This window comes from Carlito syrichta, unplaced genomic scaffold, assembly GCF_000164805.1.
Source record: "Carlito syrichta isolate Samal-C Ts95f unplaced genomic scaffold, Tarsius_syrichta-2.0.1 Scaffold314375, whole genome shotgun sequence".
Taxonomy (NCBI): Eukaryota; Metazoa; Chordata; class Mammalia; order Primates; family Tarsiidae; genus Carlito; species Carlito syrichta.
In genome coordinates this window covers 40510-146984 of record NW_007258471.1, presented here as the reverse complement: position 1 = coordinate 146984, position 106475 = coordinate 40510, and the positions used below count along the sequence as shown (strand labels likewise).

Here is a 106475-nt window from a genome sequence, read left to right as displayed (position 1 = left end):
TGCGGTGGCCGGGGACACGCGGCGGAGGGGCCGGGGGGGTCGCCCTCGCCTGGGGCACTGCCCCCCGGGGGTCGAGGGCGCCGAGACGGCCCTGGCGAGCTGCCCACGAGGGCCGGACCTAGGAGCGCCTCCTCCCGCGCGGGCATCCACCTCCTGGCCCGCTTTTCGGGTTGGAGGGGCTTCCCGTTGCAGGGGCTTCCAGTGGTTCCAGGATGCACTTGCCGCTCCTGTAAGTTCCGCGGGGCCCTTCGGCCCGGCGGCCGGCCTCGGGGTGGGACTTCTGTAGCCTGAGCAAGTGGCATCTACGAGGTGTGGTCCTCAGCCGGGCGCGCGGTGGCTCGAGCCTGTCATCCCAGCGCTTTGGGAGGCCGAGGCGAGAGGATGGCCTGCGCCCGGGGCTTCGCGACCAGCCCGGGCAGCGTGGTGAGCCCTCGTCTCTACCATACATCGAAAAAAGTTAGCCGGGTGTGGGGGCGCGCGCCTGTAGTTCCAGCTACTTGGAAGGCCGAGGCGGAAGGATCACCGGAGCCCAACAGGTCGAGACTGGTGGCCGTGAGCGTGCCACTGCCCTCCGGCCTGGGCGACGGGGTGAGACGCCGACTCACAAAATAAATAAAAGAAATACAACCTGGGGTCGTCAAACGGAATCACTTCATTCTCAGAACCTACCTGCACGCCTAGCCCAGACGTTTGGGTTTCAGATGCTAAAGGTCACCGAAGATCAACTTGCCGGGCAAGAGTCAGCCTCCTTTGCCAACTTAAGTGACTCATTTGACAGCAGTTGCCTTTGTCAATATTCTAAAGGCATTTCCTCCACAAATCCTTTATGAGTGTCTGCCGCCAGCCAGCCAACCATTTCACAACGCCTTCAGTCGAGATAGTGTAATGAGTGCCTGGGATGTGCTGAACACGGGACGCAATGGTGGACAAAGCAAAGTCACCGCCCTCAGGAAGCTTCAGTTCCAGGGTTGGCGGCTGGGGCAGGCAGACGGTTAGGTTGCTTCACGTGGCGATGGTTATTCTGCAGAAAGTACAGGGTGCTCGTGGGTCTAACCACCAGTCCACAAGTTGCTTCAAGTTTGCCTAAGACAATGGCTCAACAGGAAGATGGGGGAGGGGGTGGTAGGGGTTGACTTATTGATGAAAATGTTGGAAGGTTCAGTTGGTTTCGTCAGCCAGCCAGAAAAACAGTCCAACCGACAGTCAGATCCTTCGCTAGCAGACAAGTTCTCAGCTTGCAAATATGCAGTACTCCGAAGTTCTTTTAAACTTGTTTTAGCTTTAGATGCACTTTCCTGAGGGAGAAAAAAACGTTCATGCTAAATGGCAGAGGAGTTATTTGATACAGAGAAAACAGTGGCAACCATGAAAGCTGATCTTTCCTGATAACAGTTTCTTTGGGAAAATTCTGTATTCTCTTAAAATCATGAATTCCAGGAACATACTCCCTCTCCCAGCTGTTCCCCCTCCCCACCTCTCTTTCCCCACCCTTCACTTCCTGTGTTGTCACTGTTAGTTCAGTGGGCCAGAGTGACACGTCAGATGCAAAGAATTGCACAGAAATTGGATTAGGAAAAATAGTTTATTTAGAAAGTGGATAGGGGAGGAATCTACTTCTCAAGGGAGAGCAGGGGGTCAGGCGTCTGAAGGAAACGTGTTGGCCAGTGCTTGAGACTGAATGTTTTTAAGACGTCTTTTGCGAGTGGGCAGGGCAGGCAAGGGTTCACTGGAGCTGACTTCACAGTGATGGGGTCTGTTTCCGGGTTATCTCTGACAACCGGATATATGGGCGGGTCAGTCACAGAGATGAGAAGAGCAGGCCGGTGGCAGAAAGACAAGTTCTTAGATGTTCATCTCAAAGCCAGTGACTCACCCAGGGTTCTGGGAAAGGATTATTGTCCTGTATGAGCTCAAGGAGGCCAGAGAAACTCCATTTTGGGCTCTGAGTCATCCTACCTGCCTAGCTAGGTGTCCATCAACTTGGAATAAGTCTGTCTTGAGTGGAGTGTGGTCCGCAGAAGGCTAGTCTTCTGGATTCAGGACCTGCTGTGTATTCCTCGCTTTTGCTTACGGTTAACCTAGTTGGCTAGAGTTTGCCACCAAAGAGTACAACACTATGGACATGACTTTTCACTCAACCTTGGCTGGCATGGTCAGTATTTGCCCTCCAAGGACCACATCTTAGAGTGTTGGGAGCGAGTGACTGACTGTTTATCTTGTAAATGTGTCCTGTAGCTGTGCTTATTCCAGTGGAGGAGACCCCTCCACCCAGGCAGAAGTGTCCTTCACAGCCGTACATGCTTATGAAGACTCAGCCGCCCCATTGAGATACATGAGTGGCTTAGAGCCACTCAAAGCTGTCCTGGGTAGGAGAGTGGAGTTCCCCAAAGACCCCTCTACCAAGCTGGTTTCTGAAGGTGTTTTGGGCAAAGGGAATAGGTCTCTAGAGTGGGAAGATGGTGGAACCCTAAGACATGGCTGTATCACAGATGATTCCGTCTTTCTCGGGGGCAAGGTTGCTTCCCCCAGCAGTAAGAAGCTCTTTTCACACAGTTGGCTTACATGGAGGAAGTAGATATATGTCTGCTTTTAAAATCAAAATACTGCCGGGCTCGGTGGCGCATGCCTGTATTTCCCGCGCTTTGGGAGGCAGAGGCAAGAGGATTACCTGAGCCCACAGGTTCGAGACCAGCCTGGGCAACTTGGCAAGACCTCGTCTCTACAATACATCAAAAAAATTAGCCAGGCAGCACCGTGGCGCACGCCTGTAGTTCCAGCTACTTGGAAGGCTGAGATGGAAGGATTGCCTGAGTCCAGCAGGTCGAGGGTGCAGTGGCTGTGAGCATGCCACTGCACTCCAGCCTGGGCGACAAAGTTAGTCTCTGACTCAAAATAAAATAATAAAAATAAAAATACCTTTTTTCTTTCTTATTTAAAGAATTTTTGTCCAGCTTATTTTTAAAAAAAATTTTTCCATAGAGACTGGATCTTGCTATGTTGCCCAGACTGGTCTTGAACTTCTGGGCTCAAGTGATTCTACCACCTAGGCCGTCCTAAGTGCTGGGATTACAGATGGGAGCCACCGTGCCCGGCCAAAAGGACTGTGCTTGCCATCGCCCAAGGAAGATGCCGACCCACAGCAGAGCAACACGGCCAGAGAGGAGCCTCTGCCTCTGCAGGGCCTCTTCCCCTCAGCAATGTGATAATGACTAGCCCCAACGGAGAGGCACAAAACCAGAGGGACAGAGGTGGAAACTTTACTTTCCTCTTTACTTTACTTATTTTCCTCTTTCTGACCATTACCTCCTCTTACCATTACTATTATTTTTAAAATGATTTTAACATCCTTTACTTCAGAAGCATCCAAGTTCAGACCAAGAAGACACAACCACATACCAAAACCAACTCTAAAAGTCTTTAGGCTGTTACCTTGAATGATGGGTACCATCATGGAGATCATTGAACACGACCTCACCATCCAGTGTTCTTTGGCTTGAAGACTTACCTTCACCCTCCTTGAAATGTAATAATCTTTGGAATCTCTCTAGTGGTCAGCTTTGAGATAAGTAAAGAACAGAAGCAGATTTGGTAGGTTTCTTTTCAGAAGATGCAAATGCCCTGGCAATAGTGATGTGTGGTTTTAACAGACATAAGCAAAAGGTGAAAGAGAAAAGATTGCCTTATTTGAAAATGATCGACTTATGAATAAGCAGTAAGATTTGCAGTTTTACAGTTAGAAAAATTCTTACCATCAAAATGTACTTGTTCTCTCTAGAGTCAAATTTGTGGTATTTCAATATGAATAATTCTATTTAGTTTATTACTGTTTCTGTCTTCTGATGGTGATTCTGAGTTGATGTCATCATTACTTTGTGTTTGCATATATGTGTGTTTGTTTTCTGGGATGTCTGGAGGAGGAAGTTTGGAATATAATTTGTCATCTCTTGATTCCTTTAGACATAAAACAAAAACGAACCCTGCTTCTTTGTTCTAGGCCGTAGGCTCCCACTCTTTCATTTTCCTCAAAAATGTGAATTACAGTATAATTTTAGCTTGTAGTGTAATTTGCACAGAATTCTACTAACTCCCAGGAACATGTAAACTGTTTCAAGCATGAGTTTCACCAGCAAAATTTTGATGCCGTGCTGTGAACTTCATCTTGAGGGACGGTATTCTGGTGTTCAGGAATACATTTTATTTGTATGTAAACTCTTAATAATCTCAGGCTTATTTTTCAGATCCTGGAATGACCAGTGCATTAATATTATCCATGCAATAAATATCTTTTCACGGCATTTTAGAAAGTGAAGTGATTGAATAGGTGTTTTGCAGAAGAGGTAACTCATAGTCAACATATGAAAAGATAACTTCAGTGGTCATCTGGGAGAGGCATACTAAAATAACTATGAAATATCATTTCACACTTCTTATATTGGCAAACATTAAACAGTCTAGCAGTACAAGTGTGATGAAAATGAGGAGAAACAGAAACTACCCCATTTAGCAGCCTCTAGTAAAATTAAAACCCAGCATTGAACTCCTGGGTATACACCTTACATTATCTTTGAAATACGTGTATAAGGAGATGTGTATAGGATGTTTATTGCAGCACTGTTTGTAATAACAAAAATTAGACACCATCTAAATGACTTTCAAAAAGGGACAGGATAAAACGTGGTATAAATTGGATAGAATACAACAGCTAACATGAATGAACTAGACCTATATACAGTGATATGGATGAATTTCTAACAGTGCTAAATTTAAAAAAAGCACAGTGACTCACATTCGTAATACAGATTTAATAAACACACAAACCAATACTATGTTTGGTTTATGAATGTATATAAACAAGGTAGATGCATAAGCACATGTCGGAGGATCCAATTCATGAGATCGCTTGCCTCTTGGGAAGGAAGGAAGGAAGGAAGGAAGGAAGGAAAGGGTGGGCTTGGGGAAGGGCTGGCAAAGGAGATTTCATCTGCCTTTAATGTTGTATTTTTGAAATCTGAAGCAAATATGAAAATGTTATCATTTGTTAATTGTGGTGAAGCTTCATGAATCCTAATTTTGTTTGGCTTTTCCATGCTAAACATTTTTTTAACTAAAATGGTAAAGAAAATAAGATAATGCAATATCTAGGAGGGAATACTACAGTTTGCTCCATGAGAATGATGGTTTGTTATTTTTTTTTTACATTTCCAGGTTTATTATAAAGGATATTACAAAGGTACCAATAAGAGATGCATAGGTTGAGATACAGGGGAAGGCATGTCGGTTTGTTCTTTGCAAATCAATGTTCCTTTCATCAGCCATGGCTGTGAATGGTGGTCGTTTCACACAGGAGGGTGGGGCGGAGTGAGTTTTGCTGGGGGTGCTTTATTTTTTATTATTCATTGTGTAGAATGTGACCACAACGAGCCCCCTGCTTGCACCTGTCACTACGCCCCCACCCTCCGCGGGAAATTAGTAGGAAGATGATTAGTAGGAAGATGACCTTTTGATGAGATGTGGCAGAGGGGAGACTGGGTCTTCCAACCTCCCTACCATAAGCAAGGGTGAAGTTCACACTGCAAACATCAGTGCACACTTAACTGAGTTGCAGTTATGAAGACGGGGCCCCGGGGGCCCTCACCGCCCGGGGCTGGGCCATGATGAGAAGCCATGATGGCCTTAGTAAGAGCTTTTCTATCCCGACTCCCCAACATGCCACCATCTCCCAGGGTTCCCTGCTAGTTTGAGCAAGTTTTATGCTGCTCCTACACTCCAGTTGTAGTTCCATTGGCTCCCGTACAGTGGTCTGAAGCTTGGGTTTCCTGTGGGTATAGGGCGATCGGGTGTTTCCACCACGGTAGGTGGGTGGAGCACCTCAGGTCAAAGGGAACAAAGCCACGCCTGCTCCCACACCCTTGGGGAAAAGGTTGTGGTCTGTAGACAGATGCTGCCCCCTGGTGTCAAGCACATGAAGTTGTAGGTCTAGCAGATGCCGAGATCTCCGTCTTACTGGAGCTCTCCAGAAAGTTTAGGGCGCGCCTTTGGCCTGGACGGTCTCAAGAATTCGATTGTTCTGTGGGAAGCAACTTGCCGGATGCTTCTGCAACACCCAGACCCCCAGCAGCATGCCTGGCAAGGCTGCCCACGACTGTTTGACTTGTGCCCAGTTGAAGGTATTACCTTCCAAGACAGTGTTCAAAAAGCCACTGAAGTCATGAGGACAGGCAATGTGAATGTGGCAGAAACAACATTGGATGCTGTGTTTCCCTGCTGTGAAGCGACTGAGTGCACTTAGGCAAAAGGTCCCCCCAGCTTTTCCTGTGTGCTTGGAAATGGCCGGATGACGAATGTTTAACTTGTTTTGCAAAGTTTAGGATTGCTTAAAGTTGCCTGATGCCCAGAAATTAATTGGCTTTGTGTCAGTGCTGACCTTGAGGTTTTTAAAATACCACCTTGGTTCATCACTGCAGTTAGAGGCTGCCTTAGAGGCAAGAGGCCATCAAATCCAAAGATGCACATAGCTCGGGCCTCTCCTCTCTGACTTCTTTGACCCAAATGCATAAACAGACTAAGGTCTGCATTCATGGGAATCATATAGTACTCACCGAATGTTGTGTGATGATTTTAGAAAAAAACAGAAAATGTAGGGAAAAAAAACACCAATGCTTCCACCAAACAGAAGTAAACCATGCTCACATTTGGGTGGGCAGCCTTCCAGACTCTTCCCCCCCCCCCTTTGGAGTCTCAGTCTGTCACCCAGGCTGGAGTGTAGTGGCAGCATCACAGCTCACCTCAACTCAGCCTCTTAGGCTCAGGCAATCCTTCCCCCTCAGCCTCCTGAGTAGCTGGTACTATAGGTGTGTGCCACCACGCCTGCCTATTTTTTTGATTTTTTTTTAGTAGAGATAAAGTTTTGGTATGTTGCCCGGGCTGGTCTCAAGCAATCCTCCTGCCTTGGCCTCCCAAAGCACTGGGTTTACCGGTGTGAGCCACCCCGACTGGCCAAATGTTTCTGCTTTAACAAAGGGAATGAACTAGAATTAAAGAATTAAAGGAGGTTCAGACTTTGTCAGAAAATATTACCTAGTTAGAATGTAATAACACTATTCTGTTTTATTGTATTTATTACCCATTTTATTCTAAAACTTCTTAAATTGTGAAATATTTCAAACAGAAAAATACAGAGAATAATTTTGCAGACACATATGTGCCTACTTCCAGATTTAATAAATGCCGATACATCGTCATTTGTTTAAGGTGTGTCAGTTGTAGTTTACCCTGAGAAGCAGGGAGCAGAACACCTAGGATGATGGAGGTGTGTGTGTGGGTTCGTGTGTGATTATATAATTTGTGGATGACTCACTGTGGGGTCTGACCATGGACTGTTGTGGGAGCTGGTTCAGCAGTCCCTTAAGGCTGCTGACTTTGTGTGTAGTGTTGGAGTCTGAAGTCTGCCGGGCAGGCAGTCAAGAAGGGAAGATGCGATCTGGAGCCCAGCAGAAGTGTCCTCGTCACAGCCTCCAACCTTGATGAAGACGAAGATGCCCTTCATCGTAGAATGAAACATATGCAGCCAGGCACGGTGGCTCACGCCTGTAATCCCAGCACTTTGAGAGGGGTCCAGGGGTTCGAGACCAGCCTGGGCAACAAGGCCCGGCCTCATCTCTATAATAAATCAAACAATTAGCTGGGTGTGGTGGCGCACACCTGTGGTTCCAGCCTTAGAAAGCTGAGGTGAACGGATCGCCTGATCCCAGCAGGTCGAGGCTGTGGTGGCCATGAGCATGCCATGCACTCTATCCTGGGTGACAGACTGAGCCTCCAACTCAAAAAAAAAGAATTCAGCTGTACCGTCACTCCCCTTTCCCTCCCCAAATCTTGCCTGCAAATATCTCTAGTGGCCCACTTTAAATTAAAAACATACTGTCCAGCATCGAGCATTTTAACACTGTTTTTATTTTTATGGATTCATCTGGCACGTGCTATTTATGTTGCTATGAAATTTTATTTTTATATTAATGTGCTTGAGTTCAAACATTTCAGTTGATTTAAAAGAAGACTGTTGAGAAAATAATCGCAGACAGGAAACGGGCGTGTCAAACTCTTGCAAGAGGCACTCGGATGACTGGGTTTTGGGAGGAGCTTAGCAAGCCTAATACTAGTAAGAACCTTAAAAGCATGACCTTTACTTTCCTGACTGTGATCAGGCCGTTGGCTTTTGCCAAAGAATTTCTTCCCCAGAGTCTTGTTTTAATTAGTTCGCTAGCTGTCTTTTGCCACCTTGCGCATGTCACATCCACAACCTTTTCCAGATCCTGAGTGGAATTCACATCTACTTTCTTTGTGTTCTTGTGAACTTTTTTCTACTGGGGCTAACGTAGACCCACTGCTATCTGCCTTGTGTGTGTGGCTTTGGATACACAATCCCATGCTGCTTACCAACATTTCCTATTTCTCTCTAAACTCAAACTTCAAAGTTCAGCTCAAGCTCAGCTGCCTTTCTGTTTTTTTTTTTTTTTTGAGTTGGAGTCTCACTCTGTCGCCCAGACTGGAGTGCAGTGGCCGCTCCCGGCCACCACAGCCTTGACCCGCTGGGCTCTGGCGATCCTTCCGCCTCAGCCTTCCGAGGAGCCGGAATTACAGGCGCGCGCTACCACGCCCGGCTGATTTTTTGATTTAGTGTAGAGATGAGGTCTTGCCAAGTTGCCCAGGTGGGTTTCAAACCCATGGGCTCAGGCAGTTCACTCACCTCGGCCTCCCAAAGCGTGGGATTACAGGCTGAGCCACCGAGCCTGGGTAAATTCTAATTTTCTAATGATTTGCCATCTACTGGAGGAAAGATATCCTAACTTATATTTCTATATTCCTCTAAGGAACCCAACGCACCATTGTGTACATAATAGTCTATCACACATATAGTATTATATATATGCATATATGTACTTACAGATATTAAACTAATTCTTTACAAAATGGTGTAAAAAAAAGATAATGAATTAAAGGACAGTAGTTCTGGAACCCAACTGTGGTTACAACTACTAATTAAGACTCCAGACAAATTGTTTAATCTGTTTCTCTTTCAAGTAAAATTGGAATACCACCATCTAACCACCCCCTCCTTCTGGTATTTTAGTTTAAAAAAAAAATGCCTTAGCAAACATCAGTACAATGTAGCACCTTGTATTCTGTGCCCCATGTGATAAGATAAAGCAGTTCTTTCCTTCAAGGAACATATATTCAAGTGAGGACAACAAATATGGACATCATTTAAGGACAGGCCTACTTTCTGAGAGATTGTTAAGTGAGTTTTATCACTGTGCAAACATCCAGAGTGTACTTACACAAGCCTGGGTGGTCTAGTCTACCACACCCCAAGGCTATATGGCATGGCCTTATTGCTTCTAGGCCACAAACCTGGGTAGTATGTGACTGTACTGAATACTAGACTATTAGAACACAAGGGTAAGTAATGGGTATCTAAACATACTTCACATCGAAAAGCTACAATAGAAGATAAACAGTGGTCCACTCCATAGGGCACGTACCACGAATGGAGCTTGTGGGAATGGAAATTACTGTGCGTCAGCGAGTGGTGAGTGAATGTGAAGGTCTAGGACATTAGTGTGCACTACTGTAGGCTTTATAAACACTCTACTCTTAGGCTACGCTATTAATCTTAACTTACTGTGGCTTTCTTACTTTATAAGCTTTTTAATTTTTCTAACTTTTTGAGTCTTTCACAGTAATAGCTTAAAACACACATTATACAGTTGTACAGAAAATTTTCTTTCTTTATATCCTTATTCTATATGTTTTTTCCAGTTTAAAAACTTTTTTCTTCCCTTTTTAAACTTTTTTGTTAAAAACTGAGACACAAACACACACAGCCTAGGCCTACACAGGGTCAGGGTCATCACTCTCACATCTTACACCTCCACCTCTTACCCCGCTGGAAGGTCTTCAAGGGTAATAACACGCATGAAGCTGTCTTCTCCTGTGACAACAATGCTTTCTTCTGGAATACCCCGAAGGACCTGCCTGAGGGTATTACAGTTAGTATACAAATTTGGAGCATACTCTAAAATAACAATAAAAAGTGTAGCCCAGGCTGGGCGCAGTGGCTCACACCTGTAATCCCAGCACTTTGAGAGGCCGAGGCGAGAGGATTGCCTGAGCCCATGGGTTTGAGACCAGCCTGGGCAACCTGGCAAGGCCTCATCTCTACAATAAATCAGAAAATTAGCCGGGGTGGTGACACACACCTGTGATTCCAGCTACTTGGAAGACTGAGGTGGAAAGAGCACCTGAGCCCAGCAGGTTGAGGCTGCGGTAGCCATGAGTGTGCTTTGCCACTGCACTCTAGCCTGGGTGACAGAGCGAGATGCCAATTCAAAAAAAAAAAAAAGAAAAAGTGTAGCACTTTTATGTATAGAAAAACATAAAATTGGAAAAAGTATAGATGAGGAAATAACGTATACCCTGCCTATTCCACCCACAACCTAGAGAGTCAGGCTCTGCACATTGAGTTTGGGAAGCAACAATTTTCACCATTTGTATAGTGCTGTACCATTCACTGTTGAACATGGAAGCATCCCATTTGACACTCATGGCAGTTAATCAGGTAAGAATGAGTTAGATAAAGATGTACCATTAGCATCTAGTCTTGCTGGAAGAAAACATGAAGTTTAGAGATGTTTGGATTTGCTCAAGGTTTGTCAGAGCTGAGGTTCAGACTGAGGTGTTGCAGACACTCCATATGCTTTTCACACTTCTTCACACCACGTAATGAATAAGTCATGTCTGGGGAATTGAGTAAGCTAGTACAGAAAACTTGAATGTGGACTGGTTAGCAACTGGGCCATGTGTTGGGGGGGGTCTGGATGACTTCAGATACCTACCATTTATCCATTTATATGGTTTTTTTGGTTGTTTTGTTTGGTTTTTTTGAGTTAGAGTCTCACTCTGTCACCCAGACTGGAGTGCAGTGGCCACTCCCGGCCACCGCAGCCTCGACCTGCTGGGCTCTGGCGATCCTTCCGCCTCAGCCTTCCAAGTAGCCGGAATTACAGGCATGTGCTACCGCGCCCAGCTGATTTTTTGATTTATTGTAGAGATGAGGTCTCGCTGCCCAGGCGGGTCTCGAACCCGCGGGCTCAGGCGATCCACTCACCTCAGCCTCCCAAAGGCGTGGGATTACAGGCTGAGCCACCGAGCCCAGCTCATTTATATGTTTTGACCAGAAGAGTTTCTTGAGGAGTTTCAGGGAGACTGATCAGGTGGCATAATGTGGATGGATTAGAATGGGGAAAAAACACTATTTAGAGGTACTAGTTATTTAGGGTGTGTTAGTGTTTTCCAACTTTTAAACACAAAAAATAGATATTATCTGTAAGTCAGCCAACATTTTTTTTCCTTGAGTCGGAGTCTCACTCTGTGGCCCAGACTGGAGTGCAGTGGCACAATCATGGCTCACCGCAGCCCCAACCTCCTGGGTTCAGGTGATCCTTCTGCCTCTGCCTTCCAAGTAGCTGGGAATACGGGCACGCACCACTGCACCTGGCTAACTTTTTTATTTTTGTAGAGACAAGTTCTCACTGTGTTGCCCAGGCTGGTCTCAAACTTCTGGGCTCAAACAATCCTCCCACCTTGACCTCCCAAAGTGTTGGGATTACAGGCATGAGCTATCATGCCCTGACAGATATTACTTGAATACATACCCACTTTGTGATGGGCATTTTCATGATTATGGTCTTGCTTATGTAATGCTTTCAGTTGATCAACCAGATTACTGAGCACTAAATGTGTAAAAGACTAACAGTAGTGACAACAATAATATCATCTTTGTTTTTGGGGTTTTTTTTTGCCACCTTTATTTTCCCTGAAAAAAACTCTGGCCCTCGAGTTAAGTGGCTTCCCTTCTCATTCTGGTTTTTCTATTCGTGCTACATGTAACCTTGAACAATTCATTAAATTGCCCTGTGCCTTATTTCCCCTACTTACAAAATAAACATCATACTTAACCATGACAGCACACGATATTGTGATGAGATAATTTGTAGGAGACTTTTGGTTTCCCGAGATGTATTATAAAAGCTCATAATGGAGCCAGGCTCAGTGGCTCAGCCTGTAATCCCGTGCCTTGGGAGGCTGAGATGAGTGGATTGCCTGAGCCCACGGGTTCGAGACCTGCCTGGGCAACTTGGTGACACCTCATCTCTACAATAAATCAAAATGAGCCGGGCGTGGTAGAGCGCGCCTGTAGTTCTGCTTATTGGAAGGCCAAGGCGGAAGGATTGCCGGAGCCTGGCAGGTCCAGGCTGCGGTGGCCAGGAGCGGCCAATGCCCTCCAGGCTGGGCGGCAGAGTGAGACTCCAACTCAAAAAAAAGCAAAAAACAAAAAAACCTCATAATGGTGTTAAGATGAAATTACGTTGAAAGCCTTCACTTTTTAAAACTTTAAAAATTTCAGTCTGCTAGTGCGTTTTAGTCCTTTTTCTAATTATAATTACATTGAAAAGAGGGGGCAAATATCCAGACATCGGTGGCACTGTTCTCCTTCCCTGGAGGTAGAGGGGAGAAGAAAACGATTTATTTGAGATGTTATTAGTCCCGCTCTGAAGGAGAATAGATGGTGGTTTCTCACTGTGACTTTAAGGCTCATCTGCTGATAGGTGCAATTTCTTTAGACGAAAATATGTGGGTGAATGTGTGCGTGGCAGTTGTAGATAATAGGGGAGAGAAGAAAGTGAATGTTTTTGTTTTCGGGGGTAAAGGGACAGGATGTAAGCTCTATGAAATTGTCACAGCCAAGGATAGCAAACCAAGGAAAACCACCCCCATAGTCTGTGGGTAGGTGGTGCATGCTCCTGGCTAAAGTCCCAAACCATCTTTGACTTCCTGTGACCATATGATCTGTGTACCTGGCTCTGGTATAGAGGACCTAAGATTCATCTGAATGTAGAGTTTAAGCATTGCCTCTCTGACTGGTCTTTCATGATGCCTCTCGCCTAGTGTTTATCAAAAGCATCATCACTGCCTGCCTCCTCTGTCTCCCTTACGGTTAGCAAAACTGAGCGGGTGTCATAGGAGGCAAAAGGGCTGACACTGTTTTATTGAGGATGGCACTGTGTAAAAGAGTTGCAGGGTTCTGACCCTTCTGGCGATACAAAGCTGTGATCCTGTGTGTTCTGCTGAGCGCTGTGTGTGTGTGTGTCTGTGTGTGTGTGTGTGTGTGTGTGTGTGTGTGTGTGTGTGTGTACACATGCATGGAGTGGGTGAGGGAGATTCTGCAAAGGGTAGGATGAGGTGAGAGAAGGTGAGAAAAGTGGAAAGTACATATTCTTCCTGTGGATGGCTAGGAATGAAACAGGTTAAGACTGTGATGAGGTCACCCCAAATCTGAGAGGGCGTGCACGTAATGTGTACCTATTCCAAAGAAGTCCCCTGGAGATCCAGCAGGGGATGTATCTGGTTTATTCAAATGTGTGGAAGGCACCAGAGCCACTGATGGCAGCCGGTCGGTGAAGAATCTGCACCTTGACGCGAGCAGTTTTATAATCAAGGCAATGATGTTAATCATTCAAGTTACCATATGGTGTTTACAATTACACTGATCAAGCGTGAAGACTACTGTCGTTTTCAGCTTTCCTTGGTCACCTGCATCCCACACTCATTTCTGGGAATATGCATCCCTTCAGAAACCAGCCTTGGCTGGAGGCCACTCCCTGAAGGAGGTGGCAGGAAGAAGCCAGGTATGGGAGCCACAGTCTGTGTCTGGACAATCCCCCACACACTAGTTAATAAAGAGAATGCTGATTAACTAGCTTTCACTTTCCCTTGCATCAGGTATAGGGGATAGAGCAGGACCACTTTGTTTTTGAGCTCTTTCCTCCGAATTGTATTTTCTCCTGAGAACAGTGACCTTCTAATGGAAGACATCTCAGGTCAGAGGACCCTTGGGAACATTTCTTCTTTTACCTAGAAAGTTGTTTATCTTAGAATAATCCAGATAAAATGTGATGTGTCACCCTAGGTTCAACAGGAATGTGGGATAGAGAAGCATGTGCTGTTTTATTAGTATTCCATCCTGGACATTTACTCATTCACTTGTTGAGAGTGTGCAGGCCCTGGGTTATTTGCTTTGGAAGCCTAAAGGCAAATCAGGCATAGATCCTGCCCTCACGGAGGGTATAGTTCAGTAGGAAAAATAAGACAAGCAAATGCACAGATATAATGCCATGAAGAAAATGATACCTCTTCTAGAAACATCTGAATGGAGCTTTGGGAGTGAGCAGAAAGAAGCAGAAGAGACTTCGTGAGGGTTTGGAGAGGAAGGCAAGGCGGTAAGGAAGGCTTCATGGAGCAGGTGATATCTGAGTTGCATCTTCCGGGATGGGAAAATCTCAAACATTCACAGCAGGAGAAAGTGCCTTCCTGGTGCAATGAACGATGAGAACAAAGGTGAAAGAAGCATATCTAGAGAGAAATCTCTGTGGTGAATGTGTGAGTTCTCTCCTGCTGAGCTCCCTTACCCCGTGGTTTTCACTTCTTTATATCCATCAATTAAATTTCAGCAGATTGTAATCAGGAGGGGCAGTTTCCAGATAAGTGAGAGTGGCCTTGCAATTTTAGCTGCTGCCAAATGTGTAATCTCTCTTTTCTTGTAATTATTAAGGGTTTAATTTGTATAAACTGACTGTCTCCTATTCTAAAAATTTCCATAACCGTATGCAAATGAGGGCCGGGAAGCATATAAGTCTAGGAATGTGTTTTCCTTTGCATTTTAGAATAAATCACCCACACATACTGACCCATGGCAGCTGTGTGCCTCTTCGGAGAGGCCCACTGTCAATTGACTGAAAATAGATATGGGGCCGCCTTCTCTCTGCTCAGCCTTCCCCAGAGTGGGAAAAATCACCTCTTGGCTTTCTCGTTGGCTTTCTGTTAAGACACACACTGTGTCATGACTTCTTTTTCCTCTCTTTGGTCGTGATTCCATCATCTACTGGTGATAAATTACTCTGCATTTCCCTCTTTCGCTTATCCACCTAACAGCTGAATATACACCTGCAGAATGACATGGAAGGAGCTTCGGGCTGGGAGCTGTCTGCTGTCTGCAGATAAAACTGTAGGCAAGTCTCTCTATCTTTCTGAACCTCAATAAACTCATCCATCCAGTGGGTGTGTTGCTATAGCTGTAGAGAAATCACATACTTTGTATTTCTTAAACAATCAATTCTGTGTAAAGACACTTCAAGACATCCAGTTCAAAGTCCATAGGGATAGTTTCTTAAAGTAAGATTGTCTTACTCTGAGCCAGACTGATTATGTGTTTTCCTACTACATGTTAAACTTGAAATAATCGTCTAACAATGAGAAATCTGTGGAATAAAAAGGCTGCATAGGGCTCAACAGCTTATAAACCTGGTTGTGATTAGCCTGTAAAGCCAAGAACGGTCAGGTGACAAGTGGCATATGTGCTCAAATGAATATTTCTTGAATGAATGGATGAAATATTTTTTATTGGGGGGGACAGCGATGGCTAGATTAAACCAAGATTTAAATACGACTAAAGGTTATGAAATGAATATTTATACCTGGGATTTTGGATGTCTTTACATCTTATTATGGTTGTATATTCTATTTTAAAATAGTACTTACTCAGGCACATATTATACTTACCTGCTGTATTAGAGCAATATGATACATATTCTTTTCAGAGACACTTAATTTGCTACAGAAAGACTTTTGTTTAGATCACGAAGCCAGGGCAAGGATGCTCTACCCCTTGCTGAATGCTTATCTGAATTGAAGATATGAGGCTAAAGACATTGTAGCTGGAAGGTTAGTCTTTTACATCAGAGCCAGTAATGTACAACTCCCACTTTTGAACCATAAAGTGCAGAATTCTTAGCATCAGACATGTCTCTTTTTTTGGTGGAGGTTGGGGGAATCGGAGTCTCACTCTGTCACCCAGGCTGGATTGCAGTGGCACGCTCACAACTACCATAGCCTCGACCTGCTGGGCTCCGGCGATCCTTCCACCTCAGCCTTCCAAGTAGCTAGAACTACAGGCACGTGCCACCATGCCCAGCTAATTTTTTGCTTTATTGTAGAGATGAAGTCTTGCCGGGTTGCCCAGGCTGGTCTCAAACCCCTAGGCTCAGGTAGTCCTCTCACCTCCGTCTCCCAAAGTGCTAGGATTAACAGACATGAGCCACCGTGCCCGGCTCAGACATATCTCAAAGAAGGAAAACCCTCTGAAAACGTATAAAGTGTCTTACAAGTGGGATTGCTGATGGTTCTGTGCATAAGTAGATCGTGCTGGTTCTTTTCCACATTTTTCTCTTTTGTTTCTGATGTGACTCATTTCATTGATTGATTGGTTGGTTGATTGTGGAGACCAGGACTCACTTTGTTGCCCAGGCTGGTCTTGAATTCCTGGTCTCAAGCGATCCTCCTTCCTCAGCCTCCCAAAGTGCTGGGATTATAGACATGAGCCACCACACCTAGCCCCTCATTTCTGTAGCTCACAAAAACACAAAAGCGAAGGACTGATCTTCCAAGGTTTGCTAGCCTACTCAGTGAGTTTCCTTTTTTTTTTAATTGTCAGATGGGTAATGTGCCCACGTCGTAACAGGGTTTAAGGGTGGCATATCTCACACATGTACATGTGAACACCCAAATCATCACACCAAATGGACTACAAAAGGATGCCTCAGTGAGTTTTCAACAAAGATGGCACCAACTGAAGCGTTTGGTTTTGTGTTTGCTCTTTCAGCTCTATGTGGCCACGGAGGCCATCCTCATTGCACTGGTTGGGGCCACGCCATCGTACCACTGGGACCTGGCAGAGCTCCTGCCGAATCAGAGCCACGGCAACCAGTCGGCGGGCGAGGACCAGGCCTTCGGGGACTGGCTCCTGACAGCCAACGGCAGTGAGATCCACAGGCACGTCCATTTCAGCAGCAGCTTCACCTCCATCGCCTCGGAGGTAACGTCTGGCCGTTCCCATGCCCAAATGAGCATTTCTCTTGGTCCAGATGGGGGCCACTCTTTTTTTTTTTTTTTTTTTTTTGAGTTGGAGTCTCACTCTATCACCCAGACTGGAGTGCAGTGACTGCTCCCAGCCGCCGCAGCTTCGACCTGCTGGGCTTGGCGATCCTTCCGCCTCAGCCTTCCAAGTAGCCGGAATTACAGGCAGGCGCTACCACGCCCGGCTGATTTTTTGAGTTATTGTAGAGATGAGGTCTCACTGCCCAGGCGGGTCTCGAACCCACGGGCTCAGGCAATCCGCTCACCTCAGCCTCCCAAAGGCGCGGGATTACAGGCTGAGCCACTGAGCCACTCTTTTTGTCTTGTTGATTTAAATATCAGCCACGTGTTCAAATGCCTTTCTAGTAAGTTGAAGAGTTAAAGGTTTTGACTGGATGCGGTGGCTGATGCCTGTCGTTCCAGCACTTTGGGAGGCAAAGGCAAGAGGATTGCCTGAGTCCAGGGGTTCAAGGCCAGCCTGAGCAACTTGGTGAGACCTCGTCTCTACAATACATCAAAAAATTAGCTGGGTGTGGTGGCACATGCCTGTGGTTTCAGCTACCTGAGAGACTGAGGCAAAAGGATGGCCTGAGCCTACCCAGTCGAGGCTGTGCAAGCCGTTATTGTGCCACTGCACTCCAGCCTGGGCAGCAAAGTGAGACGGCTACTCAAAAAAAAAAAGTTAAAGGTTTTAATATATCAAAGGAGAATATACTATGAAAACATACTCTTTTCCCTTCTTACTGTGTATGGGAGAAGCACGAATCTTACCGAACTAGCCAGACGAAATAAGATATAAACTCAAAAGAATCATATTTTGATTATAGTGTCCCTTTAAAAAAAAAAGAATTAAAACTTTCATCTCTCTTTATTACATACACAAAAATAAACAAAGTAAAGAGAGAGAAATATAATGACCCATGTGTAGCATCCATGGTTCACTTTTAAGTCAAAGCCTCTCTGTAGACATGGGCACCTTGACTATACCATATAAAATACAGACAGTACCACCTAGTGTGGGCAGGAAGCCTTACTTTCAAAGGGGTTTGCTGTCTGAGGCGAAGGATCTGGTCCTTCTGAACCAGCTGGAGCTAAAGAAGCCAAGGGAAGATGGTCTGGTGAAGAGAAACCCTGGATGGGAGAGGCAGGGCTTCTGCTCAGCTGGAAAGCACAGGGGCTGGTTGCTAAAATGTTGACATACTCCCCGTCTTCTCTGCCAGCTCCCCATAAGCTCCCTGGCCCTGCCTCTGGACTCGATGATCCAATATAGAGTCCATGCCTAATACAGCAGGGGCCTCTGACCCTTACCAGCTCTCGATCTGATTGCCACGCTAGTCAGCCTCGTCCGCCAAATCCCGTTGACCACTCCCTGGTGGGGACATGAGTGCCTGCTAGCCACATACCCTGCTCTCATCTTCAGCCCAGGCTGAGAAACCCGTTACCTGGTGGGTTGGGTGTGTGCGCGTGCACGTATATGTGTGTGTTTGCACTGCGGCCCCAGCCAGCCTTACCTGTCGTTGACTATTTTGATTATCACCCTTTGGATGGGGCATGTCTCCAAAGAGTGGGCATGCTGAAGGTGAAGTTTGCTTGGCCTTTCCTTAGGAGTCCTCATGGGAAAGGATAATTACTAAATTGACGTTTCAAGCAATCACAAAAGCAGGATTTTTGACAACAATCCAGCGCTGTCACTCCTCACTCAGAAGCCTCCAGTGTGTCTCCACCCAGGAGACACCCTATGAGCTATGCTCAAGACGCTTCACACTTCACAGCTTGGTTCAGTTGTCCTTTTCCAGTCCTGCTCTGCACCTGCCCTCCCCACTCCTGGGAATATTTTCCGTTTCCCACACATGCCCTGGACTCTCAGCCTAAACATGTGACCTCGTCAGGAATACCCTCGCCACTTATCCCAGCCTCTACTGGTAACATCCCAACCTACTGTCTTAGGCCCGCTTTCCTTGTCACTTTCTCTGTGAATCCTCAGTACACTTCCTGGGAGTGAACACACCTTGGCTTCTGCTCTGGTAACATTGTGTTTGCACTTACTTACAAGACGGTTGTTTGTAGTTCAGCTCTATTTTTGAGAAGTCCTTTGAGGTCAGAAACCATGTTTTGGCTATCTTTGTGACTCTGTGGCTTATGGCAACAACAATCACCGCCATCACCACTACTAAGCTATTAAAATAACTAGGAGCTTTGTTCAGTGCTTTCTATACACCAGGCATTGTGGTATATAAAATAGCCCTTAGCTCATTTGATCCTCAAAATAATTCTATGAGGTAGGAATTATTTCCCCATTTTACAGATGAAAAATGGAGACTCCTTGAGGTCTGTATTAGCTAATAAGGACAGAGCTGGGATTTGAACCCTAATCTGTCTTAACAAAGAAGTTCATGCTCTTAATGATCGTGCTCTTTAGAAACTTCTCCAATCCAAATTGGTAGGCATGTCTTTTTTTTTTTTGAGTTGGAGTCTCACTCTATCACCTAGGCTGGAGTGCAGTGGCACGCTCATGGCCACCGCAGCCTCAACCTGCTGGGCTCAGGAGATCCTTCCGGCTCAGTCTTCCAAATACCTGGAACCACAGATGTGTGTCACCATACCCAGCTAATTTTTTGATTTATTGTAGAGATGAAGTCCTACAAAGTTGCCCAGGCTGATCTTGAATCCCTGGGCCCGGGCAATCCTCTTGCCTCCACCTCCCAAAGTGCTGGTATTACAGGCGTGAGCCACCATGCCTGGCTGGTAGGCACATCTTTTAGGTGTTTTTTGGATAGGTCACAGTAGCTAGTTTCCAATGGAAAGAAACGTTAGTGGACTTGGTGGATTGGCCAGAACGTAGGTTAGCACTGTGACCCTGGGAAGATGATACATAGTACACAAAATGTCAATTTAATGGAAAAAAACCAAGGCACAAAATAAAATTGTAAAGAGATTACGTGAGCCAGAGTGAGGACAAGCTACCCAGAAAGTCCTTCCCAGTTAACGGTGGGAAGTGCCCTGTTGCAAGTAGGGTTTTAAAGGCAAAAGGGAACAAGGAGGGGGTGGATGCAAAGTTGTTTGGGAGGAATTCTCAGTGACTTACAGAAATAAAATGGGCTCATGGTTTCTCCACTATTGACCTGTAGGAGTTACGGCATACAGCATGCAGCAGCCTTAGGTTAACGTATAGCCGCTAATGGCGCCAGTCAGTCCACATAGCAGGAAGTCCACATAGCAGGAAGCTTCAAGAGATGATCATTTCGCTCCAGGGGCTGGGGCTGGGACATGACTGCTGTCTCCTTCCAGTGCCTCTCCAGACCTGATAATTTAGGAGGTACTCAAATTCCTCAGATTAAAAGTTTCTTTTCTTTCTGAGCACCTTGGGCTGAGCTAAATAAAATGCTGCCAGTCACCTGCCCAAGAGTGCCTTTGGCAAAGTGAATTCTAGGCGGGAAGGGAACACAGTAATACTGGCTTGAAAATTAAAAAGGTGAGAACACACGGGCTCAGAATAGCTGGGTGACTTCCTCAGTGCCCCATAGTAAACAGAGGTGCCTGGCCACTGATCCCTGGGCCCTTCCCACTGTGGCACAGGACAGCAGCTGGAAGGGAGGCAGGGTGACAAGCCAGCTGGGAGCGGTTGTTGGTGCCTGCCTTCTCTGAGGTGATGTGACTCGGGGTATTTGTATCAGACTCACGAGAAACCTGGGAAGAGTCCCCCACACCACAAAACACCCTCAAGTACAATGCAAGTGTTAATGATTCAGTTAAGCTTTATTGACAGTCCAACCCAGAGAAACATACATGCTTCCTGATGTAATGAAAGAGAACACAGGAGAATTAAATAAAATTAACAAGTCCTGTGCTCCTCGGCAGCTCACTGTATGCTCAGAGCCCAGCAGCCACTTGCCCCAGGGACAACGCTGTCACCACGTCTCTCTGAGTAGATTCGGGAAGACCCAACAAGGGTCTCCTTTGTTTTACTTTTTTTTTTTTTTGAGTTGAGGGTCTCACCCTGTCACCCAGGCTGGAATGCTGTGGCACGATCATGGCTCACTGCAGCCTCAACTTTCTGAGCTCAGGAGATCCTTCTACCTCAGCCTCCCACATAGCTGGAACTACAGCTCAGTGCAGATACCAGTAGCCCCAAAGGAACACCGGCTAAAGAGTGGCCGATGGTGCCATCCTGCCTGGTGTTGCTAGCTTTGTCTGTGCCGTGATCACCTTTCTCACTGTCCTCAGCTCTGCTGCTCTCTTTCCCTTGACTCTTGTCATTTTAGTAGCAGCGGCTGGAAACTTGCAAGCCACCCACACCACCCCGAAACTGGGATCACCACCCGGATAGGCAGAAGTAGAGTGTGAGAAACCACATGGAACTCATACGCTCTGAGAGGTGGAGATGAGGGCGCAAGGGGCGATGCTTCACTGGTGCCTTATAATAAAGTAAAAGAACTTTGGGAAAAACAAGAGACTGCATTAAAAATGTGAAGTAGGCTGGTGTGGTGGCTCACCTGTAATCCCAGCACTTTGGGAGGCCTGAGGCAGGAGGATTGCTTGAGCCCAGAGGTTTGAGCAACATAGCACAACTTCTTCTCTACAAAGAATAAAACCACAATGGTGGCACATGCCTATAGTATAGTCCCAGCTACTCAGGAGGCTGAGGCAGAAGGATCCTCTCAGCCCAGGGAGTCAAGGCTTCAGTGAGCTGTGATCGTGCCATTGCACTCACTCTAGCCTGGGCGACAGAGTGAGACTCTGACTCAAAAAAAAAAAAAGAAAGATTAAGTAGTTGTGATTAACTTGGTATTTAATGCAAAAATCCTCTCTGACCTAGGAGCCTCGACTATTCTAAAATGAGCTAATAGCCATCGGGGTGAATTTATGTAGCAAATTGCTGTCTGCTGTATTCAGATTATTCCCTGAGCTCTGACTCATTCAGAAAGCACCAAATATCACAGAGACACACAATTATCATGCTTAATTAATGTTTGCAACCAAAAAATGTAAGGTTGGAATCCTTAATATCACTGTGGATATTGAAGAGCTAAAATTGACTGACTATTATCTTGAGATTAATATATTTTCCGTAAGCCATACCCTAGGGTCAAAAGACAGAGTATTAAAATTGTTTGAAAAATTCCCTGCAATTAATTGCTTTAGGGGCTAATTTTTTAAAATGTCTTGCTTCCTTACGCCTGTACCACTGATTGTTATAGCCTGCACGCTTCACCCATTAAGTGGTAATTCAGAGTGACAACTACATTGAAATGAAGCAAGTTAGTTAATCACCATGAAACTGTTCCTGAAATACCCTGTCCAAGTCCTCTCTAATCACAGGAGGCCCCTGATGACCAGATTTTCTCCTGAAGCAAGATTTTCCTGTACAAAGCTGTAAATATTTTTATTTTACATACAGGCCGGGTAAGGCAAAAGTTTGGCCAGAATTGTTATCAGAAGCATTCAGAATTGTTCACAGCAGTCCATAGCTGGCTCTCTGGCTGTGTAGAACCCTGAAGGACGTGCTGTAGGGGTGTTGGGAAGATGCTGTGCTGTTGGTTTCAGCCCTGCAGCCTTGAAATGCTGACAAGCTGGGCGTCTGGGGCGGGCTGCGGCAGTTGTAATATGATTTGGTTTTCATCAAAGCACGACCCTGGGCGACAAGGAGCTCTATCGGCAGGCGTGTGCCCAGTCTTGTTTGCCCACTTTGGTTGGCCCACCTGGATGTTCGTCTTCCTTTTCTTTGTAGTCAGGTGAGCTGTGTCCTGAGCAGCCATGTGGTCATGCCCCCTTTTCAAGGAAGGCTGAGTTCATACGAGTGAACAATCCTAGGCCCCTGAAGAAGTTCACCTTTTAGAAGGGAAACGGCAACCAGGTGAGGGGCTAGATGCCACTCTCCAACCTGTAGGACCCTTCCTTCTATACCATGTGTCATCATCACAGCACGTTTCTTACCCCTGCATGAGCGTATATTCTTCTCCTAGTGGGGATGTTTGTGGACCAGTTGAAGTGTTCTCAGGAGCTAAAGATAAAACCAAAGTATTTTAACACTTTTTTTTTTTGAGTTGGAGTCTCACTCTGTCGCCCAGACTGGAGTGCAGTGCAGCCTCGACCTGCTGGGCTCCGGCAATCCTTCCGCCTCAGCCTTCCAAGTAGCTGGAACTACAGGCACGCGCTAACCAAAGTATTTTAGATGTTAGCTTCGGTATAGGAAGAAGGAAAACCCCTCAGATTCCAAATATCTCTCACATTTCCTTTCATGAGAATGTCATTTGGTGGCTCCAAGGAATGATGACCAGTTAGGTGGTTCCCTGCGTGCCCATAAACTCATAACTTGATGTTTGAAGTAGTGATGTGGAGGTATTATATGGAAAGATGCCTGGAACACTACGGCATGTGCTTTTCTTACATAAATAAGTCAGCAAATATTTATTTAGTGCTGGCAAACACTCTAAGGTTAGCACTTGGGATACAAATATGCCCTTAACCACTACCAGGGGAAGGAGGACCAGTTGGAAGCCCAAACTTCCCCCGCATGCAGCCTACCTATGTGGTTAATTGTCACACTTATACCCCCACATCTCTGTAATTTTTTTTAAAATGCCCTCAAGAAGCTCACAGTATTGTAGAGGAGAGACGCATGAACACATGGTAATTTGCCTTGTGTTAGAAGCAAAAATAGAGAGACATGGCAGAAAGGAGAGAGTGGTAAGCTCTACTGGGGTGAATTAGGCAAGATTAATGGTGTGTTGTGGTAGAGGATGAATAGGAGTTCACCGGGGAGCAGATGGGGTAGAGGGTGGAGTTTGAGAAGACAAGGTCACAGCATGTACAAAGAGGACTCATTTCTGGAAGGCGTCAGGCTTTGTGGCAAACGTGGAATGAAAAATATGCTTGTTTTTCTTTGAATAGCCATGCCATTGCCAAGACTTCTGCAAGCCAGGGTTTCTACATTATTCGTATGTGGCTAGCACAGTCACCTGCCCCATGCCAAAACAAAGAGGGCAAGAAAGGGCATAGACTTCCAGGGTAGAGAAATGACCCAGTGTGTGTAAAAGCTTAATATAAGTTATTATTTATTTACTGTGTACTGCCCCCTCATAGAGTGTTCTGTGGTTATGGCATGCTTCTCAACTATTATTCCATGAAATGTCACCATAAATTAGAAAAAGAAGGGGAAAAAGTAGGCCATTTAGGTCACGGGAAAATGGAAGTAGAGACAAATTTGATAGACATGAACTGAACCAGTGAGGAGTTGCTCAGAATAGAGCCTGGGCATGTATCTGAATTCTTGGAATCAGTATGGCAGAGGGCCTCCTTGCTCCCTGGTCTTGCTAATATTCATGACCAATTTAAGAAACATCTCTTAATATCTGTTCTTGTAGAATAGGAAGTATGAGGCAGCACAGTGCTACTAGATGGAGGAAGGAAAAAATAGAAACCTGGAGATGGTTCGTTTCTAAGTGTTATGTGGTTACACCAGGATGTCAAGTAGACAGTAGGTAAATGATACACAGTCCATTGAAAAATAGAAATGATTAGGTATTTGTGTTTAAAACATACTGTAGAATGAGATAAACCTGGGAACAAAAATCAGCCACAAAAAAAAAAAAATCAGCCACATTTGAAAAGAAACAACCACTTTGGAAGTTGATTTTAAAATACATTACAGATGGTTCCCAACTTACAATGTTGACTTTACAATGGTGCAAAAGTGCAAATATTCAAACCATACTTCAGTTTTTAAATTTTGATCTTTTTCTGGGCTAGCCTGACGCCATAGGATCCTCTCTTGTGATGCTGGGCAGTGACGGTGACTGCAACTCCCAGTCAGCAACACAGTCTCTAGGGTCAACCACCACCACTGCTCTCGACCATTACCCTCGTCTGTAAGTTACATGAGGTAGTTAACACTTCATGATGAAACAGGCTTTGTGTTAGATGGTTTGGCCGAACTGTAGACATTGTAAGTGTTCTGAGCACATTTAAGGTAGACTAAGCTAAGCTATGATGTTCAGAAGGTTAGGTGTATTCAGTGCATATTCACCTTGAGGTATTTTCAGTTTATGACGGGTTTATCGGGAGGTAGTCCTGTCGATGGTAAGTCAAGGATCATCTGTATTCTCTTTCCCTTAGCCCAGCTTTCTCTCTGTTGTTTCCCAAACACATAGGCCAGTAACCCTCACTTCATGCTTGACATGCCACCTTTTTTTTTTTCTCATTTCCATACTCCTTTCTAGCAATACCTGATTCTGTGACACTCTCTAAGTCATGAGCACCCACTTATTGCTAGTATTCCTTCTAATACTCAGTTGATTGTTCTGTAGTTTCCTGAATGGAACACATGCTGAGGGTAAAAAATTAAAAAGCTTTTAACCAGTATATTATAATTTATGTGCCAAAACCTGACTGTTAGAGATGAGAGGAGAGTACTGTGTGAAAGTTTGTTATTAATTGTCTCTGACAAAGTACAACAGCCTTCCTATTTGACATAGCTTTGATATATATTAATATGTATATGCATATTATTATATATATTATAAGTATATATGTGCATTATTAATCATATGTTAATTGTGGGTTTCGTATTATATAAGCATTTTAAGGCAATAACTTATTTTTTCAGAGCGTGCTTCTGCTGTCAGATAAATGATTTAATTGATTTGTGACTTTCCATAAAACTTAAGACTTGATGATTTCAAGAGAGAGGCTGAAGACATATTTTGTTCCTTCCTTTAAAACTCATCTTCAGTTGCTGGGTGTGGTGACTCATGCCTATAATCCCAGCACTTTCAGAGGTGGAGGACTGCCTGAGCCCGCAGGTTCGAGACCAGCCTGGGCTGTGCCCCTCAAATCTCTCCAATAAATAAAAAAATTAGCCAGGTGTGGTGGCATGCCCTGTGGTTCCACCTATTTGGAAGGCTGAGGCGGAAGGATTGCCTGGGCCCAGCATGTCGAGGCTGTGGTAGCCTTGAGCGTGCCACTACATTCCAGCCTGAGCGACAGAGTGGGACTCCGACTCAAAAAAACACTCATCTTCAAGCCTCACTCAATCTGTTTTTTTTCTAATCCATCCTAGTATCTTCATACAATACCTGCTCAAGGATGAGTCAGCCCAGACCTCACCTCCGAAGGGCAGGTCTCCGCATGTAGCTTGAGCCCATTCTCCTCTTGAAGCCTTCACCCTGTTCTTTGTGGGCCTGAATTGCTGCGATAGCTCTTTCCACTCCCCTGCTTGCCGCCTCCATTCCATCCTCTGTGTTGCGGCTAGAGCAGCTTTTCTTGACACATCAGTACTTTATCTCTCATGGGGACATGCCATTTATTCTCAGCCTCTGCGCAGTGAAAACATAAATGTTAAACAAAAACACCTCCCAAATGTTTTGTTAGTACCCAGCCAGGGGTATCTCTGCTTCAGCGCCCTTCTCTTCTGCTCACCTGGTTTTCTCTTAAAGACCAGGAAGGCCCTTTTAGCCTGCCTCTGCCATTCCTGTATTTGCCGTATTAACATTCCTTTCATTTTTGTTGTTGTTGGAATCACCTGCTATTGGTTCTGACCCAGTTCTGTCTGATTTCCTCACAGGTCGGCTTTCTTTAGACCAGTGAGTGATTGTACAAGTGCTTTCAATGCTGTGCCCCTCACCTCCTTTTTGAAAACAGTGTGTGATGACTGCTCGATGTATAAACTCAACTTAGTTCATAAGAACAAAAATACATATGTTGGTTATAAAATAAAAATAGATTTAAGTCCTCAACTTTGAGAGACTGAAAATATTTTGCCTTTACGGTCTTCCTTTCTGTTAATATATGGGAAAGGGAAAGTAGATTTCCCGCTTTTTCAATTTGTGTGTTTTTTCAATTTGAAGAAAAGTAACGTGAAAAAGAACATTCCTTCTGTAGCTTTAGAATTTGGCCTGTCATTAACAACAACAACAACAACAACAACAAATAGGAAAGTCATTATTTTAATCATCTCTGGTCGATAAGGGCTTGAGTGACTTATAAATTTATGATCTTAAAAATCTAAAGCCTGGAGATTGTCCTCCTCTTCACATTTAGGTTTATTACAGCTTAGTTTCCAACGTCCTGGTGATGTGCTGGTTTGGGTTTTACCCTGGTATTAAGTATTGATCAAAGGGACAAGAAAAGGAGCTAGCAAGTGAGTCTAAGTCTGGTGGGTGACCTCCTTCCAAAACCTTAAAAATAGGTTACCCTGATACATTTTCTCAGATACTATAGAGATCACAGTCCTAACGTATCTTGTCTGAGCTTTGACCAAAAAAACAAACAAAAACATCTCTAGATCACATGGTAGGTATATGATAAATATTTAAATAACACTTGGAGAACTTTAAGAATTCAAAACAAAACATTTAAACCAAAATCTCACATGCTGGGGCATGAGAGATGTGATGAGCTGGTTGTCAACACATTGTCTTGAATCGGTGAGTTGGCATCCCTGTGTCAATCACCTTCAGTTCACCTAGATCTGTCAGGGAGATCTCCTGGGCTCCAGCTTCACATTCTCTGACTTAGTTTTAAAAAATCTACCGTGCAATTTTTCTGCAGTTCCTGAATGTATTCTGGAGAAGCAGGAAGATGCATTAGGCCAACCAGCATTGTCATGAAGAAAAATTACTAGCAATGACTTTGACACTTGGAAATGGCAGCCTGAGAATCAGAATGTGGAATTTGCTGGTTAAACATCCCTTGGGCTACTCCTTCCTAAAACCACCACCCAAGTAGACAGCTACCCACTTGTTGGAAGGATGGTATTGTAGCCTTTTTGATGGGTGTGAGAGGTTCTGCAAGTGTGGCAACAGAATAGTTGATTATAGAGTTGACAAATTAGTCATTTCTTATTGAGTAAGCATAAAGCAGGCCAGTGTAAGCCTAGATAACTTGACTATATAAACAGACTAGCCAAGATCGAGGTACAGAATAATCAAGGCTAAAGTTGCAGACAAGATTTTAAAAGCATGAGAATAGCCAAACAAACACTAGGGGCATCAAAAACAGAAAAGCAAGTGTTTGAATTTCGAGGTATTAAGAATGAATACAGTTAGGCCTTGTTTGTTGGTCAGTGTAAGAGAAGGGATATCCCTGTGACAGATGCAGGCCTAACTTTTCTAGGACAGCCTGATATCTAATATTCGTTTTTAGACCTGGAAAAATGTCTAAAATAAATTTTTAGACCTAGGCAGTCTTTGTGAGTTGAAAATCTTACCACAGAACTCATGTACCCCAAATAAATTCATTTTTTGCAAAACAGAACTTCTTCAAATGCCACAGCTCTTTTAATCTCTTTTATATGCAACTTTACAACGTATTATGCCCTTTGTGTTACAGATTCTTAAATTAGGGCTTCTTAAAATGATCTCATCTTTTTTGAGGACACAGGTCATACTCACTGTAGAGTTTGGTCATTGGAGACCCTGAAGGGGTGGAAGAATGCTTGAAGTAGAAGCACCAGAAGAAATGAGATGGAAAAACTAGGGGGCGGTGCTCTGAGAGTAGATGGAGTGCTCAAAGGTCAAGAACCCTCGGAGACCTTGAAGGCGACGCCAGTGCCCAGGCCCTTGGCCAGTTCTCAGCGACCCCGCCTCCTTCCAGCTTTTCCCTTTATGATCCCTAATGTGTGGCCCTCTGCATTGTGGCTCCAGATTGAAGTGCTGTCTTTCACATGGGCGTATTGTCCACAGCATGTAGTGGAAAGGAAAAAGGGACTGAGAAGAAATCTGCTGTCTCAGAAGACAGGTTCCCGGAAGGTGCCACGAGCTTGTCTTTGCTTACATCCCATCGCCCAAAACTCGGTAACGTGGCTGTACCGAACCGCAAGGGAAGCTGGGACGTGCAGTCTTCATTCTGAGTGGCCATGTGCCCAGCTAAACGTTCTGTTACTCTGGAAGAAGGAAAGAAGAAATATTTTAAAACAAGCTAACAGTTTCTGTCATAGAAAGGTAGTGGGCTACACAGTCTGATCATGTGATTTTCAGAGGAGCTGGTGATTTTGAAGTTTTATTTATTCATATCCCAGGCACCTCAGGTCTGAGTGTAAAAGAAAAACCTCCAGTTGAGAGAGATCCTTTTTTTTGAGTCCCCGTCTCCCTCTGTCTCCCAGAGTGGCGTGTAGTAGCACACTCACAGCCACTGCAGCCTTGACCTGCTGGGCTCGGGCAATCCTTCCTCCTCAGCCTTCCAAACAGCTGGGACTTCAGGCACGTGTCATCACACCCAGCTATTTTTTTTTTTAACTTATTGTATAGATGGTGTCTTGCCAAATTACCCAGGCTAGTGTCGAACCCCTGGGCTCAGGCAATCCTCTCCCGTCGGCCTCCCAAAGTGCTGGGATTACAGGCGTGAGCCACCGTGCCCTGCTGAGAGGGATCCATTTATTTTTTCTTTTTTTTACATTTTTTCTTTTAAATATGTGGGGTACAATTCAGGGTTAGGTATACAAATGTTCATTATACAGGTACCCTTGTTGATGAGGTGTGCCCTGGCAGTTTCCCACTACTGCCAATTATGCCCCCACCCGCCCCTGGCAGTTTCCTACTACTGCCAATTCCTTTCTTATAATATTACAATAGTTGTTCAAGGTCTGCTTATGAGTGAGAACATGTGAGACTCGGTTCTTTGTTTCTCAGTATTATAGCCTCTAAGTCCATCCAAGTTGCTACGAAGTTAATAATTTTGTCTCTCTTTATGGCTGCGTAATACTCCATCATGTATATGTACCACATGTTTTTTTATCCAGTCCTCCTTCGGTGGGCAGCATGATTGGTTCCATATTTTTGCTGTTGTGAATAATGTAGTAATAAACCTGCATGCACAGGTATCTTTTCCATAGAATGATTTGAGTTCCTCCGGGTGTATTCCCAGGGACCCATTTCAAGTGCTTTTGTTAGGGAACAACTAAGTTTCAGTTAAGGCAAGAATGGGACAAGGAGAGAAGTTAAAATATAGGGGACGGCCCTGATGGTGACATTTTTTTCACCACCCGTCATCCCCTTTCTTCTTAACCATCATTTATCTCATAATGTATAATACACTAATCACTCCTGTGGAAATACCCTCAGCTCCCTTTCTCTCTCCATGGAACTCCTGGAAAACCCCCGACTTTGTGTAAGCTTGACTCTTAACCTCCTCCTCATACAACCACTAACTGCAAAGCTCAAGGGAGCATTTGGCGTGGTCCAGCAGGCATGCAGCATTTCCCTGGAACGTTCCGTGTCCCCCTCCTTAGGTGATCATGCTTCTCATCTTTCTTAAACAACGAACTCACCCTCCACATCCACTCCCTTGAACTGATGATCTCCCTGGGTGTTTTGGGAGAAAAAAAAAAAAAAAACGTAGCAGTCAGGCCTCATCAGGAGTCCCTCCACTGCCTCCTTCTGAACACATTCTGTCTTCATTTCCTGTACAGTGGCAGGCTTCCTACTTCTGGTAAAGGCCAGCCTCCTCACTTTGTACACTCAAGCCCATCCCTTCTTGCTGTTATTCACTTTTCTCCTGCAAGTATACATTCTTTGCTGGATCACTCTTATCAGCATACGCACATGCTCAAATATATGCTATTTTAAAAAACACAGGCCAGGTGCAGTGGCTCACACCTGTAATCCTAGCACTTTGGGAGGCCGAGGTGGGAGGATTGCTTGAGCCCAGAAGTTCGAGACCAGCTTGAACAACATAGTGAGACCTCATCTCCACATGTACTCACACAAAAAAATATTAGCTGGGTGTGGTGGCATACAACTGTAGTCCAAGCTACTCAGGACAGAAGGATCACCTGAGCCCAGGAGGTCAAGACTGTGGTGAGCCGTGATCATGCCATGCACTCCAGCCGGGGAGACAGAGTAAGACCCAGAATCAGAAAAAAATTAAAAGCACTCACAAATAATCCTTAGCCTCTCATACCTATCCAAATACGGTTCCATTTCTTGGCTTTCCTTCACAGTAAAACTTCTTGAAACCACTTTGTACACATTTACTGTCTGTATTCCTCAACCTCCTGCAGTTCTTTAGTACTCTGTGCTCTGGTTTCCAGTCTCACTTTACTGAAATCCGTATTTGTAAGTGTCCGTTCTGTTTCCAGATATGACTGTCCTGTCTTCATCCTCATCTTCCTTGACTTCTCATGCAGCACTTGACCTATTTGACCACTGCTTCCTCCCTGAATCAAATTCCCTCTTCTAAGCATCTGAGCGGCAGGAAGAAACAAGCTCTCCCTTGCTGTCCTGCTATCTGTCTGAGTTCTACGGGTGAGTTTTCTGTAATGGCTTCTACTCAGCCTCTGAAAGCGGACATGTCCTGGGCCCCAGTCCTGGGACTTCTCTATCTTTGGTTTCATAAATCTTTGCGACCTCTTTCATGAATGCCAGGCTCGTATCCACATGCCTGCTTGGCATCACCATGTGGGTATCTCATAGCGGGGAGTTGCCTGAGCTTGTCCACACAGAACTAAGTCCCACCACATACCTGGTACCCCTTGCAGGCTTCTCCATCTCAATACCTGTCACAGCCATCCACTGAGAGGCTAGCATTCAAGACTCAGGTCCCTCCCCTCTCCTTGTCTCCCACCGCAGCCTCATCTGCCGGTTCTGTCTCCAGAAGGCATCCCAAGGCCCTGTGCTCCTTCCATCAGCGCTGTTTCCACACTCTTCCAGCCACTGTTATCTCTTGACCTGTTGCAGTAACCCCGTGGCGTGGCGCTCCCTCTTCCCTATGGCCATGCATTCCCACAGAGTAGCCAGAATAATCTTTAGCGACTTAAACTCAGTAATTCAGTGTCCTCTCTTTGCACTAGAAAAAACTCCCAGCTCCTTCCCGGGGCCTGACCCTGACGCTTGCCCGCCTCTGTGGTCTCATGTTATCCCACCTGCACTAGAAGCACTGGGAGGTGTTATCTTGAGGCCATTGTACTTACTCTCAGGTTTCTCAAACAGCTTTCATGATTGGTTACTTCTCATCATCCAGGCCACAAGTGTCACTTCCTCCAAGAAGCCCTCCCTGCACACATTATTTAAAGCGGTTCTTTCCAGTCTCCTCAATGAGTTCGCTTATGTACTGTCTTACTCCACTGGAACTTATACTCCTGGAGGGCAAGGACTGTGTCCCACTCATTCACTCTGTGCTCTAGTGGTTAAGAGTAGTTTACCTCCAGTAGAAAATAGTCAAATATTTATTAAGTACCTGGATAAAAAAAATGTCTGAAGCATCGTTCAGTTTTGCGTCATATCACTTCCATCACATCTCTCTTATTGTGACTGCCACCAAGAATAGTAATTTCCTGATTTTTTAAAAAGAGTAATAACTCTCTGTTTATGATTGAAATAGTAAATCAAAGAAGAGCTAAGTAAAGCATGTCATTAACCTTGTTAAGAATTGCATGTGAGGAACAGGAGAATTCAGAAGAAAAGCACAGCATTAGTGAGGGGATGTTATCCTTACCTATTTTTCATTCCCGTCTTTTTCTTTTCCTGTAGAGACAAGGTCTCACTATGTTTCATAAGCTGGTCTTGAACTCCTGGCTCAAGCAGTTATCTCGCCTCTGCCTCCCAAACGGCTGGGATTACAGGCATGAGCCACCACGCCTGAACTTCCTGAGTCTTGTATGCTCTGTAGTACATTAGGCATCAGATAAATAGAAATGAAGGGGACAGGGTGCCTCCTCTCAAGAAATATAGGCTTTAGGATGAAGGACTTAGTCAACAGATGCATAAACAATTAGCTGTTATATACTGTGTTCAATTCTGTAATAAGATACGTATGGAGTCCTGAGGGAGTTCATTATAAATAATAATTATTTCTAATGTTTCTGAAGATAAAATGTTATTGGATATTGTCTGAGAAAGGATGCTTTACAGAATTCTGATTAATGGTGGGTCATGCAATGTAGATGTTCCAGTGGATAAGTTTTTGTTGTGCATTTGGTTTTTTAATAGCTAACTCAATCCATTCACCTTTTCTATGACCTAGATGTCTCTCTTTTGTCTTTTTTTCCTCTAGTGGTTTTTAATTGCCAACAGATCTTACAAAGTCAGTGCTGCAAGCTCTTTCTTCTTCAGTGGTGTGTTTGTTGGAGTTATCTCTTTTGGTCAGCTTTCGGATCGCTTCGGAAGGAAAAAAGTCTATCTCACAGGTAATCTGTTAGAGGGTTCATGAACTGAATGAGAGGACTTATATCCCTGAGGTTCTTGTGAAAATAATTAGGTGACTATTTCCTTAAGGTTCTCAAGGAATTGGCATGTGGACACAGAACTGATGTTTATTACACTGGCAAGAGGCCAACCTGCAGCCCGAGTTCGTTCTGGCCAAGCACTTTTTACTGACTAGCCCACCCAGTTAAAACCAGATATTTGTGTTGTAAACTTTTCGTGGGTGATGGTGCTGTCTGCAGCCCTCAAATTCTTATTTAAGCCATGTTTCTTTTTAAGGAGAGCAGTAAAAGATTGAGACAGGCTGCTGGGTCCATTTCCTTCTATCTCTGTGTATTGATTCATTTCAAATGAACTCTAAGGACTTGGTGTAGTACTCTTGACAAGTTGAGTATGAGTGAGGATTGCTCCATTTCCAGCAATGCTGTGAATAATTAAAAACGGTATGATTGACAGAAATTGTATAAAAAAGAAAGCAAACCTCAGGGTTTTTTTTTTAAATAGTTGTTTTTTTTTTTTTTTGAGTTGGAGTCTCACTCTGTCACCCAGACTGGAGTGCGGTGGCCGGGAGCCTCAACCTGCTGGGCTCTGGCGATCCTTCCGCCTCAGCCTTCCAAGTAGCTGGAACTACAGGCGCATTCTACCATGCCCGACTGAATTTTTTTGTTTGTTTTTGATTTATTGTAGAGATGAGGTCTCGCCAAGTTGCCCAGGCGGGTCTTGAACCGGCGGGCTCAGGCAATCCACTCACCTCGGTCTCCCAAAGCGCTGGACTTACAGGCTGAGTTAAATAGTTTTTAAGAGAAACTTCAAACAAAAACATAGCTCAGACACTGTAAGTTTCTTTTTATAAACTAATGAGTATAATGTATTACTTTCATCAATTGCTGTTTTGCCTCTGGATTATTGAATATTGTTCTTCCTTCCTAGGTTTTGCTCTTGACATCTTATTTGCAATTGCAAATGGATTTTCCCCCTCGTATGAGTTCTTCGCAATAACACGCTTCCTGGTGGGCGTGATGAACGGGGGGATGTCGCTGGTGGCCTTCGTCTTGCTGAATGAATGTGTGGGCACCGCCTACTGGGCGCTGGCAGGTACTGCTTAGATCGGGCCGATCAGGACTTGCTGAGTGGCTCCAAGAAATCTTCTAGGGAACCCGCTTAACCCTAGACTGAGTCTAGAAATGCATTGGGACTTGTCGGGAGGGGGGGGTACTCTAGCCAACTGTTCGGTCACTTTCCTGAGTTTGACCTGTATGACTTTGAACGAGTGTTTCCTATTCCTGTGTCGAAAGTCTCCCCTCAGGGCCTGCCTCACAGATGTGAGCTTGCCCCGGCCTCATAGATTGCCCACAGATTATTGTGGAGAGTGTCCATTTCCTCAGAAGGCTGTTAGCCACTTCTTACTTGAACTTGAACTGGAAAAGAGTCAGGCCATAGGAAATACTAGAAACTCCTTTCTTGGAACCTTCTTGGGATATTTTGTTAAATCTTTGTTTCACGGCCCTTCTTGCCATTCTCCTCAAGTTGGAAATAGTACTGTTGTAGCATTGCTTACTGATGCTTAATTTCCACAATTGAGGCCATATTCTGAATTACCTTTAACAATCCCATTATCTTAAGAACTGCATACATTGTAAGAGAAGCGATTTTAAAAGGTTATAAATATTGTCTTGAGAGAGTGGCTGTTTCTGAGACTCTACTTGTGGACTTAGGGTTGCAGATTTTTTGTTTGTTTCACTTTCATTCATTTGACAATGAATGGATGCGGACCACTCATGTTCTTATACTGACCTGGGAAGCAGGTTGACCACGGGGCTGATAAAAATGTGACTGAGGGCACTCTCTCCTTTGATTTCAGTTTTTCTGAAGTCTAAAATCATGCTCACGTAGAGCATCATGAATACATACAAATATATATATATATATATATATAGTATTTATTTATTTATTAGTTGGAGTCTCACTCTGTTGCCCAGGCTGGAGGGTAGTGGCATGCTCACAACCATTACAGCCTTGATTCTTCTGCCACAGCCTTCCAAATAGCTGGAACTACAGGCGCATGCCACCATGCCTGGCTATGAATACATATTTTTCATGTACAGCTCATATTTCTCCATTAAAATATTCACATTTGGCTGTAGTTATTGCAAGAAGTTGCTTTTTTTTTTTTTTTACAAAAGACATATACTACCTCCTTCTTACCAGATTATGCAAGAATTATTCCTATCCTGTTACATGCATTGGGCCAAAAGAAAGTTGAGGTCTTACTCTGTTGCCCAGGCTGGTCTTGAACTTCTGGGCTCAAGCGATCCTCTTGCCTCTTCCTCCCAAAGTGCTGGGATTATAGGCGTGAGCCACACTGGCCTCAGCTCCCCTTTTTTTGACCCCCCTCCTTTTTGCTAGGGGAAACAGTATACAAATCACTGTTTTTCTGTTATAGAGCAATAAGCTATGGACAGGAATTAAAGAAAACAGTTGTTTTGCATAGTTATTATAGAAAACTTTTATAATAAGATCAACACATTTTTGTTGCTGAGGAACGCCCACAGAAATTGCCTTTCCATAGCAGGGAGGTAAGAAAGGGGAACGGTATGGAATCCAGGCCTCCCATCAGACAGACCTGGAGTCAAGTCCTGGCCCTGCACACACGGCTCTGTGTCCTTAGACAGCTTACTTAGTCGCAGTGAGCTATTTCCTCATGTCACTCTGTGGTTCATAATGGTATCTGCTGCAGGGACAGAGTATGCAGAACCATTATGCTCGATAAATAATAGCTATGACTACTACTAATAACAACAGTAGCAGTTATAGAAAGTGTGTCAGAGGTATGGAATTTGCAAGAATATTGGGCAAGCTGGTAATGCCCATCAAAAAGCATAAAATTGTCTACAATGCCATGGCTGATATTTTTCCATCAGTATGCTGACAAAAATCCATGCTTCAGGGAGCTTATTTTCTACTTGGGAGAGACTGATGAGAAAAAAATAAATACAAAATGTCATATCTCCGATGGCGATAAATTAAGTGGGGAAGGCCAACAGGGAGGATTGGGGGAACAGGTTGTGATTTAAGATGCAGATTTCTAAGAACAGCCTCTGTGATGAAGATTGAGTCCAAGGATTGCAGTGACCTCACGACCCAAAAACCGTATCACCCATATGACCAAAATATTTCCAAGCCTCAGCCACAGGTTCAGGCAGATGTCAGTATGGCAGTCAGTGCAGAAAGCATTTGGGCAGACTCTTAAAATTCATTTGTCCCCATATGGTTTCTGTTTTTCATCTGTCCTCCCGCCTTTTCATGAATTTTCTGGCCTCTGTTTGTTTTATCCTCTGATGCTCAACTTTGTGTGGATTTTTTTTCTTTTCTGGTCTGCTTCTTACACTTGCCAGCGTAGGGCTGACATCTCACAAGGAAGGAGTTGGCTCTGGGACTTGGGGTTGGAAATGCTACTGCAGATGGTGCTTTCTCCAGTGACAGTTCTCTCTTCTGACTTAGGATCGATTGGTGGCCTCTTCTTTGCGGTCGGCATTGCTCAGTACGCCCTGTTAGGATACTTCATCCGCTCCTGGAGGACCCTGGCCGTTCTGGTTAACCTGCAGGGAACAGTGGTCTTTCTCTTATCTTTGTAAGTAGTTTTTCCACTTAGAGCTGTAATTTAACAAGTCAGAGGACTGTCTTAAGAGGATGCGGGTCAATGAGCGGCGTTATTCCCTTTCAGGAGCTTGCCTGCACTGACTTTGGTGAAGAATTAAATTCTGCAAGTGCTCCAATTCTTGGCAGCTCCTGGGAAGAGAGACACTTAATTAATTCAGAATGCAAGTATCCTTTGTTTCCAGTAATCTTTCAGTAGACCGCATTTTAACTTTCAAATTGTTGGCATAAGCAACCGAGTTCTTTTTTAACCTAACACTTCAAGCCTAAAGGTCTTCAGGCTAAGGGTGTGACTGAGGTATGAAGTTGTAGAGCAGTGTATTGAGATTGGATTTGTGGTGGCAACTGTTCTCCCTACAGATGAGTGTCATTCCAGGGCCTCTGTATGTGGACTCCGAAGGAGTCTCAGATATGGGAGAAATCCTTAGAGTGCAAGTGAGTGCTCATAGCAGTAAGAGGATGATTCCCAGGGCGGGGAAGGGTGCTATAAATGACTGCCCAATATGTCGCACTGTGGTACTCTAAGACACCAGAATGCTACAAGGTGAGCCACCAACTTAGGTCATTTCTCCAGAAGTTTTCATGTGGTTTTTGAAAGGTTTTTCTTCCCTGAGCTATCAGATCGCTCATTTTAATTATCAAAAATCTTTGGTATAAACAGAATTTTTACCCACTGGTACCTGTTTTCTTCTGTGACATAAAGTGAGGAAGACCTTTGTAGCAGTTTAATTCAGATGGCGTTCTTTATTCAGGTTCTAAATTGAGATTTGATGGGGATTGAACTGAATTGGTTACCATACTATTTTTGAAAATTATAGAATTGTTAAGTGAAAACATCATTTCGTCTCCCGTTGTACAAAAACGAAAACAGTAGAAACAACCTATTTAGAAAGCAAGATTTATTAAATGTATTTAGTTATATGAATTTGGGTGAGGCAATTTTATTAGAAAGGGAAACAGCATTTTATTAGCTTGCATGTTGTGAATTTTTGAAGGTGCTTGCTAAATAGGTGGCTGCTATTACCTTGAATTAATAAGCATTTACATAAAATTGACAAATAAATAACTTTTCCACTTCTCCACCCAGTCTGGCTCTCATCTCTCCTTTTATTTTATTTTTTTGAGTCAAAGTCTTACTCTGTTGCCCAGGCTGGAGTGCAATGGCACGCTCACGCCACTGCAGCCTCAACCTCTCGACCTGCTGGGCTCAGATGATCCTTCCATCTCAACCTTCCAAGTAGCTGGAATCACAGGCAAGCACCACCACACCCGGCTAAGTTTTTGATTTATTGTAGAGACGAGGTCTTGCCAAGCTGCCCAGGCTGGTCTCAAACCCCTGGGCTCAGGTAATCCTTTCACCTCTGCCTCCCAAAGTGCTGGGATTACAGGTGTGAGCCACCATGCCCGGCATCATGTTTCGTTCAAGAGTAGTGTCACTTCAGTGGAAAATCCAAGCCGTTCTGCTTCTCTCTTTCTGAATGTGTAGTCGGAGTTAGTTTCTGCTTAGTGTTAGGTGAGGACATCTACCCGCTGGGAAGTGAATTTCAGGTCAGGAAAAATAGAAAGCAGGGAGAAAAGAACACATATGATTTAAGCCTGGAATGCAAGGCTTTCCACAGTCTGCCTCCAATTAACTTTCCTGAGTTCCTCCCACCCCCTTCCTGTTCCTGCATTCAGGCATGCCGAGCGACTTACTGCCGGTGTGCACTGAATGCTTTCTTGCTCTGTGCCTCCACTCGGTGCTCAGGCCCTTCTCCCATTTCCGCTTATTTCCTTCCTCCTCCGCCGTGCTCTTTTGCTCAGATGCCGTCCGCTCAAGCTTTTCCTGGCCATACCTCAAGCTACCAGTCATTCTTTTTTTTTCCCCTGAATCCTACAGCATTTAGCCCATGCCCTTAGAGCGGCATGGGTTCTGCTTCACGCCAGACCTAGGCCTCTCTTTCTAAACTGGGACTCTCTGACAGCAGCAGACTCTTGGCTCTAGCATTTCGTTTCCCTCAGCAACAAAGCTGGGACCTTGCGTGCATACGGCAGATTCTTCATATCCATGGACAGATGTTGGCACAAGGACATTCAGAATCACCTTCCAAATTAGCCATCAGCAACGTTAGAAGTCGTGTTGTATACCTTGTTTGTTTACTAGAAACACTTTTACCTAACTTAAAATTTTATTTCCTCAATACTTGAATATGAGTTTTATTTTTTGCCTAAAACCATTGATCCCTTAATTTATAAAGATTTGCCACGTTTAAGGATATTCATAGAACATTTTTGAGCAGAGGCAACATTGTTAAAGTAGCATGTTAACTTCTGAAGGTGACCACGGCACAGGTGACCCTACCCCTGTCCCAAAGCCTTCTCTTTCCTTCAAAAAGATGTCTTTATTGTTTTGTATGCATAATCTGCGTATGTTGGAACTCATGTTTCCAAATCTGTACAGGCAACAAGATGACCCTTTATATAAGTAAGCTTTCAAAATGCAGAGAAATTTAAGGCCTTAAGTGTTCATGGTCAAGATAAACTCTTTCCCAAATAAAAGTAGTTTTATTAACTCAGAGCCAAATTTTCAAAGGCTGAATATCTCTCATATATCATCTTTAAAAAGTATTCATAAAATTTCAAAAGTAATTTTTATTGCCTGTCAGTAATTCTGAACACACAGAGAGGCTTAATGGCTTACATTACCCAGAAATAAATAATGACTGTTAATATTTGGGCTTTTGTTTGTTTTGAGTTGGAGTCTCCCTCTGTTGCCCAGGCTGGAGTGCAGTGGCACAATCACCGCTCACCATAGGCTCAAACTTCTGTGCTCAGGCCATCCTTCCACCTTAGCCTCCTAAGTAGCTGGGACTACAAGTGTGCATCACCACTCCCTGCTGTTTTTAAATTTTTTTTATTTTTTGTAGAGATAGTGTCTTGCTATGTTGCCTGGGCTGGTCTTGAAAACCTGGACTCAAACAGTCCTCTCACCTCAGCCTCCCAAAGTGCTGGGGATTATAGGCATGAGTCATCACACCTGGCTTCTGTGAGTTCTTTTTCACTCCTTCCCCTCCTGCTCAGTTCTAATTTTTATTATCATACACAGTATATATTTATCACCGTAGTCTTATTTAGACTTAGTCAAGTCGTTTACATAGTAGCTCATATTAAAATTTTATTTCCACAATACTTGAATATGTTTTATTTTTTGCCTAAAACCATTGATCCCTTAATTTATAAAGATCTGCCACGTTTAAGGATATTCATAGAACATTTTTGAGCAGAGGCAACATTGCTAAAGTAGCATTGTATACCGACCCACGGATAGGACCAATTGGTCCAATTCATGATCTGCCCGCCTAACTTCCAACAGAACGGTGTTTTACTTGATTATTTACTTGTATGCCAGTAATAGTAATCAACTGGCAATGAACAAGTAAATAAGAAGTTTTTTCAGGACATTGCAGGCATCCTTTGTTTCTACTTTTGTTGATAGTCAAATGTGATACATGAATCTTCCCTTCCCCAGTAGCAAAGCTCCTGGGAAAATTCCTGCCTTTTTGTTCCCAGCAACCTTTCTCTCAGCATCTATTACGTTGCTCTGCACAAAACGGAAATGCTCAATAAATGGTTATTGATGGACTCACTCCATTAAGTTTCCAAATCCTGTAGAGTTTGTGGCTGATTCACTATTCATGCTAAAGGCACAGTGAATTCTACAAAGCACCTTAAATAACCAAGAATATTCATCCAAGTTTTATTTTAGGCAGATTATGTCAAATTAGATCAAAAAGAACTTGCTGTTGTGTTTAGCAAACAAGGCTTTTATGTTCCTGCCATGGTTTTGTCTTTGAAATGTCCTCTAAAAGTGTATGCAAAATGATGAAGAGGCAAGAAGTAGCATGATATTTAAGTCTTGAAACTGTTTGAAAATATCAGTGGCAGTGGAATTGTCCAACCCTTTATAGTTATATTAGAAAATACCTAATGTTTTATTACAACTAGAAGTTAACCAGGAAATAATTTTTATTCTTTAAGGTTTGGAGGATTAGGAAAAATCCTCAGGACATACTAAGTAAAGCTAGTGTGTCAGGTGATTTGAGTATTTTGGAAGAGTAGTGCTCAAAAGTAGCTGTGATAAACTGTTTTGTTTTTATGCGTGGTTTTTAAAATATTCTCTAACTCTTAAATAATATGTCACAGCTGGGCTCGGTGACTCAGCTTGTAATTCCAGTCCTTTGGGAGGCCGAGGCGAGTGGATTGCCTGAGCCTGCGGGTTTGAGACCCACCTGGGCAACTTGGCGAGACCTCATCTCTACAATAAATCAAAAATTAGCCAGGCATGGTCACGCGTGCCTGTAGTTCCAGCTACTTGGAAGGCTGAGGCGGAAGGATCGCCAGAGCCCAACAGGTCGAGGCTGCAGTGGCCGGGAGTGGCCACTGTACTCCAGCCTGGGTAACAGAGTGAGACTCCAACTCAAAAAAAAAAAAAAAATAATATGTCACTGTGTTAAAAGCACCTTCAGTTTTTTAAAATTCATTTTTTTCTGATGAGATAATAAAGGTTTCTGACTTCCTTGTGAGACTTTTTTGGAACTTAAAAAGCTCCGTGGGTCTCTACAGTATTATTCCAACACTTGGCTAGGATTTAGAGCCATATTTCTGACCGGTGCTTTATGAAGAATTTGTGTTACTCTGGACACAACTTACTCTTCATCTGTTAAACTTTATTTTAAAATAAATGCATACTTTGTACCTTTTTAAACTGCTGTTTGGAAAGCAGTTCTTGGTTTCCCGTGATATATAGGCCACCATTTAATGTTGATGTGCTGTTGAAAGCTGTAACCCCTCCCTTTCTTGTATCCTTGGGAGAGTCAAGCTTTAAGCCTAGCACATAATCCATTTGTCAGGGAATCTGCGTACTGAGTGGGTGACTTGTCTCCTTCCTGTGCACGTGTACCCATATGAATATACAGGCTTTAATGACGTCTCTTTCAGATTCATTCCTGAATCACCTCGTTGGTTATACTCCCAGGGTCGACTGAGTGAGGCCGAAGAGGCACTGTACCTCATCGCCAAAAGGAACCGCAAGCTCAAGTGCACGTTCTCACTAACGTACCCAGCCAACAGGAGCCACAAGGAGACGGGAAGTTTCCTGGATCTGTTCCGTTACCGGGTCCTCTTAGGACACACTCTGGTCCTGATGTTCATCTGGTGAGTGTATCTAAGCTGTGTTTTGTCGATCTTCAACTCCGGTTGCCGAAGGTCTCTTAATCTGTTTCTTCTTCAGGGCTACAGAAAATGTTACCTCTTTTGTTAGCATGCGGCGGTTGTCTCAAAAACAAGGCCTCTGTCCCTTGGCTCCTGGTGTTTTGCTCTTAGAGGTAGTCTCCCTCAAGCAGCAGATGTTGGCGTCCCATAGGCAGGTTCCGTGGACTTGACTAAGTAGACATCAGAAACATGTCTTTGCTCTTGAGGTATCTGATGTAAACATGTAAACCTCCCTCCTCTCCTCCCCACAAAAAGGAAAGAAAACAAGCAAGCATGCCAGAAACAGAGGAGTTTCTAAATAGGACTTTAAAAATACCTACCTTGGCCAGCCTGGGCAGCATAGCAAGACCGTATCTCGACAAAAAAATTAAAAAGTTAACCAGGCGTGATGGCGCATGCCTGTAGTCTAGTGACTCAGGAGGCTGAGGAGGGAGCATCACCTGAGCCCAGAAGGTCAAGGCTATGGTGAGTCATGATCCTAACACTGCACTCCAGCCTGCGTGACAGAGTGAGACTCAAAAAAAAGGGAAATAAAAAGGAAAAAAAAAACCTACCTGTGGTTTGGCATCAAAAAGTTTGATAACACATTTGAATTATAATGCTCTGTGTTTTCTTTCTTTTTTTTTTTTTTTGAGTTGGAGTCTCACTCTGTCGCCCAGACTGGAGTGCAGTGGTCGCTCCTGGCCACCGCAGCCTCGACCTGCTGGGCTCCAGCAATCCGCCTCAGCCTTCCGAGTAGCCATAACTACAGGCGTGCACTACCACGCCCGGCTGATTTTTCGATTTATTGTAGAGATGAGTTCTCGCTGCCCAGGCGGGTCTTGAACCCACGGACTCAGGCAATCCACTCACCTCAGCCTCCCAAAGGCGCGGGATTGCAGGCTGAGCCACCGAGGCCAGCATGCTCTGTGTTTTCTTGAGGTGGGCCAAATAGACCCCAGGAGTTTAAGGTAATGAAGCCAAAGTCACATATGCAAGTCAGTGATGGAACTGTGCCGAACACGCTCCCAACCCGATTTTCTAGTTGTTCAGCTTATTCCCACCTGCTTCTCAGAATGCTCTCAGCGTGCGTGTTAAGTTACATTCAGTGATTCAAGATGGTTCCATCTAAAAAATAAAGTGGTTGTCTGAGCACAGTGGCTCACGCCTGTAATCCCAGTGTTTTGGGATGCTGAGGCGGAGGGTTGCTTGAGCCCGGGAGTTCAAGACCAGCTTGGGCAACATAGCCAGACCTCATCTTTCAAAAAAAATTTTTTTAATTTACTGCACGTTCGCACTCATAGTGGGAACTAAACATTAATCACAACAGCACAAGGGAGGGATCAGCAGTTGCCGGGCACTGCCAGGAGAGGGGGATACGTAACAACGCAAAGGGTACCTGGTTCTAAACCAGGGGATGGTAGGACCAGTCAGAGGCTCAGACTTCAACTGCATGCATCCTACTTGTGTAGTTGATCCTTACCTGTACCACATCTCTATACTTAAAAAAAAAAAAAAAAAAAAGATAGGCCAGGTGCAGTGGCTCAGCCTGTAATTCCAGCACTTTGGGAGGCCGAGGCGAGAGAATTGCCTGAGCCTGGGAGTTCGAGACCAGCCTGGGCAATTTGGCGAGACCTCATCTCTACAATAAATCACAAAAAATTAGTTGGACATGGTGGCGTGCATCTGTAGTTCCAGCTATTTGGAAGGCTGAGGCGGAAGGATCTCCTAAGCCCGGCAGGTCGAGGCTGCAGTGGCCATGAGTGTGCGTGCCACTACACTCCAGCCTGGTAACCAAATGAGACTCCAAAAACAAATTTAAAAAATTAGTGAATATGGTATGTGTACCTGGAGTCCCAGCTACTCTGAAGGCTGAGATGGGAGTATCGCCTGAGCCCAGGCGTTGGAGGCTATGGTGAACTGGGATCCTGCCACTGTACTCCAGTAGGGGTGACAGAGTTTTCCTGACTTTAAAAAAAAGGAAAGAAGGAATGATAGTGTAGAAAGGGGAGAGATGGATAGGGACATGCAATCTGTGGATTGCACATGTGCTTTAATATTGTGTATGTGCTAACGTGCCATATGTGTTATCTGGCCCAGCAGTGGGCGTGATCATAAATCTCCTGGCCTAAAGGACTGCTGTGCTATGGCTTATATGTTCTTGCCATGAAGGCTGCATGGATTCCCTACATCTTCATGTAGAGATAAAGGAAAGTGATTTTATATGAAAGTGATTTTATGTACAAGGGGGGAACCCCAAAAAAGCCAGAATTTATTTATTAAAAATTGTGTATTTATTCTTACATGTTTAAAATTTAGTCACCTTCAAAGGACTCTCTGCTTGATGCAGTATACCTACGGAGACGCTTTTTCTGCTGCTCAAAACACTCTGTGAACTTGTCAATGTTGATGCTTTTCAGTGCTTCTGCCATTTTTTGTTTCACCTCTTCCACAGCACAAAACGTTTCCCTCTGAGGACCTTATTTTTTTTCCTGAGTCAGAATCGCACCCTGTTGCCCATGCTGGAATGCAGTGTCATGCTTATGGCCACCACAGCCTCCACCTGCTGGGCTCAGGCGATCCTTCCACCTCTGCCTTCCAAGTAACTGGAACCACATGCATGCACCTCCACACACAGCTAATTTTTTGACTTATTGTAGAGACAAGGTCTCACCAAGTTGCCCAGGCTGGTTTTGAACCCTTGGGCTCAGGCAATCCTCTCGCCTTAGTCTCCCAAAGTGTAGGGATTACAGGCGTAAGCCACTGTGCCCGGCCCTTTGAGAACTTTTTTAATCTGGGGAAACAAAAAAGTCCCTCAGGGTGAGACTGGGTGAATAGCGATGGTAGGGCACAGGGATCATGCCTTTCTTGGTCAAAAACTGCTGAACACTCAGCACGATGTGGAAAGGGGCATAGGCATGGTGGAAGAACCAGTCACTAGTTTGCCACGACTTGGGATGTCTCTTCTGCAAATCATGACACAAACTTCTCAAAACTTCCAGATGAAAACTTTGGTTGACGGTTTGATCCAGAGGAACAAATTCTGGGTGTACTACAAAGGGCCCACCCTCTAAAAGATAATTCCATTTTGGTCGGGCCCCCTCTTGGATAAAGCTAGAAAGAACAGTAGCTTGAAAATAAGAAGATGTGAAGATTTTTTTTTTTTTTCTATATCATATTCTCTTTTCCTACCCGAGCACAGGGGGCCACCTGTGTGATCATGGGCCATGTCACACCCACGGCTGCCGTCTCCCACAGAACTAGCACAGTGCTGGGATATCTCAGGTACATAATAATTGTTGACTCTTGGAAGCACAGAGACTCAGAGGACCATCCAGAGCCCAGCTCGACAAGGAGCTACTCATTTGAGGTTTTGCCTTCTCAAAGGCAAATGCTTAGAATGCAAGGTCGAGTTCTTAGGGCTTCATAAAGCCTGTATTTGCATATCACATAGACAGGCAGTCAAAACCCTCTACCTTGGAAGAAGCACCTACTTGTTGATGATTTGCTGCTTTTATTTATTTATTTCCATGTATATTAATTTCTGGGTTCTGGCCTTCAGTGGATTTCAAAAAAGAGAAGGAAAGACTCAGGTCCAGGGAGAATGTACCTGTTCGTGTTATTTCTTACATAGCCAAATAAATCTCTTTCCCCCAGGCTCAGAATGTTAAAACACATGATAATAGAGACAATGTCTTTCCACATATTGCCACTGTTTTTGAAGATGCCATAACATCCTAAAATATTTTCTGTGGATCTGTCATTGAAGGAAGCCTTAACTGGGGATTAAAATCATACCTTTGTGTTTAACATTTGTTTCTTTAGTGATTTCCCACAATAGTGCTTTTAAAAATAGTTCTTTGGAGCTGGGCACAGTAGCTCATGCCTGTAAAACCAGCACTTTGGGAGACTGAGGCAAGAGGATTGCGTGAGCCTAGGGTTCGAGAACAGCCTGAGCAACTTGGTGAGACCTTGTCTCTACAATAAATAAATAAAAACTAGCCAGGCGTGGTGGCACTTGCCTGTGGTTCCAGCTTCTTGGAAGGCTGAGGCAGAAGGATCACCTGAGTCTAGCAGGTTAAGCTTGCAGTGGCCGTGAGTGTGCCACTGCACTCCAGCCTGGGCAACAGAGTGAGACTCTGACTCGAGTGAATGAATGAATACATGAATAAATAAATAAATAGTTCTCTGGTGCCCTAAATATGCTGTTGAATATGATGCAAGTGTCTTGAATTTTGCCCGGGGCACTTGAGGAGGATTGAAATGATTTTAATAGCTATAATTACAGATTCCAACGACCAACTCCAGCATGAAGGCAACTTGCAGAGCAGAGCAGAGGCCGAGCCTTGGGGACGATGAGTCCTTCCATGCTTCATGCTCTCTGGTTCCCTCTCACCAGCAGCTGGTGACTCAGTTCCTCTCTTATCCTGAACTGGCTTTGTTTATTCTTCCTTGACTCCCTACCATCACAGTTCGATTTATATAGGTGTGTGTTTTCATGGCTTGAGTGACTTCACTGGAATTTCTATTTTAAATTCAGAAGAGAGAAACAACCCACTGGGAAACAGCCTTATGTAAGAGGACGGTCTCTACCGCAGGTGGAAAGGATTTTTAAAGTATTTTAGAAAATTGCATGGATGTAAATTTATTTTGCCTTCTGCTAACATGCAAGGTGCCTGGGGGACAGGGAAACAGACAACTCTGTGTCACCTTGCATCCTCATGCATGACGTCCTGCTACAGCTCTGCTCATTGTCCTTAGTCCATGAGTGACAGCTCCGTTCCAGGAGAAGTAATGGGGAGAAGTGGCTGCTTCTGGCTCACTGGCTGGGAAGGAATGGACAGCTAGCCAGTCTAGCTTCGGGGGTCCCTATCCCCCCCCCCCACTCCTCTCTCCTTGCTGTACCATTCTTGATAGCCTGGGGCACTTGGCCCACTTCTGTATCTTGGCAGAGATGATGAAATAAAGCTTTCCCTTCCCTCTGTGGATCTTATCATAGCCACAGCTCAGTAGACATTTCCTTAGGAAAAATAAAGGGAAGCGAATGAGAACCTCTCCTTCGTGAACACTGGCCAAACTGAATTGCAGAAGCGTAACAACTGATAAACTTCACAGAGCTCACATGTTTTGTTTCTTGTACAACAGTGTATGGTTTACCAGGTGTACTTATATCATTGTAAAGTCCAGTTTCAGCATTTTACTTTTCTTTGTTCTATTTTGTTTTGAATAATGCAGCTCTTAGGCACAGAAGTTCTTATGACCATCTTCACTCTGTTTGAGGAAGGCCTGGTTTGAAGCTTCAGGCTGGCCTTTTGATTGACTTAGCTCCTTGGCTCTTTGGTTCCCAGATTGTAGGAGATATGCTGGACGCTGAGCACAATGCCTGTCACCTAAGAGGCGGTCCCGAAGTGTGTGTTTCAGGAACAGTGTGCAGCAGTAAATCGCTTGTCAAAGGACTCTTTCCCAGTTGGTCCTCCAAGAGAACCCTGCTCTGCTCTGCCCCTGCCCTTTCTTTCTGTTCTGGGTGTCTACAGCATGGATACCTGCTGAACGCTGACTGGGGTAAGACCTGGCCTGGGAAGTGACTAGATCATCAGGGTGTGGCGCCGTTCCTGGTCTGCATGTGACCCACTGAAGATCCAGTCACGTCTCAACCCACGTTCTCAACGCCATCTCTGTCGGCTCTCTCCATGGAAGTTCTTTTCTAGACTCATTTGATGATATCACAATAACTGTCTATGCAAGTGTTCCATCAGTTGTTGAATTAAATGTAAGAATAGGGTCATCGTCTTCTATTAAATGCAAAAATACTTGCTGAAAACACAGTGTCTTTTCTCTTTCAGGGGCTGGCCATCCATTTGCTTTCTATAACATTACAGACATAATTCAAATTATTTCCAAGGCTCCACTTCTTTTTGTTTTTTCCTAGTGGAGAAATTTAGACTAAGATACAAATGCCAGTAGAGAGGCCTGTTGCTTGCAGCAGATCTTATAGTGAAGCAATACTTGAATGTTCTTTGGCAAATTCTTACGTGCTTTTTTCATTGTCCTTCTTGTCTTTCACCTCCTGCTCTTTTGACCCCTAATTACAGGTTTGTGTGCAGCTTGGTGTACTATGGCCTGACTCTGAGTGCAGGTGATCTTGGAGGAAGTATTTATGCCAACCTGGCCCTATCTGGCCTCATAGAGATTCCATCTTATCCTCTCTGTATCTACTTGATTAACCAAAAATGGTGAGTATGGATGAATACAAAGTGTACCATAGGGCCAGGCGTGGTGGCTCATGCCTGTAATCCCAGCACTTTGGGAGGCAGAGGCGAGAGGATTGCCTGAGTCCAGGGGTTTGATACCCCATTTCTACAGTAAATAAAAAAATTAGCCAGGTGTGGTGGTGCATGCCTGTGGTTCCAGCTACCTGAAAGGCTGAGGCGGAAGGATGGCCCAAGCCCAGCAGGTCGAGGCTGTGGTGGCTATGAGCATGCCACTGCACTCCAGCCTGGGTGACAGAGTGAGATTCTGACTCAAAAAAAAAACCAACAAAATGCACCATAGGGAGTGTGCATGCATACACATGTTCACTCATATACATAAATACCTGAATGTTATTGTCTTTGTACGCAGTATCTGCTGATTACTCCATGGTGATTAGAGGGCTTTTTTCCTGACCAAATGCAGTTAGGATTCAGTTTTTAGTGCAGTATTTCTTTCTTTTTTGTCTGTAAATAGTTTTGTTAAAACACAACCATGCTCATGTATGATAGAGCTGTTTTCATGCTACAGTGGTACTGCTGAGTTGTTGCTATAAATACCTGACCCTCAAACCCTAAATATACACTATGGGGCTCTTTAAGAAAACGTTTGCTAGCCGGGCTCGGTGGCTCAGCCTGTAATCCCGTGCTTTGGGAGGCTGAGGTGAGTGGATTGCCTGAGCACGCGGGTTCGAGACCCACCTCGGCAGCTTGGGGAGACCTCATCTCTACAGTAAATCCAAAAAATGAGCCGGGCGTGGTAGCGCCAGTCTGGGTGACAGAGTGAGACTCCAACTTAAAAAAAAAAGAAAGAAAGAAAGAAAGAAAATGTTTGCTGACCTCTTAGTGCAGTATTTCTTGGGTTTCATGTTTATGAGCTTTTTAATGTAGGTTTGAGAGAGGTTTTATTTCAATATTGAGTATTGAAATCCAAGATGGTATTGACTGTTACCATCAGAGGGCTTTTGAGTAGTCTGTGTGTCATTTGTTAGTCCCAAGAGATGGGATTATTAACTTTATGTACTTCATAAACCCAATTAACAATATTTAGAAGTTCTTATAAGGGACCGGGCAGGCTCAGTGGCTCAGCCTCTAATCCCAGCACTTTGGGAGGCTGAGGTGAGTGGATTGCCTGAGCCCGCAGCTGCGAGACCAGCCCGAGCAACTTGGCGAGACCTCGTCTCTACAATAAATCAAAAATCAGCCGGGTGTGGTAGCACACGCCTGTAGTGCCAGCTACTTGGAAGGCTGAGGTGGAAGGATCGCCTGAGCCTAGCAGGTCAAGGCTGCGGTGGCTGGGAGCGGCCAGTGTGCTCCAGTCTGGGTGACGGAGTGAGACTCCAACTCAAAAAAAAAAAAAAGTTCCTATAAGAAGACAAAGAACTGAAGGACCCGGAAAGACTTTTTAAAAAACATCTTCTAAGACCTACCTTACATCGTTCAGGGGGAAAGAACATATACCCTACTTTTGCTACTCATTGTGACTGGGCACAGTTTTGTAATACGTATTATAAGTTATTTGCTAGAGCACCTCTTCCTCAGTTTTTTTGAAATTGCTTGTTATTTAGCCCCTGACCAAGGCAACTAAAAGTCCTGTTCTGTGTAGCTAGGAGTCAGCCAGATTATGCCATTTCTTCTTCCTCAGAAATCCCACGCTTTGGGAGGCCGAGGTGAGTGGATTGCCTGAGCCCGCGGGTTCGAGACCCACCTGGGCAACTTGGCGAGACCTCGTCTCTACAACAAATCAAAAACTAACCGGGCGTGGTAGCGCGCACCTGTAGTTCCAGCTACTTGGAAGGCTGAGGCGGAAGGATCACCGGAGCCCAGCAGGTGGAGGCTGCGGTGGCTGGGAGCGGCCACTGTGCTCCAGTCTGGGCGACAGAGTGAGACTCCAACTCAAAAAAAAAAAAAAAAAGAAATCATCATCCTGACCCAAACCAGGCTTCCTTAGGCAATGCGCTTCTGCTGTTGTCATGATGTTCAGCCTAGAGCATTTTGAGGGGCGGGTTTGGATGCTGTTAAATTAAAGGCTTTCCTCCTAGGGGTGTTCCCAGTTGCCTCTGCTGACCCCTCTGCTCGAGGCTGCTGCTTACTCTCACCATTGTCTAAGAGCTGGGTCAGACATCATTTTCAGAAATCTTTCCCCAACCCCCCAGGTGTGCCAACTCCCCCTTTTTCTGCTGCTGTAGCTTCCTGTGCATACCTCGGGGGACCACTTAAAATCATTATAAAAATCCAAAGAAAGCCGTCCATGGGGGTTCCCTATGTGTCTTGGATCCCTAGAGCCTCCCTAGCATGGTACGTGTCACTTGAAAGCCATTCCGTAGGGACTATTAAGTTAAGGAAAATGACCTGGCAAAGAAGACTCATGGCCTTCTCTGTCTCCTGTCAACCACCACCCAGAGTCAGGGTTAGCATCTGAAGCAGAGGGAAGGAATGCAGCCTTTGGGATCAGACACACCTAATTCAGATCTAGTCTTGACCACGTGTGGCTTGTATGACTTTGACAGGTTCCCCCCGCTAAGCCTCTACCCGTCCTCATACCAGGGATCATAAAATTTTCCCGACAAAATTGTAATCAAAATTATTGAGATTCCTAGCAAAATACCTAGCATTTGCAGGCCCTTAGAAAAAGGAGACTTATTAATGTTACTGTCTTTCTTCCAAGTTGTAACGCGGTAACCTCATATCTGAGAGGACTTGAGTGTCATGTTTACCTATTCCAAAGAAGTCACGCAGAGGGTCCAGCTGGGAAAGTTATCGGTTTATTAAAACTTACTGGCCGGTCAGTAAAGAATCTGCACCTTGGGGCAGTAGAGCAAGCAGTTTTATAATGAAAACAATCAAACTAATTATTCAAATTCCTATATGGTGTGTACTATTACATTGATTAAGCTTGATGACTACTACATTGTTTTCAGCTTTGCTCAGTCACCTACACCCCATGACTTATTACTGGGAATATACATCCCTTCAGTGACCAACCTTGGCCAGAGGCCACTCCCTGAGGGATGTGGCAGAAAAAATCCAGGTATAGGGGAAACAGTCTATTTCTGGACTATATATACCCCACACAAGTCTAGGGCTCTTACTTGAAAATTACTTCTCTCAGTGAAGTAAGACATTTCACTTATTTCTAACCCTCTAACAATAAATAATTTGGTTTGTATTTTTAAGAGAGGGGGCCTTTTTTTTTTTTTAAACAATGTTTGAAACTTTTAACTGCATAAGATTTGGTAACCAGAAAATGAAGCGAGCTGGAGGACGCCATTATCCTTGTTTCAGTTTCATTCTCTAAAAGATGGAGAATCTAACAATGCATGCCAACAGGTTTATTATTAGGATTACATGAGATAATAGATGGAAAGCAGTTAAAACAGTGCCTGAAACAAAGTCAACATCCATGGAAATAGAATAGTTCTACGTTCTTTTCTCATACACCTCACTTCATCCTGCCACCTAGCAAGGATTTCTTTGTTTTCTGATGGTTATTTATTTGATGTCCTAATCAGCTCCCTGTCAGTCACATCTGTCACCCACTCCTTAGACAGAGATGAACATACATAATGAAACGGAGGACATTTAAATAGGAAGATGGGAAAGAAGCAACACATGAATTTATAAGATTCTTAAGAGAATTGTGTCATTTCTTTCTGTTGTTTAGGTTTGGACGGAAACGGACGTTAGCAGCATTTCTGTGCCTGGGAGGACTTGCTTGTCTTATTGTCATGTTTCTTCCCGAAAAGAAAGGTATGCCTTTCACGTGGCTACAAGGGTTTTGAACAGTATTTTTATCACAGTGAGTCTCGGGATAGTGAGGAGGTGACCATATGCCATGCTTCATTTCTGTGATTGCATATTATTTAGCAATTGTGTGGGAAATAATGGGCAGGATTTCCATTGCTTTAGCTATTCTCTGGGTGAATAATGTGCTTAGAGGGGCACTGTTAATTCTCTCTGGCTATTAAGCTACCATCTGGGTGGCTGAGATGCAGTACTGGCGATCATGAAGTTGTGTATTTAATGAGGAGCAGCACCGGTTAGTTCTGCACAGAAAGCAACGCTGTCCAAGGTACACGTAGCACTTCTCACTCCAGCCAACCGCAGGATCGAAGCATGGAGTCACTGGTTCTCAGAGGGAGCTTCGGTACCCCTCATCTTCATCAGTGCTCTCGAGACTCCCCACTAACAATCGCAACAGCAGTAAGAATTACAGTCACTGTTGGTGACAAGGGATGTTCTCTCAGTTTTATATGAAGTGCGACTAAAACATCTTTAGGGAGCTTCGTTATCTTTATATATTTGTAGCTTTGTTTGCAAACAAAGCTTCAAAAAAGGCCCCTTTGGTATCCTCACCCAACCTGATTACTGCCCCTCTATAGAAGTTCCGTAGGTGCTGCCGATTTCTAATCTTTGTTTGATCGCTAGCACACCTGTGGTCTGCCAGTGATTGCCTTGGGAACTGTGGTTTTGGCAGTGACTTCTAAAAAGCAGCTCTCTGGGCTGGGGCATATGGTGGAACAAAAGGTCTGTTTTGGGAGCTTTTGGATTTCGATAGGGCCCTATTAGGAACTTGGAATCCAGGTGGCAATCGAGGGGTTTTGAGGTAGAGTTTTGGTAACCTCTGGAAATGCATGAAGGATTCATTTTTCATCTGATTATATCATAGATTAAGTGCTGCTTTGGCAATTTGCTTCTCTTTGAGGCTGAGTTGTGCCCGCGTCTTGTTCAAGGCCCCAAGGCTGTGTGTTCTGTTTTATAACCCTTCAACACATCTGCTCTGCCGTCGCCCTTGAAGTTCCACATCTTAAGTCTGGAGCACAGTTTGCTCGCTAGTTTTTTTACGTTTTACATTTTTATATTTAGAGCAGCCTTGGAGTGCTTTTCATGGACTCATGGAAACTAGAAAATTCAGCAACTTTGCTAGTTACTTATTTCTGAGCACACAGTGCCCCTGCCAGTGCCACAGAGAGGGGCATCTCCTCCGCTGCTGCCCTGCCGTGGGCTTGTAGAACTAAGTGCCTAGCTCTATTTTTGGTGAGCAGGACAACGCCGAGCTTCAAATCACTGTCGTTTTATGTTCCCCAGATTTTGTTTTATGTGGGCACCTTGGCAAGTCAGTTGTTTTCAACTGTAGCAGTCCAGTTTATTTATCATCTCATAGAGAAAAAACCTTTCATTACTACTTTAAATACACCGGCAACTTACCATACCTCTGCAAGCCGGGTCAGTCAGTGTCTTTCCTCCTTTCCAGTTTTTTTGTTTGTTTGGTTGGGTTTTTTTTTTTTTAGTTGGAGTCTCACTCTGTCGCCCAGGCTGGAGTGCAGCGGCACACTCACAGCCACCGCAAGCCTCGACCGGCTGAGCCCAAACAGTCCTTCTGCCTTGGCCTTCCAAGAAGCTGGAACGACATGTGTGCGCCACCACACATGGCCAATTTTGTTTTTATGTATTGTAGAGATGAGATCTTGCCAAGTTGCCCAGGCTTGTCTTGAACCCTTGGCGTCAGGCAGTCCTCTTGCCTCTGCCTCCCTAAGTGCTGCTATTACAGGTGTGAGCCACCGCGCCCAGCGAAAATACAGGAGTTTCTTAGTTAAGAGTCTTCCTCTTTTTTTTCTGAGTTGGAGTCTCACTCTGTTGCCCAGGCTGGAGTGCAGTGGCATGCTTACAGCAACCACAGCTTCAACCTGCTGGGTTCAGGCGATCCTTCCACTTCAGCCTTCCAAGTAGCTGGAACTATAGCCGTGTGCCATCACGCCCCACTATTTATTTATTTATTTTAGAGATGAGCTCTCACCGTGTTGCCCAGGCTAGTTCAGGCAATCTTCTTGCCTCTGTCTCCCAAAGTGCTGGGATTACAGACGTGAGCCACCACGCCCAGCTCCTCTCTCCCAGTCGTTTGTACATTCCAGGTAATCCACCATGTAGCACCCTGCATGAAATGATCTCTTATTATAAATAACAAAACAAAAATCCACAATGAAAGCAGATTATGGACTCCCCTCTAGACCTTGAGAGTCCAGTCTTTTTTTTTTTTTTTTTTTTTGTAGAAACATGGTCTCACTGTGTTGCCCAGACTGGGCTCGTCAAGCGATCCTCCCTCTTCAGCCTACAGAAGTGCTGAAGTTATACCAGAGCCACTGCACCTGGGCTCTGGTCTGTTTTAAGAGAGCAGCTTGAACTCTGTTGATTGTGCCCCTTGGTTGACACTGAGTAGAAAACCACTTAGCAGAGTGTCTTTGACACTCCATGAAATATGATCCCTATGTAATACTTAGACAAAGTGGATGGTCGGTATTTTTAAGGATTTCTGGAGAAATTATTTCTATTTGTAATATTTGTTTTTTTATTTTAATAAATTATTTCTATATATAGTCACCATTGCTGTTAGAATGATCCTCTTCTATGACAATGGAGCTATTTCCTGTCATTCAGTTCATCCCTAGAGAGAGAAAACATATGGTCGCCCTTTTTTTTTTTTTAATAATCCTTTTTACTTGCAGAGTCTTCTAGAAGACTTGAATCTTCTCTTCTTTGAGATTAAACACATTTGTTCTTTAAACCTTTTTTTTTTTTTGAGTTGGAGTCTCACTCGGTCGCCCAGACTGGAGTACAGTGGCTGCTCCCGGCCACCACAGCCTCGACCTGCTAGGCTCCGGCGATCCTTCCCCATCAACCTTCCAAGGAGCTGGAACTACAGGTGTGCGCTACCACGCCCGACTAATTTTTGGTTCATTGTAGAGATGAGGCCTTGCCAAGTTGCCCAGGCGGGTCGCGAACCCGTGGGCTCAAGCAATCCACTCACCTCAGCCTCCCAAAGCACTGGGATTACAGGCTGAGTCACCGAGCCCGGCCCCTTTAAACCTTTTATATTTGCTCTTTAAAATATCCTGATGAGGCTACCCTTTTTCAGGTCCCCTCCCATGTGGGAGCTTTTTTTTTGTCTTCTTAATAAACATCTGCTTTCTCACCTCAAAAAATAAATAAATAAATAAATGAAACATGAAAAAAAAAATATTCTGCGACTGTCTTTTAGATCTCAAGTTTTTCAAAGCTTTAAGCTACTGTTGACGAAAGTTCTGACAAGAACATGTCAAGACGACCACCTCGCAGTCCGGAGGAGCCTATGGCGTATTAGCATCATGTGTCAGTTTGGGAACCACTCCTTTTCTCACTGCGTTTTGTGCTCATTTACCCTCGCTTTCTGCTCCCAAACACACCTTCCTTCTCTCCTTTGTGCCAACTCAGATATCCCTCGACCTACCAAGGTTTGTTAGCATCTGTATTTGATTATGGTCTCTATGTCTCAAGCATTTGTGGCTACTGTGGCAGTATATCTCCAGGAGAGGCAGCCAGTGAGCTAGAACATAGGTTTGGCATTCCTCAGCCTTTGGTTTATAGTGATTAGACATAAGTGTCCTAACCAGTGCATATTTGCCTACTGGTTGAACTTCCAGTAAATGCTTTCCTCTGGGAATAGTATTAGCAGGTGGCCACTAATTGTTTTCCCCCAGATTTGTCATCAGACATTTTACCTAAACTCTATTATTTCATGGAGGATCCTAATTAAGATTACAATACTGGGCTGGGCGTGGTGGCTCATGCCTATAATCCCAACACTTTGGGAGGCAGAGGGAAAGGGATTGCCTGAGCCCTGGGGTTCGAGATCAGCCTGGGCAATTTGGCGAGACTTCGTCTCTACAATAAATCAAGAAAAATTAGCCAGGTGTGGTGGGGCATGCCTGTAGTTCCAGCTACTTGGAAGGCTGAGGTGGAAGGATCGCCTGAGCCCAGCAGGTCGAGGCTGCGGTGGCTGTGAGTGTGCCACTGTACTCCAGCCTGGGTGACAGAGTGAGACTCCAACTCAAAAAAAGAAAAGCAAAAAAGGTAGCAAAGGCTTATTGTTAACTGTGGACTTCATATGCAGAAGGTATTACATATTATCCCCATTTTAGGCCAGGCGTGATGGCTCAAACCTTTAATCCCACACTTTGGGAGGCTGAGGCGAGAGGATTGCCTGAGACCAGGAGTTTGATACCAGCCTGGGCAACATGGCAAGTCCTCATCTCTACAATAAGTTAAGAAAAAAATAGCCAGGCATGGTAGCATGTGCCTGTAGTTCCAGCTACTTGGAAGGCTGAGGCAGAAGGATCATTGAGCCCAGCAGATTGAGATTGCGGTGGCTGCAAGCATGCCACTATACTCCAGCCTGGGTGACAGAGTGAGACTCCAGCTAAAAAAAAAAAAACAAAAAAACGCCAAAACAATACATATTATCCCCATTTCATAAGGAAATGAAAGCTCAGCTTGTTCAACCATCTTGTCCAAGGTTACATAGCAAGTATTAGTAGCGCATCTGGGATGCAGATTTCAGGGCTTTCCAACTCTGAAGTCAGTGCTTTTTGGGGAAGACTATTTTCCCCTCTTAGAGTTTTAGAACCAAAGGATTCATTGCAAATGGCAAAGCCGTAGTCTTAGAAGATTAACGCTACTGATGAGGGCCAGTTCTTAACTCTTCGGAGGGCAAACCTGATTGGAAGTGGCCAGGTTTAGGAATCTGGATTGTCAGTGGAGTACCAGCCTCTTGTTGATGCTGTTGATGGCAGCTGTGGTCCCGCTAGAGAATCTGAACACTAGCAGGTCATGGCCCATGACTAGATAAACAAGTTTTATAGATCAAGGGAGTGTCCTTAGACTCAGCCCTAGTGGAGCTTTTACATCCTTACTTATTTTCGCAACTTTCATCTACCTGTTTCTCATTTATTTCACTTCTCTAGTGTCTGTAATATACACGATGCTATTCATAAGATCCAATTCCTGGCCTCAAAGAGCTTACAAGCTAATGAGGGAAATTAGAGGTTCAAAAAATCACAATAAAAGGCAGACAGCACCCTACAAGGGTTGAAAGCAAAATGCTATGGCAACTTTAACTTCCGGTCCTGATTGTAATGGATACCAGCTGTCTTCCTGCTTTAAACAATGATAGAACCAGACAAAAGATATGTAAGAAATGATTTTTCAGACGGTAGACAACAGATTGTGCAGGGCAGACACTAATCACTGAGAGAAAGAAAATAAACAAAGTGGTTGCTAAAGTGTCCTAGCTCAAGGTTTCCAAGCCACAGTGCAGGGAGAGGGAGCCCAGCAAATCCTGGGATTCCTACTCAATTGAGGAAACAGAAATTAAAGCTTGGAGGAGCTTCCATTCTGGGCAAAATCCTGGAGAGTAGTAGATACACAGAGGAACCTTGGAGGTCTGCGAAGGAGCCTCCAAGTCTTTGGCTGCTTGCTGATCTGAGAAAGCATTTGAAGAAATTGCTGAGGCCAGGGGCGACCACCAGAAAGGAACAGGCAGAATAACATTGGAACTCAGGGCCATGAAATCATTGTGTCCTTCTCAGCCAGTCACAGAACCGAAAAAAGAAAAAAAGAAAAAAGACCAAAAAAATTTAAAGGAATACAGCAAAGTCCAGCACCCAACTAGGTCACATTTGCAATGTGTGACCTCTGATCAAAATCACCACCAGACCTGTGATTTTTCTTTCTTTCTTTTTTTGGAAGTCAGAGTCTCTGTCATCCAGGCTGGAGTGCAGTGGCATGATCACGGCTACCACAGCCTTGACCTGCTTGTTAGGGTACAGAGAGTGAGGGTGGATGGATGGATGGGTACAGCACCGCCAGAGTCGGCTTTTACATCTTACTTATTTTCTCAACTTTGATCTACCTGTTTCTTGTTTATTTGACTTCTCTAGTGTCTGTAATATACACGATGCTATTCATAAGATCCAGTTCCTGGCCTCAAAGAGCTTGCAAGCTAATGAGGGAAATTAGGGGTTCAAAAATCACAATAAAAAGCAGATGGCACCCTACGAGAGTTGGAAACAAAATGCTATGGCAACTTTACTTTCCGGGCCTGATTGTAATGGAGACCAGCTATCTTCCTGCTTTAAACAACGATAGGTATATTACAGACACTAGAGAAGCCAAATAAATGAGAAACGCGTTGCGCGCTGGCAGCCAGAGATCCGAGTAATGCAAAGATTTGCAACACACAAAGAGGTGAAAGAAGAAAAGATTGATTCAAGAAAGGTTCACTTCCCACAGACAGGAAACGGCCTGCACTCTAGATGAGTGTGGCCCCAAAGCCCCCTGTGTCTCCGCTTTAATCCTTTCCCTTGGAGGTGTTGCAGTCTGGTAGATGGGACTGCCGTGACTTCCTTGTTGACCACCTGCTATTCATAAGATCCAATTCCTGGCCTCGAAGAGCTTACAAGCTAATGAGGTAAATTAGGGGTTCAGAATGCACCACTGGTCACCATGCACCGAGTATATAAAGGGTCGATACTGGTCATGCTTGAGAAGTCTGGGTTTCTAAAAAAGATAAATTACAATAGGCCGGTACCGGTCATGCTTAAGGAGTCTGTGTTTCTGAAAAGACAGAGTCGGCAAAGTTAATCTATGCCTAGAGTATGCATTTCACCAAAGCATAGCTTCTACTTTCTCATCATTGAATTAAGGTTTAGGAACAAGAAAAAAATGGATTTCTCCAGGACATAGCTTCTACTTCTTTGTCATCATGTCAGAGTTTAAGAACAAGATAGAAAGTGACTTCCCGTTCTTGGTCTGTCCTTTCACTGCCAGGCTCAGGCCATCCTTCTACCTCAGCCATCCATGTAACTGGAACTACAGGCATGCACCACCACGCCCGGTTAATTTTTTTATTTGTTGCAGAGACAAGGTCTTGCCAAGTTGCCCAGGCTGGTCTTGAACCCTTGGGCTCGAGTGATTCTCTTGCCTCCACCTCCCAAAGTGCTGGGATTACAGGCGTGAACCACCATGCCCGGCCGACATGTGATTTTAAACAGGAAAATACCTCCCACAAGTAGGAGAAAAATCAATAGAAACAAAGTCATAAATGGTTCAGATGATAGAATTAGGAGACAAGAACATTGAAGCAGCTATTATAAATACACCTCATACATTTAACAAGGTAGAGGAAAGCATGGCCATTAATGAACAGAGAAATCAAAGCCATGTAAAGGACACACTTGGAACATCTAGAGATGAAACATGTAACAAATGAAAAAGTATATATAGTGGATGAGATTAGCAGATTAAACACCACAGAAGAAAAGATCAGTGAATTTAAAGACATAACAAAAGAAACCATCCAAAATGAAACAACAACAACAAAAGACTGAATAAAAAACTAACAAAGCGGCCAGATGCAGTGGCTCACACCTATAATCCCAGCACTTTGGGAGGCTGAGGTGAGAGGATTGCCTGAGCCCACAGATTGGAGACCAGCCCAAGCACTTTGGCCAATCTTCACCTCCACAATAAATCAAAAAATTAGCCAGGTGTGGTGGCTCGTGTTTGTAGTTCCAGCTACTTGAAGACTGAGGCGGAAGTCACCTGAGTCCAGCAGGTCGAGGCTGTGGTGACTGTGAGTGTGCCATTGCACTCCAGCTTGGGTGACAGAGTGAAACTCCAACTCAAAAAAGAAAAAAAATGGCTGAGGCAGAAAGATCGCTTGAACCTAGCAGGTCAAGGCTGCAGGGGCTGTGAGCATGCCTCTGCACTCCAGCCCGGGCGACAGAGTGAGACCCCAACTCAGAAGAAAAAACCTAGCAAAGCGTCAGGGAGTTGTGGGACAATATTAAGTGGCCTAATGTGTGCGTGATTCCAAGTCTTGGAAGGAGGGGATAAAGAAAAAGTATTTGCAGAAATGATAGTCAGATGCTTTCCAAATTTGACAAAAATGGGAAACACATAAAAAGGCTGGTCAGTTTATCAAGAGGATAGAAGAGACCTAAATGTACATGCCTCTGATAACAAATGCAAATTACATGAAGCAAAATGTTTAGAACTGAAAGGAGAAACATCTAAAATTACAGTTGGGTACTTTAATAAACAACAGAATATGCATTCCATTTGAAGTGCTCATAGAACATTTGCCAAGAGAGACTATATTCTGAGCCATAGAACAAGTTTCAATAAATTTAAAAGGATTGAAAGCATATAAAAATAGGTTATTTGACCAGAATGGAATTAAACTAGAAATCAATAACAGAGATATCTGGAAAATTATCAAATATTTGGATATTAAGCAACACCCTTCTAAAAACACATGAATCAAAGAAAAAAATCACAAAGGAAATTAGAAAATATTTCGAATTGAAAAATAATTAAAGTATACCATTTCAAAGTTTATGGGATGCAAATAAAGCAATGCTTAGATGGAACTTTATTTTTTTTCCTAAATATCAGAAAAAAGAAGTTTTAGAATCAGCGATCTAAGCCTCCACATTAAGAAAGCAGACAGCAAATTTTTATTTTAATTTTTTAACTTTTAATTTTTTAACTTTTTTTTTTTTTTTTAGTTGGAGTCTCACTTTGTCGCCCAGGCTGGAGTACAGTGGCATGCTCACAGGCACCTCAGCCTCAACTGGCTGGGTTCAGGCTATCCTTCTGCTTCATCCCTCCAAGTAACTGGAATTACAGGCATGCACCGACTAACTTTTTGATTTATTATAGAGACGAGGTTTCACCAAGTGCCCAGGCTGGTCTCAAACCCGTGGTCTCAGGCACTCCTCTCACCTCCACCTCCCAAAGTGCTGGGACTATAGGCATGAGCCACCCCGCCCAGCTGACAGCAAACTTTTAAAAGGAATAGCAGATTAAACATAAAGCAAGCAGAAGGAAATAATAAATATAAAGGCAAAAAAAAAAAAAAAAATCAAAGGAATGAAAATGGAAAAACAGTAGAGAAAAATCAATGAAACCAAAATCTGGTTTTTAAAGACCAATAAAATCATTAAACCTCTAATTAAATTATTAAGGAAAAGAATACAAACTATCAATATCAGGTATGAAAGAGGGAACCTCACTATAAAATCTGTAGGCATCAACAAAATATTATAATTTTCTATGCCAGTAAACTCAACTTAGGCAAAATACGTTTCTTGAAATATATAAACCATCAAAGTTTACTTAAAAACAGGTAGATAACCTGAATTACCCTGTGTCTCTTAAATAAATTGAAGGCTGGGCATGGTGGCTCATGCCCATAATCCCAGCACTTTGGAAGGTCAAGATGAGAGGATCGCCTGAACCCATGGGTCCGAGACCAGTCTGGGCAACTTACGAGACCTCATATCAAAAAATTAGCTGGCTGTGGTGGCATGTGCCTGCAGTTCCAGCTCCTTGGAGGGCTGAGGTAGAAGGATCAGCTGAGGCAGAAGGATCGCCTGAGCCCATCAGATTGAGGCTGCGGTGACCATGAGCGTGCCACTGCCCTCCAGCCTGGGTGATAGAGTGAGACTCCAACTCAAAAGGATTAAAAAAAAAAAAAAAAAGGCCAGGCACAGTGGCTCATGCCTGTAATCTTAGCACATTGGGAGACCAAGGTGAGAGAATTGCCTGAGCTCAGGAATTTGAGACCAGCCTGGGCAACTTGGTGAGACCTCGTCTCTACAATAAATAAATAAAAAATAAGCTGGGTGTGGTAGCGCGCATCTGTAGTTCCAGCTCCTTGGAAGGATCACCTGAGCCCAGCAGGTCAAGGCTGCGGTAGCCATGAGTGTGGCATTACCCTCCAGCCTGGGCAACGGAGTGAGACTCTGACCCAAAAATAAATAAATAAATTGAATTTGTATTTTAAAACATTCTCACAAAGAGAATTCCAGGCCCAAATGGCTTCGCCAGCAAATTCTATGAAACACAAAAGTAAGAAGTAACACCAACTCTACATATTTTTTTAGAAAATAAAAGAGGAAGGAATACTCTCCCCACTTACTCTGAGAGGTCAGCAATTACTCTGGTACCCAAACCAAACCAAACAAAGACATTACAAAAGAAAACAAAAAACAAACAACAAAAACCCTACAGACCAATGTCCCTCATTAACTTAGATGCAAAAATCTTTAACAAAATATTAGCAAATTGAGGCCAGACATGGTGACTCACACCTATAATCCCAGAACTTTGGGAAGCCGAGGCGGGAGGATTACCTGAACCCAGGAGTTTAAGACCAGTCTGGGCAACACAGCAGTACCTTGTCTCTACAAAAAATTTGAAAAGTTAGTCAGATGTGATGGCATGCTCCTATAGTCCCAGCTACTCAGAGGCTGAGGCAGAAGGTTCACCTGAGCCCAGGAGGTTGAGGCCATGGTGAGCTCTGATTATGCCACTGCACTCCAGCCTGGGTGACAGAGTGAGACCCAACTCAAAAAACAAAATATTTGCAAATTGAATCTAGCACTGCATAGAAAGGTGATACATTATTAGTAAGCAAGGTTTATCCCACACATGCAAGGTTGGTTTAATATTCAAAAGTCAATGTGTTATTCATAATATTTTAAAGTACATTTTAAAAAATTATATGATATTTCAGTACAAAAATAAAAAATACTTGTCAGAATTCCACACTTATCCATTATAAAAGCTATCAGCACCTAGAAGTATAAGGGAATTTTCTTATCCTGATAAAGGGTATCAAGGAAAAACCTGCAGTTAACCTCAGATTTACCAGTAAAAGACTGAATACTTATTTCCTAAAATTAGGAAAAAGATGAGGATGTCCATTCTCACCACTTCTATGGAATATTGTACTAAAAAATATTAGTGAATGCAATAAGTCAATAAAAAGAAATTAAAGGGATACAAATTGGAACAGAAGTAAAACTGTCTGTTAGGCTAGGTGTAGCAACTCATACCTATAATCCCAGCACTTTGGGAGGCCAAAACAAGAGGATTGCTTGAGGCCTGGAGTTTAAGACCAGCCTAGGCAACATAGCATGGTCCTGTCTCTACAAAATAAAGAAAATAGACAAGCAAAACTGTCTTTATTCACCAGGCTGCATGATCATCTTCATAGAAAATCCTAAGGAATATATATATAAAAAAAACCTATGTGAATTAATAGATAAGCTAAACAGAGTCATGTATTACTTCATTTTGCATTGCCTTAAAGAAATACCAGAGGCTGCGTAATTTATAAAGAAAGAGGTTTATTTTGGCTCACAGTTCTACTGACAGTAAAAAAGCAGCATAGTAAGCCAGGCTCGATGGCTCAGCCTGTAATCCCGCGCCTTTGGGAGGCTGAGGTGAGTGGATTGCCTGAGCCCAGGGGTTCGAGACCCGCCTGGGCAATTTGGCGAGACCTCATCTCTACAATAAATAAAAAATTAGCTGGGTGTGGTAGTGCGCGCCTGTAGTTCCAGCTACTTGGAAGGCTGAGGCGGAAGGATCGCCGGAGCCCAGCAGGTCGAGGCTGTGGTGGCCGGGAGCAGCCACTGCACTCCAGTCTGGGCGACAGAGTGAGACTCCAACTCAAAAAAAAAAAAAAGCAGCATAGTGCCAGTATCTCCTTCTTGTGAGGGCCTCAGGCAGCTTATAATCATGGCAGAATGTGCAGATCGTAGAGGCGTGTCACATGGCAAGAAGGAAGCAAGAGAGAGAAGGGAGGTGCCGGGTTATTTTAAACAACCAGCTTCCCTGTAACCAAATAGAGCCAGAACTCAAGGATCCTCCCCTATGACTCAGACACCTCTCAGTCGGCCGCACCTCCAGCTTTGGGGATCACATTTCAGCATGAGATTTAGAGGGGACAAATACCCAACCCATATCACATATGATACACAATTTTCTATTTATATGCATTAGTTATATACACAATTTTATTCCTATATACAGCAAACAATGAAAGTTGAAATAAAACAATGCCATTTGTAATCAAATTAAAAAATAGGAACGATTTAGGGCTACATTTTATGAACTATGTATAAGACCTGTCAAAAGCTTGAAAACACTGATGAGAAAGATTGAAGAAGACTAAATAAATGAATAATAGTAATCGGATAAATAAATACATGAGATTACCATGCTCATGGATGAGAAGATATCCTTTAAGACATCAGTTCTCTCCAAATTGGTCTGTCTTCATTCAGCATAACTTCGATTAAATTTTCAGCAGTCTTCCTTTGTTGATAGAAGTTGATAAGTGAATGCTAAATATTTTGTGGAAATGCCAAGGATCTAGAATATCCAACATAAATTTTATCAAGAAAAACAAAGTTGAAGCTTGGCTCGGTGGCTCAGCCTGTAATCCCACACCTTTGGGAGGCTGAGGTGAGTGAATTGCCTGAGTCCGCAGGTTCGAGACCCGCCTGGGCAACTTGGTGAGACCTCATCTCTACAATAAATCAAAAATCAGCCAGGCGTGGTAGCGTGGGCCTATAATTCCAGCTACTCGGAAGGCTGAGGTGGAAGGATCGCCAGAGCCCTGCACTCCAGTCTGGGCGACAGAGTAAAACTCCAACTCAAAAAAAAAAAAAAGAAAAACAAAGTTGGAGGACTTAACCTACCTGATTTTAAGACTTGCTATAAAATTACATTAATCAAGACAATAAGATATTGGCATAGGAATGGTTTTATAGATAATGGAACAGAGTTGAGTATGAAATAGAGCCTCATATATGGTCAACTGATTTTTTGAGGAGTGCCAAGATTGTATTCACCTTTTTAAAATGTTTTACTCAGTCATAATACATATACAGAAAAGTATTTATGGTCAATTGATTTTTGACAACGATAACCTGTTAATCTAATGAGGAAAAGATACTCTTTTCAGTGAATGGTGCTGGAATAATTGGATATCCGTATGCAAAAAATTCAACTTCAACCTGTGTGTCACATCATATGTAGTAATAAATTTGAAATGGACGTAAATGCTAAAACTATACACCTTCTAGAAGAGTACATAAGAAAAAACCTTAGCGGCTTTGGGTTAGACTTCTTAAGTAGGACACACACAAAAATATCATAACCCAGACTTCATTAAAATTAGAAATGTTTTATTTTATAAAAGTTACTACTTAAAAAAAAAAGAAAAGAAAAGCACAGACTGGGAGAAGATATCTGTAAAGCATGTATCTGATAAAAGATTTGGAAGATCTTGAAATATCTGATAAAAGAATATAGAAAGGACTCTTACAATTAATAATAAGAAAAAAATGGACAAAAGATTAAACAGATGCTTCTCCAAAAATATATAAAACTGGACTGGGCGTGGTGGCTCAACGCCTGTAATCCCAGCACTTTGGGAGGCAGAGGCAAGAGGATTGCCTGAGCCCAGGGATTCAAGATCAGCCTGGGCAACTTGGCGAGACCTCATCTCTACAATAAATCCAGAAGAATTAGCCAGGCATGGTGGCACGTGCCTGCAGTTCCAGCTGCTTGGAAGGCTGAGGCAGTAGTGGCTAGGAGCATGCCACTACACTCCAGCCTGGGTGACAGCGTGAGACTCCAACTCAAATATAAATACACACACACACACACACACACACACACACACACACGCATATATATTTATTTATTTATTTATTTATTTATTTATTTATGGCAAATAAGCATGGACAAAGATATTCAACACCATTAGCCATCAGGGAAATGGTAATTAGAGTCAGTGAGGCCCAGTGCAGTGGCTCAAGCCTATAATCTCAGCACTTTGGGAGGCCGAGGTGAGAGGATTGCCTGGACCTACGGGTTCGAGGCCAGCCTGGGCAACTTGGCGAGACCTCATCTCTACAATAAATCAAAAAATCAGCTGAGCATGGTGGCGCATGCCTGTAGTTCCAGCTACTTGGAAGACTGGGGCAGAGGGATCCCCCGAGCCCAGCAGGTAGAAGCTGTGGTGGTCACGAGCGTAACACTGCACTGCAGCCTGGACAACAGAGCAAAGTCCCAGCTCAAAAAAATTAAAAGATAAAAAGAATCAGTGAGATACCACTACACACCAACTGGAATGGCAAACATTTCAGAGACTGACCATGCCAAGTTTTGGCACACGGATGAATCGTGGCTCACATTATGCTGCTGGTAAAAATACAAAATGGTGCAGACACTGTGAAAAATATGTAGCAGCTTATTTTAAAATGAGTTGTGTACTTACTGTATGACCCAGCTTTACCCCAAAGAAGTGGGAGCATAGAGCCACACGAAAACTTTCATGCGAATGCACATAGCAGCCTTCTCAACAATAGCCCCAGGTGGGAAGGCGCACAAGCAGCCCTCAGCTAATGAACAAATTGCGGCATATCAATATAGTGGAATACGACCAGCGCCAAGAGAAATGAACTGTGACATGCCGCTACGCAGACAACATGGATAAATCCCAAAAGCATCACACCAAGTGAAGGAAGCCAGACACAGACACCTGCAAACTTATTGTTTCATTCATTGGCATTCTAGGGAGGATGAAAGCATGTGTATAAGTGATTTTTCTTAAAAAGAAAAAATAAAGGAAAGCAAAATGAATTGTGAGTCTGTGCATCGTGGTAGAGGACCTGTGACTCTCTTAAAGATTTTTAACGTATGAACAACCAAAGTGAACAATTTGCTTCTAACCACATGGTCAGTGGAGTGGATGACTAATGTGCTACTTTGTATTGGTGAGATGTGAGTATGACATACTGAGACGTTTTGTTCTGGTGACCCCAAATGGACTCTGAGAAAACTTGCAGAAAATAAGTTGTGGAATGATGTCCTTCTGGTTGAATCACTGGAATAAGTATATAGCCTCATTGAATTCGGCACTCGGAATACAAATGCTTAGAGAATGCCTTTTTTTTTCTTTTTGAGTTGGAGTCTCACTCCCCAGACTGGATGGAATGCAGTGGCACACTCACTGTCACGCCAACATCCACCTGCTGGACTCAAGTTGTCTTCCACCTCAGCTTCCAGGTATCTTGAACCACAGCACCTTGAGGATGCATTGATATTAGCCAATAATATCTGATTTTCAGATAAAGAATCACAACCAGGAATCCAGAGCACCAGCTTAACGGCCACAAAGCCTTCCTGACCAACAGCCCATAAATCTACAGGGAGGAGCCAAAAGGGGGATACATGATCTTCTAATAAACAGAACTGTCTGAAATGAACATGGGCTATCGTGAGGAAAAAGTTAATTTCCCCTGAGTCAAGTGACAACTTTGGCAGGCACAGAGGATAGAAATCTCAGGCGTCAGATGGGGATTTGGACTGATGCAAACACTCTTTGGGCATGCGGCTGGAGCCAGTCTCCCAAATGTGCTGGAGGTATCACCTGAGCTGCACGCAGAAGGCTTCATCCATTTTTGTGTCTTGTGGGTGTTTCACTGATAAACTCTCTGTGATACGCCACTGCAATTCAAATTCAGGGTGGCGATCCTTTAGCCTGCTGTTTAAGATGTTGTGGAATGCACAGTTCTGAAAGATACTATTCTGTCTGGGTGGAAAACAGTTTCAGAGACCATTTGCAGTCAAGCAAATGTGCATGTTTCTGTTTGCTTCAATGCCACCCAATACCTTTTCTTGACTCACTCAGCCTTCTGGAAAATAATAGATGAATTTAACTTGCCCTCATTATTGGTTTAAGTGAAGAAGCTGTTAGACCTCAAAAGTCCAGAAACATATCTCAGGCTAAATGCTGAAAAGCATGATTCTTTTTCCAAGAGCACCTCATGGCTTAAAAATATGTGTCCGGTACTTAAAAGAGCTAACATCTTCCAAATAGTCTGACAGCAGAGGAGAAAGCAGCCTTAGAAAGTTGAGTTTGGCCAGGCACGGTGGCTCACGCCTGTCCTCCCAGCACTTTGGGAAGCAGAGGCGAGAGAACTGACTGAGCCCAGGGGTTCAAGACCAGCCTGGGCAACATGGCAAGACCTCGTCTCTACAGTAAATAAAAAAATTAGCCAGGCATGGAGGTGCAGGCCTGTAGTTCCAGTTACTTGGAAGGCTGAGGAGGAAGGATCACCTGAGCCCAGCAAGTCGAGGCTGTGGTGGCCGTGAGCGTGCCACTGCACTCCAGCCTGGGCGACAGAGTGCGACTCCAACTCAAAAAAAGTCGAGTTCTGGGCTACTCTGTTCAGGACACTATCTTTAAAGAAGACGAAGGTTTATTTCATAGTCAGCAGGGATGGTGAAAATTATGTTTTAGAACAAGAAATATTATCTGTCTCCCTCCTTAGAAGTTGAGAGAGCATGCATACAAATTCTTTTCACTAAATTAATCCCTATTATAGCCCTCCCACTTATTGGTTGACCAAATATTTAGTGAGCGCACTGGTGTGTTCAGTAATGTGGGCATGCCGTAACAAACGCAGATACAAACAAGATTCCAACCTGAGCCTGAGGTGACTCGAAATATTTCTGGACAGACAAGATGGAAAAGGAAGCAACCGCGAGGGTATCTGTGAAGCATGCCGGTTGAGTGGTTGGGAAGTAGGAGGAGTCGGTGCCAAAGGAAGAAAAAGAGATTTCGTTTGAGCTCGTTAAGGGGAGAGTGGTTACACTACAGGAGCCAGGTAGTCCTAAGGAAGGGGACCGGAGTGTTTTCTTTGGAGGAAATGTCAAGGACAATGGGAGGCGATTGATTACATTTGGTGATGAAGACATCACTGTTGACCTTCAAGGGTAGGAATTTCAGGAGAGGACGGTATCGGAAGCCAGGCTGTAGTGAGTTACAGGGCAGGTGCCTTTGAAGAAAGAAATGGGACACTCACTGGGATGTTAGATAGTGCAGGGGTGGAAACGGGGGCAATCAATGGGAACGATGCAATCAATGGGAATTTGTTTTATCCTCAGTGGGAGTAAATCGTTATCTTGAAGGAAGAGGCAGATGGGTTCTCGAAGGGGAGAGGTTGAACACGTCTGAGAAAGAATACATTGTAGAATCCCAGAGAGCATCATGTCAGTAAAGAGCCACAGGACCATCTTTAGCGCTTTTGATAAGGAAATGAGCTGTCGCCAAATTTGTTTTTGCGTTTTATGTAAAAGCATTGCATTAAGAAACTCAAGTATCATTCAAGTGGGAAGTTGGCGAAGAGGAAGGATTAAAAGCATTTTCGGGGTAACCCCTTCGGGTCCCCTCCTGTTATGGGAGCTTTTCTGTCCTCTCAATAAATCCTGCTTTAAAAAAAAAATAGTTCCATAATTTGACTCTTATTCTTTAAAGAGCATTGTCTTTTATCTTCTGGGAGTGTTCCTTCCCTTCTGAGTGGGACACCAAGGAATGCAGACTGCAGACAAGAGTGTCTCTGAAGCTTGCCTCTGTCTCTTGTAGGTATCAGGACTTGTGATGCAACCACTGTTTTATGTCATTGATTATTTGAGTAAGGTTTGGAAGAAAGGAGAGTCAAGCAACACCCTTGGCAAACGAAACTTATAACTTCCATGACGCTTACTTTGTTCCAGTACAGAAGTGCTCAGGGGCGATCTTTTATTCAGGAGTGAGTGAATTCCTCACACTTCATGAGACCAGGGTGTGAGTTTTCATGGATGGAGCCGAAACATTAAGAAAATAGTTGCATGTGTATTTGTGTGCGATGACTAAACCTTCCAAGTGTGTATTCGGTTATACAAGAGGACTCAGAATTTATTTATAAAAATATGTGAAGCCGGGCATGGGGGCTCATGCCTGTAATCCCAGCATTTTGGGAGGTAGAAGCATGAGGATTGCCTGAGCCCAGGGGTTCAAGACCAGCCTGGACAACTTGGTGATACCTCGTCTCTGCAATAAATCAAAAACTTAGCTGGGTGTGGTGGTACACACCTGTGGTTTCAGCTGCTTGGAAGGCTGAGGTGGAAGGATTGCCTGAGCCCAGCAGGCTGAGGCTGTGGTAGCTGTGAGTGTACCTCTACACTCCAGCCTGGGCAACAGAGTGAGACTCCAACTCAAAAAATTAAAAAAATAAAAAAAAAACAGAGAGAGAGAGAGCATTGTCTTTTATCTTCTGGTAGAAATTTAATGGAGTTGTTCCTTCCCTTCTGAATGGGACAAACGGAATGCAGACTGCAGATAAGAGTGTCTCTGGGCCGGGCGGGGTGGCTCAACCTGTAATCCCAGCACTTTGGGAGGCCGAGGCAAGAGGATTGCCTGAGTCCGGGGGTTCAAGACCAGCCTAGGCAACTTGTTGAGACCTCGTCTCTACAATAAAATTAAAAAATTAGCCGGGCATGGTGGTGTGCGTCTATAGTTCCAGCTACTTGAAAGGCTAAGGCAGAAGGATTGCCTACGTCCAGCAGGTTGAGGCTGCGGCAGCCATGAGCATGCCACTGCACTCCAGCCTGGGCAACAAGAGTGAGACTCCAACTCAAAAAAAAACCAAAACCAAAACCAAGAGTGTCTCTGAATCTTGCCTCTGCCCTATATCAGGGCTTGTGATGCAACCACTGTTTTATGTCATTGATTACTTGAGTAAGGTTTGGAAGAAAAGAGAGTCAAGCAACATCCTTGGCAAACTAAACTTACAATTTCCATAACACTTACTTTACTTCAGTACAGAAGTGCTCAGGGTGCTTTGTCATTCAGGAGTCCTGAGCCCAGCAGGTCGAAGCTCTAGTGGCCACGAGCATGCCACTGCACTCCAGCCTGGGTGACAGAGTGAGACTCTGACTCAAAAAATAAAGAAATAAAATTGTGTGTTTATTCTCACATGTTTAAACCTCAGTCACCTTCAAAGTATTCTCTGATACATTACACCTGTTGAGATGCTTTTTCCACTTCTTAAAATGGTTTTTGAACTCATCAATTGTGATGCCTTTTAGTGCTTCTGCTATTTTCTTTTTCTTTTTTTTCGAGTTGGAGTCTCACTCGGTCGCCCAGACTGGAGTGCAGCGGCCGCTCCCGGCCACCGCCACCTCGACCCGACGGGCCCCGGCGATCCTCCCGCTTCAGCCTTCCGAGGAGCCGGAATTACAGGCCTGTGCTCCCACGCCTGGCTGATTTTTTATTTATTGTAGAGATGAGGTCTCGCTGCCCAGGCGGGTCTCGAACCCGCGGGCTCAGGCTATCCGCTCGCCTCGGCCTCCCAGAGGCGTGGGACGACAGGCTGAGCTGCCGAGCCCGGCGCTTCTGCTATTTTCTGTTTCACCTCTTCCACATGGGCAAAACATTTCCCTTTAAGGACTTTTTTCATCCGGGGAAACAAAAAAAGCACATTGAGATGAGGTTGGGTGAACAGGGAGGGTGGGACGTGGGGGTCATGCCACTCTTGGTCAAAAGCTGCCGAACACGCAGCGTGGTGTGGGCAGATGCACTCGTAAAAACCATCCATTATGAAATAGGCAAATGTACTGAAAGAATCTCGAAAAAAACATCAACTGAAGCCAAATGCACCCTCTCACAACAACGCTAGCTGGTACACTGACGCTGATGGTTTTCTAGAACACTTACGTAGCAAAGGAAGCCTGTACTTTAAGGGGCCCGTCTCCAAAAGATCATTGGTTTTTTTGGGGGGTAGTCTCCCCTCGTACAACCTCTTTGCTGAGGTTTGTTTGAGATCAACATGAATGCCTCCTGCTCGTTCCGAATGAAAAGTGTCATTTAAAGGAATTGTTTGAGCTGCGGACCTCACGAACTTTCCCTTTGTCCTCCCCAGACACAGGTGTGTTTGCCGTGGTGAACAGCCATTCCTTGTCCTTGCTGGGAAAGCTGACCATCAGCGCTGCCTTTAACATTGTTTATATCTACACCTCTGAGCTTTACCCGACGGTCATCAGGTATGTGTCGCCCACAGCCTCGTTCCCCTTCTCGTGGTCCTCATGTTGTCATTGAGTTGTCATCTGTGCTTGAATTTGAACCAGCAGAGGTATGGCTCTCATTTTATCTGCTTCTGGGGTCAGTGTGGTCCAGCAGCACTTCAGCAAGCAGTTGTAGGCTTAGAATGTGTCCTTGGCTACTACTCTGTGCCTGCTTGGCTGAGGAAAATGTAGCTTAATGGTGGGCTGAATTCCCTCGTGTAGATCATAAGAGAAGTACTACACACTAGATATAACCTGTCATCCAAACAGTGCTCAAATGCTATTACTATTTTGGTGTATTGTCGTTATTTAGTTACCCATCCTGTGTCAGACACATAACAGACAACGGGACAAGGTCCCTGTTCTCACAGAGCCTTTATTTTAGCACAAAATATGGGCATTTTTAAAAGGTAATTTCCTATAGGAATAAGTGAATATTAGATGTAAGTGTTAGTTGTTCAAGGTGGTTTTTAATCAGTAGGACGTGCTTATACTAAAAAGAATAAATTCTCAGCCTCAATTTTCCCTCATAAAATAAGTCTGAAACCAAAAAGCCCAAATTCAGAGGATGGGGTGCAGCTTAAGTTTGCAGAACTGCCTCTGTGGCCTGAGCTGGTTTTCCTTCAGCCCTCTCGAAGTCTTTTTGAGGATCATTCCAGATGGAGCCTTCTCCTTCTCTTGTCCATGCAAGAAGCCTCATGATTCTTTCTGCCTGTTCGTTTAAAATTCCTCTTCTCTGTAAGAGATCAGATCGTCTGCGACTGGCTGGTCGTTTCCTTACTGGTCCTATAACCTGCTTTCTGGCTACTGGTTATAAAACTAGGATGACAATTTCATCCAAACTGGGATCGTTTTGAGAGTGAATGTGGGTGTTAAGAACATTCTGGCTGGGATAACAGTGGGGTCTTCCTACCCCAAGCCACTAACTACCATTCTCTCTCCCACCCACCCCCTTCATGCCTGCTCTCACTATGAAGGTGATGTTCTTGGTTTTCTGACAATATATGCTCAGTCACTTTCCTATTTATATGCCTGACCCCTTAATTGTTAATTAGTTGAGTTTAAATAAGTGGGCAGACTTTTCAGATCATAAAATGCTGGCCCTTTATGATTCTGTTAACTGATGAGGCCTAAGACACAAAAGCCATAAGAACATTGGACAAGAAATACTCAAATGCTCATTTCTAGAATGTTGATCAGCTCAGAAAGTGTATCGTCTTCTATAGACGCACTGTCTAATATGGTAGTCGGTAACCTCGGGTGTCTATCCAAATCTAAATTAATTAAAATTAAATAAATTTAAAAATTCAGTTCTTCGCCTTCACTAGCTACATCTCAAGCACCCTGTAGCTGCATGTGTCTGGTGGCTTCCATGTTGCACCGTAGAATTATAGGCCATTTCCAGCATCACAGAAAGTTCTAGGAGGCAGCACCGCTCTATAAATGCATCCACTTGGGGATATATGATTCGAGGCCCACAATCAACCCCCAAGGATCTTTAAAGTGTCCACTTGGAACTTACAGCTTGTTATTTCTTACCTTTCTTCTGTCTTTTCAGGAATGTTGGGCTTGGAACGTGCTCCATGTTCTCCCGAGTCGGTGGGATCGTTGCTCCCTTCGTCCCCTCACTGGTCGGTTTCTACCTGCTCTTGGACTCTCTGCTTTGGATATGCTTATGCTTTTTTGTTTTGTGAGTCGGAGTCTCACTCTGGCGCCCAGACCGGAGCGCAGCGGCCGCTCCCGGCCCCGCAGCCTCGACCCGCCGGCTCCGGGGTCCTTCCGCCTCCGCCTTCCGAGGAGCCGGAACTACAGGCGCGCGCGACCACGCCCGGCTGGTTTTTTGATTTATTGTGGAGATGAGGTCTCGCTGCCCAGGCGGTTCTCGAACCCGCGGGCTCAGGCTTATGCTTTTGAGTAGTAGAAAGAGGTAATGAACAGATGTCATTTAAGATCAGCAGACGCAAATGTGAACCTTGTGTGTTTTAGGTAGTACTCGGTCAGGAAGATGGTGCTCTTACCTTACCCCCAATGGGTCTGATCCTTTGATCATCTGGATTCATTGAAGGGTCTGCTAATGCTGGTGGACCCCATTCTTGTCCCCACTGATAAGTCAGTAGATAAACATGTATTAAGCTTCTGCTGTGTGCTGGACCCTATGCTGAGCACTTTCTGTATACTATTGCATGCAGTCTTCACAATAACCATAAGAGGTAGGCATTGTTGTCACCTCTGTATCAAAGATGAGGTGAAATACCTTCCCCCAAGGGCACACCACTTGGAAAAGAACATTAGAGGAGAGATATGCCTAGCAGTGTGTCTGTTCAAATCTTTTTGGCATTTTTTGAGTTTCATAGTCAACAAAAAGGTGAATAGACTAAATAGTCCTGAAATCCTTCCAGTCTTAAAATGCCCAGGTTCTGTGAAAGGATCAGGGGCCCCTACACAAGTCTCTCCTTGGTTTGATTTGTGACTCTCCCAGCCAGGACTTTTTGAAAGGTGACTGGATTTAGTGTGGGCTTATGGACCAGTTCTGTAGACAACTGTACATTACTAATTAGAGCAGGTCTCTGAAATAACCCGGTAGGTAGCCTTTTCGTTTTCTGAGTTGCAATACATTTCCTTTTTCTGAGTATCTGTCTCCATGTTTCATGCTTAATTTTAAGTCCCGAGACTCTTCTTATGAGGGAGTAATGTGAGCTCCATGTTTCATTCTGCAAAACGAAGCAGTTGATTGTTCAAAATATCTGACTTTGGATGGCTCTCCTAGAACATTGTAATACCCAGCACTGTGTCTCTGTTGATCCCTGCTAAGTTTAGAAGAGGGGAAAGTGTGTTCCCTTTGCTTCAACCACACACCCACAGTGCTGGACATGTGTTTGCATGTAAGAGTCTAGAAATGAGAGATTCTCCTTTCTCTCTTGCCCTTACCCCCCACTCAATTTCCCTCCACCTCCCCACCCTCCACCCACTTTCCTCCTCCTTCTGCATCATCTCTTCACTTTGTTTTCGTGTTTTTCTTTTTTGATTTTTTTTTGTGAGTTGTAGTCTCACTCTGTTGCCCAGGCTAGAGTGAAGTGGCATACTCATGACCACTGCAGCCTCCACCTACTAGACTCAGGTGGTCCTTCCACCTCAGCTTTCCAAGTAGCTAGAACTACAGATGCACCCTACCACACCTGGCTAATTTTTAAAATTTATTGTAGAGACAAGGTCTCACCAAGTTGCCCAGGCTGGTCTCAAACCCCTGGTCTCAGGCAATCCTCTCACCTCAGCCTCTCAAAGTGCTGGAAGTATAGGCTTGAGCCACCGTGCCTGGCCTCTTCACTTTGAAAAATCAGGAAAACATTGCCTGAGGGGATATCCTAATTAGTAGTGGACCTACCCACAGAGTTGGAAGCCCAAACCAGAAGACCATAAAGCTTACTACCTCCTGTTCGGGAATTCTAGAATGTAGATCAGCTCAGAAAGGCCCCAAAGCAGCATCCTGCAAGCAACTGTTTTCTGTACTATCTTTGAGCCTCTTTGCATTGAAACATTTCCATTTTGCTAAGCAGATCTTTTAGAGCCCTGAAACCAGTGCTTGTATTCCCAGCTCTTTACCGTGTTGAGCTTATTGGTTTACAAACCAAATGGATGTGGGAGGGCTTTTTTTTTTTTCTCCAGAGTTTTAATACCTTTAGTCTCTGGATCTCCCAGTTACGGCGTTAAGGTATGTGGGATGATTTGGCCAATTCCAACGTTAAGACCTTTAAAGTTCATCATCAGCAATATTTTGGGGTGTCTCTTATGTGAAGAGTAAGTGGAGGTCAGTGTGTTACAAGCTGCCCACCTGGAGTGGAAGCCAAACATCAGCTGTCTTGTCAACTCTGGCCATCTGTGCCTGCCAGCTCAGGGGCAGCCTGGCCTCTTCTCCCATAGTGCCTGCCCACTCTGGGCATGACAGTCAGCTACTTCTGATCCACAGATCCACGCTGTCCTCTTATTTACTCACTCCCATCTCTACAAGCCTGAGGAATCATCCTACAATTCCCCAGGGTAATTCTCTTTGGACACAGAAGTGGTTTGCAGTGCAGTGGGAGGCCATGAACTGGGTGGTAAACATGCCAGTTCCCCAGTCACGAGATGGCTGGCGTCATGTGCTAGGAAACTGACACTCTTCCTCTGTTTATTTTTATTCCACTCCCTCCTCCCACAGAAATATGTGCAGGGGTCTTTGCCCTTCATTGTCTTCGGAGCCACCGGCCTGACCTCGGGCCTCCTGAGTTTACTGCTGCCAGAAACCCTTAACAGTCCATTGCTAGAGACATTTTCTGACCTTCAGGTGTATTCATATCGCAGGCTGGGGGAGGAAGCGTTATCTTTACAGACCTTGGATCCTCCACAGGTATGGTGATATTTTTCTTAATCATTATGCTACTTGGAAGATGACAGTTGTTGGAAAAAAGGATGCTCAGGTTAATTTAAACAGAACTGAGTAAAACTGTTGGAAAACAAAGGTAGAATCTAACAACACCTGATTTTCAGAGAAATAAAAATGATCGATGATTCGTTCACTTTCTTAGAACACTTTAGGGTTTATTTCTTGGGGGAATAGATGTCATAAAAATACATTTGTCAGTTGAGTACCTAGATAGTAATGTAATTTTAGAAATGTCATGACATCATTTTACTGTCCCTTCTTTCCTTTTTCAGTGTGCGGACAAGGAGAGCTCTCTAGGGAGCGAGAGTGAGGAGGAAGAAGAATTCTACGATGCAGATGAAGAGACTCAGATGATCAAGTGAAGAGCCCCAGACTCCTCCTCAGAACCAGGGGATCAGCGTTTTTGCCTCTGGCTAAAATAGGTTCTTCCATGAATCTTAAGACAGTTGTAGGAAGACAGGCTTGGCTTGAACATACATAGGTGGTACTCAGTGTGGACTGATTTTTTTAAGGCACCAAAGAAGATGGAGAAGAGATTTTGGGAGAGACAAGATCACTTCATTGAGAGCAGATGTGTTCATTTCTCTAGAATTTAAGTTCAGCTCAGAATCATGACCTCTGGTCAAATAGCTCAAATCCACATTCCAGAGTGGTGGGCTCATTTGTTTCCAGGGGTTTTGTCATGTTGCTTTTTTTTTTTTTCATGACCTAAAGGCAAATATGTAAGATTTCTCACCATTTTAGTGGGATAGGATAAGCTGTCCTTAAGAGTTCATCTTCATACCACTGTTCACTTCGTGCCCTATCAGTGGCTCCCAACAGGAATCTTCTGATGCAGGTTGATGTTAGTGTTTCAACTTTACGTCCAAGGAAAAGCACTCAGTGGTCATGTGAGTGACCCGAAGCACCCCTCTCCGTCCCCTCCCCGTCCCCCCACCAGCTTTATCTCAGCTGATGAAATATGAGTCTTCAGCTTGCAGCTTGGTCCCCAGGCTGTTGGTTGACTTATGTCCTTAGTCCCAGAGGCAATTCATGAATCAAAGTCAGATGTACTAAAGCCATTGATTCAGTGTCAGAGACGCGGCTGTGTCTTCCTGTGAGCTCCCTTCGATACTTAAATTTTGTGATGTCTTTCATTCCCACTACTATGCCTCTCCAAAAGATTTTCCATCTGGGATTTTAATACTTCAAAATTATGCACAGTCAATGATAAACTTTAAGTAAATAACAGTTTAAAAAGTGTTGTGAAGCCGGGCGCAGTGGCTCATGCCTATAATCCTAGCACTTTGGGAGGTGGAGGCAAGAGGATTGCCTGAGCTCAGGGATTCGAGACCAGCCTGAGCAACATGGCGAGACCTTGTCTCTACAATAAATCAGAAAATTAGCCAGGCATGGTGGTGCGTGCCTGTGATTCCAGCTACTTGGAAGACTGAGGCGAAAGGATCGCCTGAGCTCAGCAGGCTGAGGCTGTGGTGGCCGTGAGCATGTCACTGCACTCCAGCCTGGGCGACAGAGTGAGACTCCAACTCAAAAAAAAATTAAAAAATAAAAAGTGGCATGTTGAGCACTTGGATGTAAAAAAAAGTGAAGTTTTTAATAATGGAGAAAGGAAAATTACCCTTCTCACGTTTTTATTTGTTTTGCTTTCAGTATTGTGCAAAGAGGGCCTTGGACAACACTTCAGAAGTTGAAGTCCACTTGTCCTTGACCTGCCCCTGCCTGTTTAGTCAGAATGGAAGGCTCCATGATTTCATAGGAAATGCTGGTTTTTCATAAAGTGCTATCAACTTCCACATGAATCAGAATCATACTTAGTTTCTTAACATTATGTGCTGAAAATACCTGTTTCCCCGTGACACTTGAATATTATCTCAAGTAGGAATTTCAAGCTGGAGTAAACAGACTTGGGCAGTACTATTAGAGGTCACTTTCCCAATGAGGACAATGTCTGTGTTTTCAGAATATCCATTTCTACTAATCTCCTGGAGGAAAGGAAATTGTACTAGAGGTAAAGAGAAGATGTCACTGTGACCAATTCTGGAAGCGTCACTCCCAGCTGACTCCAAATACCCTCCTGGACCCTTGCACTGTATCCATCTGTACCTTTGTATTTGTTAAAGTACTTTTATGAAGTTGGGCATGGTGGCTCACACCTGTAATCCCAGCACTTTTGGAGGCAGAGGTGAGAGGATTACCTGAGCCCAGGGGTTCAAGACCCAACTGGGCAACATGGTGAGACCTTGTCTCTACAATAAATAATAATAATAAAAATTAGCCGGGCGTGCTGGCATGCACCTGTGGTTCCAGCTACTTGGGAAGCTGAGGCGGAAGGATCGCCTGAGCCTGGCAAGTCGAGGCTGTGGTGGCTGTGAGCATGCCACTGTACTCCAGCCTGGGTGACAGAGTGAGACTCCAACTCAAACTCACAAAAAAGTACGTGTATGTGCTTTATGCCCTTGATTATGTATTTCTTCCTGATATGCCCAAAACTTGGGCTTAGACTCAGTAACGACCTAGTAAATATTACAATTTGTAGCCATCAGGGAGAGTGAAATTTCTCCTAGTACCATTTTTACAAACTCCAGGCACATCTGACCCAAACCCCCAGATTGCAGAATCCTACTTGTCTTTCTCTAGAAAATGGAGACCTGCTTACCATCATAATCGAAAGAGAGGAAGACCTTACAAAGGCACTTAGAAGTTCTTAAATGTCTGGGCATTTAAAATAAATCAGTGAACTAATACATACCGGGGGTGCCAAAAAAATCCACGCATTTGAAGAGGTGTTATCTATATATTACTTTTAGTTCGCCTTAATCAAAAGTGTCTGGACGATGATGGTAACCACTTTGAGCACTTCTTGTAATTGCACAAGTCAAACATGACTTGTATATGCATCATTTGTTACTGGCGTATATTGATTATCACAATTTTAATACAGTTTTTTTCCTTTTGTAAAATGTACATACACTTTTTTGTCACCCTCTGTATATAATTTTTGATTGACTGGAGCTTTCTTTGCATTACATCCCATTACAGAAAATTTGGAAACTAGAAATTAAAAAATGTATTGATCAGGCACAGTGGCTCACTATAATCCCAGCACTTAGGACGAGAGGATTGCCTGAGCCTGGAGTTCAGGACTAGCCTGGGCAACATAGCGAGACTTCGTCTCTACAAAAAAATCAAAAAATTAGCCAGGCGTGGTGGCATGTGCCTGTAATCACAGCTACTCAGGAGTCTGAGGTAGAAGGATCCTCCCTGCCAGGAGGTCCGGGCTGTGGTAAGCTATGATTGTGCCACTGGGTGACAAAGTGAGACCCCAACTCAAAATAAATCAATAATTTTAAAAAAGTATCACCCATAGGCCAAACATCCAGAGACAGCCAGTGTTAGGGCTTTGTTTCATTGGAAGTTGGATTGGGAGTCCATTTCTCTGTTGGCACTGGAGATCCCTCCGCCAGTGTCTAAATGAACAAGGGTTTAACTAGCCCTTTCCCTTGTTCTTCTCACAGTGATCAGGTGGAAGAAAGGAGGAAGACCCACAACTTGAATACGTGCTGCTTAATAAGGCTGGGCTGGCCATCACCTGTTCGTGTCAGATGTGTCACTGAGTTTTCTATCAAGATGATCCTTTAGCAAAGTTTAATAGTTACTGTTTTTTATTTCCACTGCCTTTATAATAGCAGATTTTTCTCCTTTTGATAATAACTGTTGAGGAATATTCATGTAGAGAATGTATACATGTGTATATTTGCATTGATTAAATTATTGGAAAACTTTTAATTGATAGGTAGCATATTTTGTTTGTGCCAATGATTTGTAAGATGTGTCTTTTTTTCCCTATTCTGTTCAGAATTAAATTTCTTGTCTCCAAAAATGGAGCTAGAAAAATGTAAGACACATAAGATACCCCAGGATTTCCATGTCAAAGTTCTCATTAACAGCTTGTTCCGAACCTTTACCACAGGGATATGGTCAGAAATCACATTGCTGTGTTCTGATTTTGTGGATAAAAAACCACAGACCAGCCGTGCACAGTGGCTCACACTGTAATCCCCAGCACTTTGGGAGGCAGAGGCAAGAGGATTACCTGAGCCCAGGGGTTCAAGACCAGCATGGGCAACTTGGCAAAACTTCATCTTCTACAATAAATGAAAAAAATTAGCCGGGCATGGCGGTGCATGCCTGTAGTTCCAGCTACTTGGAAGGCTGAGGCGGAAGGATGGCCTGAAACCATAAGGTCAAGGTTGCAATGGCCATGAGAGTGCCACTGCATTCCAGCCTGGGTGACAGAGTGAGACTCCAACTAAAAAAAAAAACAACAACAAAAACCAAAAAAAAAAAAAACCACAGGCCATTGGAAAGCCAATACTTGTCATTTGGCTGTTTTCAAGCAATGCAGAGATTGTTTAGTCTTTAAAATTAGCAAATAAACAATACAGTGAATAAACAAAACAAATGTTTCTAAGACACTGCTTAAATGACTACAACTGGGACAGTTATTTTTGTGGCAGTCAAATTGATGAAGATACTTTTAGTAAATGGTTTTTATTAACAAATATATATTGAAAAAATTGTCACTATTCTATCAAAATTAAAATACAGTTTTGCCTTAAGTCTTACTCCACACAAAGTCTTGATCATTGGTTCTTAAATTAGAAAAGCATTATGGGTTAGGTTTTTTGTTTGTTTTTAAGTCAGAGTTTCTGTCACTGATTTACATGCTTACAGCCACTATAGCCTCGACCCGCTGGGCTCCGGCGATCCTTCTGCCTCAGCCTTCCAAGTAGCTGTAACTACAGGTGTGTGCCACCACACCCAGCTAGTTTTTTATTTATTTATTTATCATAGAGATGAGATCTCTCCCAAGTTGCCTGAACTGGTCTCAAGCCCCTGGGCTCAAGCAGTCCTCTCGCCTCAGCCTCCCAAAGTGCTGGGATTACAGGCGTGAGCCACTGCCCCCGGCTCATGTTCTGTTCTATTTCATTTTTTGAAATGCTGTTTGTGACCCACTAAATCAATTTCATGACCCTCTAGTGGGTCCAGACTAGTGAAATCTAAACTAGTAGTTTGAAATCCACTGTTCTGCTGTATCTTCTTACACTGCAGAGGCTTTAAAGAAAAACACATTTCCTGAATTCCTTTGCAGCTAGGCTTCCAGGTACAGTTTGGTTTCAGATACACCTGGAACTTGGGAGGTGGAAGCTAGGTGGAAGCCACACTTCTGATGGGTCTGTTTTTTTCTGCACAGATTCTCAGTGGTAGAACCATTTGGTTTCTCTGAGGCACTATTAGCCAGAGATGTTTTCTGCCCTAGGGCCAATATTGATTAAAATCTTACCAAGATTTTTTACATGGAACCTAGAATAATAATTCTAGTATTCCACGGAAAAGTAAAGATCCAAAATATTCAAGATAATCCTGAAGAGGCAGAACATGCAAAAGGGACATAACTTTCCATATATCAACACTTAGGAAGCTGTATTATTGGTTATCAGTAGACAAGTAGATCAATGGAACATAAGGGAGTTAGTTTTTGTATATGGGGAGAGAGAGGGATCAAGTTTCATTTTTCTGCATGTAGTTCTCCAGTTTTCCCAACACCATTGGTTGAATAGGGTGACGTTTCCCCAGTGTACGTTTTTGTCTAGTTTGTGGAAGAGCAGTTGGTTGTAGGTATTTGGGTTTATTTCTAGAGTCTCCAAGGGGGTGAGGGTTCAGAAACTACCTATGGGGCACAATGTTCATTATCTGAGGAATGGGCCACCTGAGACCCCATCCCCACCACGGCACAATATGTCCATGGAACTGAATCTAAATTTTTTTTTAAAAAGAACAAAATGGAGATTCCAGAAAAAGATCATATAACAATTTGACGTTTGTTACAGATGGCAAGACATATCAATGGGAAGAGAGCAAACTACTCAATTATTGGTATGGGAGTGATTGGGATTTTATATCAAAGAAAATAAAATTAGGTCTTCTCACCATAACAAAATAGACTGAAGACCTAAATGAAGAAGAAAAAAGCCGGACAAGGTGTCTCACGCCTATAATTCCAGCACTTTGGGAGGTGGAGGCAAGATTTCTGAGCCCAGGGGTTCGAGACCAACATGGGCAACATGGTGAGACCTCATCTCTACAATAAATAAATCATCTGGGCACGGTGGTATATGCCTGTGGTTCCAGCTACCTGGAAGGCGGAGGCAGAAGGATCACCTGAGCCCAGCAGGTCAAGGCTGCGGTGGCCATGAGCGTGCCACTGCCCTCCAGCCTGGGTGACAGTGAGATTCCAACTCGAAAATTTTTTTTTCAATTTCTATAAGCATTAAGGATTCATACCCAGACTATATAAAGAATTACTGCACATTGAAAAGAAAAGCAATAAAAAAAAATTTACAAAGACTATGATTAGGTAATTCACAGATGAAAAGAGGGTCAGCCTCACTAGAAGATCAGGGAAATGCAAATTGCAACATTAAGATATTTAAAATCCATTAAATTGGGGGGGAAAGTGAGAATATCAAATGTTGAAGCTTTGAAGAAGAAGATATTTGCTGGCATTCTGATAGCATAAATTTATTCATCAACTAGACTGTCATTAGCAAGTGAGGTTGATAATGTGCCTATTCTACGATTCAGAGGTTCTGCTTCTGTGTATACATCATAAAACCGTGTTTTCAGAAGAATTCGGAGTCACTGTTAGAAAAATATACACTGTGCTACACAGTACACACACCTACACACATAACTTCATATATATACATTCTTTCGAGGGTGAACCCCCCCAAAAAGGAATTATTTTTTGGAGGGTGGGTTCCCCCACTAGTTAAGTGTTCTAGGAACCAACAGCATCAATCTACCAGCTAGCGTTGTGAGAGGCTGCATTTGGCTTCAGTAATTTTTTTTTTTTTTTTTTTAGAATCAACAGGTGTACCCATTTCATGATGGGAAATTTACATGCACACCTGCCCTCCATGCTGAGTGGTCAGCAGTTTTTGACCAAAAATGGCATTACCCCCGTCACTTGATCTCTCCCCAAGCAACTTTTTATTTGTTTCCTGGATGAAGAAAGTCCTCCAAAGGAAACGTTTTGCCCATGTGGAAGAGGTGAAACAAGCAAACAAAAAAGGCAGATGCCTAAAAGACACCAAAATTGACGAGTTCAGAAACTGTTTAGAGCAGTGGGAAAAGCGTCTTGATGGGTGTATTGCATCAAACAGAGAGTACTTTAGTTATTTATTTATTTATTTTTTTAGTTGGAGTCTTACTCTGTCTCCCAGTCTGGAGTGCAGTGGCATGCTCATGGACACCGCAGCCTCGACCTTCTGGGCTTAGGTGATCCTTCCTCTTCAGCTTTCCAAGTAGCTGGAACTACAGGCATGTGCCACCACGTCCGAATTATTTTTTGATTTATTGTAGAGACTAGGTCTCGCCAAGTTGCCCAGGCTGGTCTGGAACCCCCTAACTCAGACAATCCTCTCACCACGGCTTCCCAAAGTACTAGGATTACAGGTTTGAGCCACCCCACAGCTAGCACTTTAAAGTTGACAAAACATGTAAGAGTGAATACACATTTTTTTAACAAATAAATTCTAGCTTATTTTGGGTCCCCCCTAGTATATAACCAAAATGGTCTCAAAAAACATTACCTACCCTTAGTATTTGCAGTGCATTTTATTTTCTGTTTTATACTATTTAACTTTAAAAAGAAAAGAGTACTGTGAAAGCACACTAAAGCCATTTCACCATTCATGAATGGATCAAAGCATACAGTTGGAAAAAATGAAACATGCTACTACCCTTAGTATTTGCCTGGTGCACATGTGTGCAAGAGTTGTGTACAAAGATGTTCATTGCAGCATTATGCATTATTAGTTATTACCTGCAGTAGGTAGATGTATATATATAATTTTATATGCACAGGGTGGAATAAAAACATAGTTCTATGTATTGAGATGACTGGATCTCAATAATGTTGAACAAAATGTTGCAAATTTTGGCTGAATGATTGGAATACTTGCTAATTAAAGAGTTTCAAATACTTTTGATGTTATACTCTACAGTCAAGATTATCGATATTCTGTTGCAAAAATACGGAAGACTCACTCTTATTCCCACCCAGATAAAGCATTCTTCTTCTTTTTTTTTTTTTTTTTTTTGAGTTGGAGTCTCACTCTACTGCCCAGACTGGAGTGCAGGGCCACTCCTGGCCACCGCAGCCTTGACCTGCTGGGCTCCGGGATCCTTCCACCTCAGCCTTCCAAGTAGCTGGAACCACAGGCCCGCACCACCATACCCAGCTAATTTTTTTGATTTATTGTAGAAATGAGGTCTTGCCAGGTTGCCCAGGCAGGTCTCGAACCCACTGGCTCAGGCAATCCACTCACCTCAGCCTCCCAAAGCGCTGGGAATACAGACTGAGCCACCGAGCCCAGCTAGCATTATCCTTCTTATCCTTCTTACCTATGAAGAAGGTCTACAAATGTGCCCCCATATTTCCCTTGAGAAAGAGCTTTGCGTCTGTGGAAACAGGCAACTTCTCAGTCAAGACCCTAGTGGTCTGTGTTATGAAGTTTAGAAAAGATTACATACTTTCTGGAAAATGTCAAGTGCAGATGTTGCTAAATTAGTATTAAAAGAACTTCAGTCTAGACCCTGCAGAACTATTAAATTTGATTAGAACTGATTCTGATAGAATTACTTTGCTTCAAAATGTAATTTCAAGAAATTGAATGAAATGATTGTGTATAAGTGTGAAAGCACACACTCAACTTGGAGAAGAGTTTAATAAATGAATGATGTACCAATATGTGGACAGAGCTTCTAGAAATCATGGAAGAGAAGGCATTATGTAAAAGGAAGGTTGTTGATAGATAGGTCAGCCTCCTGGTGCACGGGACAGCATAAGGAGTGGATCCAGAGAGACAAACGGAAGGTGGCTTTCACCACTGGGACATACTTAAAAGTTGATGAATATGTCACATTAGACAATTAGGGTCTTAGAAACTTTCAAACCTATTATTTTTGATAGTGATAATACAACATATTCACTGGCTTCCTAGAGCCATTTTTATTCTTATAGATGCATTCTACTATACATACACATAGGATATTTGCTTTCCTGTTTGCTATTACAAGTGACATGCCTCCATTTAGTTGTATAGGATCAAATATGTATTTGAACATAAAAGGAGGACTAGAACACGCTTTACACTGTCCACAGCTAGAGTGTGAACTGCCAAACAACCCCCCTCACTCTCTCTAATTCTTTCAGAAGGTACTGAAGAAATACTAATAACCTGGGAACTACATCAAGGACTGCATCTTGTCTCCTTGATGACCCTTCTGGAGAGAAACAAAGATCAACTATGATCAGCAAATGTTTCGAAGTCTTACATTCCCTCCCCTAACTCTTCATTTCTGTACCAAAGAGCAAAACAGTGCCCTGAATGAATTGTTATGTCTATAATATTCTTGCCTGTAATGCAGTATGGTTAGATAAAAAGCCTGATGCTGAAGTTTACAGGGAAGAAAATTGGCAAAGCGTGGCAGTTTACTTTCAAATGATATTCTTTCCAAATTATTCTTTGTAATTCATTTTTCCATTATAGTTTCCTCTGAATGAGTACTATAACCAAGGAAGAGGAAAAGGATTCAGAACATTTTGCCTTTACAGGTAGAACAGCAGCAAAAAGACCAAGGGTTAGGAAATGCCAATCAAACCAACTTTTCCATAAGGAACCCTCCAAAGGGCCTTGAAGCGATAGGGTGTTGTATTCGCTTTCTATTGCTGCTATAACAACTTACCTCAAACTTAGTGACTTTGGACAAGACAATTTATTCTATGGAGGTTCTGGAGGCCAGACTACAAAATGAGTCTTTAGGAGCTAAAATGAAGATGTTAGTTGGGCTTGTTTCTGGATTCTTCTTTTGCAATAACAAGTAACATTCACAGGTTCTGGGGATTAGAATGTGGATAGTTTTGGAGGACCATTATTCAGCCTGTTACAGGTGTCTTAAAATGTGTCATTAAATTATTCCAAGTAGACAGGACTTGGTGGAGCCATCAGTGTATATTATAAATTTAATGGAGTAATTCAGTCATTATCTGTAGAAGCCAGACCCAGACCATGGGTAACAGCCCCAAATCTACATTTATCATTGATCTTATCTATTTGACTAAGCCTGAGTTCTCCCACTGAGACATATTGTCACTTGTTTGAAAAAATTAATTGCTTACCAAAGAATTTAAACCTAGTAAGTCTTTTTTTGAGTTTAATTTGTTGCTATATTTTCACAATTTTCAGCAGTTATCAAAATCAATCCTATTATTATACCTTTATTATGTTCTCTTTAATTATCCTGTACTTTTCCATTATAGTCTTATTGTGTCATCTAATAAATGATGCCTTCCTATTAGGCCATCAATTCTATGAAAATAGAATACATGTCTTTCTTTTTTCCTACTACATTTCAGCCCCTAAAACTATGTCACAGGCATTGAAATATTCACCACTCTTTCATATGATCTCTGTGGTTACATTGAACTCAAAGGCAAACAAAGACTGTATTTTATTCATCTTAATAACCCTAAAAACTGATACAGTATCTTGGACACTGATGGGCATTTATGAAATTGTTCAGTGAATGAATGCCCAGACACAAGGCTGTCAAGAGAGGCTTAACTAGTATATTTAGTAATGTACTCAAAAGGGATACTCTTTCCCAAAATCAATTTGAGAAAAGGGCTAGGGATTACTTATAGACACTAGAAAGGCCTTCATTCTGCCTTAACCTTCTCGTTATTTAATCTCACATTTTGTGCAAAGTTATAGTCAGGATTAGCATACATTCAAGAGTGAAGTGATCCCTTTTTAAGAGGATTTAAGCTGTCTATCTTAAGAATGGAAGCAAGCAAAGAAAGATTGATTATTAAATAATCTTGTGCATGTGTTTGTAGATACATTACAAAGGTACCATTTGGCCTACTGAGTTGTAGACAAAATGAACTTGATGATTTTTTAAAAATTGAGGTATCTCCCCACACCCATAGAGAGGCAATCTACCCTATGAAGGTATTCTTTGGAAAATTTTTTGACATAGTCATCAATGTGACATTCAGTTCTCATAAAATAATTTATCTAATGGAAACCCTATATAAAAAGTTCAGAAGCAATGTCAGTTTGGCTCCAGGCATTTAAGGATCAACACATTAAGAAAAAAAACCATTAAATGTCTGATCAATACTTAGATTTTCTGTGTGCTAGGTAACTCAGAAGGTGGCTCTCATATGTTGACTAAAATATAGGCCACCTTTCATTTGTCAGAGGAATCAATAAATATTTGAAAACAACTGAGAATAAAGTCTAAGGGAGAAAGTTTGACAGGCTGGTTGTATTTCTTTCTCCATTTTGTCACATCTCAGAAAAAGGCATTTATTAACTGGTAAGTAGTTTCCAAAACATCTTCAAGACCAGAAAATACATTCACATGCCATTCTACAGTTCTTGAATCACTAACAACATAGGAGGAATAATATTACTGACACACTCTCCAGTGAAAGAATTTGTGACCTCCCCAATCCGGTCCATCAGGAAAGAGAAGGGCTTGACAAGGATTCAACTGATGAGGAGGAGGTGAATGACAAGATTCACGGCTTGAGGGAGCAGCAGAAAATTTTGGAAAAGAAATTTCATCAAAGACATTTGGAAATTTCATCAAAGACATTCGGAAAAGTTCTCAAAGAGCAAAGTTAGTGTATTTTGGATATGTGGTATGTTAAAGTGAATCAAGCAGAGTAATAAAATCGCAAAGTTTAGTTAGAAGAGTTGTCTGGTTTTGTTTTGTTTTTTGAGTTGGAGTCTCACTCTGTCGCCCAGACTGGAGGCCAGTGGCCGCTTCCGCCCACCGCAGCCTCGACCTGCTGGGCTCCGGCGATCCTTCCGCCTCAGCCTTCCGAGTAGCCGGAATTACTGGCGCACGCTACCGCCCGGCTGATTTTTTGATTTATTGTAGAGATGAGGTCTCGCTGCCCAGGCGGGTCTCGAACCCGCGGGCTCAGGCCATCCGCTCACCTTGGCCTCCCAAAGCGCTGGGATTACAGGCTGAGCCACCGAGCCCGGCCAGCAGAGTTGTCATAACGTGACACCCATGAGAAATAGAGTGACAACCTAGACTTTATCTTCAGTTTCCTTTCAAACATTTCAAATCACCCCAAATAGCTTCAAGTTCATCCTTAGGTAGATGTTCACAGAAGATTTCTTCCACTAGTTTCTAGTGTTCAAGAGATGTGTTTTGGGGGAAAATCACATTTATTTATTCGCCAGATATTTTGGTAACTATGATGTGCCAGGTCCTATTCCAGGTACTAGAGTAAAAGCATGTATCCTTTTCCCTCGGTCTTGTTTTTCCTTAGGCTCTGTTTAATGGTGATGGAGATGCTGAGATGACGGTCATCACTACCATGCATTGAGTACCATGCACCGTGTCAGCATGTTAAGTTCATTCCACGTAGTTCTCACAGTGCTATTAGGTAGTTTTTCGGGTCTTTTTGTTTTGAGGAGGAAGAGTACTGGAGTGCAGTGGCATGCTCATGGCCACCACAACCTCAACCTGCTGGGCTCGGATGATCGTTCCGCCTCAGCCTTCCAAGTAGCTGGAACCACAGGCATGCGCCACCATGCCCAGCTAATTTTTTTTTTTTTTTAATTGTAGAGACAAGGTCTCACCAAGTTACCTAGACTGGTCTCAACGCCTGGACTCAGGCAATCCTCTTGCCTCTGCCTCCCAAAGTGCTGGGATTTCAGATATGAGCCACCAGGCCCGACTATTAGGTAGTTTTATAATCTCTATTTATTGATGAAAACAGTGAAGCTAGGAGACCTTGAATAACTTTCTCAAGGTTACAGTTAGTACGTGGCAGTGCTAAATCTAGATTCCGTTCCATTTCTTTTCTTTTCTTTTCTTTTTTTTGAGTCAGAGACTCACTTTGTCACCTAAGTGGGAGTGCAGTGGCATGCTGCTCACAGCCACCACAGTCTTGACCTGCTGGGCTCACGTGATCCGTCTACCTCAGCCTTCCAAGTAGCTGGAACCACAGGTGTGAGCCACCATGCCCTGCCAATTTTTTCTATTTATTGTACAGACAAGGTCTGGCCATATTGCCCAGGCTGGTCTCGAACCCGCAGGCTCGGGCAATCCTCTCGCCTCCGCCTCTCAAAGCACTGGGATTACAGGGTGAGCCACCATGCCTGGCAAGATTCCATTTCTCATATGTCAAGGCCCATGCACTTAATTTCCCCTCCTACCCTGCCTCTTGCGAAAGACAGTTAATTCAAAATAAGCGGAGTCACTTCTGTTTCAAAGACTATTAGAAATGGCTCTAACTCCTCCCTGGCTTTCAGGACAAAAAAGGAAAGTTGAATAGAACAGTCACAGCGGAATCCTTATGATGCCAAGACTCATCCTTCTGGAGACAAACCACTTTAAGAAAGATTCTAATTAGTTAAAGATTCTCCCTGTTTTCTTAGAAACATCAAGATTTTTTCCCCAAGAATTAAATCAGCGGAGGAATACATTTGTCGGTCAGTATGAAATGACTGAGACTCTTGTCAAGATTCAGATTCCTCATTAATAGGCTGAATCCAGTTAAGATCTCATGGAAGGGTCTAGGGTGCCCTGAGGGTTCACTCTCGTTATTTGCTTTGGGGAAATTTTTAACCTGCCATTCTACCAAGTACATTCAAGAAAGTGAGGGCATACTGTGTCCCAGACGTCGTAGTTGGCTTGGAGGGGTCAAAGATCAGTGAGGGCTGGGAGCGGTGGCTCACGTCTGTAATCCCAGCACTTTGGGAGGCCAAAGTGAGAGAATTGACTGAGCTCACAGGTTCGAGACCAGCCTGGGCAACTTGGCGAGACCTCATCTCTGCAATAAATCAAAAATTAGCTGGGCGTGGTGGTGTGTGCCTATAGTTCTGGCTACTTGGAAGACTGAGGCTGAAGGATCACCTGACCTCAGTAGGTCAAGGCTGTGGTGGCTGTGAGCGTGCCACTGCACTCCAGCCTGGGCGACAGAGTAAGACTTCAACTCAAATAAAAAATAAAAATAGATCAGTGAGTTGGGTTTCTCAAGCTGGAAGCCTTTGACCTAAATGGGATATGTGGGATAGAGGATGAGCCAGCATGGAGGAGAGAATCTGAAGTACCTCACAGGTGAAAGGTCTTGGTTAAATTAGAGAAAAGAGATCTCAGGCTGAGATTTCTGCTAGGGTTTCATGGAAGTCGAAGTCCCATGACTTGAAGCTATCCCTCACTCTATGGTTAATTATGCCCCTGGCTGAAACCTGTTATCTGGGGAGAGGATGCTTACTGATATCAGTAAAGAAACACATATCATCTTTTCTGGCGCACAGTAAATCTTTATCACATCTGCCACATTTCAAAGCCCAGGGCAAATAGCCAGACCTTCCTAACTGCCACCAATATTTCTTTTGCATTCCTCAAATTCTTTATTTGGTGACTAAAAACTTTTAACTTCGAAGTAGTTCAAAATATTCCCGAAAGACATTTGGAGTATTCTCAAGTGAATATTGAAGTCTTCACAATCAATATTGTGTCAATAGTGGTTTCAGGGTCAGGGATACATTCTTATTTTCCTCATCTGTAACACGAAACATTAATGATACCAACTTTATTGTAAGTCTGTTGCACAGATTTCTAAGTGATATGTATGTTAGATGCCAACTTCCATGTAGTAGGGCTTCAATAAATTGTACACTTAGGAACTGTCTAGGATTTTTATATGAGAATTTAATGCACACTTTTTTTTTTTTGAGTCGGAGTCTCACTCCCGACTGGAGTGCAGTGGCCACTCCCGGCCACCACAGCCTCGACCTGCGGGGCTCCGGCGATCCTTCCGCCTCGGCCTTCCAAGTAGCCGGAATTACAGGCACGCGCTACCATGCCCAGCTGACTTTTTTATTTATTGTCGAGATGAGGTCTGCCAAGTTGCCCGGGCGGGTCTCGAACCCGCGAGCTCAGGCAATCCACACACCTCAGCCTCCCAAAGCGCGGAATTACAGGCTGAGCCACCGAGCCCGGCTTAACGCACACATTTTAAAAAGTACTTTCAAAAATTGACCTCTTGTGGTGCTATACTTTTTGCAGAAATTGAAATTCATATGAAATGCTTCAAGAAAACATTTTCACTTGATCCACTTCATTTGCCAACTAATAATGTGACTGAGGAAATATGCCTTTTTGTAAGCTCTTTCCCTCTTCTTTATTGTCCTTGAAAGTCTTTCACTTCCTCTAGAGGAATGCCTTTAATCTGCCTTCTCCTCCCATTTTTCTGGAGAATTCTGAGGCTGGAGAGAAAGCGGTAGCCTACTTGTGGGAGGAGTGGAAGGACTGTATAAAAAAAACGACTTCTGTGACCCTGGGTAACAGATCTTCTCTTCTCTTGTTGGAATCAGGTCGAAGGGGTAAGTGTGTGTGTGTGTGTGTGTGTGTGTGTATGTGTGTGTTCGCTCAGGTAAGTGTGTGTGTGTGTGTGTGTGTGTGTGTGTGTGTGTGTGTGTTCGCTCAGTCAAGAGCCCTACAAAGGAACCGGTGAGAGGAAAACAGGAACGCTGGCTACCCCATGTTCTGGGGAGAGAAGGATCTTTGAGAATTCTTTCTGGCTGCAGGTGTGCACAGAAGAGTGTGATCTGTCCAGAGTGTCATCTGTGTTTAAATCTTGGAAACCCAAGGGAGTCTTAGGTGAATTCACAGAAAGGAAATTTGATTACACATTACATCCAACCCTTAAGGTTGATGGATGGATCTCATTGTTTTAAGGACAAAAAGCTAGCTATGACAGGACTCAGTTTTATCTAGCTGTCTACATATGGGTTGTACCCTTTGCCCTCTCTCCTTTCTGCTTTATATATTCTCCCTGAGCAATCTTGGCATGATCTGCTCTGAACTTTGAGTTTTATTGTTTGTATCTTCTTTCTTTCTGATTATAAAAATAATAGTATGTCGATTGTAAAAAAGAAAAAAGTTAACAATGCAAGGAAAGCTAACATGGAGAAGAAAAAGTAAATGCAATCCCTCCACTCAGAAATAACCACTTCGGACCTTTTGTCCATGTATGGGTATGTTTTGTGATCTGCTTTTTATCCCCATTTGTCAATATATCACAAACATTTTTCTGATATTAATTATTACTCTTTTTTTTTTTTGAGTCAGAATCTCCCTCTGTCCCCAGGCTAGAGCACATGGCATGCTCACGGCTACTGCAGCCTCGACCTGCTAGGTTCGCGTAATCTTTCTGCCTCAACCTTCCAAGTAGTAGCAGGAACCACAGGTGCACACCACCACGCCCAGCTAATTTGTTTTTATTTATTGCAGAGACGAAGTCTCGCCAAGTTGCCCAGACAGGTCTCAAACCCCTGGGCTCAGGTAATCCTCTCTTCTACCTCCCAAACTGCTGGGATTGCAGGCGTGAGCCCCTGCGCCCAGTCATATTTTTCTTTATTATTTTTCTATATTATGTTTAAGACTGCAAAGTCGTATACTATATGGTTTATTATAATTTATTTAGCCAATGTTTGATTATTCACTATTTAGTTTATGTCTAATTATCCCTATTGGAAATGAGACATAGTGAGGGTTGGCATACTTCCCGTGCTTCTTTCAAATAAATTTGAAGGTGCAGACTCAGGGTCCATGGGTATGATGTTAAAATTGTTGATAAAAATCTTTCTATACGTTTACACTGTTATTTTATTGTTAATATATGAGAACCAGACTTACAGTCTCCTTTTTGTGATCTTTGTCAACACATCAAATTATGGGGGGAAGAGTCAGCAGGTTGAATGCAGGTAATATCTCATAGTTAGGGCTGAATTCGCATGTTTTTGGTAACCAGAGATGTGTTGGTTTTTATGTCTGGTGGGCATTTGCATGTCTTCTTTTGTGGATTGCCTATTCAAGCTCTCCGTCCATTCTATATTGTGAAATGATGTCTTCTCATTTGGAAGTTTTAAGTTTTTGTTTATTTATTTAGTATCTTCAGCATGTGTTCCTCATACATACAAGTTCAGATAAATGCTCATCTTGCTTTTCTTCTGGCTGCTTTTGTGATTTTTAAAAAATATGTAACTTGCGGTGGCTCAAGCCTGTAATCCCAGCACTTTGGGAGGCCAAGGTGAGAGGATTGCCTGAGCCCAGGGGTTCAAGACCAGCCTGGGTAACTTGGTGAGACCTCATCTCTACAGCATATTTTAAAAAAAAAAATTAGCTGGGCATGGCAGCGTGCACCTATAGTTCTGGCTACTTGGAAGGTTGAGGCAGAAGGACCACCTGAGCCCAGCAGGTCAACGCGGGGGTGGCCGTGAGCGTGCCACTGCACTCCAGCCTGGGCAATGCAGTGAGACTCTGACTCAAAAGAAAAATGTAACTTCACTTATTTGGAGTTGATTTTGGTGTAGGGCACATTATGAGGACCTGGCTTTACTTTTTTCTAAATGGCAGAGCACTTTCCTTCCCACCACTTGCTCCATCAGTCATCTTGTCCCCACCAACTAAAAATGCCATCTTTATCTCAGGGTCTTAAGAATCCAGAGCTCTTGGATGGTCATGACCGTGTAGGGAGAAGAAGGAGGGTGGGTGGAAGCAGATGGGCGGTAAGTAAGGAGACTTCGGCTTTATGAGCAGCATTTTGTCTACTATACTTAAAAAAGAAAAAATCAGCCGAGCATGGTGGCTCACACCTGTAATCCCAGGACTTTGGTAGATGGAGACAAGAGGATTGCCTGAGTCCAGGGGTTCGAGACCAGCCTGGGCAACACGCTGAGACCTCACCTCCACAATCAATCAAAAAATTAGCCCGGCATAGTGGTGCATGCCTGTGGTTCCGGCTACTTGGAAGGCTGAGACAGAAGGATCGCTTGAGCCCAGCAGGTCGACGCTGGGGTGGCCGTGAGCGTGCCACTGCCCTCCAGTCTGGGTGACAGAGTGAGACTCCAACTCAAATAAATAAATTAAATTAAAAGATAGAAATTATACAAATTATCTTCTTCAACTTTTAATAAAATGGAGTTAGAAATCTAGTCGAGGGCGGTGGCTCACGCCTGTAATCTCAGCACTTTGGAAGGCAGAGGCAAGAGGATTGCCTGAGGTCAGGAGTTCAAGACCAACCTGAGCAACATGGCGAGACCTTGTTTCTACAATAAATAAAAACATTAGCCGGGCGTGGTGGCGCCTGTCTGTGGTTCCAGCCGTTTGGAAGGCGGACGCCGAAGGATCGCCGGAGTCCAGCAGGTCGACGTTGTGGTGGCTGTCGGCATGCCACTGCCCTCCAGTCTGGGCAACAGAGTGAGACTCCAACTCAAAAAACAAAACAAAACAAATTCACAGCAAAAATGACAAAATGTTTTTTGGTAAAGACTACCTAGTTGGGCCCAGGTGTATTTTCCGTGATTCTCTGGTGCTCTATAAAAAATTTATGGGAACTATATATTTCCTGGAAGTTTAAAAGTATCCCCGGTAAACTGAGCCCAGCATCTTTGCCCAGCAGGTCACAAAGGCAATACTTGAAAAATTTTATAATTTCTTCTGTAACGATTTCTCTTAAAACGGTCTTCTTCATCTGAGTCAACTTTTTAAATAAATTCTCTTCTGGAATGTTATCCACTTTATTCTAATTTTAAATTGATTGGTACAAAGTTTCGCAGAGTAATCTCTTCATATCTGACTATTTTTTATTCCTGTTTTGCATTTTGTTGTTTTCTTCTTTTTGCTTGATTAGAGCACCCAAAATGTTTCTCTGTTGCTATTTTTAAGTGTGATTTTAATTTTCAAGTAGTGGAATTATTTTGCATATAATCTTTTAAAATTGTTTTGCTCTGTGGTCAAAAGGATGTGGTAAATACAACTCCTTTTTAGAATTTTTTTTTTTTTTTTGAGTTGGAGTCTCACTCAGTCGCCCAGACTGGGGTGCAGTGGCCGCTCCCCCCACCGCAGCCTCGACCCACTGGGCTCCGGCGATCCTTCCGCCTCAGCCTTCCGAGTAGCTGGAATTACAGGTGTGCGCTACCACGCCCAGCTGATTTTTTGATTGATTGTAGAGATGAGGTCTCGCCTGCCCAGACGGGTCTCGAACCCGCGGGCTCAGGCCATCCACTCACCTCAGCCTCCCAAAGGCGCGGGATGACAGTCTGAGCCACCGAGCCCGGCCTTTTTAGAATATTTAAAGTAGTCTTTGCCATGATTTTTTCACATTTTTTATGAACATTTGTTAAGGTTGCCCATGTCTCTATTTTAATAATTTTTGCCTACTTGATCTGTCAGAGACCGAAAGAGATGCGTTAAAACCTTTGTGTTCTTGCCAACTTTTTTAATACTTCTATTAATGTATGCATTATATGATTATCCTTTTTTTCTTTTCTTTTTTTTAAGTTGGAGTCTCACTCTGTCACCTAGGCTGGAGTGCAGCGGCATGCTCACGGCCACGGCAGCCTCGACCTGCTGGCTTGGGGGATCCTTCCGCCTCAGCCTTCCAAGTGGCTGGAACCACAGACAGGCGCCATCACGCCTAGCTAATTTTTTCATTTATTGTAGAGACGAGGTCTCGCCATGTTGCTCAGGTTGGTGTCGAACTCCTGAACTCAGGCGATCCTCTCACCTCAGGCAATCCTCTCACCTCCCTCAAAGTGCAGGGATTATAGGCGTGAGCCACCACACTCGACTAGATTTCTGACTCCATTTTATTAAAAGTCGAAGAAGACAATTTGTATAATTTCTATCTTTTTATTTTATTTTATTTTTTTGAGTTGGAGTCTCACTCTGTTGTCTAGGCTGGAGTGCAGTGGCACGCTCACGGTCACCACAGCTTCGACCAGCTGGGCTCAGGTGATCCTTCCACCTCAGCCTTCCAAGTAGCTGGAACTACAAGCCTGTGCCACCACACCCAGATAATTTTTTGATTAATTGTAGAGATGAGGTCTCACCAAGTTGCCCACTCTGGTCTTGAACCCGTGGGCTCAGGCAATCCTCTCATGTCAACCTCCCGAAGAAAGTATACACTGATGTAGTTAGAAGAATGTTTTATAGATTTTTGTTAGTCTAGTTGGTTTTTAGTGTTGCTCAAGTATTCAATTTCCTGTTGATCCCTAGTGTTTCTACTCCCTATTGAAAGCAGGATATTGGAGGTTTCAACTAGCGTGGTTGAATTTTCTGTTTATCTTTTTAATTCTATCACATATTGCTTCAGGTATATGGGGTCTTTGTCATTATATATGTATAGATGTTTATCATTATTTATCTTCTTAGTGAATAGACCCTTTTATTATTTTAAAATATACTTCTTTGTCTCTACTAATCATTTTTTTTTTTTTTTTTTGAATAGGAGTCTCACTATGTTGCCCAGGCTGGAGTGCAGTGGCACACTCACAGCCACTGCAGCCTTGACCTGCTGGGCTTAGTTGATCATTCCGACTCAGTCTTCCAAGTAGCTAGAACCACAGGAGCACCCCATGCCCAGCTAATTTTTAATGTATTGCAGAGATGAGTTCTCGACACGTTACCAGTCCTCTCACCGCCACCTCCAAAGTGTTGGTGTTACAACAATGAGCCACCGTGCCTGGCTTCTAGTAACAATTTTTATCTTTAAGCATATTTTGTCTGATATTAATATATTCATTATAGATTTCTATTGGTTACTCTTTCTTTTTTCATTCTTTTACTTTCAAGCTATTTGTGCCTGAATCTAAAGTGTGTGTTTCTTGTAAACAGCATGGTGTTGATCCATCATTTTTTATATCTATTCTGTCAGTCTATGCCTTTTAATTGGCATACTTAATTCATTTACATTTAATGTAATTACTGGTAAGGTGGGATTTACATTTGCTGTTTTGCTATTTGTTTTCTATATGTCTAGTTTTGCCTTCTTTTTATATTAAATGGATATTCTCTATTATACAACTTAAATGTTCTTGTCACTCATTTTATTATAAACTCTTTTCTTATTTTGTTGACATAGGGATTATAGTTAGCATCTTAATTCATAATAATTTAATTCAGATTGATGCCAACTTAACCCAAATGTTATATAAAAACTTCCTGCTGTATAGTTTCATTTTTTACCCCACTTTTATACTATTATTGTCATACAAATTACATTTTTATATTTTATTTTCTTATCGACACACATTATAATGATTGCTCTATCGAGTTGTTTTTCTAAGTCAGATAGGAGAAAAGGAATTAGAAACCAAAGTAAACATTTCTATTCTGTTTTATAGTTACTTATGTAGTTACCTTTACTGGTGCTCTGTATACTTTTAATATTCAAGCTACTGTCTAGTATTACTTATTATTAACTTGAAGGACTTCGTTTAGTATTTCTTGTAGGACCAGTCTGCTAGTGATAAAGTCTCTTGTTTTTTTAAATATTTATTTATTTATTTAAGACACAGTCTTTCTGTTTTTCAGGCTGGTATGTATAGTGGCATGCTCATGGTTCACTGCAGTCTCAAGCTCCTGGGCTTGAGCAATCTTCTTGTCTCAGTTTCCTGAGTAGTTGGGACTACAGGTGCATACCACTATACCTAGTTAATTTTTTAAAAATTTTGTAAAGATAGGATCTTGCTATGTTGCCCAGGCAAGTCTCAAACTCCTGGCCTCAAGCAATCCTTTTTCCTTGACCTCCCAAAGTACTGGGATTATCGGCATGACCAACTGTGCTAGGCCTCTCTCGGTTTTTTATTATCTGTGAATGCCTTAATTTCTTTATTTTTGAAAGAAAGCATTGTTTAATATAGGATTCTTGGTTGACAATTTCTTTTCTTTCAGCACTTTCATCTCACTGCTTCTTATTTCCATGGTTTCTAATGGGAAATCAGCTGTTGCTTAATTGATGTCACCTCTTTCTTGAGACTTTCAAGAGTCTTTCTTTGTATTTCAATAGTTTGATTATGCTGTGTCTAGGAGAGAATCTTGTTGAAGTTTTCCTACTTGGAGTTTATTGAGCTTCTTGAATGTATAGATAATGTTTTCCATTTAGGATTTAGGAATTCTTCAAATATTCTTTTTTTTTTTCTTCTTTTTTTTTTGTGTCAGAGTCTCACTCTGTCTCCCAGGTTGGAGTACAGTGCCATGCTCACAGCCATCGCAACCTCGACCTGCTGGGCTCAGGCGATCCTTACACCTCAGCCATCCAAGTAGCTGGAACTAAGGCGTGTGCCACCATGCCTGGCTAATTTTTTGATTTATTGTAGAGATGAGGTCTCACCAAGTTGTCCAGCCTGGTGTCAACCCCTGGGCTCAGGCAATCCTCTCACCTTGGCCTCCTAAAGTGCTGGAATTATAGGCGTGAGCCGCTCTGTCTGGCCCTCTTCAAACGGTCTTTTTTTCTTTTTTTCTTTCTCCTTTCCTTTTGAGACTCCCATCATGCATTTGTTTGGTTGTGTCCCCTCAGGTCCCTGAGGCTCTGTTAATTTAAATTTATTATTTTTTTCTTTTCGTTCATTAGTCTGGATAATCTAGTTGGTCCATCATAAAGTTTTTCTTTTTCTATCTTCTTCCTATGCAAATCTGATGGTGATCTTCTTAGTGAATGTTTCATTTTTGTTACTGTACATTTTAACTCCAGAATTTCTATTTGGTTCCTTTTTCTAAGTTCCATCTTCTTATTGGTAATCTCTACTTAGGGAGACGTTGTTCTCATATTTGTTCTTTAGATCATTGAACATAGTTAAGACAGCTGATTTAAAGTTTTGGTCTAATACATTCAATGTCTGAGCTTTCTCTGGAGCAATTTCTATTGATTGCATTTCTCTTTTGGGTCTGAGTCATCCTTTCTTGTTTCTTTTTTGTTGTTGCTATTTTATTGTTTTCATATTTGTATTTCATTAAGTCAAGTGGAATGTAGTTAACAATTGAACAAGTACATCCGCAGTTGTGTTGGGTTAAAAATCCCAGTCAGCCTCCAAAATGTTAGGTCATAACTCCCGGGGAGTCCGGTTTGTGATCTGGTGCGGTGCAAAAGATGCAAAGAGTTGTACAGAAGTTAGATTGGAAAATATAGTTTGTTTAGAAAGTAAATTAAAGAGAGAGGAGATTCCTCTCCCCAAGGTAGGGGAGGGGGTCAAAGCTAGGAAACATGGGGGTCCTAGCTCAAAGAGCCACATGGGTACACCAGAGTTCAACAAAGCAACGGCCCTTTCTTAGTTTCTTTTCATGTCTTATACTATTTTGCTGAGATAATATGGTAACTCTAGAAATTGGATTTCTCCCTCTCCAGTGTTTGTTGTTATTGCTGTTTGTTATGATTATTGTAGTTTGTCTGTTTAGTGACATTTCTGAACTAATTCTGTAAAATATTTTTGTTCTTTGTTGTGTGTGGCCACTGAAGTCTTTGTTAATTTCGCTTAGAGGTCAACGAATGATTAGACAGAGATTTTTTTTAACCACCTGGAACCAATAGGCTTACCCGCCTTTGCCAAGGGACTCTGTTTGATGTTGGGACATGCTTTCAACAGTCAGCTGACAGTTCTGTCTCAGTCTTCATTTTCTGCTTGTGCAGAGCCTCATGTCAGCAGAGATGAGAACTTAAGACCTTCTCAGATGTTTTCTGAGCATGGCATATGCACAACCTGGGTGTATGCACAACCCTACATATAGGCATGATTTTCTAGATTCTCAAAAATATGTAGGAGATTTTTAAATTCCCCATGGACATCTCCTTCCCTAGTGCTTCCTTTAAAGCTCTTTGATTAGTGTATTGCTTGCCCTAAATATTATCCACCTCTTTAGGCAACAATGAAATTAAACAATCACCTGTAATTGTTTAGATAAACGCCCTCAGGGGAAAGACTGTTTGCACTAGTGGAGCAGTGAGCCAGGTGAAATATAGACAGCAACTATATTAACTAAGGTCTTCCAGGGATTCACCAGCCAGGTCAAATAATGCTAATTCTCTGAGAATGAACCTTTAAAGGAACTACAGTTCCATTCTTTTACCTCTGGTGACTGCCAAGATGCTGATTTTCACCATGAGTATGGGCTGTTAATTTTCAAAGCCGCTGTGGAGCTAGAGAATGAAAAATGGGACAAATTAGAACATCACAAAACTCACTCTTCCTACCAAGAGTCAGCTGTTTTATAAGTGCTCCCCAGGTTGCTGCAAGTCTTTTGTCAATATCTTGCTTTCTGAAAATGTTGATTTGGCCATTTTTCCCCAATTTTCTCACTACTTTATGGACTTGAGAATTGTTACAGATCTTTACTCCGCCATTTGCACTGATACCACTTGCTTCTGAACCTATTTTCTCTTCCTAGAGTATGCTTTTCTTCCTAAACTGTCATGAATTCTTTTCACATTTCAAGACATTCCACCGCCGCCTCTACCTGCTGGGCTCAGGAGATCCTTCTGCCTCAGACTTCCAAGTAGCTGGTGGCTTGTGCCACTATGCCTGGCTAATTTATTTATTGCAGAGAATGTCTCTTCATGTTGCCCAGGTTGGTCTCGAACCCCTGGGCTCAGGCAGTCCTCTTGCCTCAGTCTCCCAAAGTGCTGGTATCACAGACTTGAGCCACCGCGCCTGGTCTCTCGCTCTCTAGTTTTTGAGTTGAAGTTGGAGTGAAGTGGCATGCTCTCAGCCACCGCAGCCTCAACCTGCTGGGCTCAGGTGATTCTTCTGCCTCAGCCTTCCAAGTAGCTCTAACTACAGGCACGTGCCACCATGCCTGGCTGATTTTTTATTTATTGTAGAGACAAGTCTTACCAACATTTCGCCTCTGTCTCCCAAAGTGCTAGGATTGCAGGTGTGAGCCACTGCATCTGGCCAATATTGATTTTATTTGTATTTATCATAACTGTACTTATTATCAGCCTGTATTGCAATTATGTGTCTGTGTCTTTCTCAACAATAAGATGAATGCTTTCTGTTTTGTAAGTTCATAATGCTTTGGTGTGATGCCAAATTTAATGTAAAGAAAAGTGTTATCAGTGTTCTACTGCTTAAATGCACATCCTGAGAGATTTTACTTAAGGTTTTAAAGGAGGAGATGCGAAATCTACTTACCAGGAGAATACAATGAAGTTATTGGTAAACCTCCAAATAGTAGACAGACATGTCAATTATGTATTCTTCTGTCTGCCTTACATCGAAGTCTTTTTGGGAGTAGTTGAGCCTTATCCAGTTCAGGATTACAAACTACACGAAGAATAATGACTCTATCCCCTACTGGGGAGAAAAGCTGTTATAAATCTCTAGTAAGTTTAACTATGACTTGGTGTATCTTTAACTGGCTCATCTAAACCTGAAAAATTTGTAAAAGATATTTTGGTTGAGGAAGCTTCTAGAAGTGGTTCATCAAAAGGATTTATGGTGAGGTGTACTAGCCATCCAAGCTAAGGAACAAAGAACTGCAGTTGTGGTTGACCTGTGTGCCGTTTCTATCATTTTCTTTCCAATAGGGACTTTGAACGATTAATTTACTGCCCAGTGCCATTGAACATTGCTTTTATTTTATTTTTTATTTTTTTTTGAGTTGGAGTCTCACTCTGTCGCCCAGACTGGAGTGCAGTGGCCGCTCCCGGCCTCCGCAGCCTTAACCTGCTGGGCTCCGGCGATCCTTCCGCCTCAGCCTTCCATGTAGCTAGAACTACAGGCGTGCGCTACCACGCCCAGCTCATTTTTGATTTATTGTGGAGATGAGTTCTCGCCAAGTTGCCCAGGTGGGTCCCGAACCCACGGGCTCAGGCAGTCTACTCACCTCAACCTCCCAAAGGCGCGGGATGACAGGCTGAGCCACCGAACCCGGCTCAACATTGCTTTTTATCTGGAATCCTTGAAACCTTATTTAATGATTGAGTCTAACTGAGCTGGGAAGCGGAGGGTGTATGCAATCTTGTTCCTAATTGGACATTAAAGAGGAAAACAGAATCTGAGTAGTCCTTGGTGCCAAAAACTCCAGCACCCTTGGGTTCTCCAGTACTCACGACTGGCTACTCAGTGTTGTTGTATGCAAGCCTTCGCCAAGAGATCAGACCACTGTTCGAAACGAAGCCACGTGAGCTGGGGCTCAGGGTTCCTCTACTTCTGGCTGATCGTGAACTGGCTGCTTATGATTGATGTGGGTTGTCATGGGGCTGAGGAGAATAAATTGGGAGGTAGCTGCGACAGGCATTGCATCACAGAAGAAAGGAATTTACCTACTTATTCTTTGTTAATAGCCTTTCTTCAACTGGGGCTTGAAATGTCATGTTGCTCCTTCTGATGCCAGAGCACAAAACGAAGACAGCAAAAGTCTCCTACATTTCTGCAATTCAGACTTGTCTCTGTATTTACTCTATTTTCCCATGACCCCAGAAGGCTTAGGTACCAAAGCAGAGACTTGGTACCAAAAAACATTTTAGTGTTTTCTTTAAAAAAAAAAAATTATAAAGATGTGGGGTACAATTCAGGGTTAGGTATACAAACGTTGATTATGCAGGGACCCTTGTTGATGAGGTATGTCTGTCTTTTTTTTTGAGTCCGAGTCTCACTCTTGTTGCCCAGGCTGGAGTGCAGTGGCATGCTCATGGCCACCGCAGCCTCAACCTGAGGCTCAGAGATCCTTCTGCCTCAGTCTTCTAAGTAGCTGGAACTTAAAGTGCACGCCACCATGCCTGGCTAATTTTTTTTTTTTAATTGTAGAGATGAGGTCTCACCAAGTTGCCCAGGCTGGTCTCAAACCCTGGGTTCAGGCAATCCTCTCACCTCGGCCTCCCAAAGGGCTGGGATTGCAGGTGTGAGCCAACCCTCCTGACTTGAGTGTTTTCTATGGTAAGTTTAGGAACTAAAGCCAAATGTATAACAACTGTTTCAACTGGTACCAGTCATCTGACACTGTGTTCCACCAATTATTTTAATGAACTGTTTAATGATAAAAATTAATTGACGCACTGGGCATACTGGCTCACACCTGTAATCCCAACACTTTGGGAAGCAGAAGTGAGAGGATTTCCTGAGCCCAGGGGTTCAAGATCAGCCTGGGCAACTTGGCAAGACCTCGTCTCCACAATAAATAAAACAATTAAGGCTGGGTGTGGAGGCTCATGCCTGTAATCCCAGCACTTTGGGAGGCCAAGGCAAGTGGATTGCCTGAGCCCACAGGTTCAAGACCAGCCTGGGTAACTCGGCGAGACCTCATCTCTACAATAAATCAAAAAATTAGCCAGGCATGGTGGTGCGTGCCCAGTTCCAGTTACTTGGAAGGCTGAGGTGATGGGAGGATCACCTGAGTCCAGAAGTTCAAGGCTGCAGTGGCTGTGAACGTGCCACTGCACTCCAGCCTGGGTGACAGAGTGAGACTCCAACTCAAAAAAAAAAAAAAAATTAACCAGGCATGGTGGTGTGTGCCTGTGGTTCTAGCTACTTGGAAGACTGAGGCAGAAGGATTGCCTGAGTCCAGCAGTTCGAGGCTGTGGTGGTTATGAGTGTGCCACTGCACTCCAGCCTGGGTGACAGAGTGAGACTCCGACTTGAAAAAGAAAAGAAAAGAACAAATAGAAAAAGCAAAAAACGAATTGATGTTTAGGTATTAAGCATTATTCATTTATTTTCTATTCTTTCCTATCGTTGTTGCTGCTGTGTCTGGATAGGCTGAACTAAAGCCAAAAGTAAAACAGCTGTTTCAATTGGTACCAGTCATCTGACACTGTGTTCCACCAATTATTTTTATGAACTGTCAAATGATAAACATTAGTTGATGTACCAGGCATGCTGGCTCACGCCTGTAATCCCAACACTTTGGGAGGCCGAGGTGAGAGGGTTGCCTGAGCCTAGGGGGTTCAAGATCAACCTGTGCAACTTGGCAAGACCTCGTCTCCACAATAAATAAAATATTAAGGCTGGGTGCGGAGGCTCATGCCTATGATCCCAACACTTTGGGAGGCCGAGGTGAGAGGGTTGCTTGAGCCCACAGGTTCGAGACCAGCCTTTTATTGGCATTGCTCCTGCCCAAAAGGTCAAATTTTATTTTCTCAACATTGATTGTAGATTATAAACTCCAATAAACCTATGATAAAAAGCCACGTTTTTCTTGGCATTCGGTTTCCTCAATCGTGTTTCAAGAACAAATATTGTGGTTTCTGACTAGTGAAACCAAGAAATAGAGTCTGATGATGATTCCAACATTTACTTTGAGAGATTTATCTTTCTCAGAGAAACAACAGGGTATTATTCCCAAGGAAGGTTTTGTGGGCTTTCTTTGCTTCCTGAAGTCCTGAGGGAAAGCCCAGAAGAGAGTTTTCACTTTAGTAGATTCCTAATTTGGATGCCTGAAACAGGAACTCCATGTTATCATGACTGATCACAGGAGTTTTATTTGAAGAGTATCTGAATGGCCTTCTAAAATAAAATAATAAAGGAAGAGTTGGTGGGGGATGGGGGACCGTGGCAATAGCTTCCTAGGATCCTAGGATTGAAATTCCTGAGTAAAGAAGGAAGATAAAGCTGTCCCCATCTGCTGGCAGAGGTGGGAGGAGCAGACGCATGTTCCTAAAACATCAAGAAACCCACCCTTCAGAAAACAACACCTGGAAGGGTGGTTATCCCTGCCGGGGGCAGTTGATTGGCCGCCGGCAGGGAGTGCAACAAAGGACAGTGCCACTAAGACGTCTTTGTCTAGCTCTGGGAAACCCAAATGAGTTCTTCAACAGAAGTATATTCGTCTGCTTGGGTTGCTATAACAAAATACCATAGCCTGGCTGGCTTAAACAGCAGTCATTTATTTTCTCACCATTCTGCAAGCTAGAAGTCCAAGATCAAGGTCATGTTAGGGTTGGTTTTTCCTAAGATCTCTTTTCTTGGCTTGAAAATGGCAGCCTCTTGCTGTATCCTCATGCGGTCTTTCCTCTACACACCTGAATGTCTGATGCCTCTTCCTCTTCTTATAAGGACACCAGGTCTACTGGTCTAGGGCTTTCCTCTTCTGACCTCAATGAACTTTAACAAGCACTTTAAAGACTCTGTCGCCCAATACAGTCTCATTCCGAAGTCCTGGGGGTTAGGACGTCAACACATGAATTTGAGGGGACATAAGTCAGTCCATAACAAGAGGGGACAGCAAACTTCACCATTGGGAGGAAGATGCAGGGAGCACACAAAAAAGGAGCTGTGATTTTCGTGGGAACTAATACCATCTAACGATAGTCGCAAGAGCTAGAGACTCGTCAAAAGAATTGAAACCAGGTGTTAGGACCTGACCTCCATTTAGCTTTGTCCTAGTGCAGCAGGAGAAGACAATAGCAGCAGTGGAAGCACAACATTCGGAGACACATTCATGGAGAAATCAAGGGTTATCAACATGTCCAATTAGCCAGAGGTCCGTGGAGCACCCAAGAGAATGTCGAGAGGTGTAAGACACAGTCCCCGACACCAAAGAGGACACATCTCACTGAAGCACAAGATAAGAGAATGTTAGAAAGTTATTACATATAGAGAAACAATCCTAGGGTCACCAAGGTTTTGTTGGAGCTCTTTGTGTTCAACACAGGGCCAGACACAGGGATTTCGCTGTTGAGCCCGACAGAGCCGGTCCCTGGTCTCTGTAGCCTTCACCGGAGGGATGGGGACAGACCTTGTCTAATCGCCACACAGATCGTTTCAAGTGAGGACTAGTGTTCTAAAGGCAAGGGACAGTGGAGCAGGACTGAGTGTGATGGAGAGGATGACTTCCGCTCCATCTCAAAGGGATCCTGAGGGACTGACATGCAGTTTGAGGCCTCAAGGATAAGGAAGAAGAAGCCAGGCAAGAATCAAAGAAAGGCTGTTCCAGCAGACGGCATCGCGTGCGCTAAAACCTTAATGGAAAAATGAGCTGACTATGGGAAAGGGATTGACAGTAGTGGGAAACTGTCGGGGAGGGGAGGGGGTGGGTAAACTTCATCAAAAAGGGTACCTGGTCTCAAATCAGGTGAAGTAGGGACCAATGTGAGGCCCAAACTTTACCTGTACAATGACCATGTGTATTCCTAACGCTGAATTATGCCCCACATCTTTAAAATAAAAATTTTAAAAATAATAAAATTAAAAGATGATAATGAGAAAGTTTTCCTGATGACATAAATGATGCATACTTATAGGAAATGTGTTTTCTTTTTTTTTTTTTTGAGTCGGAGTCTCACTCCGTCACCCAGACTGGAGTGCAGAA

General features: G+C 43.5%; 1 protein-coding gene across 1 annotated transcript; it reads left to right on the top strand.

Annotated features, from left to right (window-relative positions):
* Window positions 1-12688: 12688 nt before the first annotated feature.
* SLC22A15 (solute carrier family 22 member 15) lies at window positions 12689-77276 on the top strand. The gene is made up of 12 exons (XM_021719308.1): window positions 12689-12843; window positions 16732-16987; window positions 33016-33148; window positions 34095-34259; window positions 36666-36795; window positions 41799-42014; window positions 48143-48283; window positions 51963-52048; window positions 71722-71842; window positions 73422-73494; window positions 76059-76247; window positions 76556-77276. The coding sequence occupies exons 1-12, from the start codon at window positions 12689-12691 to the stop codon at window positions 76643-76645; spliced, it is 1755 nt and encodes a 584-aa protein (XP_021574983.1). The 3' UTR covers window positions 76646-77276.
* The last annotated feature ends 29199 nt before the right edge of the window (window positions 77277-106475 follow it).

Coding starts and splice junctions, on each gene's coding strand:
- SLC22A15 (XM_021719308.1), top strand. CDS start 12,689: ATGTGGGTGAATGTGTGCGTGGCAGTTGTAGATAATAGGGGAGAGAAG. Junction 16,988..33,015: donor TCACCTCCATCGCCTCGGAG/GTAACGTCTGGC, acceptor TTTTTCCTCTAG/TGGTTTTTAATTGCCAACAG. Junction 33,149..34,094: donor GAAAAAAGTCTATCTCACAG/GTAATCTGTTAG, acceptor CTTCCTTCCTAG/GTTTTGCTCTTGACATCTTA.